At 53.7% G+C, this 135650-nt stretch overlaps 38 protein-coding genes across 38 annotated transcripts; 20 read left to right on the top strand and 18 right to left on the bottom strand.

Moving 5' to 3' along the window:
* Positions 1-21: 21 nt before the first annotated feature.
* Positions 22-2807, bottom strand: JN550_007271 (uncharacterized protein; the record flags this gene model as incomplete). Its single annotated transcript, XM_049319103.1, has 3 exons — positions 22-114; positions 203-2593; positions 2655-2807. 3 exons carry the CDS (start codon positions 2805-2807, stop codon positions 22-24), a joined length of 2637 nt encoding a protein of 878 aa, XP_049170845.1.
* A 1670-nt stretch (positions 2808-4477) lies between these two features.
* JN550_007270 (uncharacterized protein) lies at positions 4478-5366 on the bottom strand (the record flags this gene model as incomplete). Its single annotated transcript, XM_049319102.1, has 2 exons — positions 4478-5047; positions 5112-5366. 2 exons carry the CDS (start codon positions 5364-5366, stop codon positions 4478-4480), a joined length of 825 nt encoding a protein of 274 aa, XP_049170844.1.
* Positions 5367-6421: 1055 nt separating this feature from the next.
* On the top strand, positions 6422-7551 carry JN550_007269 (uncharacterized protein; the record flags this gene model as incomplete). The annotated part of the gene is made up of 2 exons (XM_049319101.1): positions 6422-6888; positions 6975-7551. The coding sequence occupies 2 exons, from the start codon at positions 6422-6424 to the stop codon at positions 7549-7551; spliced, it is 1044 nt and encodes a 347-aa protein (XP_049170843.1).
* Positions 7552-8558: 1007 nt separating this feature from the next.
* JN550_007268 (uncharacterized protein) lies at positions 8559-10815 on the top strand (the record flags this gene model as incomplete). The annotated part of the gene is made up of 3 exons (XM_049319100.1): positions 8559-9790; positions 9862-10682; positions 10748-10815. 3 exons carry the CDS (start codon positions 8559-8561, stop codon positions 10813-10815), a joined length of 2121 nt encoding a protein of 706 aa, XP_049170842.1.
* Positions 10816-13563: 2748 nt separating this feature from the next.
* Positions 13564-15550, top strand: JN550_007267 (uncharacterized protein; the record flags this gene model as incomplete). The annotated part of the gene is made up of 2 exons (XM_049319099.1): positions 13564-14110; positions 14166-15550. 2 exons carry the CDS (start codon positions 13564-13566, stop codon positions 15548-15550), a joined length of 1932 nt encoding a protein of 643 aa, XP_049170841.1.
* Positions 15551-16503: 953 nt separating this feature from the next.
* On the top strand, positions 16504-16866 carry JN550_007266 (uncharacterized protein; the record flags this gene model as incomplete). The annotated part of the gene is made up of 2 exons (XM_049319098.1): positions 16504-16631; positions 16701-16866. The coding sequence occupies 2 exons, from the start codon at positions 16504-16506 to the stop codon at positions 16864-16866; spliced, it is 294 nt and encodes a 97-aa protein (XP_049170840.1).
* A 282-nt stretch (positions 16867-17148) lies between these two features.
* On the bottom strand, positions 17149-20051 carry JN550_007265 (uncharacterized protein; the record flags this gene model as incomplete). The annotated part of the gene is made up of 5 exons (XM_049319097.1): positions 17149-17280; positions 17358-17578; positions 17628-19649; positions 19714-19792; positions 19923-20051. The coding sequence occupies 5 exons, from the start codon at positions 20049-20051 to the stop codon at positions 17149-17151; spliced, it is 2583 nt and encodes an 860-aa protein (XP_049170839.1).
* Positions 20052-21836: 1785 nt separating this feature from the next.
* Positions 21837-23335, top strand: JN550_007264 (uncharacterized protein; the record flags this gene model as incomplete). The annotated part of the gene is made up of 4 exons (XM_049319096.1): positions 21837-21978; positions 22165-22673; positions 22739-23163; positions 23212-23335. The coding sequence occupies 4 exons, from the start codon at positions 21837-21839 to the stop codon at positions 23333-23335; spliced, it is 1200 nt and encodes a 399-aa protein (XP_049170838.1).
* A 282-nt stretch (positions 23336-23617) lies between these two features.
* Positions 23618-25186, bottom strand: JN550_007263 (uncharacterized protein; the record flags this gene model as incomplete). Its single annotated transcript, XM_049319095.1, has 2 exons — positions 23618-24145; positions 24203-25186. The coding sequence occupies 2 exons, from the start codon at positions 25184-25186 to the stop codon at positions 23618-23620; spliced, it is 1512 nt and encodes a 503-aa protein (XP_049170837.1).
* Positions 25187-26343: 1157 nt separating this feature from the next.
* Positions 26344-31003, top strand: JN550_007262 (uncharacterized protein; the record flags this gene model as incomplete). Its single annotated transcript, XM_049319094.1, has 13 exons — positions 26344-26704; positions 26756-26985; positions 27040-27319; positions 27661-28382; positions 28436-28604; positions 28664-28996; positions 29052-29178; positions 29232-29419; positions 29488-29787; positions 29847-30186; positions 30238-30321; positions 30380-30754; positions 30817-31003. 13 exons carry the CDS (start codon positions 26344-26346, stop codon positions 31001-31003), a joined length of 3696 nt encoding a protein of 1231 aa, XP_049170836.1.
* A 103-nt stretch (positions 31004-31106) lies between these two features.
* On the bottom strand, positions 31107-32495 carry JN550_007261 (uncharacterized protein; the record flags this gene model as incomplete). Its single annotated transcript, XM_049319091.1, has 1 exon — positions 31107-32495. The coding sequence occupies one exon, from the start codon at positions 32493-32495 to the stop codon at positions 31107-31109; it is 1389 nt and encodes a 462-aa protein (XP_049170835.1).
* Positions 32496-33416: 921 nt separating this feature from the next.
* JN550_007260 (uncharacterized protein) lies at positions 33417-48959 on the top strand (the record flags this gene model as incomplete). The annotated part of the gene is made up of 2 exons (XM_049319090.1): positions 33417-45885; positions 45961-48959. 2 exons carry the CDS (start codon positions 33417-33419, stop codon positions 48957-48959), a joined length of 15468 nt encoding a protein of 5155 aa, XP_049170834.1.
* A 306-nt stretch (positions 48960-49265) lies between these two features.
* JN550_007259 (uncharacterized protein) lies at positions 49266-50432 on the bottom strand (the record flags this gene model as incomplete). The annotated part of the gene is made up of 2 exons (XM_049319089.1): positions 49266-50308; positions 50375-50432. 2 exons carry the CDS (start codon positions 50430-50432, stop codon positions 49266-49268), a joined length of 1101 nt encoding a protein of 366 aa, XP_049170833.1.
* Positions 50433-50965: 533 nt separating this feature from the next.
* On the top strand, positions 50966-53604 carry JN550_007258 (uncharacterized protein; the record flags this gene model as incomplete). Its single annotated transcript, XM_049319088.1, has 6 exons — positions 50966-51104; positions 51456-51522; positions 51732-51784; positions 51888-52085; positions 52155-52945; positions 52990-53604. The coding sequence occupies 6 exons, from the start codon at positions 50966-50968 to the stop codon at positions 53602-53604; spliced, it is 1863 nt and encodes a 620-aa protein (XP_049170832.1).
* A 1879-nt stretch (positions 53605-55483) lies between these two features.
* JN550_007257 (uncharacterized protein) lies at positions 55484-57446 on the top strand (the record flags this gene model as incomplete). The annotated part of the gene is made up of 2 exons (XM_049319087.1): positions 55484-55920; positions 55982-57446. 2 exons carry the CDS (start codon positions 55484-55486, stop codon positions 57444-57446), a joined length of 1902 nt encoding a protein of 633 aa, XP_049170831.1.
* An 820-nt stretch (positions 57447-58266) lies between these two features.
* Positions 58267-59175, bottom strand: JN550_007256 (uncharacterized protein; the record flags this gene model as incomplete). The annotated part of the gene is made up of 1 exon (XM_049319086.1): positions 58267-59175. One exon carries the CDS (start codon positions 59173-59175, stop codon positions 58267-58269), a length of 909 nt encoding a protein of 302 aa, XP_049170830.1.
* Positions 59176-60318: 1143 nt separating this feature from the next.
* JN550_007255 (uncharacterized protein) lies at positions 60319-67080 on the bottom strand (the record flags this gene model as incomplete). The annotated part of the gene is made up of 6 exons (XM_049319085.1): positions 60319-61562; positions 61617-61794; positions 61843-61977; positions 62025-62195; positions 62245-62423; positions 62478-67080. The coding sequence occupies 6 exons, from the start codon at positions 67078-67080 to the stop codon at positions 60319-60321; spliced, it is 6510 nt and encodes a 2169-aa protein (XP_049170829.1).
* A 1035-nt stretch (positions 67081-68115) lies between these two features.
* On the bottom strand, positions 68116-69969 carry JN550_007254 (uncharacterized protein; the record flags this gene model as incomplete). Its single annotated transcript, XM_049319084.1, has 1 exon — positions 68116-69969. One exon carries the CDS (start codon positions 69967-69969, stop codon positions 68116-68118), a length of 1854 nt encoding a protein of 617 aa, XP_049170828.1.
* A 1077-nt stretch (positions 69970-71046) lies between these two features.
* On the top strand, positions 71047-71841 carry JN550_007253 (uncharacterized protein; the record flags this gene model as incomplete). The annotated part of the gene is made up of 3 exons (XM_049319083.1): positions 71047-71278; positions 71496-71689; positions 71758-71841. 3 exons carry the CDS (start codon positions 71047-71049, stop codon positions 71839-71841), a joined length of 510 nt encoding a protein of 169 aa, XP_049170827.1.
* Positions 71842-72690: 849 nt separating this feature from the next.
* On the bottom strand, positions 72691-74550 carry JN550_007252 (uncharacterized protein; the record flags this gene model as incomplete). The annotated part of the gene is made up of 2 exons (XM_049319082.1): positions 72691-73825; positions 73886-74550. The coding sequence occupies 2 exons, from the start codon at positions 74548-74550 to the stop codon at positions 72691-72693; spliced, it is 1800 nt and encodes a 599-aa protein (XP_049170826.1).
* A 1407-nt stretch (positions 74551-75957) lies between these two features.
* On the top strand, positions 75958-78434 carry JN550_007251 (uncharacterized protein; the record flags this gene model as incomplete). Its single annotated transcript, XM_049319080.1, has 7 exons — positions 75958-76048; positions 76106-76230; positions 76295-76394; positions 76456-76568; positions 76628-77319; positions 77374-78340; positions 78408-78434. The coding sequence occupies 7 exons, from the start codon at positions 75958-75960 to the stop codon at positions 78432-78434; spliced, it is 2115 nt and encodes a 704-aa protein (XP_049170825.1).
* Positions 78435-78904: 470 nt separating this feature from the next.
* On the bottom strand, positions 78905-80433 carry JN550_007250 (uncharacterized protein; the record flags this gene model as incomplete). Its single annotated transcript, XM_049319079.1, has 2 exons — positions 78905-79882; positions 79951-80433. The coding sequence occupies 2 exons, from the start codon at positions 80431-80433 to the stop codon at positions 78905-78907; spliced, it is 1461 nt and encodes a 486-aa protein (XP_049170824.1).
* Positions 80434-81513: 1080 nt separating this feature from the next.
* JN550_007249 (uncharacterized protein) lies at positions 81514-83235 on the top strand (the record flags this gene model as incomplete). The annotated part of the gene is made up of 2 exons (XM_049319078.1): positions 81514-81667; positions 81854-83235. 2 exons carry the CDS (start codon positions 81514-81516, stop codon positions 83233-83235), a joined length of 1536 nt encoding a protein of 511 aa, XP_049170823.1.
* Positions 83236-83814: 579 nt separating this feature from the next.
* On the bottom strand, positions 83815-85281 carry JN550_007248 (uncharacterized protein; the record flags this gene model as incomplete). Its single annotated transcript, XM_049319077.1, has 2 exons — positions 83815-84366; positions 84466-85281. 2 exons carry the CDS (start codon positions 85279-85281, stop codon positions 83815-83817), a joined length of 1368 nt encoding a protein of 455 aa, XP_049170822.1.
* Positions 85282-85837: 556 nt separating this feature from the next.
* Positions 85838-87640, bottom strand: JN550_007247 (uncharacterized protein; the record flags this gene model as incomplete). The annotated part of the gene is made up of 3 exons (XM_049319076.1): positions 85838-87193; positions 87249-87398; positions 87593-87640. The coding sequence occupies 3 exons, from the start codon at positions 87638-87640 to the stop codon at positions 85838-85840; spliced, it is 1554 nt and encodes a 517-aa protein (XP_049170821.1).
* Positions 87641-89282: 1642 nt separating this feature from the next.
* On the top strand, positions 89283-91365 carry JN550_007246 (uncharacterized protein; the record flags this gene model as incomplete). Its single annotated transcript, XM_049319075.1, has 4 exons — positions 89283-89331; positions 89384-90006; positions 90058-90351; positions 90412-91365. The coding sequence occupies 4 exons, from the start codon at positions 89283-89285 to the stop codon at positions 91363-91365; spliced, it is 1920 nt and encodes a 639-aa protein (XP_049170820.1).
* A 2311-nt stretch (positions 91366-93676) lies between these two features.
* On the top strand, positions 93677-94009 carry JN550_007245 (uncharacterized protein; the record flags this gene model as incomplete). Its single annotated transcript, XM_049319074.1, has 1 exon — positions 93677-94009. One exon carries the CDS (start codon positions 93677-93679, stop codon positions 94007-94009), a length of 333 nt encoding a protein of 110 aa, XP_049170819.1.
* Positions 94010-94228: 219 nt separating this feature from the next.
* Positions 94229-94699, top strand: JN550_007244 (uncharacterized protein; the record flags this gene model as incomplete). The annotated part of the gene is made up of 1 exon (XM_049319073.1): positions 94229-94699. One exon carries the CDS (start codon positions 94229-94231, stop codon positions 94697-94699), a length of 471 nt encoding a protein of 156 aa, XP_049170818.1.
* Positions 94700-94865: 166 nt separating this feature from the next.
* On the bottom strand, positions 94866-95894 carry JN550_007243 (uncharacterized protein; the record flags this gene model as incomplete). Its single annotated transcript, XM_049319072.1, has 1 exon — positions 94866-95894. The coding sequence occupies one exon, from the start codon at positions 95892-95894 to the stop codon at positions 94866-94868; it is 1029 nt and encodes a 342-aa protein (XP_049170817.1).
* A 2475-nt stretch (positions 95895-98369) lies between these two features.
* On the top strand, positions 98370-101330 carry JN550_007242 (uncharacterized protein; the record flags this gene model as incomplete). Its single annotated transcript, XM_049319071.1, has 1 exon — positions 98370-101330. The coding sequence occupies one exon, from the start codon at positions 98370-98372 to the stop codon at positions 101328-101330; it is 2961 nt and encodes a 986-aa protein (XP_049170816.1).
* A 908-nt stretch (positions 101331-102238) lies between these two features.
* On the bottom strand, positions 102239-104691 carry JN550_007241 (uncharacterized protein; the record flags this gene model as incomplete). The annotated part of the gene is made up of 8 exons (XM_049319069.1): positions 102239-102755; positions 102815-102850; positions 102906-103024; positions 103085-103131; positions 103187-103986; positions 104050-104257; positions 104354-104434; positions 104529-104691. 8 exons carry the CDS (start codon positions 104689-104691, stop codon positions 102239-102241), a joined length of 1971 nt encoding a protein of 656 aa, XP_049170815.1.
* Positions 104692-105536: 845 nt separating this feature from the next.
* Positions 105537-106627, top strand: JN550_007240 (uncharacterized protein; the record flags this gene model as incomplete). Its single annotated transcript, XM_049319068.1, has 3 exons — positions 105537-105696; positions 105772-105981; positions 106038-106627. The coding sequence occupies 3 exons, from the start codon at positions 105537-105539 to the stop codon at positions 106625-106627; spliced, it is 960 nt and encodes a 319-aa protein (XP_049170814.1).
* A 6380-nt stretch (positions 106628-113007) lies between these two features.
* JN550_007239 (uncharacterized protein) lies at positions 113008-113712 on the top strand (the record flags this gene model as incomplete). The annotated part of the gene is made up of 2 exons (XM_049319067.1): positions 113008-113268; positions 113410-113712. The coding sequence occupies 2 exons, from the start codon at positions 113008-113010 to the stop codon at positions 113710-113712; spliced, it is 564 nt and encodes a 187-aa protein (XP_049170813.1).
* Positions 113713-117543: 3831 nt separating this feature from the next.
* JN550_007238 (uncharacterized protein) lies at positions 117544-120105 on the top strand (the record flags this gene model as incomplete). The annotated part of the gene is made up of 2 exons (XM_049319066.1): positions 117544-118033; positions 118190-120105. 2 exons carry the CDS (start codon positions 117544-117546, stop codon positions 120103-120105), a joined length of 2406 nt encoding a protein of 801 aa, XP_049170812.1.
* Positions 120106-121572: 1467 nt separating this feature from the next.
* JN550_007237 (uncharacterized protein) lies at positions 121573-123162 on the bottom strand (the record flags this gene model as incomplete). The annotated part of the gene is made up of 1 exon (XM_049319065.1): positions 121573-123162. One exon carries the CDS (start codon positions 123160-123162, stop codon positions 121573-121575), a length of 1590 nt encoding a protein of 529 aa, XP_049170811.1.
* A 2071-nt stretch (positions 123163-125233) lies between these two features.
* On the bottom strand, positions 125234-129205 carry JN550_007236 (uncharacterized protein; the record flags this gene model as incomplete). The annotated part of the gene is made up of 2 exons (XM_049319064.1): positions 125234-128856; positions 129022-129205. The coding sequence occupies 2 exons, from the start codon at positions 129203-129205 to the stop codon at positions 125234-125236; spliced, it is 3807 nt and encodes a 1268-aa protein (XP_049170810.1).
* Positions 129206-131095: 1890 nt separating this feature from the next.
* On the top strand, positions 131096-132138 carry JN550_007235 (uncharacterized protein; the record flags this gene model as incomplete). Its single annotated transcript, XM_049319063.1, has 4 exons — positions 131096-131177; positions 131359-131748; positions 131860-131940; positions 132005-132138. The coding sequence occupies 4 exons, from the start codon at positions 131096-131098 to the stop codon at positions 132136-132138; spliced, it is 687 nt and encodes a 228-aa protein (XP_049170809.1).
* Positions 132139-132723: 585 nt separating this feature from the next.
* Positions 132724-133848, bottom strand: JN550_007234 (uncharacterized protein; the record flags this gene model as incomplete). Its single annotated transcript, XM_049319062.1, has 4 exons — positions 132724-133316; positions 133379-133495; positions 133560-133660; positions 133724-133848. The coding sequence occupies 4 exons, from the start codon at positions 133846-133848 to the stop codon at positions 132724-132726; spliced, it is 936 nt and encodes a 311-aa protein (XP_049170808.1).
* Positions 133849-135650: the final 1802 nt, after the last annotated feature.

Raw genomic sequence — 135650 nt, 5'->3', positions numbered from 1 at the left:
GGCTCTTTATCAGCTGGCGCCTCACCGCGGGCTGAGAGGGCTCTTTCCAGGCCCCAGGTTCCTCTTGAGCTGTCGGAGCTCCTCCTCCAGTCTCTTCTTGCCCATTTGTTCGTTCTGTGGATAACAAGCGTCAGCATGTCTGGTAAAAGAAAAAGCCCAAAAGAGGGCCGGGGGAGACGGGAGACGAAATGCTATTACTTACTCTGAGCTGCTCCTCGTACTTCTTCCTCTCCTTCCGCAGCGCGTCGCGGTACGAGTCCGTCAGGATCGAGGCGTTGGGCCGTCCGCTCGGCGAAAGCGGCCCGCTGTTCGCCTTGAGCCTCTCGTGGTCGAGAGCGTCTTGCAGCTGCTCCTTCTCCTTGCGCGCTGCCTGGGTGACTCTGTCGAGATCGGTTTCGAGGTCGGCGATCTTGGACTCGGCGTCGAGGGCCTGCTTGGTAATGTCCTTGAGATCCTGGACGGTGCCCTTGAGCTCCTTCTCGAGCTCGTCAATCCTTGGCTGCAGCCTGGTGACCTTGGCCTGCAGTTTGGCCGTCTCGGAGGTGTTGGCCAGGGCGGCGACCTCGGCGGCTCGCTCACGCCGGGTGCCGTAGGCTCCGTCCAGCTCGGCCTTAGCGAGCGTAGCCTCCATCTTGAACTCGGCAACCATGCCGGTCATCTCGTCGAGCTCCTCCTGCGTGCTGTTGAGCTCCTTGGCTTTGGCCTCGAGCTTCTGTTCGGCCTCGCTCTTAGCCTCGTTGGCCTCCTGAAGCTGAGCTGTGATGGTCGCTATGCTGGCCTCGGCCGCAGCAAGGCGTGTCTGTACATCCCTGGAGCTGTTCTCCAAAGAGTCGATCTTGGCGTTGCGCTCCTTGAGCTGGACTTGTGCTTCACGCACAGCAGCCGACTGTTCTTGGCCGTTTTGCTGTGCTGCCCTTTGAGCAGTCTCAAGCTCAGCAAGGGCATTGGAGAGTTGCTGACGCATACCGTCCGCCTCTTGCTCCACGCGACCGAGAGCACCACGTGTCTGCTCAAGCTCTTCAGCTTTGGTCCTAATTGCCTCGTCTTTCTCGCCGTCTGACTTATTATTCAGCTCGCGTTGCTGCTTGATCTGTCGCTTGAGAACCGTCTTCTGCTCCTTCAACTTCGTAGCCTCGGCATACAGCCACTGGACCTTGGTAGAGAAGGCAGGTAGCGAGTATGGCTCGTCAGTATCGAACGCGTCTGAGTCGGATGCGTCGTCATCATCTTCCGGCTCGAGGCCCTTTTCAAGGCGAGTTTTCCTTCGATCCTGTTTCCGTGCGCGGATATCGGCGTAGCCTGACTGGATAATATCCCAGAGACCTGAAAGGACTGCATCGGCTTGCTCACCCTTCTGTCTGTCCGCAGAACCGGCCCTTGACAGCTCTGCAGCATTCTGTAGAACGAAGCTGAGTTTGTCTAGTGCACCATGCATATATTGGACTTGATCGTCAAGTCCTCCATCTGCGTGAGGGACATCTGGGTGGCGGTCATTGCTATGCTCGGAAATGAGTTCCTGAACCCGGCCATTGAGGTCTTGAACAGTCTCCGTCGCCTCGCGGCTATTGCCTTGGTTCTCGCCGACTGCGGCGACTGCTTTCTCGAGGTAATCAAGATGGCTGCCAATCATATCACCCGGCTCGAGTTGGCCAGAGGGTGGAGCTCTGTAGTTGCCGTTCTTCACCGGATCTGATTGCACAATCACCTGGCGTAGTTGATTGTTGAACATCTCCAGCTTGCGTTCCGTATCTGATATCAGTTTCCACTGATCCGCTGTCTGGTCTTTGAGTTCATCGAGCTCCAAGTTTAGAGACTGGGCTTGTGTTCTGAGTGCATCGGCCTCTCGCCTTAGCGCAGTGTTCTCGTCTCGTAGCTTTTCAGTCTCCTCGGTCAACTGTTTCTGCTGCTCTCGCACCGGCGACTTCAGAGGTATCTCGATGGGGTTCTTCTTCGGAAGGTTTCCGCCGAAGCCTCGCCCCTCGTCAAAGGACCGGGACCAATTTCCTTCGTCAAAGAGCAGTACGTCATCGGGTTCCATACTATCTCTGCCGTTGGAGACGGTATACATGCTCTCTGGGCTTGCCGGTACGCCATTGACAAGAGGTACCCTTGGCGTCTGCGTACCCAGCTTCCGCTTGGCTTGCGTCTTGTGCGTCAGCTGCAAGATGCCGGCCGTGTGCTCCAGTAATCTCCTTTGTGGCTCCATGATCCGTCTCTCCAGGACCCACAGCTCCGAAGCCAGCTCCTCGCATTTCTTCTGTATGGCATCGCGTTCGGCCTCGACCTCGCGCGCCGACTCGCCGCCGCTGGCTCGGTTCCCCAACAGGCTCTTCCGTTTGGCAGCGTTTGGTGAGTAGAGCTTGGACATGGAGATGGCCGCGTCGCGGTATTTCGACTGGATCGCGAGGTTCGAACGTGTCTGCTCGATCATCTGGCCGAGCATGCGGGTCTGCTTCTTCAGGTCGTCCACCTCCTCTTGCGACAAGACTTCATATTCTTTGCTGTCAAACAATGCGGTCTCGGTAAGGAGGTGCACTTGGATAGGGTCCTTCAGGTCAACGAGAACCGAGCTTTGCGTCCTATCGGAATTCATCTGCCGCCATAGTCAGTCGTAGCCCCGAGGACTCTACGCGCAAGACCCGAGGCCGTCTTACAGGGTTGAACCGCGGCTTCTCCCGCTGGAAGTTGTTGAAGGAGTCCTGCCTGTATCCCTCGACCAGCGCAGGACCCTTGGGCGCGCCCAAGGGCCGCAGCAGCTGCGGCCGCCCATCGAACCCGTTCATCCCCCTGGTCGATATGCCGTTCATATTGGGTTTATGCCACACGAGCAATCCAAGCAAGAGCACTCGCGCCGTTCAACAAGACATTATCCAATCCGTCCAATCCGTCCAATCCGTAACAACCGTGACCGAGCTATGCGTGGGGTGTGGTCGTTCTCCGTCGTGAAGGTCTCGTTCGCGTCACACGATGGGTACGTTGACTCGTAATTTCATATGGTACTGGATGTGGTACAGTCGCGGGAAAAGGGGGGGTTGGCTATCCGACGAGGATCCAGCAGAGTATATCTAGCGCATGTACGGAACACAAGAAGCCGAGTATCCAAAGAAAAAGACGATCAGGTATCAATGACAGGCAGGCGAGAGCAAAGGTGTGTGGCTGGCACCGCGTGTATGTAGGAAAAGGAGATTTGCGATTGCGAGTCCCGTTAGATTTGACGATGCATGCCCCAAGCCGGGCCCGCCCACCCCGTCCCCAAGCCCCCGTCTCATCCCAGACCCAGGAAACGATACCAGGCACAGAAGCAGGCCCCCTGCTCCCCCGAAAAATGACAGCGCCAGTGGGCTCAGCAGCGGGCACCCAACGCCGATCCCTGTCCTGAAGGGGCAGAACACTGTCGCTGGCTTTCCGCTTTTAGCATAGAAGGCTCACATGGAGCGATGCGCCCGCTAACCGCAGGAGGTAAAAGGTCTCACGCGGACATGTGCACTGCGTGGCTGGGCGAGCCGAGTTTTCTGCATCAAGCCGACGGGTTTTGATCTTATTTTATTAAAGTGTACATAGCACACTGTTCCTCTCTCTCAAGCGCCTGGCGCTGAGCTGCCACCGTTTAATTTTTCTCAACAACGCTGTCTCTCAAAGGGGGCGTTTTTGCCGCTGGACCATCGCTGCGCCTAAAAATATCCCGGCCGCGCCATTGGGCCATGGCGCTCCCAGAGCACACTAATCTGTCCAGACCGATTCAACCATAGGAATGCCAAAGGCTTTTGTTATTCGACCACCAACTGTTTACTATGATAGGTACACATCAGAGCGAAGAAACTCCATTCCGCGTGGAGTCATGTCTGCCAACTGTATATGTTTTGTGTCTCAGTCATGGCTCGGACTTCATGCAATGCAGCGCGCCGGAACTCTAATCATCCTGCGTCGCACGGCGGTCTTGGGGCGCCGTTTGGAATGACTGCTAATTTTGGGCATCTGTCTAAAACTTACAAAAACTGCGGTGAACATGGTGAATGCCCATCTCGCGCGATGTCGCGTGATCTGCCGAAAGGAGCTGAGACGCACAGCTCTCGCCTTGCCGGCGGGAGGCTGTGTCGTCAGCCGCGCCTCGCCGTTGGCGTAGACGTCGTAAGGCAATACCTTAGCTTTTGCTTATTGTCGTTTCTGTAGTATATAATTAGTCGACTCGTCAGGATCCCCGTGGTCCGACTTACCTTGGCGCCAGCGCACCAGAGGTTCCCGTACCCGCAATCCAAACGACAACAGCTGATATCCATGCCTTGTCTCCCTCGCTTCCTGCCGACATGTTACTTAAATCGATGACTGATAGCGATTCCTACGGATACACTCTCAGCCTCTTCAGGATGAGACGGGCGGTGGAGTGCAGGGGTGCGCACGCCAGATCATTGTTTAGCATTATAGAGTTCTTTGTCTTGTGAACGTGCACGTTGGCTCTACTATTCAATTTGCTGCTAATTCAGACTGCTCCTCGGAACTGGTCCACAATCTGCTGGCCCATATTCCGGCGTCGGCCTGAGTCTCCGCCCTCGACATTACTCTGCAAGCCTGTCGTCGTGGCTGTGGACGTTCCTTCGCCCTCCAACCGTCTTCGCAGGCCCTCAAACTCCTCGCTTCTCCGCTGAGTCCGGACGCCCACCATCCAACCGGGAATTCTCCATTTCGTCAGGGATCTGGGAAGTATCTCCATCCTCCACGAATAGCCCACGACCCAGCCAACAACGGCACCCAACAGGGAGCCTGGCCACTGGAAAAGCGCCAGCTGGACAGCAAGCAAGTACCGATATGACTTGTCAGAGAAAGTGAGGCCCTGAAATTGATCATTGGTCGGTGGGGAGGTCGACGTGGCCAGCCTATATTTATACATGTGCGGAACCATGGCATGATATTGCGCGAGAACCGCAAATATGATAGGTGTAGGCCCCGCAGGAAGGTAGTTGAGAAGTCCAAAGGTGAGCGGTCTCAGGATGAATGCTAGAATGCCTGGAACGAGAACGCTTGTGAAGAAGGCCGTGACGACGAGAAACGACTGGCAGGCGTCCGTTCAGCTACGACCGTAAGAGAAACCTGGGATGTATAAGATAAAAACCTACCGCATATTTTCTTGATCCCCACATGCGCTCGACGATTCTCAAGTTGTATAGGGCCATGGCGCCGAACAAGACCTCGGATGAGTTCGTGTAGCATAGCTGGTAGATGAGGGCGCGCCACGTCTGGTGGAAGCGCCAGAGATGGAGGTCGACTAGGATGTAGAAGTAGTGCTTCAGGTCCAGGAGACTGGCGGCGATGGATGCGCCAATGAGCCCGTAGACCAGACTCCGGGTCACGGGGGCATTGGTGAAAGACATGGTAGCCGGCGTTTTGGGTCTTTCTCGTTCATGCGCTCTCTCACGCGGTGATCACCGTATGTCAAATCTGGGTCGGAATAATTTGAATCTCATGCGATAGACATACTCGACATGCCCTGAACAAGGTTCACTGCTTGATTGCGAGCAGGGGAGCCAAGTGGTGTGGTGTCGCCGGCCGACCTTGATATCCCGAAAGGTTGGACGTGGCCTCAAGTTTGGGGATGGGGTCAGCCTTATCAATCAATGCAAGGCTGCTGCTGCTGCTGCTGAGGGTCACTTCCTCCCGAGGCCCCTAACTGAACTCAAACCCCCCACTGTCATTAACGGCCAAATTGAACTGTGTACCGATTGGTACTCGGACTGGGAAAGCCACATTGTCTCGTTTTTGAGTTTTGCCACTGGGAAACAAAACTTAGTTGTGTCAAAGAAGATAGTAGCCGAACCTCTGCATCGGCCAATATACCATGAGCGTGTACGGCATCTTAGATTCTGCTTTGGGATTCCAGGAACGAATTGGGTCACAAGCAACTCGTACCCCAGGTACCAGGCAGGCTCCAGGTTAGCTTATTCCCTGCACAACTGTGTGGGAGTTGAGGGGAGATGACCTCGAAGCACCCAGTGGCGTGGGACGTGTCCCGTCCGACGGCCGAGGCGGCCGGCGACGAACAGGGGTCCTGGGCGATCACAGCAGCGCAACCAAGCTTGCACAGCTGCACGGCTGCTGGCATTATTTCAGCGTCAGCGGCCACTTAGATCAACGTCCAAGCCTCCAAGACCACGACACGCCTGACGTACGATTATTTGCCTCGGCCTCGGCATCGACAGTCACATCTTTCCCCTCCATCATGTTTCGTTTGTAGAGCGCATCCGCATAGCCCGTCATTTTCATTTGTATCCGTCCCACTTGAGCCCGAGATACCCTCCTCCGCGATCCCAGTTTCATTGCGACTCGCCGACCCGCCACCCCGACGTCTTCGATATACTAAACTCAATTCAAAGAGAAGAGCTACAGAGCGACCAATCGAACCAACGACGAACCGCCATCCTCTGTCGCCATGGCGGACTTGAGCAGGTGGCTCCTCACTTCGCCGCCCGTAGAATGGGCGCTCAAGGGCGCGCGAGAGCTTCTGATCGGCACCTTGCGCCAGGGACCTATCCCGCAGCATGTGGCCTTTGAGATGGACGGCAACCGGCGTTTCGCCAAGAACCACCACATGGAAGCCATCGAAGGACACAACCTGGGGTTTGAGGCGTTGGCCCGTGTGCTCGAGATCTGCTACAAGTGCGGCGTCAAGGTGGTCACCGTCTACGCGTTCAGCATCGAGAACTTCAATAGGCCGAAGTCCGAGGTTGGCGGACTGATGAAGATGGCCAAGATCAAGCTGGAGCAGCTGTGCCAGCATGGCGCTCTGCTCGACCGCTACGGCGCATGCATACGAGTGCTGGGGGAGCGCGATCTGATCCCACCGGATGTCCTGCCCTACGTTGACAGGGCAGTCGAGATGACCAAGCACAACAAGAAGTAGGTTTGAGGTTCCCGTTCTCAGGGTGCAATAAATGTACCTACGTATGTATGTGTGTATGTGTGGGCTAACCATGTGGCAACAGCGCTGTTCTCAACATCTGCTTCCCCTACACCTCGAGAGCTGAGATGACGGCGGCGATCAAGGCCACCGTCGAGGAGTTCTCCGCACCACCAACACCTCCCGCCACACCCTTCTCGCAGGCCAGAATTACGCAAAAGATCAAGTCCAATCAGCTTAAGAGGACGGATTCGGTGCCGTCGCGCGATCCGTCGCCAGACCCCCACGCCAGATCCGACGTCGATGACTCGGTCTCGTCCACGACGACCCTCAACCCAGACTCGCCCCGGCACACGCCGAAAGACAAGGCGCAAGTCAATGAGTACAAGGACAAGGAAACAATCACTGCCGAGACGGTCACGGGCCATATGTACACGGCAGACTGCCCACCGCTGGATATCTTTGTCCGAACTAGCGGAGTGAGACGACTGAGTGATTTCATGCTGTGGCAATGCCATGAGGACGCGCACATCTTCTTTCTAAACTGCTTTTGGCCAGAGTTCGATCTGTGGCATTTTGTCCCCGTGCTCTTGGAGTGGCAGTGGCGGCAGAAGCAGATGGGGAGAGAGGCGCGCCCCGGAAGACGTGTCAAGGCCGAGTAGATGACGTCGTCGGCTACTGTCTCCTTTGTCCATGCTTCTCCCTTCTGAACAACACCAGTGTGGGTTGAGGCATCTAGATGGTTTTCTGGAGGTTCCATGGCAGGCGTTCTGGAATTGGCGACGGCAATATGCTCTGCCGAGGGTCCTGCATTTTGTTAATAGAAACCGCATGTATAGCCGGTGCCGACTCCTATATCTGCACTGCTCGTGAATGCAAAGGCACATGTCTCTTGTTCTCTCCTTTTTGACATTTCTTGCCAGGTCCGACCGTCGTCGCTCTTGATGGAGCTAATATGGTGAACATGACAGTAAGCCATCTCCAGCACTCTGCCCCGGTTGGGTGTATGCACATGGGTAAGGGGTATACGGCAAGGCTCTGGGGGTGGTGTCACAGTTCCTGAATGACATCAAGCTTACCTACTCTCATTAACCGCAGTAACCACATCGCCTACTGCTGCACTTTGTATTTAGGGAGAGTATGCATGTAACCAGTCGTCTCTCCTGCTGTTGTGCACAGACCCTCCTCCCTCTGTCTCCCTCTTTCTGCCTCTCTCATAGGCACAATTGCGCGACGGGGGAACGGCCGTTCTCCTCTTATCTTATCGATTTCAGATTACCGGGGGGTTTACTGGATTGGCGACTGGCGCGGTCCAATCCGTGACCGTCTTCCACTTTGACGCCTCTGCGCCTTTGCCCATCCTCTCTCGTGCCGGTGGTACCCTGTCACCTGCCGTGGCCGCTGCAGTGCGTCTTCCTCTTGTCTTTTCCCATTTTGCGCCCTCCCCTCTCGACACCTTCCCACCCGACCCCGTATGCTCCCAGCTTGGTCCCCTCGTTCCAGCATCCCAGAATGAGCTAGGTTGCGGCTGTTGAAGCTTCCACTTGGTTTGTTTTCGGCCCCTCAAGCTTTGATTTCGCTCTTTCGACACCCGCGCCTCACCCAGCCCTCACCACCCCTCGAGCGCCGCGAACCGACCCCCCTCCGAGCGTCCTCGCCCTCACCCACGATGAAGACGGCAAAGCCTCTCCCTGCCGAGGCTGTCGCTGGTGCTGGTGCCGGCGCCGGCGCCGCCTCTGCTCAGACCAGCCGCCGCCAGCCAGCCCGTCAAGCTCGCAGCAACCCCCCGCGATCCTCGTTGCCCGTCGGCGCTGGCCGCGACCCCCATGGCCTCGACCAACCCATCGACATCTTCCCCGGCATAACCCATTTTACCGATGCCATCACCTCGCTTCCCAAAGACCTTGTCCGCCACTTCACCCTGCTGAAGGAGGTGGACGCCAAGATCTTCGCCCCGGAGGACAAGCTCTTCCAGCTGGTCGAGGAAGCTCTCAGTTCCAACCCTCCCGAGCCACGTCTTGCTCTACCCTCCACCTCTGCCCAGGACACGGCCAGCAGCATCGCGCCCACATCGGCCCCCATGAGCGCCCAGAATAGCTCGGCCGGCTTCACCACCAATGGAAGCCTGCCCGGGGCGCCGTCGACCGACCAGAACTACAACGCGACCGTCTACGACCCGGCCAACATCCCCCGCCGCCAGCTGTTCCGCGAGACGGCCTTCAAGATCCAAGAGATGCTCGTGTCGCTTGAAGAGAAGAACCACGTCATGACGACAGCCAATGAAGCTCTGTCCAAACATCTTGCCCGCATCGACAACGTTTGGCCACATCTCGAGGGAGAGTTCAGCGACGAGGCCAAATGGGGCAGTAACACGCATTGGGCCTACCCGGAGAACAGGATCAGCAGGGCGAACGCCGCAGAGCGCTCGCGACGGGACGGCGCTTCGGCCATCACAGCTGCGGCGCAACAGCTCGCCGAAGAGGCCGCTGCTCGAACCGAGGCCCGGAAGCAAGCAGTCGCTGAGAAGCGAAGGATCAAGAATCAACAGCAGGACTCAGACGCCGACGCCGATCACGAGAAGAAGGCCGAGCCTTCGAGGAAGCAGGGAAATAGCACCAAGTCACGAAAGACAGCCGACACAAGCACGCCCGTGGGCCTCGGCATCACAGCAGACACACCCGCAGCTAGCGCTAACCCGCCGCAGAAGAAACGCAAGGTCGACAAGGAGAAGGCAACTGCCAATGGCGGCCAGCCCATGGAGCGGGCTATGAGCAGTGTCTTCGGAAACAACAATGCGTCCAAGGCCAAAACTTCGAGCCCTCGAACTACGCCGGCACCAGAAGCCGGCCAGAAGAAGCGCAAGGCATTACCCACGGTCAACGGCAGTCAGCCGAAGAAGAGGTTCGTTCTCCCTCTGGTCCATCTAGCGTCTCACACTGCGTGTGCGAACGGTAGCTAACGATTTACATCAGCAAAAATGCCATGTCTACGGCCCTCTCTCCATCTATCGTTTCTTCTCCTATCCTACCCAACTTCGACCCCAAGGCTCTGAGCCGTGCGTCTCCTGCGCCATCGGTTGCCCCTGCTCGCCCAGCAACTTCTCGGGCCCGCAACAACTCGACCGCCTCGGTGTTGGAGGGCGCCAGACCACGTCCATCCTCATCTGCATCAAATCGGCCAAATGGAGCTGCACCTCCCCCTATACCAGAGAGCGCTCCGCCCCAGAATGGCCCTCGAGCCAATACGGAGCCCAAGGCTGCAACAAAGGAGACTCCTGTGCCCGTCAAGGTCGAGAATCCACCCAAAGAAGTCACACCACAACCTAGCGCTCCCGCCAACCCTGCTCCAAGCGGAAGCAGAAAGAACTCGGTCGTCAAAGAAGATGCCGAACCCAAAGGCGAGCCGGTACAGAGCACGCCACAGACAGTGACCACCACAGTTGTGACTACCAAGAGTGGGCGGGCTAGCAAGCCTTCAACCCCTGCTCTAGGAGGATTCCCAGAAGCCGCCAGGTCTAGGTCCTCGCGGAATGCACAGGCGGGGGGTGCAAAGCGCAGCCACAAGAAGGGGGGTTCCGTGCAAGTTACCCTACCTGCCCCTCCAACCGTTGACGAAGACGCAACTGGCAGCACTCACGGCGACGAGGAAGGCGAGATCGACGCCAACGAGCCTCGATATTGCTACTGCAACGGCGTATCATATGGCGAAATGGTGGCCTGTGATGCGGATGACTGCGAGAAGGAGTGGTTCCACCTGGGCTGTGTTGGCCTAAGGTCAGCGCCCAGTTCTAGCAGTAAGTCAAGAGAGTGCCTTTCGCGTGACCCAATCGCTGTGGGACAAATGCTAATCGATCTGCAGCAAAATGGTACTGTGACAACTGCAAGATCCGTATGAAGAACGGGGGCAAGAAGGCGAACGGGAGGTAGCCGGTATCTACGTGACTCGGCAGGCAGTGTTGAACGGCCCTAGAGGAATCGAAAACCGTAGCACGGAGACCAGTGCACTATCCATCGACTGCAGTACGCAGACACCGGACCTTACCATATTCTCAGCGAGGCACCAGACATATATCGGCAAAAATAGCGCCATAGCGATCATCAATTATTGGGAAAGGCGTTCAGGTTGGGAAACAACCACCAGTACAGACCTGAGAAGCGAGAGTCACCGGCTTTATTTAGCACGGTGGCTCCCGTCTGGATAAAATATAACGAATCTTAACGTCGACGGATCCCTCTTCGAGAATTGTCGATGAACACGACGGAACGAAAGCATTATAATACTCACCAACCGGACGTTATCTGGCTAGATAGGAGACATTTTACATGGTCGGCGCTGCTTGAGAGTGTATATTAGCAACTGTGTATTCACATTGACCAGTGGGAGTTGATCATGTACCACTAGTCACTTTGGAACTGTAAACAGGGTATCAACGACCAGGGCTAGCCCTAGGAAGAAGTGCATTCTCCTGTAGAAGACAATATCCATATAATTCAAATGCTTCCCGTTGGCCAGTGCTTTGCCTGAAGCCATTTCCCCCTTGTAGTATCCGTGCTAGTGATGGATCGTGGGTACTGGCCGAACTATTTGGGGATTACAAGCAATAGTAGCTTAACTCGTACGAAGTGTATAGGTGATCCCTGCTAGCTCCGAGGAGATGTTGATCCCGTGTCACACTACGCGTGCACACGAGGATGCGTTGTGAGCCGCAAACTCATGCACAGGATGGAGGCGTAGCTTCGGATTGGCTGCGTCTCACTCTCCGCATTCTGACCTTTCGGCTGGGGACCCGTCGAGACTTGTCCGCTCACTGCGTTCTCCGTGGGCCTATACAGTACGTATTGTATTGATTAAATACAGCTACGACGACATACTGCAAGCAGATGGCGTATGCCGAGCACTTGCCGCATTCACCTCGCCAGACCGCCGGGATGCCCTCTGCTGCCTCTCTCTTGCCTCTCACCTCACTACATTAGCGAGCTGCAGGATCGTGTAGCAATGCATAATTTGCGTTGCCTCGGCAGCTGGCGACTTATCTAAGATTTACGAGCCCCAAACGACGGATTCGTCGGCAGCGCCTCGATGCGAACACGGAGCAGTCAGACAGTCCTTTTGCGGCCACATGACCTGGCTCCAAGCGTGGTGCCGGACCGCTGGGCGGCTTTCCCGTACCCGCCGCCAGTCGCTCTGTGCTCGGCTTGGATCGGCCAAGCTTTTTTTCCTTTCCCCTAGGAAGGGTCCAGGCAAGGAGCTTCCAGCCCCCCCAGCTCTGCTAGGGGACCGTTCCGTTTCCGAATTGTTGAATCGATGACCCCGTGACCCTCGATTGACTCAGCCAAACCCTCTCCTTTCATTTCGAGTTTGATGAGAGCTGTCGGCGGGGGCTGTACCTTGATGGGGACCCTGGCGACATCGCAGCACACGGTAACCACGTGTGATGGGGGTTCCAAGCTGAAGTAGCAGGGGGAAAAGTGGTTTCATGCTGCTGTTCCCGGGCTGTTTTCCTGCCCGGTGGAGTGGGAAATAGCGAAAGCCGGCCCGTCACAGCAAATTGGTGACCGGAGTACAGAGATTTTCGCTGGCATTTCGGACCCCGATGAAGTCAGACCCTCCAGGGGGCTGTTACCCAGCTAGGGCGAACATGGTTTCTACCCCGGATTTTCTGATCGCCTTACGCCTGGGCTGCCAGCCGCGCTGCCGCTTGTGCTGCACGCCATGTTACCTAGCAGAGATGAAAGAAAAGGAAAAAAAAGCCCAAGGAGGCAAGTAGATCCAGTACGACGTCAGACTTCTCCGGCCACTCGGATGCCCGACACAGGCCACGCAAGGTTCTCAACAGTAGGTAGCCAAGTAGCGGGCCACCTCAACCGCGATGACAAGTCTTCGCCATCGGCGAAGATTTGCGTGACCCGACATTCCTATTACTCACACTGATCCAACCAAAGCGCAAGTGTGGTCTTGGCTCTTGCCCCAGTGCCTCGCCGCCCGTAGGCGCCTGGCGTGGTGTTCAGGTGACAAAGAATAACTCAGCCGTCGTGCGGTCCCTTGTTTTCATTACCCAATCCGTGATCAATGGATTCCCTTCTGTGGCTCACTCTGCTCAGAGGCAAAGTGTGTCTGTAGCTTTCGCTATATTAATTTGACTGCATTTCGGCACCCAGCAACTCCTCCTCCTCACTATTGCCTTTGACCGACGGGGACTGACCTACCAGACTCCAAACACTTGCATGATTGCAGCTCTAGCTCGCTCCCCGGTGCTGCTCTTTTACGTATTCGCAACCTCAACCCTAGCCTCTCTGCACGACGTCCCTAAGGCCTACGACACGGACAGCATTCCAATTACCAACGACGGATCCTTTCTTCATTTCCCCTACGTGTCACGGCCTGTCTCTCACCTCACGCGGCACATCACCATTCCTTCCCCGCATTGCGCCAACACAAGCTCTTACCTAACAAGTCGACGTTCTGACTAACAGAAAGCCCATCTGGCAGTCTGTGCCTAGCTTTCGTGGCACCGGGACCTGGTAACACGTCCGGGGAAGAGACCCAGATAGTCAAGCCTTGGCCCTGAAGAACAAACGGGCGGGCACGCTATCGAAAGGGCCAATCTCGCCTTGCGCAGGGGCTAGTCCCGTCCGTCAGAGCATACTGTTGTGCCCTTGTCGCAAACCCCAACCATGGTCACGACACCAGTCTTCTCTGGTTTTGGAAAACCAGAGCCGACCTTCTCGAAGGAATTTAAGAGCAGCCCTACACCCACCACCGCTAGGATGCACCAAAGGCAGGGTAGCCTCCGGGAGATCTCACCAGACCAATCTGGCCGTTCCTCCTTCTCGTCGGTTCGTGAGAACGACTCAGACCTCGCCCAGACCTTTACTAGTACCAAGGTCTCTTCCTACTCAAGGCTCTCAGACGACGAAGCAGTGGACGACCTGCCCACACCGCCGCCCGAGATGGCTACCATGACTACTACCCAGTTCAGGCCGCCCATGACGCGGCCGCACAGCAGACTCCACGGTTCCTGGTTCCCTGCTGTTGCCGCTGACGGCTTCGAGGGTTGGAAGCAGATCGATGTCAGGGGCAAGACGGCCAGTCGTAGCTTTGGCGACTTGCAGGCCCTCAAGATTGTGTGGTCGACTCCGGCCTCTCCCTCTAAGCCCAAGGGTCCTCGACGGCCACCACCTGGCCAGGCCCCAATCGAAAGGTTGCCTCTTGAGCTTCTTGGTAAGTGCAGAATCGTCGTCGACGCGTAAGTACATGTAGACTCACAACGAGACAGGCCCTATCATTGAACTCCTCATGCTCGACATTCCGCCGAATGGCATCTCGGCCCGGAATGTTGATTTGATGTCGTTGCTTCTGACATCGAGGACACTACACACGGCAACACTCCATGCACTGTACCGGAACATCACCATCCCCCACTCAAGAATCTTCCGAAAGTTCCTGAACCACCTTACACTCAACCAAGAACTGGGCACTATCGTTCGTCGACTGGACTTCAGCCACTTCAACCCCACCACTCTGTTCTCGACGGCGTCGGAGCGAGCTACTACTCAGAACCTGACGCCTGAGACCCTTTCCCAATGTCTGCAGCTGACTCCATTCCTGAGAGAGTTCCTGGCGCAGGAGTATATCGATGATGAGATCGACGAAGGTGTGTTGCAGAAGTTGTTCTTTGGCATGGAGAGGCTGAAGGCTCTGGATTTCACCGGCTGCTCCTCACCTGAGTTCAAGAATGCCATGACTGCTATTGTCTCACGCGAATGGCCCGAGATGCTGTCGATCACACGCCTGTCACTGCACAAGTGCATCAATCTTCCAACAGAAGTGTTTACCACAATTCTTCCTAGACTGTGCAATTTGACGCACTTGGATGTTGCAGGCACGCGGATCACCGATGAGGCTCTTCAGTCCATTCCCCACACTGCGAGAATCACGCACTTGAACCTCGCCAAGTGCAAAGGACTTACCTCCGAGAACGTCATCGACTTTATCAAGAACCACCCAGCTGCAAAAAGTCTTGTCTGCCTGAGTCTTGCTTCCGATGCACGAAGCCATCAGCTGCTGGATGAAGACGACCTAGACCAGCTGCTTCCGGCTCTGCCATCGTCCCTACGCTCGCTAAGCCTTAAGGGAAGCAGGATGGATGCCTCGCACATCGATGCGCTCCGGCCTCTGACCAAGCACCTTGAGGAGTTGGCCTTGGGCCGAAGACTAAAGATCGGAGACATTGAGCGGCTGTTCAGGCCGGATGAGAATGATGACGACATGAGCATGGAGATCGACTGGGAGCCGCACACTCTCAAATACCTCGACATTTCCGATTATGCTGCTACCGAGCTGGACCTGGGCGCGCTGCTCAACAGCAGGTCCTCGATCATGGAGAAGTACAGTGCGCCCCTAGAAGTAATTGAAGTCATTGATGACTTGTACACACGTCTGTCCAAGTCGCCAACTGTTCAGAGGAGCGGCTGGACTGTTACGGAGTTTGGCAGCCGGGCTTGGCTCGTCCGTGTCCACTCCCCCGATGATGGACCGCGAGATTCGGGCTTGCGGTCGTGGAAGATGGGTGCCTCGTTCTGGGGCATGCGCAAGATACCCATGGCCACCCAGGAGGTCGGCGGCATGTACGGCTCGTACATGTTCAAGCGAAAGTTGTGAGTTCCGTAAGGGGCCGAATATTTGCATTGGGGCGGTTCTTTTTTGGTTGTTCATGCGATGGGAAGAAAGTCCCCATTCCTGGCTTTGGTATAGCATGTCTTGCATCAGTTCACGGTCACGGTTTCTTGTTTCACACACAGCGCGGCGCCTGCGGGGAAAGTCAAAAAGCATCAAAAAGCAAACATCATCCTACGGGGGTTCCTCGTCTAGTATTTTTAGCATAGCGAGCATTATGTGTCTAGATAGCACGAATCATGATGACACGAACATATTTATGTTAGGTTTTAGCATGACTGCCGCGGTACCCGTGTTTGCCGGTGACTTTAATTTGGAGATTTTCATACCAAATCAATGGCTGCGAGGGATTCCAAGAAAACCCACGATAGGTATACCTGAAGTACGCAGCCGCAGTATCTCCATGAACGGCCAACAGCCCATATGGCGAGTTCTTGCATTCCTGAGTTACATACAAAAGTGGCGGGTCGATGAAGCTACTAGTGTTGAAACTTGAGGGCGCTGTTCGCCGTGGCAGCTACTTGGGACCTAGCAACCTAACACGATGACAACGGGATCAGCTCGTATGGCTAGACAGATGCTTGGAGCGTTTACTTGGAGAAAGGCCTGGGGATATATAAGTGAACATTCCACTTGAAACGCGCATACCAATTGGCTATAGAGCGGCGAGGCGCACTCGAACAGGTTATTCTCCCAACAATCTCGGTGGTGACTACTGAGATATAAGAAGCAGCCCCGCGCCGTGGCTCCAGAAGACGCCCTTTCCGTGGCTAGAGATCATGGCCTCGCAAGGAACTCACGGCCCGACAATGATAGTCAGCCTTGTTCTTCCGTCGCACGGCCTTTGGAACTTTGCCCTTCGATCCCCAGATTACTGGCCCGTAACCCACTTAGAAGCCCCCCCAGCCAGCCAACCGACCGAACGACCAAGCAATGCAATGGCACTCGGCGCGTTCCTCCGGCCGCACGCCTTCGTGGCGCTCTATCTCATCGCAGCGATCTACATTGTACACGGCACCATCGAGCTGGTAGGTCGGTGGAAGAAGGCCGGAAATGATCACGCTCCGTTCCACGCCATGGTGGTTGTGTGCGGTTCACCCCGCCCCGGTAGCTTGCCGTGACTAACATCCAACAGGGTGGTTCTCATGGGACTGAACTGGGCCATTATCCGCACGGTCTACACCACGACTGAGAGCTGGATCGGAGTGTACTGCATCAGACGCGAGCAGGCAGCCAAGGATGCTCATGAGTTGTTCGTGCACATGGCCGCCATGCGCGGTGGTTCACCCGGGGCAGAGTGAGGGCGATGAGTGGCAGTAATTACCGCTGCAAGACAAACGAGGAGCGAAGCTACTACGAGTAGTGGGCGAAAGGCGGCGGAATTCGGTGTTGATAAAGACTAGAACTCAATCAAGTATTTGTCTATGCTATTGACTGCGGATTCTTGATCATACACGCCCCTATCTTGCTCTATAGACTACAAACCGACACATGAATCAAAGCTGCCCCAGACTCAAGAGGGATTGCTTAAACCCTGTGCCGATATCAAAAGGAAAAGAACGGAAAAGATGGGGAAACGATGTCTAGCCCCGGAACTCGGCTAGCCCTTCATCCTCTTCCAGCAAGGTGAAATAGGAGAAGGGTGTGAACATGTGGCCGGCGAACTCGGCATATTTGGACTGCGCCTCGACCCACTGGAGACGGAGGGAGTGCAACTGGAAGAGAAGTGTCAGCAGAGGTACATGAGCGTTGATGAAAGATCCAGGGGAATGGACCACGGGGGGTGACTCACCATAGCGGAACAGCCTTCCATGGCAATGAGAATGGCGCATGTCAGGAAGAACCACATGTAGAACATGATTACGATGCCGATAACGCCGACGACACCCGTCTTGCTCAAAGCGGGCCCAATCGTCATGCTCCAGAGGACCACACTGAGCTGCTGGTGGGCGAGTGACAGAGCCCACAGGCGGAGGTACGAAGCCGTGTGGGAGATACAGTTCAAGCAGAATTCTGCGCCTTGTTAGTAGAGTTGATAATGTGGGTATCATTCCGAACTTACCAATCGTGTGGATAACTTGGTGGATCATCTCCTCGCTGAACTCGAATTCATGGTGTTCTTCGTCATCATCCTGGCCTTGCGCGATCATAGCGACGCCCTCACCGTCGTCCGAGTCGACACTGGCTCTGCCATTGCCAATGTGACCATCACCATCCTCGTCGTCGTCGAGAGCAGAGACTCTCGAGTGCTCACCAATGCCGCGATAGCCCTTGGCGCGCGCTCGATTGTGCTCCCAGCGGAGATAGAAAGGCTTGAGAAACAAGAGGATGGGGACCTGGATAAAGGCAAGCGCGAGCAAGACCTTTTGTACACCTGATTGGCCGGGGTACAGCTGCTCATCCACAAAGCCGGGTCGCAGGAACATGTAGATCAACATGTTGAGCAGGCCGGGAGGATTCCTGCCTTCGCCAATCCAGTCGACAGACCACTTGTAGAGGATGCAGACGACGAGGTAGCCGAAGATGGACTGGAAGAAGATCATGCCGGGAACGAAGTTGCCCCAGATGTCGATGGGCTTCTTGAAGTGGCGGGCGTTGAACCAGGAGAGACAGAGCGAGTAGGTCATGTGGACCCAGCCCAGAATGACACTCATCTTCATCTTGTAACTGTTGCTGAAGAGGAGGTCGTTCTCAGCCCCATGCCATCTCCAGTCAAGACCAAAAGGATATCTATACGAGCCGGTAAGCTCTCCAGTCAATGTCTGGCCCTCTTCCCAGTTCTCAGGGACCTTCCATTCCCAGGCGCTCTTAAAGAAGGTGAAAGACAGGGAGAAGACATCGTTGTAGATCAGACCAGTGTACAGCGAGAAAACGGCCATGACGAGGGCGATGTAACGACCGTAGTAAATCATGGCAAACAGCTCGAACGTGACCTTCTTCAGCGGCTTCTCCCAGTAGATCATGGCCAAAGAAGCCAGGAACATGATGACGGCATGCCCGAAATCACCGAACATGACAGCGAACAAGAAAGGAAAGGTGACGATCGCAGGCAGGGCAGGGTTGACCTCCTGGTATGTGGCCGTTCCGTAGGCGTTGATGATGGTCTGGAAGGCCTCGGTAAACTTGTTCGTCTTGAGATAAGTTGGCGGGGTCTTGTTGGTTCGAATCTCGTTGATAATGGATGGCACCGAGAGGCCTGCCCTGTTTGTGACATCCTGCAGGGTGGAGCGGATGAGAGGCAGGTCGTTGGTGGGACACCAGCCCTCGGCAATGAGAGTGCGGCGCTGCCGGTCAAACGAGAAGAGGTTGAGCGTCTGGTAGGCAGCCTTCTCCTTGGTGACGAGAATCATCCAGGCAGACAGCGACTGGGCAATCTGGGTCAGCTCGGCCTCCAGGGTCTGCTGCGTGTTCCTGAGCACATTTTGGAGGTCATTGAGCCTAGTGTTGACCTCGTGGACCTGATCACGGCGCTCGTTGGCGTCCTCGTCGACCTTGTACATCTCGGCTCCCATGGACTCAGAGATCTTGCGAATCTTGGCCAGAATCTCCTTTCCGTGGGCGAAGATTACGAACACGTTCTTGTGGACCGTCTCGTTGGTCGTCGGGTCGACCAGCGGCTCCGGGATCTCGGACTGGTTCATGTACAGGTTTCCACGCAGCGTTCGCCAGAGAATACGCTCGAAGGGGCCGACACGGTCACGGGGAATGACACCGGCGACAAAACCGATGTTCATGCCCGAGAAGGAGCGGTCGACGTCGGGGGCCTGGTTGTGCTGCTCGACATCCTGCAAGAGAGGGGCGTCATCGTCCTCGGTTGAGGCCCGGATCTCCTCGACATTGCCGTGAGCGCGGTCGAAGAAGCCGCCTGCCTCCCGCAGGACCCAGCGCCACTCTGTCAGGTCAACCTCGCGCTTCTTGAGCGTCTCGTAGCTCTCGTTGAGGGATGCGACGCGTGTCTCGAGGCTTTGGCTGCGCTCGGCCAGCTCGTCGATCTCGTGCGTCGTGGGGGCTGCGAGGGTCTCGACATCGAGGTCGAGCTTGCGGAGCGGAATGCCAGCCTTCTCCATCTGGCTGTGGAAGTAGCCTGTAGCAAAAGAGTTCTGGTTAGCAGATGGCGTATGTGCGCGGACAACGTCGGCAGGACTTACGAAGCTGGCGCTCCACATTGTCGAGTCGTCGGATCTCCTGAGTGAAGGTTCTCTGGAAGGCGCTGACGCTGCTGTTGAGCTGCAAGGAGTTAGATGGTTAGCATGCGAGATGAAGCGTTGGCAAAAGGTATGATAAGCCCGTAATCGCGCGTGCTGTGGCCAGCGAGCGGGATGCGAGGCGAGATGGACGGGTGATGGGATGGACGTACGTCACGGAACTGGACAAGACCAAGCTCTCCCAGGGCGTTGACAACCTCCCTGCCGATTTCGTTTGAGATGTACAGCTGCACCATGCTCATGTCCGCAGAGCGGAACATGGACGTGTTGGATGGAGCCATGTCGGGCGGATATGGCTCCAGGGTGCTGCAGAGGGGGGTTGAAGGAATGCAAGTTGTCGTATCGTCGTAGTTCGCACTCGAAAGCTCGGATCCAGATGTCACTGCCTTGCCTTGGGCCGGCTTGAGCGCATGACGACGCTACCGCTGATTCGAGATGATGAGTGGCGCTTAGATGCATAGACGACAAGCTGTTCGCATCATATCGTATAAAGCGCAGAAGCGCCAGGAGGGGCCCACAGCCACGTGAGTTCAACAGTGCAGATGGCCATAATACTGTCACTTCATACTGTGTCTCAACCAAATCGCCCATTAAACACCATGTACCAAGGTTCAAACCCCCCAAAAATATGTATGAATGGCTGAGAAAAGGGCTCGCTCAACAATAAGGATTTCTATTTGCTAGTCACAATTTCATACAAGCTGAATAATTCTCATGGCATGACCGTATAAGTCCCGAGTCTAGGCGGTTCACCAGCCCGCCGCTGAAGGCATGTTCCACAACCACGCCCGTACTGCTCTCACTTAGATGGAGGACAACATCCAGCTTTGACAATATATCACCCCTCACTGCTGACTTCTGATCATTTCTGTCTTCACTCTTTGCGACAGTATATCGAGCTGCAATTTCTCCCACTTTCTCTCCCTACTATCGGGCTGGTTCGGTTTCCTGTTTTGCAACTAGCTGCACTACAGCCAATACGATAGTCAAAGGAGGAGTACTGATCTCACTCTGACGGAAACTCATGCTTTAGTGGGGTTCATGATTAAGAGTTGAACAGATTTCGAGAAAAACTTTTGTTGATCTGAGAAAACGCACAAGGCAATTGTTAATGGGGGAGGACGAGCGAGGGCCAACTCCTCGCCAGCTCAGAACGTCACCCTGGGCCGAGGATGAAGAGGGAAGAGCACGGCACCAGACCAAGCACTGGTTCTATTAGATCATGGATTTTCAAGCATCCCTCAGTTCACAATGGTGCCTGAAGTGTTACCCAAGCTTACGTGCGAGGCTGATGTCGCGATGAGTTTGGGATTGATTAGCGAGAAAGAAAGCACCAATAACCTACTATACAGGGCTCTATCGGATACTCTTATCAGTTACAACATCTTTTATGCCGTATCTAGACCCCCGTACGGCTCCCGGTTAGACTATAACAACTGCAAAGGAAGTTTGCAGGAATTATGTTAGACGACCTTGATCTGCTGTCTGGCTCAACCGTCTCCATTGGCCCACCGTTGTCTATTGTCCCAGCCATGTCACGTTTATCTTGGAAGAAAAGCCGAGTCTTTGGGAGGGAAGTCATTTACCTTCTTAAGTATGGATAAGCGGATGAATGCGCAGTTCAGTGTCTCGCCGCACACTCGCACCATTGCGAAAACTCGGAGCGGATTTGCAACATGACTAAGGGAATGACTATATTCATCTTGACATATTTGTCTGAACCTTATATTGTCTTCCGTGAAGACTGGAACTCAAGCGACGGGTGACTGTGCGTGAGAAATATAGTTGATGTTGCAGATGACCAGCCAGTGTCAGGTCATGACTGTACATATTGACCCTTGTCATTAGGCGTATAGTCAGGAGTATTGACACACTGGTCACGTGCTGTACAGATGAAAGGCGCAGCGGGGTGTGATGTTACCAGACGTTTTGCACCGAATTTATTCGTTGTTCACTGTGGTTTAGGTATTGCATGGCGCTCTTGTTGCTTAACACGACCATGTCATTTGAATACTTCGCAGCAAACAACACAGTACATTTTACAGCTTAGATAGCAGACACTCGACATGGGAGGCATCAATGGAGATCGCCTCTGGGACGACATTATGTTCACCTCTCAGTGGGGAGGCATGAGGGGCGAAGGTCGAGAAGGGGGAATGATGAGACTGGCACTGACGGATGAAGACCGCATGGTTCGGGACTGGTTCTGTAGGACCGCTCGGGCAATTGGCTGCGAAGTACAGGTGGATGAAATGGGAAACATATTTGCAACATTAGCTGGCGAATTCTCATCAATTCCTCCAATGGGGATCGGCAGCCATTTAGACACCCAGCCCGCAGGTGACGACGCTTTTTTGAACTCGCATCATATAGTGGAGAACTAATTGGCACTAGGTGGTCGGTTTGATGGTATACTGGGCGTACTTAGCGGGCTCGAGGTGCTGAGAAGCATCAAAGAGTCTGGAAAGAAGCTCTTCTGCGGCTTGACTGTAATTGACTGGACCAATGAGGAGGGTGCCCGATTCTCGCCTGGTTGTACTGGTGCCGCTGTGTGGTCTGGTCATACAGATATCGTTACAGCCCACTGCAGAAAGAGTAATTGGGGCAACTCGACAACTCTTGGGGAAGAACTCTCACGCATTGGCTACCGGGGCCGGCTGCCTGCGCATCACCAGGCTAACGCACTATCGAGTCATTTCGAGCTGCATATCGAGCAGGGCTCTCGTCTAGAGACCAGTGGACAGAAGATAGGTGTCGTCAACGCGATCCAGGGCATTCGTTGGTTTCATGTCAGCGTGCGTGGAGAGCGAGCACACTCAGGGGCGACTCCCATGACCAAGCGAGCTGATGCTTTAGCTTCGGCAAGCCGGATTGTGTTGTTCGTCGAGCAGCTTTGTACCAAGGTTTGTGGAAATTATAGTCCCATTTTGTTGGGACGACGATTTGACTAATGTACTCATGCTTGAAGAACCATGCCTTTGGTACTGTAGGGTCACTCACTGTCGCGGATGCCAGCCCCAATGTGATCAGTGGGGATGTGACATTCTCCATTGACCTGAGACACCCATCGGAGTCCATCCTCACTGATCTCGAAAATAACATCCGCCAAGAGATGACATCGATCTCCAAAGGCCGAGATGGAAGAGTTGTTTTTGACATGAGGCGAATATGGCATTCGCCAGCTCGAGAGTTTGACCCTGTCATGCTCAATTGCATTGAGAAAGCAGCCATTTACCGTTGCGGTTCTGAGAGCCAGGTACAGCGGTTACCTTCGTTCGCAGGACACGATAGTGCTCTTGTCGCACTTGCTGACTGTCCCACTGCTATGATTTTTGTTCCAAGTAAAAGCGGTATCAGCCATTCCCCAGAGGAGTGGACCGATAAAGAGGACTGGTAAGTTCCAAGGCATACAAGTCATGCAGAAACTGACAGGCTCGCTAGTGTTCTGGGAGCAGACACTCTGTACCAGGCAATACTCAATTACGATGATTACCTCCGTCGTAGTTATAGACAACGTTCGAATGCTAGGGAAAGTGAGCCAGAAGTATTCGTAAGCTCATTATAGAATTCTGGTCAACACACATATCTGGGAACGGAAGTCAATGTTGGGCAAAAGCATCCAGAAGCGAAGTGATTGTGAGTATAAATTACCGGTCGATGCAATGGTGGGTCATTCCAATCTGGTGACAGTAGCAGGATGAGAGTCTTGAGGCGAAGCTTCCGAATTGGCAAACGCGACTTGTTCTAGTATCTTGAATTAGTTTTTTTATCTCTAAGGTGCGTTGAAAAATGCGGGTATTTATCAAGGTTTCTATGTAAAGCAATGTTGCTTTCCAGATGCAACTTGTTACATAGTGTCTGTAGGAGTCTCCTCATCTTCGCGTGCGCACGTCTCTGGTATGGGATCCTGTAGCCGAACGAAGGACATGGCGAACACCCCAAAACCGAAAAGACCTGCAACCAGAAGAAAGGGTACCCCGGTCCATTCCCGGCCGTGATTCAGGCCCCATCTAAAAGAGCCAGCGAGCATAGGACCCGCCACGAGACCACCGAGAGATTGCATGAGACCAAGTGCTGAATATAAGGTGCCTGCTTCGTCGGGGTGGACCAAGGCAGTGGCAAGACTACGGGCCGCGGGTGCGAACCCTGATCCGAGAGCGAACACAGCCACACCCAACGCGACCAATGGCACTAAAGGGGCTACGGCGATGACAAGAGACCCGATTGTGAGGAGAAAGACAGATATACGACTGGTGAACAGGTCTCTCGCGGGATTGCCGAATCCATACCTAGTCAACAGCTTATTTAGACTTGGCAGGCCGAGTAGGAGAAGGACGAGATGAATTGAGCCACGGAGGGCTATCAAAAAACTGGCCTTGTAGAAGTTAGTTCACTAATACATATACACATCAGATCATGGGGAAGAGCCTACCTTCTCATAGGACCAGTTGAACCGTTGTCGGACGTACTGCAACAGAAAGCCGGTGGATTGGCGGCCCAGGGATGCGACAAAGAATGCCAGTAATACAGCAACAACATTGGAGCTTGCCAGAGACCGAATCTTAGAAATGAACTCCAGAGACTTTGATGCCAATGTCCTTTTCTTTGGAGACGATTTCCCCACCACTGTTGATTCGTCAGATGCGGGCGAGAATTGGGCCGTTTCGTCTGATCTGTGTTCCTTCGAAAGAGTTTCGGGTAGGAATAGGAGAGGGATAATGCCTCCCAGGAAGGATAGTACGCCCGCGATGAGGTAGGGTATCCAAGGATCCTTGGACATGAGAAGGGCGCTCAATGGGGTAGCAATGATATCGCCGACGAGGATGCAAGCAGAAAGGACGAAAAAGACATTAGCTCGCTGGCCAGCGGGAACGACATCGGCAACAGTAAGGTAAATCATGGACGATGCCACGATATCTCCGCCGCCGATGAGCCTTGCAGCTGACGAGAGCCAGATCAGCCGAGGCGGGAAGATATCATGACGCCAGCAGACAAGTTTGGCCAGTAGATCTTGTATGAAGATACCGATGAGGCTCAAGGCCAATACCGGGCGGCGGCCATATCGATCAGCCAAGACACCAAAGGGCAGCGCGACCAACAAGCCCGGGATAAGATTGAAGGTGTTCAGCAGCTGGTTCACGGTCGCTAGCTCAGCCTGAACAGGGCCAACGGTGCAGTCCGCTAGCGCCGATGGAGAACCGGAGGAGTAGTACTGGTCGCAGATGATCGTCTCGAGTATACTGGTTTGCGGCGCGTCGATGAGAAAGCCCGCAAAGTCGACAAGTACCATAAGAATAAAGCTTACGGCAATCACACGGCCTTTGCTCGTCTTGCCAGCCGCGGGCTCGTCACTTCTGGGCGCGGAAGCGGAGCTAGCGCCCAAGAGGGCCGTGGACTCTGATGGGACGTCCGACATGTTGAGGTTGCCGGATCGTACGCAAGACAAAGCGAGCACAACGAATGATGGGAGCGTGGTTAACACGCATAGGAGAACACGGCGTCTCACCGGCGCAGAAGACTGCGAACAGGGCGGCCTGCCAAGCCCGATCCTTGGCAGCTCCGTGCCGCAGTCAAGGCACGTGCGCAGCTGGTCCGTATATCAGGGGCAAGAGACAATCAACCGGAATTGAGAGATTATTTTCAGCTGGCCAACTGACCCAAATGCGTTTGTCTATGCATCGGGAGGCCAGAAGAATCAGGCGTCAGTATCCGTTCATGTTCACCCCAGGTGAGCAATGAGACGGGGTATCAGAACAGCCTGTGGGGAATCTCGCAGCCTGAAGGGGCAGGTGGTTGGCTTAGTGTTTCGCGGAAGAGTACCCGGGAGTAGGCAACAGTAACCCCCGGCTGATGGTAGGTTTGGCATTGGATTGGAGCGGCAACCCTAGCGCTTACCATAATAACTACCTACTTATTTCCGTATCCTGCTGTACCGATGACACATGTTAGTCATCGGTACATACTACACACTCAATCGCCGGCTAACCTCCTGCTCAGCAACGGGGATGCGCTGGTCAGTTTCGCTCGTGTTGGGACCTCGCCTTGTTTGCAGCGTGCCGTGCCATTGCCGACCGTTTTGTCTTCCCACTGCCTTGCCTTTCTACTTGTGACACCAGACGCGCACTCCAAGCAGGCCGGCATGGACAGTGGAACGTGCCTGGGTCTAGATGCCAGGTTCGGCCCCCGGATTGAGGCTTCATGTCGCTCATTTGACTTCACTTTGCTCTTTGAGGAGTTGATACTCTCAACACCGCTTTCGGCATTGTTTATCTTGACCACGTGTACCCGATTGACGCGTTTATATCGCAAACCCAGCATTACCAGCCCAAAGGGGCTTGTTACCATCAAATGTGTACGGGTGCCACCTGGATGAATCACCCAGACCCCTACTGACCGTAATGCTATTAGCTCGTTATTGGTATTCTCCTGGTGTTGGAAGTCGCACAAGTTGTGCTAGCAAGCCTGGACTCCGCCAAGAGTAGGACGCCAGCAACGCTTCCAGCTGTAGCTCTTCGACTCTTGGCAACATTGATGTTGTTTGTATTGTCGTTTGCTGAGCATGTAAGGTCGCCAATGACCTCCGACCTCATTGGCACCTACGTTCTTCTCCGTCTTGTTCTAGATATACCCATCATCAGGACGTACTGGCTGCTAGGAAACCCTGCCGTAGCTAGCCTCTTGACAGCTAAGGAATGTCTTGGTATTGTTTTACTCGTTGTAGAGTCTTGGTCCAAGATTGCCCCTGGCACTTCTACCACCCACTCACCGGATGAAGACGCGAATGTCTTCAGTAGGCGCCTACTTGCTTGGCTTATCTCGCTCTTCGTCAAAGGGTACTCTCAGCCGTTGACTATAGACGATTTATATTCCCTCAACAAAACTTTATCGGCCGGCGCATTTGGAAAACCTCTCGCTTCTGCCTGGTGGAAGAATGGTAAGCTTTATTCAATGTTACGCGCGTCATTCAAGTGATTAAGACTTACAGGAATGCCTCGATGGGGAAAGTATGGCCTCGCAAAGCTCCTTGCAGCGGTTCTACACCTGGCAATATTGGGGCCGGTATTGCCTCGCCTACTTCAAATTGTATTCACATTCTGTCAGCCTTTTTTGATTCGGGCTACAACCGTCTTTCTCGACAGCGAGGAGTCATCCATTACTGTTTATTATGGCTACGGACTCATTGGTGCTTATTTGCTCGTTTACACAGGCATTGCCGTAAGGTCTTTCACGACTCAAGAATCATGAAATAATAGCTAACATAAGCCAAAGATTACCAATAGCTGGTACTGGTACAGCCAGACAAAGTTTCAAACCCAGCTAAGAGCAGCTTTGATAACACTTTTGTATCAGAAGAGTCTACGAAAAGATATATTGAGCCTTTCGGAGGCGGAAGCCAACACCCTTATGAGCGCTGATGTCGACAAGGTTGTCATAGGGATGAGGAACTTCCACGAATTATGGGCGGCGCCGGTTGAGCTTGCCATTGGGCTCTGGCTTCTCTATCGGGAAGTCAAGCTCGCTATGTTGGCACTTTGCTTTCTGTCCATCGGTAAGTAGACGTCGGCGCTTTGGGACGTTGTTGTTAACGCGCTTCCAGCTTTCTCGCTAGGTGGGGTGCAGATTGCAAGATTTGCTGCTCCAAGGCAGACTGCCTGGATGGCTGCTTTACAGGTCCGCATAACCCGTACGACCAAGATGCTGAACTCCTTTCGCAGTATCAAACTTCTCGGGCTTGAGTTCAAGCTTTCGGAAAAAACGGCAGATCTCAGGAAGATGGAAGTGGATGCCTGTGTTCACTCTCGAGTGGCAACGACTGCTGCAGTAGTCTTGTGCAAGTTGACCCTGGCTTCCTTATGCCATCAAACGCTCTATTCTAATCGAAACCAATAGCGTTTTCCAACATGCTTCTCGCCCCCGTTTTGGTTTTCTCAACATTCCTGCCACTTTCGCAGACTTATAACATGCCTTATTCGACTGAGCGTATTTTCAGCACTCTGTCGCTTATTTCGCTTATGACGGAGCCGTTCATCAACGTTTTGCAATCACTTCCCCACTTCTCCATGGTATTTAGCTGTCTAGGCCGTATAGAGTTATACATGCTGGGCCCAGAATACAAGGACACTAGGAAGATTGGGAATTCCACGAGTCCGAAATCCTCGATCGAGTTGACCAGCCAGGTCGTAACGAACTCGGATGACCGGTCGCATCATTTGATGATCACAGATGGTGATTTCAGGTGGGGCCGCGATCTGCCTCCTGCTCTCACCAACATCAATATTCAGGTTCCTGCAAGTCAACTGACTGTAATCATGGGTCCAGTTGCGTGTGGCAAGACAACTCTGCTACACGCAATCCTGGGGGAAATAGCATGTGCGAGAGGAACAGTCAGAGTACCATCCAAAGTCATTTCATATTGCTCACAGAAGCCATGGATCACGAATACGACAATTAAGCGAACCATCATTGGCCATGGTACTTATGATGAAAGATGGTATGAAAAGGTTGTATTGGCATGCGCGTTGAAGAAAGACTTCGCTGCCTTGCCTCGTGGAGATGAGAGTGAAACTGGAAGCGGTGGCGCGACTTTGAGCGGCGGCCAGAAACAGCGAGTGGTAAGCATCCTGCTCTCTCTACAATGTACTGATAACTTATCAAACCTCCACAGTCTCTGGCACGGGCATTGTACCAGCGGTCGCCCCTCGTTATCCTGGACGATGTATTCAGCGGACTTGATCAAGCAACTCAGGACCACATAAGCAGAAGCTTATTCGACATCGGAGGTCTACTTCATAAATCCCAATCCGACGCAACAACAGTCCTAGCAACCCACTCCGGTGTGTCTTCATCCTAAAAAAGGATGTCTTTATTTGAGCTAATAAATCATGCCGGATAGTACGATTCCTCAAATACGCACACCATGTCATAAATCTGTCCAGCGACGGAACAATCTCATCTCAGGGGCCGCCTTCAACACTGAAACTGGACGATGTAGCCCATGAAGAACTTCAGCAACCGGGAGAAGAGACAGATAGTAAAACGGAAAAACGGAATACAGCTACCGAGACACAGCCGAATGGGATAAACGACGATACCGCGAGAACAGGTCATGAAGTCTCTGGCTCTGACAAAGCAGCGCTACGGACGTATATAGGTACCATGGGTGCAGCGAACAGCATCGCATTCATTTTGATGGGAGTTTTGTACGTTGGCCTGTACAAAATCCCAGGTATGTCAAAAGTCTCAATGTAGCATGGTGCTTCCAAAATTAACCGTCGACTTAGACTACTGGGCAAGACGGTGGGGAGAGCATACGGATGCTTATCCTCGCCAACCGCAAACCTCCTTTTATCTGGGGGTATATTCGCTCTTCTATGGTCTTGCCCTCATCGTGTGCGCTGTGTGGTTCTCGTAAGTCAACAACCCCTTCGCAGGACCTATCTCCAGCGGCTAAGTATACCTAGGCATCTTCTCCTGATAATCATACCCAAAACCGGCATTGAAGTCCACTCTCGATTGTTACGGACGCTCATGAACGCCAAATATTCGTTTCTGGCTCGAACAGACGTCGGCAGTATTGTAACGAGATTCGGGCAGGACTTGATGTTGGTCGACACTGAACTTCCGATGGCTCTGATGAACACCTATATCGGTCAGTCTTCGATAACGTACCAAATGGGAAAAGGCTTGCGGGGTGATAAACTGACTGGAAACTCACAGAGTCCCTCACTCTTGTTGCACAGCTAGTGTTGATTGCCTCTGCTTCAGTCTACCTGCTTGCCGCATTTCCATTTCTGGCAGCTGTGATCTACACGGTGCAGCGAATGTACTTGCGAACGTCAAAGAGATTACGGCATTTAGAACTAGAAACGAAAGGACCAATTTTCTCGCATTTTGATGATACGGTTCGCGGTTTGACATCAATACGTGCCTTTGCGTGGCAGGACTCCGTTACTCAAGTCAACAATCAACTGCTTGACACCTATCAACGACCATATTACTTGCTTGCTAGCGCCCAAGGTAAACAACTATAATGAAAACATTCGCGAGGTGTCTTCGAGACTGATCTTAAATCACAGTATGGTTAGAGCTTGTGCTAAACCTGCTTGTTGCAGGGCTGGCAACCATCACGATAGGGGTTGCAGTAGCTACGCGAAGTAGCGGCAGTGGTGCTCAAACTGCTGTGGCATTACTCAATCTCGTCACCATGGGTGAACATCTGAAGTCCCTGATCATGTTCTGGACGCTACTGGAAATATGCCTTGCGGCCATCACGCGCGTATCCGATTTTGTCAGCTCAACACCCCAAGAGAGATCCGAAGACGCGGATAACAGCAAGTCAGACAAGGAGAAATCTGGGAGACTCATACCACCTGGCCCGGCAAACATCAACATGACAGGGGTGTCAGCGCGTTATTCGTATGTTTCACGTGCCGGGGAATGTTCTTTGAGCTGACTTATCCTCTCCAGAGATGATGGCGATGATGTGCTAGCGGACGTCAGTCTTCGAATTGACCCAGGCATGAAGGTTGCGATATGCGGTCGAAGCGGCAGGTGAGCATGCCTAACGAGCATAGTCATTCACAGGGCTTCAGCTGATCATATCATACAGTGGGAAGTCGAGTCTGATGAACATCATGCTGAAGATGATGGATGTGTCCAAGGGCGAGCTCCGCGTTTTCAACACACCATCAACCCAGCTTGATCCCCAACGCCTCAGGAGGATGATAAATACAATTCCTCAAGAGCCCTATTTCTTCCACGGCAGCGTACGAGAAAATTTGGACCCGGAATCTAGAACATCCGACAAAGAAATGAGGGATGCTTTACAACATGTGGGCTTTGGATTAAAGCTGCTAACCGACGGCTACCTAGATGGACTGCTAGAAGTTGACTCTTACTCGGCCGGCGAGCTGCAGCTCCTCTCTCTTGTTCGAGCAATGCTTCGACCTAGAGATATTTTGATATTGGATGAAGCAACAAGCAAGTAAGTTTCCCATGTCATTATCAAGGATTAACGGTGTTCCTGACGTTACAACCCTTTACAAGTGTCGACGAGGAAACACATAGGAAAATGCACACCATAATTGCTGAACACTTTTCCTCGTCGACTGTCATCGAGGTCATGCACCGGCTGGACCAGCTTCACAAGTACGACGCAATGTTGGTCATGGACAAAGGTCGAGTGATTAGATGGTCCACTTCTCTGAATGAGGCAACCATAGAGATAGACTGATACACAAATGTATTTCGGGTATTAGCCTTTGGGGATATGCGGTGTGTACTATATGGTCTCATAGATGCTTTACATTGGTTGCTATGAAGCCATCGGCCATAGGCTATAACATGCAATATTTTCCTCTCCTGTTCTTAGACCGATCATTGGTATTCGCCATCTGAATGGTCTTGTCAATCTTTGCGTTTGTGGTGTGGGCGCGTGTTTCCGTGAGAAATGGAACAGCTTGGGTGCCTCCTGTCCCTTCTGCTACCCGAACTGGGTCGTCGGCCTCTGCACCTGCACCCTGTGATTTCTCATCTGGACCTTCGATGTTGATATATCTCAACACCATACGCAGGTGTCGATCGCGCAGTTCTGTTAGGCCTGCGATAGCACTATCATAAGCAGAGACGAGTTCGCTATTGTTGGGGTGCAGCTGTACGAAGTGTCGCAGATTCGGCACGTTCTCAACATGCTCCAAAAACTTTCTATGGTATATTGGCATATACTTCCTCATGTCGTGCAAGTAGTCTCCGGCATGCTGAGACACCTCGGTCTGGTGTTTAGGTCGGTGGCTTACCCCGAGCGACACATCAAAAAACTGTATCAGCGAGCACTGGGCATTGCTTGGACCATATGAGCTTGCCATATAGCTGGTACGGCTATTTCCCATGTCGAACCTTAACCCATCGACCTCGCCTGTGCTACCGCCTCTTATTTTGGTCCAACCTGACAGAAATGGTCGGATAGAGTCACAGAAATGCTCAGGGCTGCATCCTTCATACATTCTGTCGAACAGGCACGCAATATCCTTAAGACCTGTACGATACCGATGCAGAGTCTCGATGACTCTGCAGCAATCATTTTTCAATGCAGCTTGTAGAGCTTGCATTACATCGAAGATGATAGGAGCTCCCCTTGCCTCTATCGCTGCACTAATCATGTAGAACCACGACTCATCCGGCAGCCCCGTGAAAGTCAGGGATGCACGTAGTTTCGCAGGGTCGCTGAAGTCTAGATGGTCCGACTTGTCAATGAAAGTGAAGTTCCATAAAACAACGCTGGCGTAGATGGCCACTGTAGGAAGATCTAAAACCTGACAAATGCGGGTGAACGGTATTGACAACGGCGGTGGGACTACCTGGGTCGACATATCGAGTGTTAGTGAATATCCTAATGGCTTCTCAGTCGAGTGATAGTTCACACGAACCGTTGCGACATCTTCATCGCCCCATACATAAGCGTGAAGTAGAAATGACAAGACAGTGTGTGCACGCTCGTATTCCTGCCTGCTTTGCAAGCGGTTTGTTTCCAGCACTGGTAGTTTGCGAATAACCTTTCTTAGTCTTTGCTCTCGCACCAATAGCGGTAGATTGTTGGCAATGTCTTCCCAAGGAGCATAGTAAGGCGATGGTAGAGTTGTTAGTGGAGGGTTTGGGGGCAAAAACCCTGTCTTCGCACCTATCCCGTACTGCTCCGGATCTGGTATTGACACGCTTGCGGCAGCCATGTTCATCAATTTTTGGTTTTCATCCACAGTACCTATCCGCCGATGTTCCCAAGATGACTGCAATATTTCTCCCATGATCAAAACGCGCACCGTTAAGGTCTCTGTATGTATGCGCCTTGCGGTGAAGCCTCTCTCGGCGCACTCCGTGTCAACAGCCTCATATGTCAAGCGCCCCACGCCATGACTGTGCCGCCGCAAGGTTACAACAAGGGGTTGACTGTACATGAAAATGTAACACCAGCGCGATGACTGTACATATCCCTAGATACATACTATGATCATGCTCATCTCATGGTATCCACATATTGGGGCTATTGGAGCAGGAGCCATCGCGGAAGCTTCGCCGCAAGAAGTCCCATAGGATGCATGTATTGAAGCTTCCGCAGATTCAGAGCATTGCCTACTCCCGTTACTGATACGAAATATGTCCTGCGCGTAGAAAATTCCGACTAGAGAGAAGCTGATTATCTTGACTTCTAGAAAGGAAACATTACAGGTGAATGATTACTGGAATCTGTCAAATATGGGGAAAGTAGGCTAACGACTGGGATGGTGGATTATGCAGTCAACAGGGTGCTATACAACGCAAATTTGGCGTCGCTACTTTTCGTGTTTAACAATTTCTATTGAAATTAGACGTCACAAGTCGGCAAGCAGAGTTCACAAAACTTACCCCCAAGGTGCGTTTCAGAAGGTCCTCCGCACCATGGACACAGGACTGATTAGTAGCAATCTAGTTGTATCTCGTCTGCAATCACCGCCCATACAGCCGTACTGTAGCAGACTATGCGCTTGCAGAAATCCTCAACCAAGCTATAGGTCTGGTTTTAGTACACTGCTCAGGTCATCACCTTGAAAAATCTCTCCTGGGCACACGGTAGCACCACCTTGACACCTGGGTGATACCGAGAATACATCAAGATGCATGCTTTTGTATTTCCGGGTCAAGCAGCATCGCTGCGGCATGTGCCATCCACGATGCTGAAGCAGTACCCCGACATCAAACTTATGTTTGAAGAGGCACATCAGGTCTTCGGTATCGACTTCTCAACTGTCGATCTGCAAGATGAAAGGGGTATCCGCTTCGGTAACACTGCGTTGACACAACCTCTTGTCTTCTTATATTGCATGGCGGCGTATTATCAAATCGCCGACCCTACCCCGGATATGATGGCCGGCCATTCCCTTGGAGAAATCATTGCTCTTGCTGCGTCTGGAGCTCTCACGGTGAAGGCAGCATTGCACTTGATCAAAGTCCGTAGTTTAGCCATGCAGGATGCCTCTAACTCTCATCAGTCCGGGATGACTGCAGTTATGGGCCTCAGTGAAGAGGAAGTGCAAGCAGCCTGTAATTCATGGAACACAAGAAATCCACACAGTCATTTGGGCATATCCAACTATAACAGTCCCCGGCAGTTTGTTATGAGCGGCAGCAAAGAGGCTCTAAGCTACGCCAAAGGTCAACTAAAATCTGCTGAGCGAATCGTTGACCTGGCCACCCCTGGAGCATTTCATTCCCCTTACATGGCCCAAGCGAACGATGCATTCAAGCTGGAGGCGATGTCGGTTCATTTACAACGTCCAAGGTGCCCAATCTATCTTAACTACACGGGTAATTACACGACAGATCCAGCTGATATTCGAGATGGGTTGCTGCAGCATATGGTCTCTCCTGTGCTTTGGACTAAGACTGTTCAGGGAATGATCTCAGATGGTGCAACCGAATTTCGATATCTTGGATCAGGTGGTGGGATACCAAGAATGATCCAAGAGATTCACAATGGCGTCAAGATCTCCTACTCGTTACTCTATAGTGAAGGTGGTTCAAGGCCCTCGCAGAACGGCGAACAGAACGGCCACTTATCGCCTATTGAGGAGACACTCAAAAGTCTCTGGATCAAAAATGTCCCAATAACAGCAGGCTGTCTTCCGCATAGACACAGCAATTTTTTTGAGCTTGGTGCCGATTCGATTGACGCTATGAGACTTTCAGCTGCAGCTCGTAGCAAGGGCCTCAAACTCTCCGTCAAGGATATTCACACCTTCCCGGTCTTATCCGACATGGCATTTGTTGCAGCGAGAGAAAGTGGACAGGAGTTCTTAACAGCCGAAGTGGCGCCTTTCTCTTTGTTGTCTCAAGATGCAGATATCGATTCCGCCATATCGAATGCGGCACGCCTCTCTAACATGGTCAAGGATGACGTCGAGGATATACTTCCGTGCAGCCCCCTGCAGGAAGGATTGATAGCCCTCAGCATCAAGCGAGAAGGCATCTATGTCACTAAGAAATCCATTGTGTTCGACACCAACTACGATATCCAGAAGCTTCAATCTGCATGGTCGACGGTTATACAGCAATCCCCAATCCTTAGAACAAAGATTGTCGACCTTTCAAACCATGGCTTGGTTCAAGTTGTCTGCAAGAACTATCCAACGGGCAAGAGTGTAGACGGCAACCTGCCTATGGGGCTCGGCACATGGCTTCTTCACCTCAGCTTCGAACAGGGGCTAAACTCGCAGTCTTTCAGGCTTATCATCACTATGCATCATGCCATTTTTGACAGATGGTCCCTCGGCCTGATACTACAAGCTGTGGAACGTGCTTATCATGACAAGGAAGTACAACTTCGCCCAAAATTTTCCAGCTTCATCAGTCGCCTTAAAGATATTCCTCTTGAGAAGGCATCGCAGTACTGGACAAGATATTTGCAGGGTCTGGAAGCGCCTCAATTTCCACAACTGCCTACTTATGCCCACCAACCACACGCAGATGATTCTTTCTTCCATAGAGTAGAGAATCTGAATTGGAATCGGAGCCTAGGAACACCTTCCAACTTGATCAGAGCAGCATACGGCTTGCTTATCTCGCAGCTTACTGCATCGACAGACGTCGTCTTTGGTGCGACTGTAATTGGTCGACAGCTGGATCTCGATGGTGCAGAACAGATCAACGGGCCTATGATAGCTACTGTACCTGTTAGGGTGCGTGTGGATATGGATATTTCAACATCGGTCTTCCTCGAAACAATTCGGCAAGAAAGTGCACAGACAATCCCGTACGAACAAGTTGGTCTATCCAGAATCTCCAGGCTAAACCGCGATACACAAAGAGCATGTAGCTTCCAAAGTTTACTTGTCGTTCAAACTCAACACAGTGCTTGCAGTGATGGCGGCGACTACCAGTCTTTTACAGAGAGGATTCAGAATCTACCCGCAACACCCGACGCATTAGGGAACTTCAGTAACTATGCATGCGTGTCAGAGTGTAGTCTTCGGTCAGGAGGCTTCGACTTACGCATCGAGTTTGACAGCAAAGTGATGAACAAGACTATGGCTCAACGTGTCGCTCAGCAGCTAGAGCACATAGTTCGCCAGCTCAATGACCCGAAGCACAACGTGCTTCCGCTCAGGGAGTTGTGGTGGATTTGCGACGAAGACTTGAGCCAGATCACATCCTGGAACGGCAAATGGTTTCCCCCTGCCGATTCTTGCATTCACGAATGGTTTATGCAGATGGCAGTGGAGCAGCCTTTTGCTCCAGCGGTATGTGCTTGGGATGGTGAGTTGACTTACAGAGAGCTCGACAGCTTCTCGACCAAGCTTGCGCGCCACTTAATTCTGGCCGGGATCGGTTCCGAACACACGGGTCAATCAGCGCTCCTCCCCTTATATTTCGAGAAGAGCATGTGGACTGTTGTAGCCACTCTTGCCGTTATGAAAGCAGGAGGAGCCTCCTGTCTCATGGATGGTACACTACCTGAGGGTAGACTGAACATGATCTCTAGCCAACTGGCTCCAGCCGTGGTGCTTTCGTCGAAAAAACGGTTTGAAGAGGCGCGGAGGTCGTGGAAGGACAAGGTGCTTTTGATAGACCACGAGTCAATTGAAGCCTTGCCACTACGTGATCATTTGAAGCTCCCAACTGTTAAATCGACGGATGCCATCTGCAGCCTCTTCACTTCAGGATCTACAGGCACACCCAAAGGAGTCGTGCTCCAGCATAGCCAGCTTTGCAGTGCCATCATGTATCAGAAAGAGGCACTGAATTTTAACAAAGAAACCCGGTTTTTCGACTTCGCAGCCTATGCCTTCGACGTAGCTTGGCTTAGTCTTGCACACACTTTGGCTACAGGAGGGTGTATCTGCATCCCATCTGACAAAGATCGCCGCGACGACATTGCAGGATCCTTCTCGAGGTTGGCAGCCAACACGACATTCCTCACACCGTCCGTGGCTCGAACATTGGAGCCAGAAGCAATGGCCACTCTTCATACTCTGATGTTTGGTGGTGAAGCAATCACTAACGATGATATTGCACAGTGGCGTGGCTTGCCACATCTTATTGGTACATATGGACCTGCTGAGTGCACTTTCGTCAGTACCATTACGCCGCTGAAGCTGGGAAATTCACAGAATAGCATATTAGGCACAGGAGCTGGAACTTCAACCTGGCTTGTCAATCTTTCAGGGGAACAGTTGGCGCCGCTAGGCTCCATCGGAGAGATATGGATCGAAGGGCCCAACGTTGGGGCTGGATACCTGAATGCTGAGACTCTAACCGCGAAGTCCTTTTTCGAGAAGCCTGCATGGTTTTCGGAAACATTGCAGCAACAGCTTGGTCGCAAGACGTCAAGATTCTACCGGACAGGAGACCTCGCGACGTATAGCCCCAATGGTGAACTCATCTTTATGGGCCGCCAAGACTTTCAAGTTAAGATCAACGGACAGCGTGTTGAACTGGGCGAGATTGAGCTCCAGGCTCAACGTGCGATAAAACCGAATACCACCACCAAAATCCACGTTGAAGTAGTCACACCTTCTGGACACGACAAAAAAGTACTTGTCGCATTCATTGCGGGCTTTCCACAAGTGAACGATGACCAGACAGAGAGCTTGGCGGAGATTGCAGCACTCATCACGCAAGGTCTCCGCAGGAAATTTCCCGACTACATGATACCCAATAGTTTCATCCCTTTAAGCGATGTCCCAATGACAAATACTGGGAAAGTCAACCGTCGCCGTCTCCGAGAAATTGGGAGCGCATTCTCCGTGGGCCAGCTGATTGAGATGAATCCGCTCCGAGATAGGCGCATAGCGCCCGAGACAGAAGCCGAGCGAACCCTCATCAAATTGTGGGCTACTATCTTGCATCTCGAGCCGGAAATCATTGGGCGTGGTGATAGCTTTTACCGTCTCGGAGGGGATTCCATATCGGCCATGCGACTTGTCGCGCTGGCAAGAAGTTGTGGAATTCTCATGTCTGCCTTGAGCATCATGCAAAACCCGGTTCTATGTGATCAAGCGGTCATGGTAGAGTATGTCGAGTCCAAAGACGACGACATAACATGCGCTCCTTTTTCTCAGCTCTCTCTTGATTTTGATCAATTACAGGCGGCTGTTGCACAAGCAGCTGAAGGATGTGATCTTAGTACAGATCAGATACAAGATATATATCCTTGCACGCCGCTTCAAGAAGCGCTTCTCGCTGCCACCTCCAAGGATCGGAACAAATACATTGCGAGAAGAGTTTATGAGCTTCAAGAGACTGTGGATAGTATTGATGTTATCCAGGCTTGGCAGGAAACCTGTTCGAGCATCGATGTCCTGAGGACACGGGTCGCGAATGTCACTAATGTCGGGCTTGCGCAAGTCGTCTCAACCGAACTGTGTCCTGTTTCGGAATGGTTAAATCTGCAGGCATTTGAAGGCTCTGAGTCTTGTTCAATGGGACTTGGAACAGCCCTTGTAAAGGTAGACCTAGTGAATGTTTCTTCGGACTCGCGGCGTCGACTCTTCATCTTTTCGGCACATCACGCGGTGTATGATGGTTGGTCTTTACCATTGATCCTGAACCACTTCATTTCTATCTACGAAAAGACCCCAACACCTGCGCCCATTCCTTTCAAGAACTTCACCAAGTATTTGAAGAATTTGAAGACCGAATCAGCGCGAACGTTCTGGACGAGTACGCTAAGCAGCGTCGAAGCTACAATATTCCCGAATGTGCCAAAGACTCCACAAATCCACCCGACGACGAATACTTTCCAACACGACATTCGCAGAATTACCTGGCCACGAGGTGATTTTACCCCTTCGAATATCCTGACAGCCGCTTGGGCAGTCGTTGCCAGTCGCTATTCCGACTCCAAAGATGTTGTTTTCGGCACGGTTACATCTGGACGGCAGACTCCGATTCCAGGGATAGAACGCATCATCGGCCCAACTATTGCCACCGTGCCTGTACAGGTGAGGTTGCTAGGCGGAGAGAGCTTGGCAACTCTATTACATCGAGTTCAGGGAACGGCCTTGGAAATGATGCAATACGAGCACACTGGTCTCCAGAATATCAGGAAATACAGCCCTGAGATTGAACGGCTTTGCAACTTCCAGACACTCTTGGTAATCCAACCTCCTACGAGAGATATAGCTGAGTCCAACACTGGCTCTTTATTCGTGAAGGAAGAGCTACATACAAGTGCAGAATTCGGCCCGGGATTGGGCCATTCTGTCGACGATTTCGGTTCGCATGCTCTCTCGATCCAGATCAATCTGGACGACGGTAAAGCTTCCCTCAAGATCACACATGATACAAACGTATTGCATGAAGAATCAGCAAGTAGGATTGCCAGGCAATTTACTAGTGTTATCCGTCAATTTTGTCGTTCATCAGAATCGGCGGAGACTACCCTTGTTGAGAAGCTCTCTCTCGACACTGAGCAGGACACCCAGAAAATATGGCAATGGAATTCCAAAGCTCCTCCGCTGATACAAGGCTGTGTCCATGACTTAATCAGCGAGGCGGCCTCGAAGTACCCGGGCAACCCAGCTATATGTGCATGGGATGGCGAAATCACACATCGTCAGCTTGACGATATGTCGGCCAGGTTAGCGCGTCACCTGATAAGTCTCGGTCTCCGAGTTGGCAGTATTGTGCCGCTGTGCTTTGAGAAGTCCTTGTGGACTATAGTCGCTATCATGGGAGTTATGAAGGCGGGTGGAGCGTCAGTCACGATGGACGTCGGCCAGCCCGTGGAGCGCCTGCGGCAAATTGTCGACAAGGCAAATCCGCAATTCATCTTGTGCTCAGAAAACAGGCAAGGTCTAGCTTCGATGCTTCGGCCGCAGGTGCGTGTTCTGCCGGTATTCTCGGATCTAGTGGAAGGTCTAGATGCAGAACCAACCGTACAGTTGCCCATTGTTGATATGTCTAGCCTTCTGTACGTTGTGTTCACCTCTGGTAGCACGGGAACGCCAAAGGGCGCAACTATTTCGCACGCAAACTTTTGCAGTGCCATCAGGTACCAGCGTGAAGCCATGAGGTACTGCTCGGCGTCCAGAGTCTTCGACTTTGTTTCTTACGCTTTTGACGTCACCTGGCCAAACATACTCCAAACGCTCTCGGTCGGTGGCTGCGTTTGCGTGCCGTCAGAATTTGATAGGAAGAACGATATATCGACATCAATAAGAACACTGAGGGCAAATGCAGTCCACGTGCCGCCCTCCGTTGCAAGATTAATCGACCCTGCAGCTGTGCCCGAGATCAAAACGGTGGTCGTAGGCGGCGAGCCTGTGCTTTTGTCAGACGTAACGAGATGGGGGCCTGGCGTCGAGGTCATCCAGGTCTATGGTCCAGCAGAATGCACACCCCCAATCATGGCATCATATCGTGTCGATAGTGATGAAGCCATGGCAAATATTGGGCATGGATTCGGTGTTGTGCCTTGGATCGTTGATGCTGACGACCCTCAGAAACTGGCCTCGATTGGCGTGGTTGGTGAGCTCGTAGTTGAAGGGCCGCTTGTCGGGTTGGGATATCTCGACGATCTGGAGAAGACTGAAGCTGCATTCCTCGATAGTCCCCGTTGGCTTGTGAGTGGCTGTTCAACTCATGCTGGCCGGTCTGGTCGGGTATACAGAACAGGGGACTTGGCTAGGTACGAGCATGATGGTTCCATCCGATTCATTGGGCGAAAAGATGCTCAGGTCAAAGTCCGTGGCCAAAGGATCGAACTAGGGGAAGTTGAGGTTCACATTGAACGTTTGTTGCAGGATCAACACACCACGGACATCGCTGTTGATGTGTTTGTACCTGCGAAGAGCACAACGGCCGTTCTCGCAGCGTTCATAGCTGTTGGCGTTGACACATCCGACAAATCGCAAGCTGTAAAGCTTGTTCAGAGCATCGTTCAGTCTTTCCATAGCGGTTTGAAGGAGGCCTTGCCCGCATACATGGTACCATTTGTGTATATTCCTGTTGAGAAAATACCCACTACTGGGACTGGTAAGAAAGACCGCCGACGCCTACGCGAATTGGGTGCCAGTTTCACACTTGAAGAGTTAGCTTCTTTTAATCCCTGGCGACAGGAGAAACGCTTGCCTTCCACGGAGTGGGAAAAACGACTTCAGCTGCTGGTCTCCACTGTCCTTGGGATTGATGTCCAAAGCATTGGTGCAGACGACAGTTTCTTCCAGATTGGTGGTGATTCAATCGCAGCGATGAAACTTGTGGCACTGGCTCGGGAGAGATTTGGAATCAGGCTCGCGGTTGGTGACATCTTCAAAAACCCTCAACTCAGCGCATTGGCACAGCTGGCCGGGACACATATGTGCGTCGATGACCGGGTGGAGATATCACCATTCTCTCTTCTGAGTGACGAGGATCCTGGTACTATGAAGCTCCTTGCGTCTGGAGTTCTTGAAGTATCCCCTGGGACAATCGAGGACATGTACCCCTGTACTGCGCTTCAAGAAGGGCTCCTGGCGTCCACTTCGTTCGCCGAGAGCTCTTATGTGGCAGATAAGATCTTCAGACTGGAGCCCGACGTTGATTTACATCAATTTAGACAGGCGTGGCAACATGTCTTTGACGAGACACCTATTCTCCGGACACGAATCATCGAAATACCCGGGAAGGGACCCTTCCAAGTGGTTCTACGTCAGACGCTACCATGGTTCGAAGTCAACGGCTACGATGATTTCTTGGAGTCTGGAAAAACTCGAAAGGTTGGTTTTGGCAATCCATTGATTTGGCTTGGAATTGTGTTCACTGCCACTGGCGAGTCTTATTTCTCTTGGAAAATGCATCATGCTCTGTATGACGGCATATCGATCAGGATACTCCTCGGCAATCTGATGGCGGCCTACGAGAAGCGCTCTTTGAATTCAACAGCACCATTCAGTCATTTTATTGCCTTTACAAACGGAAGAGATCTTGCGTCCAGGTCTTCGGAGTTTTGGACAAATCAACTTGGGACTTCTGTAGCCAGACCATTCCCCAGCTTGCCAAGTCCATCCTACCGTCCAATTGCGGATACAAGTCACACCCACTGTCTGCGTGGCATTAATTGGCCCGCAGTGGACTTGACTCCGGCAAATATCCTACGATCAGTCTGGGCGTTATTGATTTCTCGATACACAGCGAGTGATCAGGCGATTTTCGGAGCTGTAGTCAGTGGCCGACAAGCGCCAGTGCCAGGTATTGAATCCATTATGGGGCCAACAATCGCGACAGTACCAGTTCTCGTGAGCATCGATGAAGAGGATTCTATTACAAACATGATGAAGAAGGTTCAATCTCAAGCCGTGGATATGGTTCCATTTGAGCAAGCCGGGCTCCATAACATCCGGCGCATCAGCCCTCATATAGAGAGACACAGCCAGTTCAACACTCTACTCCTGATACAATCCGAGTCGGACGATGAAGATACTGGCCAAGATTGCCCATTATGGACACAAAAGACACCTGTGGACATTTCTCCTGAATACGCGTCACAGTCTGCTTTGGGGACCTTCAATTCGTACGCCCTGCTTATGCAATGCATTATTCGCGATGATGGACTTGAACTCAAGTCTGAGTTTGATTCTGCTGTCATTTCTGAAGATAGTATTGCACGTTTGACAACCCAATTCGAAGATGGCTTGAGGCAGATTTGCTCAACGAATTTCTCAGCCACTCAAGTCAAGAATATCAGCTTCCTCAGCCAACAGGATCTTGAGGACATTTGGCAAACGAACGAATCAGTCCCTCAACCAGTCAACGAATGTATTCACGACATAATCCGGGAAGTATCTTTGAGAAAGCCTGAGTCACTTGCTGTCGATGCTCACGACGGCAGGCTGACTTATAGAGAGCTGGAGAATGCTAGTAGCTACTTGGCACTTGTCCTCGCATCCAAAGGCGTCAAACAAGGTACAATAGTCCCAGTCATCTTCGAAAAGAGTCTTTGGACAACTGTTGCGGCCCTGGCCGTGATGAAAGCTGGTGGTGCCGTGGTGCTACTCGATACATTTTTGCCTATGGCACGATTGGGTGCCATCGTGAAGCAAGTCAAACCAGTTGTCACAATATCCTCGACGAAGGCAGCTGAAATTACCGAAACCCTCTCAATTGAGGAGAACATAATACTTGCACCAGGGCGGATTCCGACCTCGGGTACCTACGATCCCACCACCCTGCCCGATGTGTCGCCTTCGGATTCCGCATATATTGTTTTCACCTCAGGCTCCACTGGCACTCCTAAAGGTGTCATCATCACGCATAGAAATTTCTCCAGTTCACTGAGATATCAGAGCGAAGCTCTCGGGTTCTCGAAAGCCTCGCGTGTCTATGATTTCGCGTCGTATTCCTTCGATGTTTGCTGGACCAATATGCTTCACACTCTCGCGGCAGGAGCCTGTTTGTGCGTTCCAACGGAGTCAGATCGTCGAAACAATCTGGGAGAGTCCATAATGCAATTTGCAGCCGATACTATTGAACTTACGCCATCGGTAGCGAGGACACTGGATCCAGTCTCTTTATCAGGACTGAAAACCCTTAATCTTGGTGGCGAAGCCGTCACCGGAGAGGACGTTGCAAGATGGAGCCATATTCCCACCGTCCTAAATACATATGGCCCGGCAGAAGCAACACCGACCACGACTGTTTGCCGGCTATCCACTCATGACTTACACGAGCCTCGAATGGGTAAGGGCGTGGGAACATGCTGCTGGGTAGTCCAAAGTGGCGGAAAGCTTGCACCAGTGGGGGCAATTGGCGAATTGTGGCTTGAGGGACCTCTAGTTGGGCAGGGATATCTGAATGATGCTGAGAAGACTGCTTCTGCTTTTGTTGACGACCCACCATGGCTGATTGTTGGCTATCCCGGAGGGTCAATCCCTGGTCGTTCTGGCAGAGTCTATAGGACTGGGGATTTGGTCAAGCTATTACCAGACGGCAACCTTTCATATGTGGGCAGAACCGACTCCCAAGTCAAGATCAATGGCCAAAGGACCGAACTGGAAGAGATAGAGAAACAGGTCCAGAAAAACCTGCCCAAAGCACATCCAGCTGCGGTAGTAGTGGACTTGATAATCCCATCAGACGGCAGCACGAAGGTTCTGGTGGCCTTTCTCGCTCTGCAAACCAGTCACTCGGGGGTCATCACCAAGGATAGAGATCTACTATTAAACATCGCTCTCGAGCTTGACAGTACCTTGGCTCTCGCCGTTCCAAGGTACATGATCCCATCTGTTTTCCTGGAGATCGATACCGTCCCGCTCGGGCCTACAGGAAAGGTAGATCGACGACATCTTCGACAACTTGTTGAAGTTATGACGGTCGGGGAACTAGCCAACGCCAATTTGCTTCGGGGCAAGAGAGATTCCGTAGCCGAAGCTGTATTTACTCCAGTCCAATCACTGCTGCAGAAGCTCTGGGGGGAGGTGTTGCACATCGCTCCAAAGACGATTTCTCATCACGACAGCTTCTTCCGCCTTGGTGGAGACTCAGTTTCGGCAATGAGATTGGTCGGGCTTGCTAGATCACACCATGTCAGGCTCACAGTTGGCCAAGTCTTCCAATATCCCCAGCTGCATGTCCTTGCTGGTCAAGTGAAAGAAAATGGTGCTGGGACAACGAACTGTACCGGACCCGTTCTACCGTTCACACTGCTCGGTGATGCCGATGTGGAAGACTGCTGCGCGGAAGCCGCATCTACACTTGGAATCAACAAAGATCAGATCCAAGATATGTATCCCTCGACACCACTGCAAGAAGGTCTCCTTGCTACGACAGAGCAGCAGGCTGGTAAATATGTTGCCCAATACATGTTCAAGCTACCAGATAGTGTCGATACGCAAAGATTCAAGGAATCTTGGCAAGTTGCCGCTACACACATGCCAATTTTGCGGACTCGATTCGCCTCGATAGGTCACGCGGGCCTTTTACAAGTGGTCACCAAGCAAGGCATCGACTTCACCGAATATACCTCATGGACCCAGCGCACCATTGACCAGCCAGATCTTGGCTTCATAAACCAAGCTTCTCGATACGAGATTGTTCACACATCAGCGCAACCGGCAGTGTTTATCTGGACCATCCACCATGCATTGTATGATGGGTGGTCATTCTCAATGATCCTCGACGCTGTGCAAAAAGCCTACGAGGGCAGCCAGCTGCTTGCCGTAACCCCATTCAATGCTTTCATTCGACACCTCTCACGTGCGGACTCGAAAACGGCAGCAGAGTTCTGGCTACAAGAACTGGAGTCGTCCCATGCAGTTCCGTACCCCAAACTTCCATACACAAATTACCAGCCGCGACCGGTATCACAGCTGACCCATACCATGTCTAACCTCCAATTGCGTCAGATGGACTTCACAGTGTCAACTGTTCTGCGAGGAGCATGGGCCATCCTTGCTTCCCGTCACTCCAATTCAGACGAAGTGATTTTCGGAGCAGTTGTTTCCGGCAGACAAGCAACCCTACCGGGCATTGAACAAGTCGCCGGCCCAACCATTGCAACAGTTCCTGTGCGCACGATAGTAGACGGGGCAGAGAAGACTACCAGCTTTCTTCAGCGGGTTCAAGATCATGCTGTTCGTATGGTGCCTTTTGAACAAACTGGCCTCCAGAATATCAAGAAGCTCGGGGTGGGCATGGACTCTCAGACTGCTTTCAACACGCTTCTACTTGTGCAAATGGAGGATGATGACTCTCATCAGGTTGATCGAAAATGGCTCTTTGATTCCGACTACACGCAAGATGAAGAGGGTTCGACTGGAAAAGCAATAGGATTCGAGGCTTTCAGTCTCTATGCTTTGCTAGTCCAGTTTTTTGTTCGGAAAGATGCCGTCGAGGTTCAATTTTGGTTCGATGAGAACGTAATCGAAGTCGCTCTCCTCGAGCGGTTATCTCTTCAGCTTGAAACTCTGATGCGACAGCTATGCTTGGAAGAGTCACATGACTTGAGTATCTCTCAGCTTTCGACGACGAGTGAGCGTGACCTTTGCGACATATGGGACTGGAATCCCGTGCCTCCGCCCTCAGTAGAGAGGTGCGTCCACGAGTTGATTATTGACAACATGAACCACAAGAAGCTGCAAAACTCTCTCGCCGTGCAAGCTCATGACGGTCAGTATACGTATGCAGAGCTTGACTCGCTGTCTACGAAACTTTCGATGGCCTTACGTGCAACAAATCTCATAGGCCCCAGTACCATTGTTCCTCTCTTTTTTGAGAAATCAAAGTGGACCATGATTGCTATCTTGGCTGTGTGGAAGGCCGGAGGAGCCGTTCTCACCCTTGATGGAAATATGCCTGACGACCGTATCCAGGCCATCGTTTGTCAGATAAACCCTCGACTAGCTCTGGTTTCTGCAATGAACAAGCAGCGGTCACTCAATGTGCTCAATCCCGAATGTGCAACAATGGTCATTGATTCGAATACCATCTCGAGCCTCCCTGGATCTGAAGCTTTCGTTAGCCCTGTCAAGGTACAGCCTTCAGATCTGGTCTACGTTGTATTCACATCAGGCAGCACCGGTGCACCGAAAGGTGTCTTACTCCAACATCGCCATTTGGCCAGCGCATCAACGTATCAAGCAGAAGCACTCGGATACAATGAGACATCACGGGTCTACGATTTTGCATCGTTTGCGTTCGACGTCTCATGGTCGAACATCATTCAAACTTTCACCACAGGCGGATGCTTATGCATTCCCACAGACGAGCAGCGACAGAATGATTTACCTGCTTCATTCCGCGGGCTGGAGGCGAACTTTGTTGACCTCACCCCATCAGTATCTCGCACCATTGATCCAGAGTCCATGGTCGGACTGCAGACCTTGCTATTCGGTGGAGAGGCCGTGTTAGGAGCTGACGTAGCAAGATGGAAGACCCTACCGAACATCAAACTCGTCAACACGTACGGGCCTGCTGAAACTACACCCAAGACGACGGCTTTCCCCCTGACCGATGAAGATAGCACAGCCGGAGCACGTTTTGGTGTCGGTTTGGGTCTCAACACGTGGCTTATTGAGCCAGATGGTGAGAGTGTAGCAGCCGTAGGCGCCGTGGGCGAGCTTTGGCTTGAGGGACCGCTCGTTGCTGCGGGATACATGAACAATCCTGCGAAGACGGCTGAATGCTTTGTGGCGAATCCTCCATGGCTGACTCGGGGCGCACCGGGACATCCTGGACGAGGAGGAACGCTCTACAGGACAGGAGATCTCTGCCGGTATAACATGGACGGAACTCTTTCGTATGTCTCCCGCGCAGACACGCAAATCAAGATTGGCGGGCAACGCGTAGAGTTGGCCGAGATCGAACACATTGTTCAACAGACTTCCAGCGAATCAAGACTCAATGTAACCATTGATCTGATTACTCCCAAAGGAAGCCAGACAAAACTTTTAGTTGCATTCGTGGCACCGGCAGCCGGAACCAAGACATCTGGGATTGAGACGGCGGGCTGGTCTTTCGACCTCAGGGACAAGCTCAGCCGACGGCTTCATCATGCCGTGGTTCCACGTGCTTTCATCCTTTTAGAAGCGATGCCTGTCACGACTTCAGGAAAGTCGGATCGGCGCCGACTGGTCAGCATGGGATGCAGTATGACCCTAGATGAATTGACCAAGCTCAGCGGCTCTAGAAACACGACCAAGCGTGCGCCGCAGTCGGAAGAAGAAGCGATCTTACGGCAGCTATGGGCACAGGCTCTTTCTATTGAAGAGACTAGCATTGGCATCGACGACAGCTTCATGCAATTCGGTGGCGACTCGATCAGCGCCATGAAGGTAGTCAGCTTGGCGCTTAGGCGAGACCTCAAGTTAAGAGCAGCCCAAGTCGTGAATACCCCAGTACTGAGGGAACAAGCCAAGCATCTACAAAAATCCCATCAGAGGGCCACGGATGGGACCAATATAGTGAGGAAACATGCTACCACTTTGTTCCAAACCCATTGCATTGACGCTGCTCGCCAAACACCACCAGCATGGTATGGATTCCTCGTCGTCAACCTTGCGCCGTCATTTTCAGGAACCGCCGCGTCGCTTCTGTGCACCTGGTTGTGGTCTAGCTTCGATATACTCCGTGCGATATTCACACAGGACGGCCACAAATACGTGCAAGAGTACGCTTCCAGCTCCGAAACCCCAGTGACTGTCCTATGCGACGTCGGCGACCTTGAGGCTGAAAGCCAAAACCTCATCGAGACTCAAGGGCACGAATCGCTTATTCTTGGTCAGCCATTTGTGAGATTCTGGATACTGGAAGGCTCAGACTCGTCTCGGCTGATGATACGTCTACCCCATGCACAGTATGATGGGATCAGCTTGAACCAGATGATGGCCCAGCTCGTCGCATTCGGACAAACTGGAATGCACGAAACTCCACTTCACTTCTATCGTTATTTAGAAATGGTCAACAAATCAAGGACGAGCGGAGGTTTGGAGTATTGGAACCGCCTTCTCCAAGGCGCATCTATGACACCGCCCCCCGGGCCTCCTGTCGATGATGAGGTGGTAATGAAGGCCGGCTGGACAGTTCCGTCTATCCGTATCGGCTTTCCTGCCCTACCTATTAGCAAGAGCACTACTGCTGCAACCATCTTCACAGCTATTTGCGCCCGTGCTATTGCTGGCGTATGTGCGACTCCGGATCTCGTCTTCGGTCGACTGACTTCAGGGAGAGCCATGGACCCTGCCCTGAGTAGTGTAGCCGGTCCTTGTATCAATTTCGTCCCCATTCGTATCGATAATACTGGGCGAACTGACATCATCTCTACTATCCAGCAACAGGTGGCAGAGAGTATGGATTATGAAGGGTTCGGAATAGACGAGATATGTGTTTCCTCGAACATTTCGACACCCCGATCAAGACACCCCTTCAAAGTACGACCTGGAGCCACTCCATTTTTCGGATTCACAGTTCAATACCAGAATGTTGAAGAAATGGAGACAACCAATGCTGTCTCTTTTGCTGAACGGGGGTTCGCGTTCCACTGGCGGCCTGGCAATGATACGGCAGAGGCGCTTTTCAAAGATTGCATCGCTATTCGGGCTGAGGAAGCTGTCAAACAAGACTCAACCTCGGAGGAGAGACAGTTGCAAGTAATCATCTCTGGCCCAGAGTGGAGAATGAATGTCATGCAGCAGCTTGCTGATGAGATCCTCCACTTCGATATGAATAGCCTAGATATGGAATAAGAGTGGAGTACGTGGTGAGAGGTGAAGGATGGATGATATCTAGGGATTTCTAAGTTGATCTTGCCATTTGATTTTCAATAAATATGTAATGATTCTGCTTTCCTGGCTTTTGTGGCTTTTAATATGCAGCTTTATAACCTGTAGTAAAGCTTCTGCACGTGGCATTATTCTATCTTCAGACCTTTAGCCTACTTGGCACCAAACCCAGACAGAGAGAGAAACTTCTAATCCTAAAATTAGTGACTGGAAATGTTGCATCAGTAGAGAAGGCCAATCATCTAAACCCCCTTTTTTGAATAGAACATTTTATGCCCCATTGATGTCCATGCCCAAATCCGCGAAGGCTCCCACGACTCCATCGTCTCCGTACTCGACCGCCCGTTGCATAGGTGTGTAGCCATCAACGTCCCTCGCTGCTGTATTGGCACCGTGTTCCACGAGCAGTCGCGCGATATCAATAGCACTCTGCACTCCTGTTGCACAGAGATGCAGTGGTGTCCTTCCAAGAGTATCGGTGCCGTCCACGTCCACGTCATGTTTTAGCAGGACACGAACACACGCAATGTTGCCGTGAATGACAGCAATGCTAAGTGGGGGGCTGGTAGGGTCTATAAGCGTATTTTGCTGTGTCTTGGGCGTCCCAGGAAGTTTGCCACTGCCAAATGGTGTCGCTATACTTGCTGACGAAGGTGAGGTAGTCTCAGGGGAATGTGAGCTGATATTAGCAGTTATGTTGCTGTGGAATGACGTCTTCCGACGCTTGGAAGCCTCTCTCGCTAGTGCCTGGCTGGACCCAGTGTGTGGCCGTGGTGAGCGAGGCAAGTCCTTCCGCCGCATATCCTGCTGGTCGGCGGGTGAGTTTATTGCCAAGTCGAGACCCGGACTATGCCAGAGCTGCGACCACTCATCGGCTGGAGGGCTCTGTGGGTTGCCAGAGCTACCGAGATGGTGGTTTGACAGGGGCTGTGGATTTGGCGGAATATAGTTGGTCGCTGAATGATGCATTCTCGGCCGCTGTACTTTTCGTGTATCACTGGGAGTCCCTATAGAGTCGGCGTAGGTCGGCTGTGTTGATCCTAGGGAGAACTGCCTTAACTGGCCATCAGGTTCTGCACGTGTCGGCTGTACATCTGACCAATGCAGCAATCCCAGCCAGTCGGCCGCGTCATGTACATAACCACGCGGAGGGAGAGATTCTGAGTCGGCAGAAGGAGGCAGGTCGGGATCTGATTTCTTCGACAAGTCCGGCGGCGGCGAAGGTGCCACAGCAGGTGGTCCAGTAGATGTCGAATCCCACAGAGCTTCCTTGAGGGCTTCGAGCTCGGCAAGCTTGTCTCGTATAGCTCGACCTGATGGTCAGTTTCATTGGCACGAAACAAACAGAAGAATATGTTTCATGTTCGGAATAGACCTACGATGACGACGTTGAGCTTCACGGTTCTTAGCCCGTTGCTTTTCTACAGACGCCTCCATGGCCGGAGAATTGGTGGTGGTACCACTCGCCATTCTAGTCTTCGTAAATGACTATGGATCACGAGAATTCCCACTGACGCTTTGCCTGCTGACTGATAATTCTACCAACCCCGCCAGTGGCGCCAGCAAGAAAAGGAGGACTCCAGCCGATATATTCCACCGGCCATATACTGCTGTTTATGGGCTGATCGTCCGCACTTGAATACATCATTTGTTCAGGGATCCTACCTTCTTCGTATTAGCTAGACGCTTACTCCATGCCAGCATGGCATTCGTATCCAGCTCTGCGCCGCACTTACACATGTCAATGCACTTTTGAAACTGCTGAAGATTCCGGCAGCTGTCACTGACTGTAACCGAAACTTTGGCCGTCGAAATCATTACATAAAATTGCCGCCGTAGATTTGAGGGGACTGTACCTTCAATAGTACCGGATTCCACCGGTGGTTCGGCAAAGTGCCGCTGCTCTCCGGCCAAGGACTCAGGCCAAGGACTCAGCTTAGGTCGTGCTGGGTTGACGCCCTCTCGTCAGCATGGATGCCGATGGCGCTAACGTTGCGTATAGTACCATGCAGCAGCAAATACCCGTACTCCCCACACATCCAAGACGTCCAGCGGGGCGCCAAGGTGGCATTCAGCTCTTCTTTACCGGTCTGCGGCCCTATATGGATCGTCAGCCCGCGCTAGGAACCCCTACCGGCGCTCCGTGCCGCAATGGCTACGTGCCTGCCGCCTCGGTTTCGCATCCCAGAGATGACTACACAGCTCAAGTCACGCAATGATGGTTCTGTCATCCCAGCATCTTGAGATAGGCTACTGGCAACGTTCTATTACACCGTAGAATGCCAAAGTGGGACTATTTGTAGGTGCCAGGGGCCACAGTGGGGAGGATGTTATGTAAGACTGGCAGCCAGAGGCTGTGATCAATGGCCGGCTCGACCAGCCAGGTCACCTTCCACGCTCACAGCACCTTGTTAGATCAGTGAAGCACTTCCTAACGTTACATTGCTCTCATTAACGCAGACGCTGCAGCCATCTCTTCTACTGGCGTTGCTGACATTGCTATCGTCGATGCTTCAACCATGATAACGTATGTGCAACGGTCCTCGAATCTTCCGCACCAATACCTTTGTTTGTTAAACAAGCCGGACGCGTAAGATTTGCAATGCGCGAACCTACACGGTCGAGTGTAATGACGAGGATGGATACAGTAGGTTTTTATAAAGACGAGGCTCAAAAGTGCTGCCAGCAAACCCCGTCTGCTGCTGACAGCTGAGGCTAAGCTTTCCCGCCTGCCAGACGTTCCAGCGGAGTGGCACCTTATGCACCTCCGGCCTTGGCCTCGTGGGACCGTACGTCTCTTCAGCCAACTCTTGGACCAACTACCTTAGTAACAACATCAGGCCGAGCCAACCGCTGATGCACTCGTTGACTGAATCGGGGCCTGGCTGGAAGGGCTGAGAAGTGCGTGCCTGGCTATGGAGAACTCGGCACAGGAACCGTTGATCCGAAACCAGGAGAATCAGAGTGAAGATGGAGACCGCGAGGCCAGCGTCGCTCCGGTCTCCCGGAGGCATGACCCTGACGAAGGCGTCGGCATCTTTTTGTGGCTGTTGGTGCTCTCAGCTGGTATCAGCGGGCTTCTGTTTGGATGTTAGTCGATCCCCAAAGATTTAATACTGATATATTCCTGTGCAATGCGGAAGCTGATGTCGCACCCAGATGATACTGGCGTAATCTCAGCGACCCTCGTTTCCATAGGTACCTCCCTCTCCGGCAGAGAGCTCACATCCTTCGATAAATCTATCATAACCTCGTCCACTTCGCTCTTTGCGCTCATCGCGTCTCCGTTATCGTCCATTCTCGCCGATGCCCTTGGCCGAAAGCCAGTGATCCTTCTCGCGGACGCTCTGTTCATCGTTGGTGCGGTTGTGCAAGGGGGAAGCTATACGGTGTCGTCGATGGTGCTGGGGAGGTCCATTGTAGGCGCCGGAGTTGGGGCTGCCAGCTTTGTCACACCCATGTACATCGCCGAGCTGGCACCTGCTGCGCATCGAGGTCGACTCGTCACTATGAACAACCTCGCCATTACTCTCGGTCAGGTGGTCGCGTATGTGATCGGCTGGATGTTTTCGGAGCTTGTCGATCCCGCAACCGGCTGGCGATGGATGGTAGGTCTAGGTGCGCTTCCTGCCGCTGTGCAGTGTGTCCTTATTGTCTTCATGCCCGAAACACCAAGGTGGCTGGTGAAAGCCGGTAAATCATCTGCGGCCAAACGAGTGATCCGGCAAACGCTCGCCTCCAGTTCTTCATCCAATGAAGCGGACCACATTGTGACCGACATCCAGAATGAAGTCCGAGCTGAGGAGGAGAGCAGACGTCTGAGCAGAGGCGGCGCCAAAGACAACCAGGGTTGGCTTTCGACGTGGCGCGAGCTGATCGCAGTCCCCAAGCATCGTCGCGCACTTGCAATTGCTTGCCTCCTCCAAGGTCTGCAACAGCTCTGCGGCTTTGTAAGTTCTTCCCTCAGCATCGGCGGCTCCTCTAACAAGGCCAGAACTCTCTGATGTACTTTTCTGCGACCATATTCGCCCTTTTGGGCTTTACGGTGCCAACCCTCACATCTCTGAGCGTTGCAACCACCAACTTTGCCTTCACTATAGCTGCGCTGTTACTGATTGATCGGGTTGGTCGACGACGGATACTCCTCTTCTCGATTCCTTTCATGATTATGGGTCTACTGCTGTCTGGCTTCGGCTTTAGAGCTATTGAGCTCCCTTCTACCTCTGACACCGCAGTTGCGACAGCCAAGTTTGGAGCGCCCGCGCACAACACTGCGGCAACAATCGTCTTGATCAGCATGATCCTGTATGTGGCTTCATATGCAATCGGCCTAGGCGTTGTTCCGTGGATGCAGTCAGAGTTGTTTCCGCTCAGTGTGCGGTCGTTGGGAAGCGGTATAGCAACCGCGTCAAACTGGTCGGCAAACTTTGTCGTTGGCCTGTCTTTTTTGCCTATGATGGACGCTCTGACGCCGACATGGACGTTCGTCCTATACGCCGTAGTATGTGCTATTGGCTGGATTGCAGTGTGGGCAATATACCCTGAAACAAGCAATTTGAGCCTAGAGGAAGCAACTGGCTTACTGGAGAACGGATGGGGCGTCAGGTGATTACGTTTAAGCCATGGCAATATTGAGCTGTGATGGACAGATATAATAGAATGGTACCATTGCTCATCTTCAGGCCCAAACCTGCGAGAAGCAGTCGCGAAGGCCACACATGTGATTTGGTGGCACTGCAATTGGCTACTTGGCTGTGTTTCGCTTGTACTCCTTGCATGCCACTCACTATAGTCCAGTTTCTCGATATAAGTGGGTACATCCTTTTCAATCACGCCTATTCAGGACTTGTGAAGTGTACTATTAACCACGGCCCCCATTCTTAGTCTATTGTGTCTAAGTGGGCATGGGGAACTGTATTCTCATCTCCGAACCTGACGCAGATCTAGATACCCGACCCGACGACGAAGAATCTTGATGGAGTTCCGTTGGGTAAAAATAATGTTGGGTACATAACCGACCCGCGCAAATAATTACCTTCACAGAGGAATCCTAGCATTACAACACTCAGCTGTAGGGTGCTTACTAAAGTTGCCCGGGGACATGGTAGCCCGCCCTACCGGGTCGTCTGCCGTGCCCCAGAACGGCCGCGTGCGCCCGGCCAATGGACGTCGGGTCTGGGAACTTGGCTTGACATCATGCGGCAGCTTATCGATCAAACTCTATGCTCGGCACGCGAGGCTCGTAAACCTCTTGTAAGGCGCCGACTCAGGACGTAGATATTTTCGTATCGCAACGCGTTCGTCCTCCACCCCCCCTGCGGACCCGAAGGGCGCAGTCGTTGGAGTCGCAGTGAGACTGGAGCAGATCGCAATGCTATTTCTTGTCCCTGGCCGCCCCTTTGTCGCATCTCAGGCCTCCAGATAAAAGGAGGGCGATGGAGAAATTTCTACCAATTTCCAGCTCCCCGCTGAGCTTTGATGTTAGCTGGCCAGAGCACACCTGGTAAAGCCGCAAACAGCCGCCCGGAGCGGTGGTGCGGTCGGTGTTCGCCCCCAGGCGAAAGGGCCGATGGTGGGTTCTGGTTCCTTTTAGGGAAGATAACTCCACCGGCGTTTAGAGTTTCTTTGCCCCGGCAGAAAATTTTCTGGATAGAAAACAACGTAGTCGCGGCAGCTAGACCTCTAGACGGGCCAAATGACTGGCCTAGGCAGTAAGTAATTGATCAGTCAGCCCTTCTGTGCGACCGGCAAGCCCGTTTCCAGAGGCGGCCGGGAAGCAGCCCGCCAGTTCGTTAGGAGGCGGCCATGCCGTCATTGGCAAAAAAAGATCTGATGCTCCCAGGGTTTGTATGTATGTCCCGTCCAGTAGCTTTCCCTCGGCACCTGGCGCGCCCAAGGCACGAACTCGCGCAGCCACATTCGACATCCATCAAGAGCACTGTTTTGCCAAATCGGGGTGCCAGCAGGGAAGAGTATGCGCGCCGATTAGTCAGAGGCTCACTCACGAAGTCCCGCATATCCACTATCCATCCTGACGGCGACGCGGGCTCGTGCGGCGTTGTTCATGACTCTGGTCTCCTGCTGCTCCCTGGGCTCAATTACCAATTGACCGTGGCACGGATCCCACTATCCTCGTTGCCGTGGCCTTCAAGCTCCACCGACCGGGGCCCAGAGTAATCGCCGGGCCCTTTTTATTTAAGCTAGCTGCCCCTAGCATCTGGGATCAGTGACATACGACCAGAAGGTTTCCCGTAGAAAGAAAAACATTCGCTCCCCGTCCACACCTTGCTTCATCTGCTTAGAGTTCACCTGCGCGTGCTTCCCCGTGAACCATCTACTCTTTCCCCGGTCCGAACTGGCACTCTGAGGCCTCGGGTTGCAGAGCTGCTCTAGGCGACGGGCGCGTGACGTAACTTACACGATAGACTGCCCCAGGAATCGTCCGAACTCAAAATCACCCGCGCTCGGAGCGCATTCAGAACACCAACATGGTAAACATGGATGAGGTCGACCGGGAGCTCATGCGAGCCGAGGAGGATGCTCGCTGGCAAAACCACCCCGAGGACTCGTCTAAGCCGCATCGGCGGCCCAGCAATGAAGTCGAGCGAGTTGTCACTGCGTCGTCCGTCTCGACGTCGTCGAGCGAGGGCGGGGCCACGAGGCGGACCATTGGCATGAGCCGAGTGTCAACACAACGCGACCTCGAGAGACACCCCACGGAGCTGAGCAGGATACACACGGCCCGGAGCCAGCACAGCGAGACTATTGGTCGAGGCCTCCGGAGTCGCCAGTCCGCGAAGCCCTTGCCAGCTTTCGGCGCCGGCAAGCCGTTTCCCCCGCCTCTGCCGGAACAGGAGGAGTATGTCGTCGAGTTCGACGGTCCCGACGACCCTTATCATGCCCAGAACTGGCCTACTAAGAAAAAGTGAGCATTACCGCGTCTTGTGTCTCGTGTTCCTCGCTACAGTTGCTAACTTGCCGATCAGGCTCCTTACCGCTGCGATGCTTGGTTATACGACAATGACATCCGCCTTCACCTCGAGTATTTTCTCGTCCGCCACAGCATCTGTCGCCGCCGAATTCAACGTTAGCACCGAAGTAGGCATTCTGGGTGTATCACTCTATGTCTTGGGTTTCGCGTTTGGACCGACGCTATGGGCACCGCTTTCCGAGCTCAAGGGACGACGGTTGCCCATTGTGATCTCGATGTTTGGTTTCTCCGTTTTCACAATCGCATGTGCGGTGGCCAAGGACCTGCAGACCCTCTTGATCTGCCGTTTCTTTGCCGGCTTCTTCGGCGCTTGCCCCCTGGCTGTTGTCGCCGCCGTCTTCTCCGACATGTTTAACAACGCTACCCGAGGAGTTGCCATCACCATTTTCTCCATGGCCGTGTTTACTGGCCCACTCCTTGCACCGTTTGTTGGCGGTTTTATCACACAATCATATCTCGGATGGCGATGGACCATGTACATTACCTCGATCATGGGCTGGGTCGCTTTTGGCCTCGACCTGATCTTCCTGGAAGAGACCTATCCACCAGTCATTCTTATCGAAAAAGCCTCCGAGCTGCGACGCCGTACCAAGAACTGGGGTATCCACGCGAAGCAGGAGGAAATCGAGGTCGACTTCAAAGAGCTTCTCCAGAAGAACTTCACCCGACCCATGCGACTGCTGTTCTTCGAGCCCATCGTCACGCTGCTCTCTGTCTACATGGCTTTTATCTATGGCTTGCTATACCTCTTCTTGACAGCCTATCCTTTTGTTTTCCAGGGCGTTCACCACTTCAACTCGGGCCAATCGGGTCTCGCATTCTTTGGCATGATCCTTGGTCAGCTCCTGGCTGGTACGGTCGTTCTGCTGGATCAGCCAAGATACCAGCGCAAGCTCGCCGCAAACAACGGTGTCCCCATTCCCGAGTGGCGTCTTCCCGTCATTATTGCTGGTGGAGTTTCTTTCACCGCCGGCATCTTCTGGTTCGGCTGGAGCGGATACCGGGCCGATATTCACTGGATTGTGCCCGCTGCCTCCGGTATTCTGTCTGGCTTCGGTCTCATGGCCATCTTCCTGCAGGCACTCAACTATCTCGTTGACGCCTACCTAATGTTTGCCGCTTCCGCAATTGCTGGAAACACATTCCTTCGATCCCTTTGCGGTGCCGGATTCCCCCTTTTCTCAACTTACATGTTTAACGGGCTGGGCATTCAGTGGGCTTCGACGCTGCTGGGCTGTGTGGCCGCGCTCCTGGTCCCCATCCCAGTCATCTTCTATCTATACGGCGAGAAGATCAGAGCCAAGAGCAGCTTCGCACCCACCAGCAACACCCCCCGCGCAGCTCCTGCTGCGGATGATTCTACCGATGGGGATGCCAATGGCGTGGACATGACACAGAACCACGCGGCCCTATCCAACATTCCACGGACAGACCGTGAGAAGGACACAAGCCAAGCGTAGCGTGAGCTGCTGTCCATATGTAAATTTTCTTAAAGCTCCAAAATTGAAAAGAACATGGGGTACCGTGGTACCAGTGTATGACATCCAGATTTGTGTTACAGGATGGGAAATATATATGCTAGTATAACGCGCCCAAGTAATCTTAAAGCTAATACCCCCAAAACAAAAATTTCAACACCACCTACAACTGAGGCCATATGTGAGACTAGTCTTGAGCTTATACAATAGTCGATACAGTACCTGAGACATGGGTGGGGATGAGGTTAACTTTGGCAGTATAAGATCAACGTTGTACAGTGCCAAGCATGGCGTGCCAAGCCCAAGATGGAAGAAGTATAGTAGACACAACACCCATCGCAGAAGAGTTCAATATTGTTACAACGTTCTGGGAAGCGATCACCAGTATCTGAGAAATCACTATGTTGTAGGAAGTCGTTCGGATCCTCGTGGAGTTCCTTCTTATTTGAAAGTATATCACTAGAAATGGACTTACCACATCCGTACCAGTGCGACCCTGGGTTTCACTTCAAAGCGCTATCCATGAGGTTGCGTGCACAGGAAGGAGACTGGCATAAAGATGGTAGATATCTCGATAAATCTTGTCTGCGTTGAAGGCCATTTGGAAAATCTTCCGAAAGTTATATACCCTTGAGATACTTCTCATACAAAGAGACAGAAGGAAAAGTTAACATATATAGCTCGATCAATGGACCCATTCAACTCGTAACATTCGTCAAGAGACTGGAACTCTGTCCCGCAAGAAATCCCACACTATCCCATAGTACAAGACAGGAACGCCCCCCATCTACTCACGTCTTTCCTAGTATCGATACCCCCCATCGTCGCTCCTCCGACCCCTGTGTCTATCCCGGTCCCGGTCCCGGTCCCGATCGCGGTCGTCATACACCCAGTCCTCCACGTCCTTCCAGCTGCGCGCATCGGGGTCGACCTCGCGCTCGAGGCCCCGGCCGCGCGACCGGCGCGGGGAGTCCGGTTCGACGTCCCAGCCGCCAGAATCGCGGTCCCGCCGGCTGCTCCGCGGGCGCATGACGACCTCGCGCTTCTCGACGTAGTCGGCGGCCGGGTTGCCGCCGGGGCCTTTGCCCCACTTCTCCTCCCACTTCTGCTGCTTGACCTTGTCGCGCTCGCGGTTCATCTCCAGCCGCTTCTCGACGGCGTTGGCGCCGAGCCCGCCCACGGCCGCGCCCACCACCGTGCTCAGCAGCTGGTTGCGCCGCTGCGTCTCGCTGTGGTGGTGGCTGCTGTGGTGGCTGCCGCTGCCGTGCCGTGACGTCGCCTCGGCCGCCTCATGGGCGGCGAGCCCGCCGACCAGTGCGCCCAGGATCCCGACCCCTAGACCCGTGTTACTATCGGAGAAGGTGTTCCCGAGGGCGTCCCGGGCCCGGGCGATGGGCGAGCGGTCGCGTGAGATGTCGTCCCGGCTCTTGTCTCCTCTCGAGCGGCCCCCACGCCACTCCGCCGGAGGCGGCAACGAGCGTGGCCTCGCGCGGGAGTCTGGGACTTGGAGGCTATTGTGATTTGGGGGTGGAGGGTAGAGCGGCGTCTGTGGCTCATATTCCAGCCGAGCATGTGAGCTCGGTGTTGGGTAGTAGGTCGTGTGTCCGGGGCTGGGGACCCGGTAGGCGCCTGCGCTGCCCCCAGCGTAGGTATAGTCTGGCGAGTAGTCCCGCTCGTGGCGAGAGCGGCCACGTTCTTCGTAGCGCGACATGGCGTCCGGTGGAGTCGTCGAAGGGTATAGGACCTCCTGGGTGGGGTGGATGATCGCGAGGACTCGCGACAAAGTGACGAGAGTGTAGCCTAGGCGGTGCTATATAGCAATTTCCCCAGCCAAAGGACGGGCGGCTCGTCGGGCTGTGTATATGAGGTTCCAGTAAGCTTGCAAGCCGGCAAAAGTGTGGACGAATCCCGATGTAAAGCGATGCAGCTCAGCCTCTGCGTGGGCGCCAGCCGTAACCCAGAATGGGCAAGTTGGAGATGTAAGACGGCTTGCGAAAGCAAGATGCTGAGGCTCTCGCCGTCCACTGTGCTTCAAAAGGTCTCAAGGCTGACACCGAGGCTCTTCACTCAGTATTAGTCAGAGCAAACAGCCCAAGGCAAGCCTCTCAAGCGGTGAAGTTGCGACTCCAGGCTTCCGTCTCAAACTTGGGCCTTTTGTTGGATCTCTGTTGGAGCTTGGAGGTCGTGGGGACACAAGGCCCGTGGAGGCGCAGCAGGTTTTATTTAAACGGCTCCTGACTCCTGCACCATGCACATATGCCTGCCTCAGGTATTCCAGCAGTTGGCTTCTGCTTGCAACTTGGCTCCTCTGTGTCGCATGCCATAGAGATTCTGTCTCGCAGTTTGCGAGCCACATGCGACCATTTGGCCGAGTCATACGCGACCATTGGTGGGGTAACAATATGACATCATATTTATACCTGGAATGGGTCTGCTGCAGCACGATGGGGTCTTTTCAAGTATTCAGCAGTCGAAAGAGGGAAACAGATGCTTGGACACAGTCAAGCATGATGATCAATACACGTTCTAAGAAGTCGAGCATGGATGGTTGCTGATGGGACGTAGGACTACTCTCCACGAAACTCTCTGGCGAGCCAGTTGCTGTTGATTGATGGGCTAAAACCATGCTGCAGGGATTATGCCTGTGCTGCTATGCGAGATACTCAACGACCGTCAAGTAACCGAAAAGCCGGCCGGTATCACAGGGTCACGTCTTTGGTCAGATGGAGAAGCATCTTTGCGCATTTTATAGGTTTGACGAAGAAGTATTTTGGATGATTCCAAAACCTCCTGTTTGATTCTGATGATCATAACGCGCTATAAGCTGCTTTCCCTCATTCCATGCGCCGGGGCTTTAGAAAAGCCAAGTCTCATCCATAGCCGCCTGTCGCCTGTTCCACACCATGGCAGGAGATGTATCGAACGAACGATTCCACTCTTGAATCTGTTCGTTCAGCTGCGCGACCAGCTGTACCCAATTCCAGGGGGGGATTGCAGTGCCCTGCCCCGACTGTGTTGATACGCCGGGCGTATGCGCAGGGCCTCTCACCGAAATCCTACCCCCGGTGCTGACCCAGTTCTTTTGTATGTCTTCAACCATATGCTGGGCAAAACTATTGGCGTTTTCATTTCTGTTTGTCGAAGGGTCGGCATAGTAAAACTGTATGCCCTCGAGAAGACGCCCCAGGTCTATCTGGGTTGCTCCCTCACCGCCTTCCGAGGATGAAAGCACTTCAGATAGGTACTCGCCCGCCTCACGCGTGAAATCTGTGAACGCATCGAGTTCCTTGTTAATGGCCATCCCTATGTGAGATTTTGAATTTCGAGCTGTGCATAGGTATGCAACAAGTGATGGTCCGAACTGATTCAAAAGTTTGATCAAAAGTGTCAAGCTTTGAAGATGCTCCGGCCGGATATTGGCTTCGGAGCGTTGATAGTGTTGCACAGCGGCGCCCACGAATTTGAGGAGAGCGAGTAGGTCTTCCATACTCTCATGACCGATACTCCTGTGGATAACGCCCCTCAGGGGCTTGCCAGGAGGCCCATCTAATTCCCCATCGAGCAGTCGCTCTACCGCTTCGACGTAGACATCAAGGATGAGCCATGCCTCTGGTGCCTTCATCACCGCTCTTATGATTGCTGGAAGCATCCGACTGAGCACAAATGAGAAAATGTGCTTGTTTTCCATGCCTTCTCGGAGGATATCTCGCTCATCTGACAATTTGCCGTTCGCCAGAGCTAGCTTGAAGTTGGGATAGAGAAAGTAGAATAATCGTGGCACGGCTCCTCTATCCTCATCTTCAAGCTTCAGCCCGTACGAAAGTATTGCAGCCGTCTGTAGACGCGGGTCTTGTGCTGATGGCGAATACTCTTTGCTGATTTGGCAAAAGAACGGGTCAATAGGGCATAGATCATGCTTCTTGATCAAGGGTACTATCATTCGGACAAATTGAATGAAGGCTTTATGCGCAGCTGGCTCGCTAACCAGAAGCTTCAGGTCCTGTTTCATTTGGTCCATGACGGCGCGCAAGGCTTGTGAAACCTCCCGTTGCAGACTTTGTTCATGTCGTATGGCTCTTCTCATCGAAGACAACGTACCTATACGGGTTTAGCGAACACATGATTGCAAGGTTTTTGTTTTCACGAACTCACGGTCGAAGAGGTCCCTGTTCAATTCATAATCAGGGTTGTCCCGGTGGACTGCGATCTCCTTGAGGTAAGGATTGCCTTGCAGCTTCAATGCCCTTACGAGTCGATATTCATACGCAAGACTCTGCGATGGTTTGGTGATGCTGCACAGATAGAATTCGAGAGGTGTAGAATTGATATCCTACGTCAATCAGTAAGATGTCATCTTTGTCCACATTTGGTGACTTACTGTAAAATCTGCAACACCTCTCTCGACAAGTACCGAAGCGAACAGGCTCATGTACTTCCTTGAGTGCAAAGAGAGCTTTGCCTGAGGACCCGAGAACAAACCATACTTTCCGGGAGAGAAGAATGATGATAAGCGCTGCTAAAATCAGCTATAGTTCATTCGAAAAATATCTTGGTACTTACTGTGACTTTGTGGCGCAGGAACAAAGCCGCAAGCCGACCTGAGGCATGCATCGTTTTCTCCAGGCCCGTTTCCTTTCCGTCAGTTATGCTCGCAGAAGAACTCTCGCTGGCTTCACCGAGTAGATTCCGCGCCATGGAGCAAAAGGGCACTGAAACGTGGCGATCAAGGACCTAGGGCGTATTAGTTATTGGCCTCCCGGTGGAATATAAATCCGCGTACCATTATTGCATCTTCACCGTGCCATGAATTTGGTAAATCCGAGTTCGTCTCATACTCATAGAAGAATTTCTCGATTCTGTCAAGATAGTGGCCGAGGATCTCAACAGCCACACGCTGCGTACTCCAGTCAAAACTGGGTGGTGAAAATGAGAATCGAGAGAAGACCTCGTGGAGTTGGTCTGTTTAAAATCAGTACATTCAAATTACAAATCCTAAATAAGTCGACCACATACAAGTGTTGAGAACGAAAGAAGCTGCCCCGAGAGATGAAGCATGTCTCATGACATCCAGATTAGCCTTGAGGGAGAAATGCAAGACGTCAGTAGCGGCTTGTTTGTTCATGTTGACGACGCGTTTCATCAGCTCCGGACTGACGCCATTGGAGGACTCCTTGGACATTCTCAAAAATTGCTGTTGAATATCGGATTCGACTGAAGCATATTGATCGAGGACTTGCTTGAAGACGTTGTTCTGCCAATCAGCGAATGGCTTCCATGCAGCTCGGTCTTCTCCCAAGAAAACAACGAAACGGCCAAGCTGGTTCCATGCCCGCAGATTGATCAGACATGCCTCTTTATGAGAACTCCCCGGAATCACCAATTTCTCCAGAAGCTGCACGGAAGGTCGCAAAGGTTGCGGAGAGCACCAAAAGAGTGTGCAGAGTAGGTCATGATGGTTCCTCAATGAGGCAAGCTCATGCTCATGGACGTCGCTCTCCTTTAGATACTGACGGTCATGGTTTGGAAGGACACGGGCTATTAGGTTCTTGAGATCTTTGATCAGTCCATATTTTCTGAGCCGCTGAATAGACAATGCCAGAAGCTTGAGAAATATATGAAAGCATCGATCTTCAGATTGAACGACCAACGAGGGTGTGCCGGCAAGATCTTCAAGAAATTGTGGTGATTTGTACACTTCCTCATTACGAAGATGAGAAAGATTCTGGGAGGCGAAGAAGTCAAATATGGTGCCAATGATCCCACTGCACTTCCGCCATCCCCATTGCTCCACGAGGTAATGGCATCGGCTGACAAGCGCCCGGCAGTAGTCGTTGAAGCTTGGCGACTGTCGCTGGTTGGCCTTGTATGTGTCAAAAACGCGACCCAGTAGTTTCTGTGGCAGATTCCAGCCTTCCAGCGGGATACTGTGACGAAGTCCGGAAGTTACGACGCCAGCGTTATCGAACTCGGCAAGTGGGAGCAAAGCAAACATGGTGTGCCAGAGTCGTTCCATTACCTGTGCATCCACCACAGATCCAGGCACAGCCTCCAGTAGGATAGGAGAGACAACATCCCAAAAGCCAGCACGTGGTATGCGAGATTCTTGAAGGACTCTCATCATGACCACCCATCCAGCGATGAGATATTGCTCGTCCCCAATGCCGCGATCTCGTACGTAAGAACTCTGGAGCTGGCTGAAGAAGTCCAGTATGTTCAGCAGATCAGCCCGGAGCAAAATCCGAGCTGTTTGCGCAGCAGTCCTTTTCAAGAGTTCTTCAAGTTGCAAAGACTCGGTGAAACCAAGCTTTTCACACACCCGCAACGTTTGCAACACCGTTAGCATACACCGCGTCGATACTTCGGCAGCCTGCCGTACATCCGTGTTTTGCTGTGTGACCAGAGCTCCCAGGCGGTCCAGGAAGCCTGTCATAGTTTCTAGGATCCTACTGACGAAGTGTCTCGCGGTTTCATGGTTAGGAAAAGAAACGACCTCTTGCAAGTATCTCAAGCTGAAATCTGCTGCCTGGGTCGCGGTTGAGGCGGCGGCAGAACCAGAGTCAATCTGAACAATGCTGAGTTCAGGCTGCAGTGTATCGGCGACCCAGTCATACAAGACTCCAAACTCCGAGGAAGTTTGAGCATCCCATTGACTCCAACATAAAGCTCTGTCGTCGAGCTGAAATGTACAGCTGCCGCGGGATTGCGAAAACCCCCCAAGGCAGTCTTCGTCCAATGATTTAGCCAGTCTACCACTTCCTAGGAGAGTGTCCTTGCGGAAGAATACCCCAGAATCTAGTGGGAAGACTTCGAAATGTTGGGTATAATGAGAGCCATACGGCCCCAGACCCTGGAGCTTGCTTGCGCTGGCTTCTGTAATCGCTACTGCCTCTGATATGGGGACATGTTCCACCGGCAAAGGATCATTTGCATGTGCGTATTGCGGTGCAGCAATATCGATATGCCTAGGTCGCAGAAGCTTTCGAAATCTACGCCGCGTCTCCGGAGGTGGTGACAGACACGTCTCTTGTGAATTTGTAGATGGTTCCTCCGCTGCGAGTGGCAAACCAGGCTCCAGCAATTGGCCACGAAACACCTGTGCTAAGCGGGTGTCTGGCGCTGAAGGGGCCGCCTTGCGTGATTTGCGATAGAGAGCATCTAGAACCCTCTTCCGAGAGTGGAAAGCTTGTCGATGAACCTGCTCATCGCCGGCCGTCTCGAGCTGTGCTGGTCTCGAGGTGGTGCCGTGAGTTTTTGACCGACCTAGAATGCGCCTAATGGGCTGAGGCATCGCAATACCAACTTCATCAGGGAGGCTTGCAGTGACGGATGCAGGATAAATGGGTCGAGTATCTACAAACTTGTCGATACTCATCTGCTTCACCAACTTTCGCGATTTTGAGAATCGCTTGACCGGGGCAGATCCACAGCTCCCAACTCCTTTGTCCAAGTTTGAAGACCGCACCGCCTTGTTGTCAGCGATTGGTTGCAATGGCCGTGAATTGGTAGATCGTGGCCATTCCGAGGACGTTGTCAGCGATCGAGATTGTATTTTGCCTCCCCTCCAATTTCGCAGCACACTGAGGGCATCGATGTTATCCTGGCGAGTCCCGAGGCTAATATGCTTCCCGGATGGACTTGATCTTCCTTTATTTCGTCTTCGGCTAGCCGTGCGGGCTGCTATCCTGACAAACGAAGGAGCATTTGGTTCCAAAACGTCCAATATGCTCAACCTCGGCGGTGAAGCCCGTTGGGAGGCTGCACCTCGTTGAGGAATAGACGACGTGTGCCGGGCCAGTTTGCTGCTTGAACTACCCGTATGAGTCGTACTCTTAGAATGATTCACCATCCCGGTCAGTTTTTGCTGCCGTTTTCGTTCGACCGGATGACCTTTAAAAGTGGTCTGTGTTTTTCTCCTCTTCGTTGGACGTGGCAAGCCATCGACAGAAGGTTCTGCTCTCTTTTTCCCAGGAAGCATCTGATCAATATGATCCTCTTCAATCACAGATCCTGCATCGTCTTCAAAAATCGGAAACTCCGTGGTTTCTAAAGCATCCTCAATGTCATCATTTCGTAAAGTCGTAAAATCGTCATCTGAATCATCGTCGAAGAAGAAGGGTTTGGAGTTATTGGATCGAGGGGATATCTGGCGCCGCTGAGCAACCCCTTTCCGGTGGACCTTTTCCGGGGACAGTTCTGGACTCCGTCGTGTGAGAGGCTTGGGGACTTTGTCGCGCGAGACTTGTTGGTCAAGGCGAATCCAGGAAGCAGGAAGCACGCCTTTGATCCTCCGTCGGAAGACCAGGTCTGGCTCAGGACTACTAGTAGCAGACCGTTCTGGGTGATTTGGTTCAGGGTCGCTCATGTCTCCTGTCAAGTCATTCTCTGGACCAGATGAGTCTTGGTCGAGTATGTCTGTTAGGTCCACGGTAGCAATAGCTTGTTTTGCAGGTACCGGCGTTTGATTCCTAGAGGTACTTATGCTACTAGGTTTGGGCGTCAGGGACACGACCCCAGGTCGAGTGAAGGCAACATTTGTCGCTGGAGTGTGAGAAATAAACGCGGGGCTTGTCTGCGGCGGAGATGGGGGGATATCGAAAATGTTGGCTGCAGTGAATGGTGGAGAACTTGGTTCATCGACGATGATAGGTCGATATTGTCTAATTCTCTTGCCACTAGAAGACTGTTTGGGAGACCCTCTCCGCTTGGCATAAGTCCTTGGTCTCCCTTTCGCCCGTTGTCTGAAGATATCATTTAAGGATGGAAGATCGTCATCATTCTGTGAGCTTCCTAGAAGTTCATGGGATGTCGTCGGCCGTGGAGGAGATGGAGACGGCCTTGAGGGAGATGACAGGGCCAATTCGTCGCGCCCGTTGTCTAAAGAGCGTCTCCGTCGACTTTCTTGACTTCCAACGAGCTCCTCTTCTTGTCCATATCCGTTGGTCAGCTGACTGTCTTCCTCGTAGTCCTGCTCCTGCGAGTCTTCCTCTAAGGCTCGTCGCCTCTCTTCGTAAGCAGGAAGTCTCACAGGCCGAACGCCGTGTGACTTGAACATATGACTGTACTGGGCATTCTCCAGCAGGTAAGGATGCTCCTGAATGGGTTTCCGCGGCCGCAAGGAGCGGTTCAACCGCAAAGACTCTTCTCGTGCCACATCTTGATCCTCTTCCACGATGTTGATTTGCTTGGCACTTGGCTCGGCAGTGAGAGCCGGCCTACTCTGTAGAACCTCGGGCGTCGTATTGCGTGAGATATGCACTTCTCCCTGATCCACCCCATTCGATTCATTGTGTTGGCTTGGACAAGGAGTGGTCGCACCTTCTTCGATTGGATCCGCGATCGAAGACAATGGCGAAGATTCGGGTTCCTGCGATATAGGTCTCGCCCGAATGTGGATTTCGATGTTTGTTCTCGCAACCGGCAGCGCAGGTTCTTCATGATCTTGGGACGAGATGGGTATATCCCAGATTGTGGGATCTTGAGTCGACGGTTCTTCAACCAGGGCGCTCGCATCGTTTTGAGGAAGCGGTGGTGGAAGCTGTGGCTGCGATTCGTCGCTATCGAGCAGGCTTTCGTCGTCCGAGTCTGGAACCTCGCCAAGTTCCCTCCATTTCGCCATTGAGCCGGAGATACATGTCTCGCCTTGACTTATCGGGGGAAATGGCGGATCATTATTCGTAGTGGGTGTTTTTCGTTCGAGTGACGTTGACGAGACGCGTTTGCAGCTTATGGGAGACGCGTTGTGGTTGACTGCTTAAAGTGGTTCCCACGCCTTTCGGCAGTGGGGCGGGCACCCTGCTTCGCTAGCGGGAAAAGTGCAGCATGTACCCGACAAGCGGACTACTTACTCCTACTGACGTGCATAAGATGCCACTACAGCCAACAACTCGCTCGATTCGCTATACTACAAACGTGTGCTTCGAACCCAGAGCTCGCTTCCTCATGAGGCAGTAGGAACTTTCTGAGATATTCTCAGCCGGGTTGAGTTGTCAAGATGAGTTTCATGCGTACCGCCGTGCCCCTTGTGTTGGCCGTTGGCTTCGGCATCTTCAACGCCCAGTACGTCTTCAAACCAGCATTAGAGGACGAGCAGAGGAGAAGGGACGAGTAAGTTATGGATCAATTTGTAGACCTTAGTGATTAACGCTCACCACCCTGCAAGACAAGCACTCGCAAGGGGTACTGCTCAGGCTGCCGCCAAGAAGGAGCCGGAACCACAGGCACCAGCGTCCAAGCCCTGATGGCCTGTATGTGGCACACCAGTCTCACACGTTGACTGTTGGACTGGACTGGGTCTACCTAGAGATGTATAAATAGCCCAATGCCGCTATGAAAGCTGTCAACCACTGGCTGTGTGGACCCGCGGCCGCTGAGAAGCAGCGCTTGCACGTCAGAAGATGAGCTTAGACTGAGCAAACCGAGAAGCCATTTGTTGTCTACTCACTGCACCGGTATCATTAGAACAGGGGTCAGGTATATGAAGAAGGAATTGTATAGAGCGGAAAATAAGAGCTGATCGCGTATGGTTCTTGACATGTCTACCAAGCCTGCTCGGGCTGGCAGAGCATATACTACTGGAGAAGCACCTCTCAGACTGTCTATTCTTCATCTCTAGTGTGCCTCAAGTCCTCTTTTATAACCAGAGCCTCTGTTCCTACTCAGTGCTCTCCTTGACCAAAGTCCAACACTTCCTCATACCCGTGCCCATAGACTCCGCATCCACATCGCCACTCCACCGACTTTTTCGGCCCATTGCTCCATTGCTCGGCGCGCCCGAATTCCCTCGATCATCCAGCTCAAAAAGGTGAACATGCGTTGTGAGGCGCAGGTGAGAGAAGAGCCATGGCACACTGCCCAGCTCTCCAACGTGCTTCAGACCCTTTTCGCTCTCTAGCAAGCCCTTCACGAATTTTGCAGCTTCTCCCTTGCGGGCCTTGGCCGTCGAGTCGTTTGTATCTGGCAAGATGTAGGAAGGAAACTCCCATAGACCTGCCAAGAGCCCCTTTTCAGGACGCCTCTGGATCAAAAACTGACTGTCCCCCTTTCGGCGGATTGCACAGACGATGGTCTCTTCTTCACGCACTGCCTTCTTAATGACCTTGACCGGAAACTTGCGAGCGTGGTTCACGATGACCTCAAGAACTGTGGCGTCGGGTTCGGATGACGAAGTCGCTTTCTTGTTAGGCTTCTTCGACTGAGACTGCGCGAAGAAGAATGACTGCAGAGAGGCTTGCTTCTTGTTGCCGCCCGCAGATGATTTCTTGGATGATAGTTTGGCAACTATCTTCTCGTCCTCCTCGTCTTGAACTGCGTGCTCTTCGTAAGATTTGCAAAGAGAGCACGAATCTTCGATATCGACGATGCTGCTGTCTTCCGTAGGCATTCCCTTCTTACTGGAAAACTCCAAACCTTCCGCATAAGCCCGGCAAGTCGCCGTGATCGGGCAGGTGCCGCAGTTCGGCTTTGGGGTGCAGACCGTACTGCCCAGCTCCATTAGAGCCTGGCCCCAACGACCTGGGCGATTGCTCTCCTGGAAATCTCCTCCCTCGTCAGACTCGCCGACATCTTTTGCCACAGCTTTGACTAGGGCATCAGCAGCAGCCCATAAAGCATCAATGACTTTCTTATCCGCCTTCACGTCTCCAAGCACACCTAGTTGCCGACTCAAAACCCTCAAGACATTGCCGTCGACCATGGGTGCAGCCCGGCCGAATACGATCGCCGAGATGGCGCCTGCTGTGTATCTGCCGACCCCGGGAACCTTACGCTCGAGCTCAACGACGTCTTGCGGAAGGAGACCTTGGAGGCTCGGATCGCCACAGACCAGCTTGGCAGCCTCGTGTATCCGCGTTGCTCGACTATAATACCCAAGGCCACGCCACATGGCCAGTACATCTTCCGGGTCGGCTGCAGCCAGCTCGTGTATCGTGGGCCACTTTGCCATCCAGCGGTTCCAGTAGTCAATAACAACAGCAACCCTTGTCTGTTGAAGCATAATCTCGCTGATCCAGACCTCGTAAGCGCGTCGCTCCAGCATTGAGCGCAGCTCTGCAGGAGAAGAGACTGAGGCCGGGTCGATCCATGGCTTGCGCCAGGGCATGCCCCGCGTCTCTGTGACGGAGTCGAACCATGTCAAGAGCGAAGCTCTACCTGTTGCTTGATCTAGGAGCAAAGGCCGATGGTACGTTAATGAATGTTGACGCCGTGGAAGGGTACACGGCAGAGGGCTATTGGGTGACACCAATCCATCGGCAAAGAGGTGACTCAAGGCCGCTGCATTTCCATTGCTGCGTTTGGCAGGATGCGATGTTTTTCTCTTTTTCGTCGTAGGCTTGATCTCCTGGTCTGTACTGCTCTCATACGCGTCACTGTTGGACGCCGAGGTGATTCCCTTTTTCCGTATTTTCGGTATCGACTGTGTAGGCTCCTCAGGGCTTTCCGATTTCACGGGAGAACGAGATGAGAATGTTTCACTCGACTGCCTTACCAGACGTGTTGAGCGCCTCATGATGCTTTGTGCAGAACGACTGACAAGCGAGGCACGAACCCCGACGCGACTAGGAGAAGATAGCAGATACGCGCCATCACGTGATAACCCTGCTTTTCACCTTACAGCTCTCCCGCGCAACCGAGAAGTCACATGTTATATAGCAATCCCAAAGAACCGACCAAATATATGATGAAAGACTGTTGCCAGCTGTAATATTCTGCGCTCAATTGGACTGATGGTGCTGAATAGCGTCTTCAATTCGTGTAGTGAACTAAGCTTAACCATGGAAACCATAAGCCAGGCGGGACTCGACGAACTTCTGTTCTTCTTGTGCTGTAAACCAGACTATAGGATGGCATGGACACTGCTCATTACCCGAACAGACCTTTACTAATCTATAAACAAGATACAGCTGTGAAGCCCGCATGCCAGATGCAATGATGCTTCCTACAGAGAGCTTGGCCAACAAATTGCAGTTACCTTGATTTGGAAGGGTTTGGCCCTTGACAGATGATGTGAGTGTAGAATCAGAACTACAGATCTCCCCATTGTACTTTCAGCAGCTCGATCGAGACGGATCTCAAGCTGGCCAATAACTTGGAGAGCTTTCTTCAACACGCAATGTGCTTATCTGGAGGCATGGAACGTGAACGCGGATGTGACAGGGTTGCCGCAACCTGGTTAGCGGTCACCCTGACCCGGACAGACGGCTTAGTTCAGTGTGGGGCGACCGGGCTCTCCCCCTAGAGTTTTTCGCCGACGTCAATTGACTGAGCTCAATTGGCGGACGCCCAGGCCCCCAGGGACGCCTTAGGGCAAATGGCTGCCTGAGGCACCCGGCTGTCCGGGAAGACCCAGAAACGGAGTACGAGCTCGATCCATTCCGAGCTCAGCCAAATGGCCTGACACATCGAACGAACCAAAAAAACGCAACCGACTCCCGAGCCTCCAATTCGATCCTCCATCACAACACCCACCGTCGCCCGTCGCCGTCGCCCTCGAAACACCACCGCCCGCGACTGTCCCGCCCCCCATCGGACCCATCTCCACTCTCACTTTGTCTTCGCCCGCCGTGTCGCGACCCCCCCGCCCAAGATGATGCGAACCTCGCTCCTGCGCGCCTCCCGCGCCGCCGCCCCCTCCGCCCGTCTCGCCGTCGTCCAGAGGGCCGCCGCCTCCACCCACGCCATCTCGAACCCGACCCTGGCCAACATCGAGAAGCGATGGGAGGGCATGCCCAGCACCGAGCAGGCCGAGCTCTGGATGGCTCTGCGGGACCGCATGAAGGAGAACTGGGCCGACCTGACCCTTCAGGAGAAGAAGGCCGGTACGTGACGAGAAACCCACCAATTCCGCATCAATTGAGGGGGAACGGAGCTGCAACCGGCCTCGCATCTGCTTGCCACGCGGCCGACGCCAGCCTGAGAAGCTCTCATCGTGTTCAATTGCGTGGCATAGCATGGTCCGGACACTGCACTCGCTTGGAATAGACCTCGGATATCGATCCACACATTAGAGCTGACACTGACACGATATCATCACAGCATACTGGATCGCCTTCGGTGCTCACGGTCCCCGTGCTGCCAGCCCCCCTGATGAGGGCCGCAAGGTCGCTCTCTACACTTTCATTGGTGTCGCCACCTCGTTCGTCATCTTCGCTACCATGCGCATGTTCGCCAAGCCTCCTCCCTCTACCATGACCAAGGAGTACCAGGAGGCCTCGAACGAGTTCGTCAAGGTACGTGACTGCCGGCTCTCGAGGAGCCTCCGGCCCTGCACCGCCGATGTACTGACCTCCCTCTGCAGGCCCAAAACGCAGAGCCCTTCACCGGTATCTCGTCCCCCGGCTACGAGGGCAAGGGTATGGTCCAGTCGCCGCCCAAGCACTAAGCATGCCACTGCTGCTTCTGTGTCCATAGCTGCTGCTACTCTACTAATGATGCCATCAATAAAAACCATAAATACTCCGTCATTCCCTTTGTCATTAGAAAGAAGAAAGGCTCGAGAGCGAAAAGGCAGGGCAAGACGCGGCCTCTCCATGTACCAAAAAAACGCACCGGACCGAGAAAGAACCTTAGATTGGTTGGCTATCTGGGAACAGCAAGAAGTATCCATTTGACAGCGGCCGTGGACATCGTCGTCTTAGCGAGTTTAGGGAGGGGTTGTACAGATCCGCAAGATCCGAGGGGGCGAAGGGGTGTGTGCTGGTGATCAGTTGTAAATATGTACCAGTGGGAAAATCGCATATCGTTCTGAAAACTTTCTGTGCCTACCCGAGTGTTCTGCATTACTGTCTCGTCTTCCATTGCAACACGACCCCCAATGTTCTTCGTGAGACGGGTCATCCAAGATGCCCAGGAACGTTGACGAAGCCCGTAGTTCACCTGAGAGCTGCTGCCTATCAGTGTACATGTACCAGAGCTCTAGGATCGGCACGACCTGGAAACCAATGTCCACCTACAGACCCGCCGCAGTTTTGATATTATCACTATGAGGCCTCAGTGTGAATTGATATAATATGTATCAGTAGCACCTAGCTCCGATTATGTACAGACCTGCCTAGATCCAACCCGTCATAATTCGTCCACGGAAAGAGTACTCCCAAACGCCTCACAAGATGGGCCGGTCTCCCTTTGCATGCTAAATCAGTCCACAACGCCGCCCATGAGAAAGAAACAACTGGAAAGGCCACCACCACCATCATCACATAATGGCTAGGCGGCACATCTCCTTCCAAGCTTAAGCACCACTTTCACCCGCCTGCCTGTACTCCTCGAAGCTGGAACTGTGGACGACCTCCCTCGCGTGGGCGTCCTCGCCGGGCAGGGCGCCGTCCTCGTCGCGGATGCGGCGCTCGACCTCGAGGCGGCCGTCCTTGCCCCAGTAGCCGACCTTCTCGAGCCCGCGGACGGCCTTCTCCGTGACGAGCACGTACGGCATGGGGGCGTCGAACATGGCCTCGGCCAGCACGCGCTCCATCTCCATCTTGAGGCCGCGGGCGCCCGTCTGCGCCTTCTCGGCGCGCTCGGCCACGGCGCGCAGCGCCTTCTGCGTGAAGGCCAGGGACGACGGGTACGTCTCGAACAGGGCCGTGTACTGCGCCACGAGACTGTTCCGCGGCTCCGTCAGGATCCGGAGCAGGTCGTTCTGGCTCAGGGGCGCCAGGGCCACGATGTTGTGGATGCGGCCGATGAGCTCGGGGATGAACCCAAAGCCCTGGAGATCCTCGGGGGTGGTGAGGTCGAGGGCGGTAAGAGCAGAAGCGTCTGCGGCATTGGGCGGGCGGTGAGGCAGGTGTTTGAAAAGGTCAAGTGGGAGATCAGGGCGGTTCTTGGAGTCATTGGTACGGCTGCGAAGCTCAGAACCGAAGCCCATGGAGGGTTTGGATACGCGGTTCAGGACTACCTTATCCAAACCGACAAATGCACCGCAGAAGACGAACAGAATGTTGCTCGTGTCTATGGTATACTGATCTACCTTGCCGGAGGGCGGAGGCTGGGCTTGCGGGCCTGAGCTCGAGGACGTAGAGCCCGGGCCGGAGTAGTTGGTCGTTATAGGGCTGGCGGAGCGCGAAGATGCGGCAGACCGGTTGTCTTTCACGTTCACCGTCACCTTGGTCCCTTCAACCAACTTGAGCAGAGCTTGCTGTACACCTTCGCCACCGACGTCCCTGCCATTCATAGTTTCACGCTTGGCAATCTTGTCGAATTCATCCAACACGACTATACCGTGCTCCGTCGCTCTAATATCGTAATTCGCTTCGATTAATAGGCGCTCGATACAGGTTTCAACGTCTTGGCCGATATAGCCCGCTTGTGTAAAGGAGTTGCAGTCGCATATAGTAAAAGGAGCATTGATCTTTTTGCTCAGCGTTCTGTAACACGTGTAAGCCTCTTTGGTCTATACCAAGACCCTCATGAACGTGCGAACCTACTCTAATATATAAGTCTTCCCTACACCCGTAGGGCCAATGAGCAACAAGTTGCTCTTATCGATCTTGACGGGTTGGGGCCGGCTCGTGTCCTCTGGAATATAAAAGTCGTCCTCCTGCTCCCTATGCTGCCATATGGAGTGTGTGTGTTTGACGGACTCGTTGTGGCCGGGAAATTCGTCTTCGGGGTACTCGTCAGCGGCGAATCTCTGCCGTATGGGATCGTGGAACAGCGAACCTTCGACAGGGTGTACCGGATCTTTCTCGCGCGCATTCCTCTCGCGGGCCTCGTTCCGCCGCAGTATCTTCTCCTCGCGCTTATGGTCCTGCTCCTCCTGGTGGTGTCTCCTCCGTATGTTCTGGTAGTGGTTGAAGATGACGGCCGATATCGTCTTCTTGGCTCGGTCTTGGCCAACGACGTACTCATCGACCCGCTTCTTGAGATCCCTGGGATAGAACTTGGGCACGCCGAACGAGCTTTTGTTGAACATGGGCCCTCTGCCTTCCTCGTCCGGGTCGTAGGTGTTCGAGAAGCTCGAGGAAAGGTCTCGTGTGCGACGGGGCGCTGTTCGGGCTACGGTCGATGCGGAGAAGGCACGGCGGCGAGGGCTACACAACGGGGCGACCACCAAAGAATGGGCACGAGGCCGCCTTACTGCCGGAAACATGCTGTCGGCTCCCGAGACGTCTTGTCCCAGTCACAGGCAGATATATCGTGAGTAGGGGCACGCTGCACAGTGGCTCTGGTGGCCTGCTTGGACAGGTGTGAGGGGACACAACAACTCGGGACGCTCGGCGGCACTACGAATGTCTTGCCTGCTGGTCTTCAAGAATGTCGAGGTGTACGGATATGTAGAGCAGTCTCCGAGGGACCGTCTATGTTACGATGGGTGGTTTCGCAGTAGCCGGCTTCTCCCTGATCGGATGGTCTTCGTGAGGGTCTAAGGAGGGATGCGTCAGAGGTTACTTGGGGTAGCCAGCCAGACTCGGCCGCCTGTAGCCAGCTTAGACAGCCTGAAGGCGGGGCAGGACAACGGCACCCAGCCCGCTCAATACGCCCAAACCTGGACACCAGAGGGTATCCTAGAGCAATTACACACACGAAGCACTTGTGCAGAGTCTCTTGTGTTCAATATAGTTGCGTCCACCGAGACACCGTTTTCTGTGCAAGGCCCAGCTAGTCTTTTGGATCCCTTTGGATGCGGTTGGTTTGCTGCAGTCGGAGGTTGGAGTCGAGCGAGGCCGGCGAGCGCTGCTTGCGGGGAAGTATGTGGGATTGAGCCGCTAAGAGCCGCTAATTGGCTGTCCTTTGGAGGTGGTTGATCAGTGCTCAAGCTCTGGGTGGGCAGGTGGGCTGGCCCGCCGAGCCCCCCATGGAGAGCTGTTTGGCGCCGCGGGCGGGCGGGCGTGCCATTGTGGACTTTGTTATCGATGCTCGGGGAACGCGACCATGCGACCTCTGGGATGAGCGAATATTGACACAAAACCCTCCTGTATCCACACAGCGGCACCGCCGCTGATGAGTTCCACGACAAGAGGCCCAAGAGGCCCTAGCTAGTTGGGCATCCCCCGTCCTGTGGCAAGAGCTCGACTTTGTGCAGAATCGGCGTTTGTGGTGTGATTGGAACGAGATTTCTCGGGCGGGCACTGCAGTTGCAGGGATAATTCTCGTTGAATTGGTCGGTCGCTCAGAGTTGCTGCAGCTGCGGTTGCCCCTCGACGTCATAAGCTAATGGGAGCTCTGGACCAAATGTATGTCTGAAGGTAACCAGATGCTGTAAAAGCGACGCGCATGCACAGCTCCTGCCCAACAGTTTCCCCAAAAGACGTCCGGGGAGAGAAAGCATCTTGTCTGTAACTCAGCCGTATAAGTAAAACCCATTCGGCCCCTCAGCATCGTCGTAGACCTGTGTTTTGTTGCGACAATTGTTGACATCTGACCCCTGTTCGTGGCCCATCCCTAGGTACCTCCTTTCGAGCCTGCTAGCGGGGAGCTTGTCGCTTCCAGACCTACTCCTCTCAAGACTCTTTCTGTCGCATCACTGGACCTTGTTAAGAAGGAAAAAAGAGTTGCAATGGCCGCAGCAGTAGCAGAAGCTTCAGCAAACTCGCTGGCCCCTAACGGCACAGCTGGCGCAGCTCCAGGTGTTCCCGCCGATGGCACTGGTATGAGCACTCCGTCGACGTCGATTAGCTTCGCGTGAGAACTAACGAAACTCCCAGGTGTCGTCCAGCTGGACCCGTGGTTGTCACCCTTCCAGGACTCCCTCAAGCGCAGATATACCAAGGCTCAAGATTGGATCAAGAAGCTCAACGAGACCGAGGGCGGAGTGGAGAAGTTCTCTCGGGTTAGTCTTGGTTTGATCCTCTTCTGGCCGCCTCTGCATATGCTGACCGTGGTTCTTCATCCAGGGAACCGAGATATTCGGACTCAATGTCGACAAGGACAACAACATCGTGTATAGAGAATGGGCACCCAACGCCACCGAGGCATATCTTATCGGAGACTTCAGTAAGCTGAACATACGCTAGACTGGGCGGGTTGAGACAACCGTGCTGACACAGAATAAAAGACGACTGGAACAGGGGCTCGCACCCGATGAAGAAGAATGACTTTGGGGTCTGGGAGATCATTCTGCCGGCTGTCAATGGACAGCCTGCTATCCAGCACAAGTCGAAGCTAAAGGTCAGCGGGATTCTGACGAATCTATATCCTCTTTGCTCGACTAACACAGCACAATGCAGATATCCATGACTACACCGACGGGCGAGCACATTGACAGGCTGCCGGCTTGGATCAAATATGTCACACAGGATCTCTCCGTATCCCCGGCGTACGATGCCCGCTTCTGGAACCCCCCGGCGTCCGAGAAATACACCTTCAAGCACCCGCGACCGAAGAAGCCGCTCAGTGCTCGGGTGTATGAGGCGCACGTTGGCATTTCCTCACCGGAGACGCGGGTCACAACTTTCAAGGAGTTCACCAAGAACATGCTTCCCAGGATTAAGCATTTGGGCTACAATGTGATTCAGCTCATGGCCATCATGGAACATGCATACTACGCGAGTTTCGGATACCAGATCAACAACTTCTTCGCTGCCAGCAGCCGATACGGCACTCCTGAGGATCTCAAAGAACTCATTGATACCGCTCACAGCCTTGGTTTGGTTGTGCTCTTGGATGTAGTTCACAGTCACGCCTCCAAGAACGTGCTAGATGGCCTCAACGAATTTGATGGTAGCGACCACCTCTACTTCCATGAAGGCGCCAAGGGCCGACATGAACTGTGGGACAGCAGGCTATTCAACTACGGCAGCCATGAAGTGCTGAGATTTCTGCTCAGCAATTTGCGGTTCTGGATGGACGAGTATCAGTTTGACGGTTTCCGATTCGACGGTGTGACAAGCATGCTGTACACCCATCATGGTATTGGAACGTAAGTGGAATCGACGATAGTTACGACCAACTTGATCAAGCTAACTTTTTCAAGTGGATTCTCTGGTGGGTATCATGAGTACTTTGGAGCGGGCGTCGACGAAGAAGCTGTGGTATATCTCATGATTGCCAACGAGATGATCCACACGCTGTACCCGGAATCGATTACCGTTGCGGAAGATGTCTCGGGCATGCCAGCATTGTGCTTGCCGCTATCCCTTGGCGGCGTTGGTTTCGATTATCGACTAGCCATGGCAGTCCCTGATATGTGGATCAAAATCATCAAGGAGCTCAAGGACGAGGAGTGGGATATGGCCAACATCTGCTGGACCTTGACAAACCGGCGCCACGGCGAAAAGACTATCGCCTACGCTGAGTCCCATGACCAAGCTCTTGTGGGCGACAAGACTCTGATGATGCACCTTTGCGATGCCGAGATGTACACTAACATGTCGGTTCTCTCCCCTTTGACTCCCGTCGTCGATCGCGGCATAGCACTGCACAAGATGATCCGACTTCTTACGCACGCCTTGGGCGGCGAGGGTTACCTGAACTTCGAGGGAAACGAGTTCGGTCACCCTGAGTGGCTTGACTTTCCACGGGAGGGAAACCAGAACTCCTTCTGGTATGCCCGGCGCCAGCTGAACTTGACCGAGGACGAGTTGTTGCGCTACAAGGACCTAAACGAGTTTGACCGCCAGATGAACTTGACTGAGAGCAAGTACGGATGGTTACATGCTGAGCAGGCATACATCAGCCTCAAGAACGAGAGTGACAAGGTGATCGTCTTCGAGCGAGCAGGAGTCGTCTTCGTCTTCAACTTCCACCCCACCAACTCTTACTCGGATTACCGCATTGGCATCGAAACTCCTGGCACCTACCGCGTGGTGTTGCAAACAGACAAGCATGAGTTCGGCGGCCACAACCGGATTGACGAAACCACAAGGTTCTTCACCACGCCCATGGAGTGGAATGGCCGCAAGAACTGGACCCATATCTACCTGCCTTCTCGGTCGGCTTTGGTAAGTTTTTCTCTTGCTTCCTGCTTTTCTTACTTTCAAAGTTCTGCGCTGACATTCTATGAACTAGGTCTTCGCTCTTGAAGATACCCTCTAAACAGGGCATCAAGCATGAGTTGTATGCTCGTCGAGTTTTGAGCATACATCAATCACCTCTGTTGTACACACACACGGATTAGCATTGAGGGCGCGCTATGGTATAATGCGTATTTAGATTTCTATTGTTTTGGGCCGAACTGGGATAATGGTTTCATGAGGGCATGTTGCAAGAGCCCGAAGTACGAGACTGACAGAAAAAGGGATTTGTGTGACTTGGAACAGCCAGCGATAGCAATTTGTCTCGCCAAATCGAACTTTGATCACGACTTGAAGAATGTCCCAGTCAGCGATTGCAATGCATGTCACCGAGCATTAACTGGCACGGGATATCTAACTAGAGCATAAGTCAGGTTGATATCCCACGGCCAGAGCCAACGAACTGTAGCATAACGTAGTCATAAATGCTGCAGATAAGGGGTATCAATGCTATTCTCTCTACAGCTTTCGGTTTGTCTTCAAGCCATTCTATCATTCAATCAGCCACTCTTCCACCTCGATCCCCAGGCTCCGTCCAACACCCCTGACCACCTCCCACCCGACACCGACCCTCCACCGGCCACCACGGTCCATGTCCCCGGCGCCGGCGCCCGCCCCGACACGGACGAGCAGCCGCAGGCTCGTGAGCGTCGCGATGGCCATGCCGACGTCGGCGTCCACGCCCGGCCCGGCCCCGCCGTTACCCCCGCTGACCTGCTCCCGCCGCAGCGCCACGTAGATGGCCACCATGCGCTCCAGGACGAAGACGCTGGGGCCGAGCAGCTTGCGCGCGATCTTGCGGTGCTTGGCCCTGGGGCCCCGGGTCCCGACGCCCACGCCGCCGCCGCCGCGCCGCCGCCGCGTGTGGTGCCAGGTGCTGAACAGGGTCATGTCGTGGCGCGGCGCGTTGTGCGACGCCAGGTAGGCGGCGACGAGCAGGAGCCGCGCCGTGGGCGGCAGGAGAACCGCTAGGTCGGTGGTAGTGCTAGCCGCTGCGGTGGCTTTGGACGGCGTGGTGGTGCCGGGCTTCTTGGGCGTGCCATTGGCCAAGGAGCTGGCCGCTGCTGGCTGAGGGTTGCTCAGCACGATCCCGGGGGCAAGGACTGACTCGTCCTGGAGCCAGACTCGGGCTGCGACCAGCAGCTTGCTGAACTCGCGTGCCTTGTGTGTCCCTGCTGCTATCGGGGCTGTGAAACGAGGCCACAGGGTGCTGGTAGCTTGTCTGAGAGACGGCAGGGTTCTCGAGGCTGCGCGTGTGAGGGAGTCATGGACGGCGGCGACGAACCGGGCGTACAGGTCTGTGGTCTCCTGCTGCGTCGTGTTCGGCAGGGGTGGAGGCGGCGAGGCTGACAGGATCGAGGTATACTGCGACTTGGTATATGGCGGGAAATGTAAGTGTGGTGTCGCTGGCGTGCGGAGGAGGGCGGGAAGAGGCGCTGTGAGGATGAAGATGGTTGTTAGGTTCGGGATCTGGAACATGGGAGTCAGTCAAAACACCAGACCTGCACAACACTGAGTTGAATCGAGCAAGCCCTTACAATTTCAGATAGCCTCGCCAGTGCCGGAAGGAGAGTATGTGGTGCCTCTCTCTGCCGGTCAATGGCATCGAATACCAGGACGAAACGCCAGCCCTGGTCTCGGTCGACATACTTCAGCATTTTGCTCAGCTCGACCGTCAAGGCCGCCAGCGTCTCACAGCGGCCGACAGGTCCCTCCCAGTTGAGGGCATTTGCGACAGACCCCGTGGTACGCTCGAAGAGGTGCCGGGCCGTCACACATTCTGGCGACCTTACGATGGAGTAGCTGAGGTTTGTGTCTGGGTCACCTTGGAGCTGATCGAGAAGGGCGGCTGTGATGGCACTCTTCCCTGTCGCCTCGGTGCCATGGACGATGAGGTTGCGACAGGGCGCTGCATTGGGGTAGACGAGGGTCGCAAGAGACCGGATTTGGGGCTCGCGGCTCGGGAAAGTCGTGAACAATGTTGCGAGGAGCTCGTCAGGGAGCTGGAATATGGAGCCCATGACGCTGCCGCGTGTCTCGAAGGAGGCGTTTCCGGATTTTCCTTGCAGCGAAGCCGTCTATCGTCCCATGATTCGGTCGAGGTTTTGCAGTGGGTGGGGTGGAATCCGAGGTCTACGTTGCAAGGCCTTATATGCGTGTGTACCGGATATTACTAGATTTGGACATCTCGAGACTTGGACCTTGAAGTTTCGGGCGAACCGCGTTCGCCCATTGAAAGCGTGTATTAGGCTTAGCGGGTCGCTACCGAGGCGGGAGATATCCAATGGATGGCGGGAGGTACCTAGGCTTCCCAGGCTTGCCAGGCCGCCCAGCTCCAAGGAACCGTCCAATGGCTCAGCCATGTCGAATTGCATCCAACGTCGTTTCAACCATCAAGCAGTATAGTATACGTATGCGTCTCAAGTATCTATTGATTGCCACTTGATACTGGTTCAGACACATGATTTACCAACTACACATTGTCAGCAATGCACCGAGTCATATTTGGTTGGGTAAGACGGCAGAAGATCAAGTCCTGTTGCTGATACTGTCGTCCTGTAAGCTAGTGCCTCTCGCTCGCCAATGGTTAACTGAGTACGGTAGTTACTTGGGTACCAAGGACGCTAAGGCAGCTTACTGGCAAGCACTCCAGCCGGAGATAAACTTACTCGTTGAGCGACCAATCTGAAGCAACGCCGCTGGGCTGGCTGGACTGGCTGGGTGGGGGGATGCGACGATAGCCCTGCTGGAGGCAAGCTCACCAATTGGATGTCCCCTGAGATGCTGCCTGCCCTGCGCTGCACCGCCCCTAGAATTCGTGTGCGTGCAGTCAAGTGTTGACGTCGCCTGGCAGCGCAAGTTCGAATCCTTCGGGATCTCATAAAGGAGGGTCAGCCAGCACGCCTTTGGCCAGAGATCCTTCGGTGGGTGCAGATCCACGTGCACTAAAGACGCCAACGTACGGAGTCACTGCCGGGAGCTCAGGGAGCCCTTTAACCGAGACTTTGTCCATCTCGTAGTCGAAAGCGAGTGCGAGGCTGACTCATCATCCATCATCAACTCGCAGATGAAGTTATGTGTCCAGCACGACCGAGCCCAGCATGGACATGAACGTAGACCTCGATCTGGACTTAGATCTCGATCCTTTGGGACCCGGTGATACTGATTTCTCCTATTTCGAGCCTCTTGCTGACGACGAGGCATCGGCGGGCCAGTCCAGTCATCATGGGCCGCTCGCAAGCCGCCCCTATCACAGTAAGCGCCCACACAAGAAGTCGAGACGGGGTTGCAAGCAGTGCAAGTCGAGGAAAGTAAAGTGCGACGAGGGTCGACCAGCCTGCCGTGCATGTACTCTGCGCAAGGAGACATGCGTTTATCCAACAGCGGCGCCGGCGTCAGAGTCGGCATCGGCATCGGCGTCGGCGTCGGCGTCGTCGCCAGGCAAGGCGGGCTCAACGTCCTTCAGATCTCCCGGATCAACCAGGGGGAGGACACCACCAGCGTCCACCGTTAACGACAGCACTGCCCTTGTCGTTGCGGAGCCCATGTTTCGCCCAGTGGGGATGAGCGACGCAAATGACATGAAGATGCTCTGGTTCTACACTGCGGAGACATATCACTCGTTCAATGTCGAGGGCGGCCGCACTGGCTCCGTCGACCATGTCTTGCGGGTCAGGATCCCTGAGCTGGCCTTCCGTTCACCGTTCCTCATGCAGACGCTGATGGGTCTGTCGGCCCTCAATCTGAAAACCCTCAATCAGGAGGTAGACGATCAAAAGGCGGTGGCCTACAGGGCCAAGGCTTTTGAAGGATACAGGAACGCAATTGAGGCCGGCCGGGAGGAGGATTACCCGGCGCTGCTTGCCGGCTCACTCTTGATATGTGCCCTGAGCAGCGAGATGTTCCGTGAGGCCGACACAAAGCCTTTATACATCATCGACTGGATGGTCGTTTGGAGAGGAATCGGACTCATCGTCGAAATGGTGTCCCCGGCTACCATAGCCAACTACGGCTTGGCCGTGCTGTTCTACCGACCACCAATAGACTTGGAGAAGTCAACGCGGCATATCCCCAACAATCTACTATTCATGGTGCAGTCGATAGGCCCAGACGACGCGGACTATGAGCACCAACAGACCTACTACACCATGTTGAGATATCTCGGCTCTCTTTACCAAGAACTCGAGAATGGGTTCAGTCCCATCATGGACCTTAGAGTCATTACGTTCTTCACCTTCATTCCAAGAGAATTCATCCCCTTGGCCAAGGAACACCGTCCTCGAGCTCTCGTAATTCTGGCGCATTATTGTGCCTTTACGAAACAGAACCGGGGCCCTTGGTGGATGTGGCGCATTGGGAGTCGACAGATCCAGGAAATCAGTGATGCCGTCGGCGATGCATGGGAACATCTTATGCGGGTTCCACGAAAGGTCATGTACCTCGAAGACCGAACCGAGATCGCAAAAACTATCCTACAGAATGCGACTTGGACACCGCCGGATCAAGATCTATACGCCCCTGAAACAAGGGATCCGAGGTGCAAGACTTTGCAGATGGTAACCGACGAGGGGGCAGTCGCAAGGATTGTTGACGGCGAGTGGGAGCTCGATCCGCCACCTCTCTTCGTGAACAGAATGAGGCTCGGTGATCCCGACGCGGATCTCGAGCCAGATAAGCTGCTAGGTGAGCAGGGACAACCGATCGATCTGGACTCACCCATCTCGAATTCGAGGTCATCTTCGACACTATCTCCGGCTCCCTCTTCTGTAATGACATCTGGGTCCAGCAACAGAGCTTCGAGTCCCGATGCGATCTCCTCTTGAACAGTGGATTGCCCAAATCAAGCACGAAGGGCTCAGGTATTGGTATAAGCCAGTTTTTACATGGTACTCTCTATCAGGCGAGTCCCGTTGGATGCACTAGAGGAATTCGAGGTAGCGTTTGTACACTCGCAGCTCTTGTAGATCACAAGACACATATAGTACGGCTGCAGGGCTTTCAGGCTTTATGCGGCGTTATGGAGCCGGACGGTTTGGCTACGTTATATCTTACGATGACGAACTTAGATATCCTTTTACTGACTGTAACATGCGTTGATATCCACTCATCTCACATCATCTCACATATCAGTTTGGAATTCAATTGGCGATATTCCAGGATCAGGCATGCCGCTTTGTACGGAGACCCTCGTACATGTGCAAGGCCTGCTCCTCCGAGAAGCCGAGAAATTCGGTGTTGCATTACGGCGTCGACCACTATACTGTCGACTGCTATTGCCTTGCCAATTCCATAATCTTATCATGTCACAGATCCTTCCTTGCTGTGAAGGAATGCCCTTTTGCGAGCTGTATCGCCCAAAATGCCAGTCAACAGCATAACCCCATGGTTCCCTCTCAGCCTCCCTAGGCGGCACCCTCTCTCTCCGAAAGCGCCTTCTCCCGCTCCAGCACGACCTTGAAGAACTGGCTCACCTCAGCCAGGCTGATCTGCAAGCTCTCGGCGCTGCCGATGAGCTGCAGCAGCGCCTGGCTGTCGACGATGTGCTTGGCGACGACGCTGTCGGGCTGGCACAGGGTGCGGACGCGCATGGTGCGGGCGTCGTTGCGCAGCGTGGCCAGCAGGCCGGCGACGGCGGGCTCGCTGATCATGCGCGCGCCGTAGAAGCGGAACTGGGCCGTGTGCAGCGCCACCAGATCGAGCTGCGTCTCGAGGTCGTACCGGAAGCCGACCACGCGCGGCCGCCCCCGTGACGCCCACCCGTCGGCCACCTTCTTCAGCTTGTCCGGGTCCAGCCGCCCGCCGTTGAGCTGCGACTTGATGTACGCGTCTAGCGCGTTGCTCAGGATGAACTCGAGCTCGCAGTACAGTAGCGACTGCTCGCGCGGGTCCAGCGAGATGGTCACGCGACTGGGGCCCTGCAGCCGGCGGGCCGTCTTGAAGTCCGCCTTCTCGGCCTGTGAGCTGCGTCAGTTTAATGCCCTTGGCCATCTCATCGTTCTCTTCAGGTCTCAAAAGAGAGTGCAGGGTCAAAGGGGTTTGGTCATTGTACGTACAAATTCTCGGGCCTTCTTCTTGATGCCATCGAAGAAGCTGCTGGGCTTGTGGACTCGAGCTTCTGCAGATGCTGTTTTCTCCTTGGTGTCGTGGAGCCAGCCATGGGTTCCAAATAGGGTCTTGGATGCCTTTCTCTTGCCCTCTCCTCCCATGATCCACGGAGTCAGAGGCGTGAACTGGTCCGTATGAGCAGTCACCGGCTCTCTTCGCATATCGGTGACTGTGGCAGACTTGATAAGACCGCGCTTGCCCTCCGAAGTAGGCGGCGTAGGCGGTGGCTGTTGGTAGGTGGTAGCAGGCAGTATCATCAGATCGTCCTGCTGTCCGATCTGGGACACGCTCTTGGATCGGGCGGAACGGATATCCGGGGGAGACATGAGCTGAGGTGTGTTGGTCACCTTCCAGTCATTGTAAGACTTGAGCACGTTGATGCGTTTGGTGACGCGCAGGGGGCTCACAGTTGGAGCCCCGTCGAAGGGCGGCGTGTCGGCCGAGTATACCGACGAGGAACCGTCTTGGTTAACCTGACGGAGCAGGGCTTCAGCTGGGGTGATGGGGAAGTGGATGGCCTGCACTCCGCGACGCTGGCGAACGATCTCGCCGTACTTGCGGGCGTCGCTCAGGTCCAGTGGTGTTGGACGTCTTCGAGCCCTGCGCTCAGCCGAGGAAGCGACGGAAGGCTGCTTGCAGTGTGTTTTCTTTGGGGACTCAGATCGAGCCCTGCCGCGGTGGTGCTCAATCAGAGCTGTGAAGCTGGTCACATTGCTATCGCGAGCCCCGTCGTCGTGACCACCACGTGTGGGTGAGTTTCCCATGCTTTCAATTTTCACTCGTGTTGACGACAGAAACGGGCGGGGAGAGACGGCAGGCTTCAATGCGATAATCAGGCCACAGAGGCACGTCAGAGTTGAGTGAGTGAAGTATATGAGAAAATGGGAAATTTATTGTCAATACAAACGAGGGGTGGCGTTGCTTGGGGATACTGAAGAGGCGGCTTGACGTTGATTGTCAGTCTTGGAGGCACTGGAATTTGATATGAACCGATTATCCACCCAAATAATCAACCAGTCTGAATGCGAAACAGTCTTCACCCCAGATGTCGACGTTGCTTTCGAAAACGAGTCGCACGTTGATATCAAGATAGTTTGATGAATGGGGAACCCGAACTCGTTGCCCTTTGGATGCTGTAATCTTCTAACAAAACTTACAGTCTCATGCTCTTGTTCATTTCACAGACTATCATTGCATGATCCGCCAAAGGGTCGCTTAGTCTCTCTCGACGTCCAGTGAAGCCCTGAAGTTCTTGACGTTGCTCTCCGTGACCGCCCCAATGTTGCCACATTCGACAAGATAACTCTATGGTTTGGTATATCAATTCGGATATGCGAGGCCATCCGCAATTGAAGGCAGCCCCCGTAGAGCCGGCAACGTAGGTGGCGTCACCTGCATGATTGTCGTTTTTCGATTCTGTTCCTTTTTATTTCTCCCTCTGCCTTTCTCATCCGCCGGCACGATGAACTCTACGTTCTCGAACAGCAAAGTATTTCGCCAACGGCGTCTTGCTGATGTTTGCACCTTAGACGAAAAGACAGAAGGGTCAGCAGCGCTACTTCTCGATGGAGAGGAAAGTAACCGTGAACTTTTGGGCAGACTTGCTGTTCTTTCTGGGGTGACTGGCGCGGCTGCTTCAACAGATGCACGGCTGTGATGACTCGAAAGCCATTCAAATGCACTATCGAGCCCGAAATGGAAGCTTCTTCTCTTTGCTCGCGCATGTGAATCCGTTTCTGGGGCATGTGTTTCTGTTCCTGCTCCTCCTTCATCGGCCACAGATTGCCTGCGAGTTCGACCCGTCTTTGCACGCTCAAGTTTTGACTCAGATGACCGGGATTGTGACAGTTCACAGAGTGTCCAGCGATAATCTAATCCACCATCGTAGCCTAGTTGAGGCGTAAATGGGCCCCTGAAATGACTGCCTGAGTTTGCAGCTTCCACCACCGTGTCGGTGGCCTTGGACTCCGCGGTGGTCATCTGTCTCAAAAAGACATCGGTGGGTAAAGATTGCCCTTCGTCAACAAGGCGATGTTTCCTCGCAAAGATCGCATTCGGAATCTCACATCCATCCGGAAGGGGGACAGTCGTGTTCTCGGACAAACTGCTCTCATCTACAGCTACTGTGCTCGACTCGAACCGGGCAGTGCATAGCGAACTTCTTCGCCATTGCTCCAACTCTTCTTCATTTCTCCCCTTCGACAGCCTGTCTACGATCTTGTTGAGTAGACTGGATCGTGGTAAAGACTCCCGAAAGTCCTGGTCCACACTTGCAGTACTCCTTGTAGTAGCACTTCCTGGAGGAGTGAATCGACTGCGCTGATGGAGTGGTGGAACCTCAATCATCTTTTCGTCAAAAGACTTGCCTATGCTCCCAGCTTGACCATCCTGAGCACTCCAGTGCATCTCATGAAACTCTTGTGGGTTGGGAACACGCATTGGGAACGTGCCAATATTCCGCGACGATACGTAGAATGTGTTGTCGATCAACCATGATTTTCGATTTCGAATACAGCTACCCTCAAGGGACAGCCGCTCTTCAACAGGTGACGAGTCCGAGAGAACAAAGGAGTATCTTTCAGAATGCTCTAATCGCCAACGGGCCAATTTTGCTGTGGGAATGATGGACGATGTTATGGTTGTCATGTGTGGTACATGGGGAAGCTCGAGGTCGTGCTAGTCGGCATCAGTGAGATCAGCGCCTCATTGGACAACCAGGGAGCATCCTCACGTAACGGCCCATGTGATCATGTCGCCAACGTTGAAAGGCAGCACCAGGATCGTGAGTGTGCTCGCAATCAATCTCGATCAACTCATACAGAACCCCGCCAGCCAGGTCCAGGTTCTCATCGCCAAGATGTTCGCGCAAAATCAGAAAGACCTGTCTTCTTTGAGTGGCATGTTCTAGCACAAGGCACCATCAATCACCAACCTGTTGGACCCCATCTTTATACTGATAATTCCTGGGGATGTGGGCGCAATATCTGACCAAGACATTGCGACACTCTGGAAAAGACAGCTCTCAGCACATGCTTCGTGTTGGGGTGCACAACTCACTGACTATCTTCATCATACCCTGCCCTTGAGGACATGGCTTCGAGTAAACAAGGCAGGAGAAGTCATGGATGTTCTAAGACCCCGACTGCAATGCGTAGAGACAGCAATGCAAACCGCAGGACACGAATTCTGTTGGCCATCTTGTCAGAGCTAAATGCACGTGTTTCCAGGCCAGCGCCTTCCTCCTCGAGCCCTTCCCCTCCGTTGATTGCGATTACTCGCGCCTTCTCTGCTGCAGAGATACAGACCACGAGGCTACAAGGGTTACATTTTGCCTTTCGGCTTCAAATGGCAAGATGAAGTCGCTCGCATCTTCCAAGTCCGGCCAAACTGGTTTTGATCTGGCAAACACGCCCTGACAAGCCAACGCATTTTCAACCCCATGGGTCACATAGCCTATACGATTCTGTGTAAGATAGCCGACCAGGGAGTAACTACAGTAGTGTCTACGAAAGATAAGAAAGATAGGGGGGCTGAAAGCAAGAACTGTTGTTAGGTAGCATCGGGGGTTGTTCATAGCCGAATTAGGACCTACTCAGCATATGTACGGCAGCCAGAGATTGTAGCCGCCAGGCGTGGTTCGCTAACTGTAATGCATGGAACTACAACCATTAGCGGCAGATTCCGATTATGGGGCGATTTGCAGCACCGCTTAACCCTTTTTCAGCGTCCGCAGAAGACTCGAGCCCGGCGTTCAACGCCGTTGTGTTCACTTTGTCTTTCAGACTCTGCTGAGGCCGTCTGGTTCTGGCGTCAAACACATGGCTTGTGCGCTCGGCATCGGCCTCGGGACTCTGCACAGTGGACGAGTTACTGTTAATGAGCTTCCATGGAGCTGCGCGTTCTCAGCGGCCCGACATGTCGAGAAATAACGTTTTCCAGCAGATGCAGTCTCAACACAAGCTCACTGCTCCCAACCCCAAGGGTGATCAATCAGCGTGCGTTCCGGTCTTGCCAACGGCCGGGACATCCGATTATGCCCACGTGCCCTGGGGACGTTTGGGGAAGGCTTGGCACAGCTGGCGCGCCGCTGTTAAGGCTTGGCCGCGCTGGCCACCAAGCCCATAACAGACTGGAGCACCTCTCACTTCCCGATATTCTGAGCCGTGAGCACCCCGCCGGGGCCCCGCTCCCCATTCCCGTGTCGATGTCCCGGGCATCATCTGGGGCAATGAACCATGGCCGCTAAGCGCGAATGGGCACCGCTTCGCGACAAAATGCTGGCGATTATTTGCGTGCGCGCGCTCTGCAGTGGAGCTCGCCCTCGGTCTTGGGTCCGCTGCCCCATAGATACCCCAGCTTTGTATTGCTCTGCGCCGCCCGCTTGGATGGGGTTGCTGCTTTACGAATCCCGAAATCTAAGCCGGTGCAGACCCAGAACACTGGTCGATTACTTCGTCACTTTTCGGATCCCAGCTCGGTTTGTCCTTCGGGTCGCTCTACTGCTCATAAATAAGGGCCTGGTTCCAGACCTCTGCTGCAACCGATGTTGATATACTTGTCCTATCAGGGGTTTTGAGTCCTGATTCACACATTGGAGGAGATACCCAATAGATTTCTTTCGCTTAAAGTCGCTTCAACGGCTCCACGGCCGACTCTTTGCCGCTGTTCTATCCATTCATCCATTGAGACAACGTCATTGAATTCATCTATATTCTCAGACTTGATCCCCCCAGAACGTTGTCACCTCACATTCAAACCCGCCACCATGGAGACTCAACCGGCTAAGAAGCTGGACTCACCCTACTATGACATTGGTAAGAATGCATCGGTATATCGACGCCTGGCAGAGGCACTAACATCTCTCAGTCATTGTGGGAGCTGGTCCGGTAGGACTCATGCTGTCCACCTGCTTGGCCAGATGGGGTTACAGAATCAAGCACATCGATAACAGATCTGAGCCTACGCCAACTGGGCGGGCGGACGGTATTCAGCCGAGATCTCTAGATCTGCTCCGCAACATGGGGCTCAAGTCTGCCATCATGGCCCACAAGCCGGCGAGAGTGTACGAAGTGGCTTTCTGGGATCCACCGAAGAATGGCAACGGCATCATCAGGACTGGCACTTGGGCCAGTTGCCCCAGCTTCATTGACGCCAGGTATCCGTTCACCACCCTTTTGCACCAAGGTCTGATTGAGCGGGTGTTCATCTCCGATCTTGAGAAGAACAACACCAAGATCCAGAGACCATGGACTATCACTGGCTTCAAGACGGATGAGAAGGAGAACCCGGAATACCCCGTGGAGGTGAACCTCAAGCACGTGGACGGCACTGCAGAGGAGACCGTCCGTGCAAAGTACCTATTCGGTGGTGAGGGAGCTCGATCATTCGTGAGAGAGCAGTTGAAAATCGGCATTACACACAAGGACCCGATCGCTCACGTGTGGGGTGTTATGGACGGTGTGGTGAAGACCGACTTCCCCGACATCAAGGTATGAGCTCGCGCTGCCCCTTTGAAACTGTCGCATCTAACATGTGGAAAGATGAAATGCACCATCCATTCGGAGCATGGTTCGATCATGGTTATTCCCCGAGAAGACAACATGGTCCGCCTTTACATTCAAATCGCTTCCTCCACAGACCCGGATTTCAACCCTCGGAAAACCGCAACGACAGAAGAGGTGCAAGAGTCCGCCAAGCGCATCCTGCAGCCGTACAGCATCGAATGGGAGCGAGTTGAATGGTATTCTGTCTACCCCATTGGCCAGGGTATCTCGGATAAGTACACCTTGGACCACCGGGTATTCCTAGGTGGTGATGCTTGCCACACGCACAGTGTAAGACTCCAAATCCCCGAACTACCGCTTCTTAGAAAAGCTACTGACAAAACCGAACAGCCCAAGGCAGGTCAGGGAATGAACACTGCGTTCTTGGACGCATTGAACCTTGCTTGGAAAATCCACGCTGTAGAAGGAGGTCTTGCAGACAGAGCTCTGCTAACGACTTACGAACCTGAACGGAAGTCCGTGGCAGAGAGTCTTCTCGACTTCGACAACAGATATGCCAAGCTCTTCTCGACAAAGCCTTCAGCTGATACTGTCGAGGCAGCATCCGGGCAGTCAAAAGACCAGGCTGATGATAATGACTTCATCCGAACGTTCAAGGAGTCTTGTGAGTTCACGAGTGGGTACGGAGTAGCCTATGGCCCCAACTCTCTCAACTGGTCACCCGAACACTCTGCAAAATCGCCTTTGATCCACCCCAAGGGTACAAAGCTGAGAACTGGTCGTATCATGATCAACGCCAACGTCACCCGAGTTGTCGACGCGAACGTTGTTCATCTCGAGCAGGAGATCCCTCTCAATGGCTCGTTCAGAATCTACGTCTTTGCCGGCAAGCCCTCTGTTACCGGACAGGCTTTGAAGGACTTCGCGAAGAATTTGAGTGACAAGCGCTCGTTCTACGGCGCCTACCAGCGCTCTGATCTTAGCGCTGTCTCGCATCACGACCACCTGAACCCCCACAGCTTGTTCTTCACTATCGCCACAATCTTCTCTGCCAAGCGTTCCAGTGTCGAGATCTCGCGAGATTTACCCGAGTTGCTCGCCCGCTACAGGGACCTCGTTTATGCAGACGATAAGTGGGATCGCCAAGTACCGAACGCGACGGCCGCAGCCCACGCAAAGATGGGTCTGGACGAGGAGAAGGGTGGTGTCGTCGTTGTCCGCCCCGACGGCTACGTTGGCGTGGTCGCAAGCTTGGTCGAGGGAAGCGGTACCGTTGATGCCCTCAACGAGTACTTCTCGTCCTTCACTACGAAGAAGCTGGGCGAGGCACGCTCTCAGCTATGAAAAACGGGCTCATGAAAGTGATAATTGGGCGGTTCTCTGTGAGGTGTAAGCCTCGATTGCATCTCATTAGTAGCGGGCAGGGTCAATTGAGCGAGCATCTGTCGCAGTTTATGATGTTATAGATATTTAAATATGCTATTATGACAAATGTTTCCGTTTAATTCAGAATCAATCACGAGCGAACAGAACTTCCGTCTGAGATTGGGAAGTTCATGACTTGAGAGGTACTAATTGGCAAAAGCTAAATTCGAATTCAGTCTGCATTGCCCTATCGCGTCTCCCTCACTGTTCGATTCAACCACCTAGCGCTGCGTTCAACCGTGAACTCCTTTGTTTGTAGAATTGCCCTTGGGGGCAATGCAATAACGCCATTGGCAGAATTTGGACTCCACATATGCGCACTGCCTCTATGGCTTATTTCCTGCACCGGTTCACTCAACGCCACCAAGGACGTCTCCTTCCATGGCCGGCCGTCCGACCAATCGGACGGGAGCGAATCTCGAGGCACGGCTGTGATTTGCTGCGACACCCTCATTGCTACCCTAGCATCTCGGAGCAATACTCGGAGACAGGGGATTGAGGCAGCTATAATCGACACAGCAGGCTCTACTTGTCCGAGAAGCACAATGACCGTAAGATTATCTGGGAATGTGTTTAGACTAGGTTCCACTGGGCTTGAAGGCTTGCTTACACCAAATGTTTGCGTCAAGTGGCATTTTGGTGATTCTCACCAACCGTGATATAGCTATTGCGCCAGCACTGATTCGTTCAAACCCTAGGTTAGGCACCGTTTGTAGTAAGATAGTCGAAAGACTTACACGACACCAAGGCTCATGGCAAGAGACAGCTAAGGCAATATCAGCCAACTTCAAACGTATATAGTGGATCCAACGAAGATTTCTTAAGAAGTAATGAACCAATATATAATTGAAAGACAGTTTAGCATTGAGCAACAACAGACTTACGGTATATTTTTCTCGACTAGGCAACCGAAGCTTCTGAACAATGAACCAGGGCAAAACTGCCAACATAAAATCCATTAAAGACGAGTAGCCTATGACAGTTTAGTTCTGTGCAATCGTTCCCAATTAGACTTAGCAAAGATTATTTCCATACCAGCTGCTACGGCAACAATTGCTGTTCCCGCAGAATACGGCCAGCAGGGTCCTGGCAGCTGAGGAGAGACGCCAATGTCAGAAGCACCGCAGGCCTTAGCGAATGTCGAAACCGCCAAAGCCACAGACATTGCATTAGTAGATACGATAGCAAACCACACCAAATGCCGTCTGGGGCCTTCTGTCAGCCGAAGCAAAGTCACAGCCCAAGATGTCTTGGACCAATCCAGCGCCAGGCAGCCGGCTAACGCTTGTAACGAGTATAACAACCCCGTCTGCGGTAGCACCATCGGCCCGCTGCCCCATCCGAGAGCGAGCATGTAGGTCGCGAGAATGTTACCGACTACCACGGCGGCCTTTGGTAAGGGTATTTGTCAGAGGCGCTAGCTTTTGAGACGGTTCATGGACATAAGATGCTCACCCAGCTAGCAACAAGAAAGGCATCGTCCCACCATAAGCCATTAGACTTAGCAATCTTTGTCCATATTCTGACGGAGAGGAAGATGGTTGCGACGGCACAAGTGCTCCAGATAAGTCCGTTAGTCACGGGTTCCGGGTCTTGTCTTATCTGATGGTATTCGGTGTTTGACGACATGTGGTCTATGCTGAGGATAGAGGCACAATCCCCCGTCCTATAGTTATAGCCAAGCGCCCTGGAAGTAGAAATCTGCGCTGATGATTCAAAGTAGGTAACGCTTATTGTGAGACTAAAGCACGGAGCAAGGCTGTACCCAGAGGTGCATGACTTGCTCCTTTTGTACACAACATTGTGTACATTTCAGGATTGGTGAAACGGCATGATTGAATCTAACAGACATACACAATATTCGCCAACTGCATCGCACTGGAATCGAAAATGTCTAATTCTGGGTTTCAGCATTCTCCGGGAGGAAGCGGCCAATCAGCGGCCACTGTGCCGGACCAACAGCGGACGGGTATGCAAGGGATGAGCCAGGGTCTACTGGGACGGCCATGGCAATGATTTCGAACAGTGACAAAGCCTATCATTCGTTCGGGCCGCTGAAGTCTGTTGTAAATCTTAGTTTTCAAGATCACCGTCTCTGCCGTAGTTCCATTCTCCTCCCCGATTTTTCAGCCCGTGCGGCCCGTTCAGCACGAGGAGCTCAATTCCAAGCTACACGCGACTTCTATCGCACTTAAAGTGAGCTTTGTCTTTTCATCTTTTTTGGACTAATATGTATTTCGGTGCGATATGGACACAAATCTTCCCGCCTCGCAACGGCGCGCCACTCACGGAACGTAACCTGCCCAGTCAGGCGGGCAGAGTGTTCATTGTGACAGGTCGCTCATCCGGCCTAGGCTATGAACTCTCGCGCATTTTCTACGGGTTAGGCGGCAAAGTATACATCCTGACTCGTTCAAAGGGTCGCGCCGAAGAAGCCATGGCCAAGATAAGAGCACACAACTCTAACACCGAATACTCGACTGGAAGTCTGATGTTCCTGCATCTGGATTTGTTGGATTTTTCCACGGTCAAGGCAGCTGCTCAGCAGTTCTTGGAACTATAAGGCCCAGATGGGAGACTAGACGTCTTGTTTAACAACGCAGGGACCGGTGCCCTGAAGAATGCCCCCGCTAGCCGCTGGGAACACGAATATCACTTTGTCGTCAATTCCCCTGGCGCGTATCTGTTGACACGACTTCTCACGCCTATTCTAACCAAAACGGCTTAATTGAATCCAAAAAATAGCTTGCGTGTAATTTGGCCAGCCTCGATATTAGTTGAAATGATGTCGCCGAAGCATGGTATGCAGGAGAAATTGCGGGATTCCACGAGTATCAAAGATGAAAATGAGCTTTATTCCTCGTCTAAGGCAGCCAACTGGTTGCTGGCATCTCAACTCGCACAGAGCCAAACCGGAGGGAAAGGTATCGTCCATTTGGCCGGAAACCCAGGCAACTATAATACCAACATTTGGCAGCATACGCCCAGCCTCCTTTACTATGTTCTCTGGCCTATACTCAGAGATCCTGTTAACGGGGCGAATACATATCTGTGGATGGCTTTCTCCGAGTCCATTGCTATAGAGGACAGCATGGCAGGTCGCTATGCCATTTGCGACGGGAGATGGCACTCTGGGCAGCGACAAGATCTTATCCTGGCGTTGAGGTCTGTCGAGGAGGGCGGTTCGGGGAGAGCGAGAGAATATCTCCACTGGTGCGAGAACAATATCAAGGACTTTTTGAGCGAGGACTAAATGCAGCACTTGGCGGGATGCGTCATTATGGTTTGTTGCTCACTCTAGAGAAGATGGTTAGTCAGGCGAATTAGTCTGCTATTCTACTTGTGGTTTTATCGATATTTTTAGGTAATGCCAGTATTTTTTCGATTCGGTCCATTAATAAAACGGTTCCATCTGACTTCTATTTGGCCTTGCTACTAACCTCTGCAAAGACAGCACTCTGAAATTTCTCATGCAGAGCCACCACTGCAGGGTGCATGGGAGGGAGGATTTGGCACATGGCTGTCCCACATATACCAGCCTCATGGTCAATGAACCAAACAGCACATGGAACTCCAGCCCAAAGAGTTGTTCCTGGCCGGAATCTGCCTTCTTGACCCTGCTTTGCCACCATACCTGCAAAACACCATGTCTTTCTGACCGTGGTCGGGATCCCAAGGCCCAGGAACATGGTGTGCGCGGGAGAGAGTGCTACATAATCGTTGAACGCCTGCTCACATTTTTCGTCGAGCTGCGGCCGGAAGAGCTCTGTATACGACTCTGGTTTCAAAATCTTGGGATCACGACGGAGAACCGCGGAAAGGAAGGACTGATATCCCTTCTGGGACGCGAAGAGACCGGCTCCGCCAAGACAATCAGTACCTCCAAAGAGGATATCGAATGTGGGAGCATCAACAGCTGGCGGCTCGCCTTTTTCGTTCAATGAACTAAGATGAGCCATCCTTGCCTTCATGCCTTCTTTAGTCTCAGGGTGAAAACTGATCTCGTCCTCGATTCCAAGTGGGATCCATATTCGCTCATGCATAAACTTCTCTAGAGTGGTGTTCGCAGCGACCTCGAGAAGCTTGCCAGCCCAGTCGTGCCCGGCTCCGTAAGCAAAAGAGGTCCCGGGCTCAAAGACGAGAGGCAGGACAGACTTGTGCTCGACGGTCGGGCCGGTCCATGGCTCCTCGTTGCGCGACGCCCGCCACTTGCCTAGAGGTGGATTGAGCCAGTCGTATTCGTGGCCTGACGTGTGCGAGAGCAACATGCGAAGAGAAATGGGTTGAGAGTTAGCCGTGAACTGCGCAGAGTTACTATCATCGTCGAAGCCGCTGATGATGCCATACTCCCCTATCCGGGGCAGCAATGGCTTCACGTCTGCGTCTAAGTCCAGAATCCCGTCTTCGACGGCTTGCAGCACGGCCACGGAGGTAACGAGCTTGCTCATCGAGGCAATCGCGCAAACCGAGGAAGCCGTAAAAGGACGCTCGTCGTTGTCTTTGAGAGAGACTCTGCCCGAAGATCTCGAGTAGATCACATTTCCTACCGGGTACCCAGCATTAGTTTAGTGTTCTCAAATCCGATCGCAGAATCTGGCCGGATTTTGGACGGTCGCCATTTCAGACATGATAGAATTGAAGTCACAAAACCAGAGGAAATGCAGGTAATTTTGTGGTCAATCGAATAATCGAGGATGCTTGCCTTCTCTGTCTTCTGCTGCTAGCGAAAAGCCAGGTAACAGGCCTGATGCAACAGCATCATCGTAGATCTTGTCGATATTTTCCATGCTGCTCTTCCCAAACTTGGATTTCGATTCTACATCAACGGGCGCATCGATCACAAAAAATGTCTCGCCAAATCTTGGTAGCACGATGGAAAAGTCTCGATCAAAGCAGTCTAACTCGGGGCATCCTCTGTCCAACTTTATAGTCAGTCCTCGATTTTGCTATCTTCGAAGACTGCGCCGTAGACTGAGGGGTCAAGGGAGGCAGTGCTTAGCCCTTGCTGCACGTCCCGGCTACGGGGAGACTTTACCGCATCAATACTATATTTTCGACACTACAATGCAGGCGTATACGGATACTGAGAACTCTCCGAGAGAAGTCTACAGGGTACTTACGAGCTTTTCGATGGTCGGCAACCCCAGCCAGTAGAAGACTAATGTATCCATTCGCTTGGCAAAACGGCTATCCAAAACCCAGGTCTCAAGTTTGCTTGCTTATTTGCGGTCTCAAGTCAGAACCAAGACAAAATCAGCATAGGTTATGGGAATCTTGAAAACGCGGCTAAGGACATGAACATTTGCATCAACTACCCGTGTTACATGCGTCTGTTTTAGATGCGGCCTGGTGGTCTTGCGATAGAGCTGCATAAGTCTCAGAGTGATTCGCAAGTGAAGTCTATCCCAAAGCTCCCGATTGTGAGTGGACAGGGCATCCTTGGTGGATGCTGTATCCACAACTGTTCCTCCTCTCCTCCAGGTGCAGCTATTCAGGAACAGGCATCATTCAGCAGCTCCGCCGGACAAGCCGTGCAGTCGGCGGGCAGCTGGGGAGCCGAGGAGGCGTTGGAATGTGGGGAAACATCAGTCGGTGACGGTGACGGCTTGCAGCGCCAAGCTTTCTGCTTGCGGAGGCTGGGCTCGCAGTTGTGGCCCGTGCTTGCCGAATTCGAGGCTAAAACCTTCCAAACGTCCAACATTTGATCGCGGCATCATCAGCCGTGGTTACTCAACTTCACTCACCCCTGCGGACCCGCTGGCCAACCACCGGAGGCCTAACTACCTGTACGGGCTCTCGTCGTCACGGCAGAGACGTTCCTTGATAACGCGACAAGTCGATAGTACACGCATAGAGTTTCTAGATCCGTGAGTCTCCTTTTGGAATTACGATTGCGTCTTCCCTTTGTTCCTATCCTGTGATTCCTATCCCTCTCCCATCGCGATGCTGGTCAAGATGTGAATGTGTTTCGGCGAAAGCGCAAGGTTACAGGAGATGAGTGGCACTGGACTCTGGCCAGAGGCATGGAACATGGGATGCAAAGATGGCCGGTGGTCGTGTGTGGTTATTGCAAGATTGCTGGGAGAGTCACCTGCCGCGGGCTAGTGATTGAGAGTACGGCCGATGGCATAGATGCAGCGCATGCACCTCAAGCGCGCATCGCTGGATGGTGCGCGGCAGCCATCAAAACGGACTGGTCTCGCCGGCAACAAAGTGTCTGCGCGGGTCAGCCCACCGGCGCTGTCGATGAGGCCGGGCTCTGGCCTCGAGCGATGTTGCTGGCGCGAAGGCCGTGAAGTTGGCTTTGTGCACGAGCGGCGACAATGGTTTGCCAGGACCCGAGGCTGCAGCAGCCAGCCTGGATACTCAGCTGGTGGTCGGGCACTGTCCCGCATCTCTGGTGCGAACAAACTCAAGCTGCTGTTTGTGGATGGTGGACATGGAATGGCTCGACAGTCAAGTCAGTCCTGGTTGGGTGGACAACGTCACGGATTATGGCCCGCGAGGAATTCGATGGCAGGGCTCGTCTGGACTGGATGGCGGCTGTGCATGGCCACAGTTCAGTGTCGACCGCAGTGGCGGTTATTCTGCTGACACTCATGGGGCATAAACGAACCCGGGTCGTACTTTCCTGTCCTGCCAGCGGTCGGTCGTCAGTGGCGTCACAGTGATTATTCCACTGGCAAGGAGCGTCGTTCCATTGGGGACAACCACTTTCTGGCCTTGACGCGTCGTGCTGCTCTCTTCTTCCCTTCCTTTTCTTCCTCAGTGCAACATCGCAAGAGTCGCGTTTGCAGTCGGTGCCGATTCACACAAACACTCGCATCACACCACATCGCAATTTCCACAAATCTTCATCAAGAACACATCGTTTCTGACCCTTACCTGCTTTGACACAAATTCCTGAGAACCCTTCTGACATCATGGACAGCCCTGACAGCCCTACCAGCCAGGGAGATCGCGAAGACCCAGGTGTCTTCCACGCGCGTAGAGGCGCCCACGTCAAGGCTCGCCGCTTGGCACTTGAGGTTGGAGCTCCAGCCCTGCCCTTCGGCTTCGCACCCCAGGAGCTACGAACCTACCGGGGAAGGAACAGATTCCGAGCCCCTAACCCTAACTCTGTCCGCATCCAACTGCCCGCCAGGCGTAAAGTTGTCTGGCCCGACTCAACGCCGTCACCGCAGCCCGCTCCCGAGTCGCTCCCGATTCGAAAGCGACGCTTCTCGCAACAGCAACGCGATGAATGTGCTGCCGACTCGGATGGCCACACTTCATCTATCCCCTTGTACCGGGAGAACCCCGACTTCGACATCGACCTGATTACCCAGAACAGCCCCGGGGCCTTTCCTTCTGACGTCCAAGAGACCACTCGCACAGGAACCCCTTTATTCGCATCTTCATCCGTGCTCAATCGCTGCACTCAGTCCCAGCTTGAGACACCAACACCAATCCGTCACACTCACCTCCCTGACGTGACACCTCTGTCTTCCCGCCTTGGGGGCTTTCAGTCTACAACTATCAGCCCTTACGCTCACCAGCAGTATCAATCTGCTGACCTGAACCCCTTTACTCGACGGCCAACCGAACCCTCAACACTCACCCCTTTTGGGTACCAACATCCGCCCTCATCAACGCCTCTTCATCCACCGAGTCTTCACCCTATGGGTCCTCAAACTCTGCAACCTGCTCCACAGCCCCCCAAAGCGACAACGAGCACATTGGGCATGCAGCTATCCGCCATCTGCTTCAATACCGCAGCATCCATCAAAACCGGCATTCAATTCGGGATCACCAACCTATTTTCCCGCCTGCCGGGAGTATCGTCGCGCACCGCGGTCCCGCTTACCAGTGCTGGCACCGACATCGCTTCACAGGAGGACGAAGGTCAAGCTGCTAAGCGTCGACGTCTTGGGGATTCTGAACCCGAGCAACAAGCACTGCAGGATGACATCAAGCTAGACGAAACCAGGCAAGACGATTGGACGCTTAGTTATCGGCCATCGAACGGTGTTATCAGCCCTCCGGCTAACATCACAGCCACCGCTGGACCTCCGCAACTCGACTTTGACCCCATGGACATTGATGATCCCGAGGACTATCAAGCTGCAGATCTGCCTCAAGCCGGGGTAGACTCGGACAGAGTCATCATGACCGAGGACACAGAACCTGATTTAGGTGGGGTCATGGCTGCTGTCGAGGCAGATGTCGAATCACAATTTGCAGACTCTGAGTCTGAAGACCAGATCACAGACGAAGATCTGGAAGCTGAAGCCGGTCAGATCATATCACCTTCCAACCATGTCGAACTTCAGAAGCGCAAGGAGATACCTGATGCGCTGTCAGATACTCCGTCGCAGTCCTCTGCAAAGAGTCTTTCTGACGCTTCCGAGGAATTCCAGACGCAGCTGGCCATCGATGAGCAGTTGGTTTCCGAAGAATTCCAAGCGGAAACATCTGGTGGTGAGTCATTTCTGGAGGATTCCCAGTCGCTGGCCAAGGATCATGACGGTTCAGAGGAATCGGCCTCACGACGACAATCCTTGGAGCATTCAGACTCAGGCTCGCACCTTTCAGAAGTGTCGCAGGATTCACGAACTTCCAGAGTCTCCAGAGTCTCATCACGTTCAGGACTCTCGAGACCAAGCTCCTCTGATTTACGTGAAAAGACTCTCGAGAAAGGGACGGCAGCCATGCATGAATTGGGGCTGCATGACCTTCAGCCGAGCCCCGGGTGCAGACCGCGTCAGAATCTGCCTCCCCCCTTACCTATATCTCCGAAAAGGACCTATACTGAGCTTTTCAACAAATACTTCGAGTATGACCGCGAGCGACGACCTCCGACCATGGCGGAGTTACGAGGGTGGGCCAGAGTTAAGGACAAGGACCCTCGCTTGAAGAGTCGCATGGACTGGTTTGACTTGGAGGACGAATTCTCGCTGCCTGGGCTTGAGTACCTGAAGCTTGATCCCAACCCTGACAAGGTCGACGAGCTTGAAAAGGAATACTTGGCTCGCAGTCGTGCTAAGGACGAGGCACTGCAAGCACAGATTCTAGCCGAGTATACTAGGGCAGAAAGCGCCCGCCTTGCCGCCGAGCAAGCTCAGCTTGCAGCGCTCGGCTTGCGCAAGTCCAGGACGCCCTGGATCACTTCACTGAGCCGCGATTGGGAGCGAAAAGTTGACGCGTTAGCGGATCCTGGCACACGGCCTGTGAAGTCGGGCGGTCCTGAGGTCATCGACGTCAGCCGTGGTGATTTTAAGATACTCATGAAACACGGAGAATGGCTCAATGACAACTCTATCACCGCAGCTATGCAACATGGGGCTGCTTATATCAACAAGGCGGCAGGCATCACCCTCAAGAAGGGGGCTCCCAAATGTGTGGCATTTAATACATTCTTCTTCACCGACCTTGCCGAAAAGAAAAAACAAACCAACAAGGTCCAGGCATACCCGCGAACGACCAAGCGTGTCTGGGGCCTGAGTCCAGAGAACTTCCTCGAGGTTGAGTCGATACTGATCCCTGTCAATGCGCATCACCATTGGACATTTGCCATGATTAGACCTCAGCGTCGGGAGATTGCATATGTGGACTCGTTTCACAATCCTCATGACGACCGGCTCGAGCTGCTACACGAATGGATGGCAGACTTTCTCGGTAAAAATTACCATCGTGAAGAGTGGAAGCGTGTCTCTTTCACGGTCACCACACAAACAAATGGCTATGACTGCGGAGTGTGGACCATCACCAACTCAATACTCCTGGCCATGGGCATCGACCCAAGCGATTGCACAGAAAGTCAAATGCGCATGCAGCGACGACGCATCGCCGGGGCCATCCTGAATGGTGGATTCCACGGCTCATTTGATCTTTCCGATTTGTGATTCGTTCCACCAGTTGACGAAATAGACGGCGTGTAGGAATAGGTTTGGAACAGTTTGGAGTTTGGAGTTCAGGGAAGTCCATCGCATACAAGCGCCTCTTTCTTTCTTTGGCAGTTGGTACGGACAGGGGGCCATAGGAGGCAATCTGGAGCAAGAGAGTTGAATACCCCATCAGATGACATCCTGGTTTTGAGTGTCGAGATAGGTGCAAGTGGCGCCAGGTCAGAGTCGCCCCGACCTGGCCAAGGGGGCATCATGGTATAATTAGGTAGAGACAAAGGCCCCAACAGAAGATTGGCGTCAATAACGACACAATGATTTCAAGCTTCCTTTCCCGCTGCTCTCGTCGATGCTGTGCTGTGGATTTTTGTTTGTCACCAAATCATGCGTGCTCTGCCATTTTTGAGAGCTCTTGACCGACCCTATTCACATGTACTTACTTGCCACTTTTTTCCAGCGAAGGAATGTTGTCCAGAGACCACGACCGGCATGTCACCCAGCAGCAGGCACAGCTACGGCAGGATTCGCGATTCCTGATTTAAAAGGGTATCATCTTTCTTGATTTATCTTTCGTGCTCCATCTGTCTACCAGTCGAGAGGCGGCCACTCCGCTGACACATCTAAAATCTCAGGCGAAAAATCCGAGTGAGCTTCTGTTTGTTTTTTGCCTGTCCATACGCCGATCCAATGCAGTCAAAAAATGCGGCGAGTATAACGTCCATCTGGTGACAAATACCAGGCTCGCCCTCCTTTTCCCTCGCCTGGCATACTCTTGTCGGCCCAAGGCCTCTTCTTCTCCTTTTCTCACATCCAAAAGTCCTCTTGGCTTCGTCTCTCACTCTCTTTTCCTCTCTCCATCCTTCGTCTCCAAGAACAGTCGGTGGCTATGAGGCTCTGTTTCGCCTCTTTCAATGCAGGTTCATGATGGTCTTAGCCTTCTCGTACACGATCCACGTGATACTAAGCGCGGGCGCGACCTTGAGGAGGTTCGGCATCAGGCCTTTATAGAATCCGCGGGGACCCTCGTTCTTCAGCGTCTTCTGCGCGACGTCCCAGATGCCAGTGTAGCGTGCAGGATGCATGCTGGTGCCCTGAGTCTGCAGTCGAGTCCTCAACACGTTGAGTGGGTAGACTACGGACGCACCAAAGGCGCCTGAAGATGCTCCCATGATGCCCGTGATGGTGCTGGAAGGTTGTATATCTTCTTCGTGAATGCCAAGACGTTTTGCCTGGTAGGTCACGTAGTATGATTTGAGGAACTCGAATGTGCCCATGTCAATGGCTGAATAGGGGAACATTCCAATCAGGCCCATGGTGACACCACGGTAGTACGCCCTAAATCCACCGTCGGCACCCATCTTCTTGGCTGTGTGCACAAGCAAAGGGAAGCCACGCTCGCCTCCGGCAACGTAGTTTGATTGTAGTCTAGATATTTCGTGAGCTTGGTGGCCGTGGAATAGAGGACAAGTGTGAGGAGAGCATACCGAAATTTTAGTGTGTCCAACGGGTACACGAAGAACCTGCAAACACCATTAGTGGGATATCCCGGCGCAACATACATCTGATCCAACGTACTGTGCGGTCATGCCGGCAAGGCCACCAGCAACGAATTTACTAATGGGGTTGATGTGATGAGTATCGCTGTGACCCTCTAGCCCAGCCAGCGTTTTCTTTGCGGCTTCGTAAGCCCCAAACTAGAGAGAGATTAGCTCACTGGACCTTGCAGAGACAGCACATAAATCGCATCGTCTTACCCTTATGGCGGTTTCCGGCATGATCTTGATGACATTGAGCCCATTGCCTAACACGGTTTAGTGCTGCGCGATACATCAGTTGTTCGCAGAACGGAGGCTTACCAGCAAACAGCCCTCTCACGCCTCCGGTGCAGTAGAGTTCTTTGCAAGCTACGAAGAAGGACCGAGAACCGTTCTTGAGGGCCTCCAAAGGGCGGCCCTTCTTGGCGGCGTCGATTGCGGCATGGTTCGTGGTCTTCGTGTTGACCAGAAGGTAAACCTTCAATCGGTCGAGAGGAGCAGTAGCGGTACGTGAAATACCTCCCGCGACAGCACCGGCGACAAAGTAGCCTACATCGGGGAGGTACTTGATCAGCGGATTTTCCTTGCCATTGACCTCCTCACTCAGTTCAGTTTCAATCTCAGAGCCTTGCGGAGTGGGTTTGCTTGACGCCGTCGTCGTGGTGGCGTGAGGATGGTGGATTGCGCCCCGCAAGGCGGCATTGGTTGTCCTAGCCGCTTGGGCGTACTGCTGCCTGCTAAACTCTTCAAGATGGTCACCGCCGTAGCCCGTGCCGTCAAGTTGTGATACCGCTTGTCGATGAGTGGTTGATGTTGCTTGCCTCGTTGTGGCGTCGGAATCTGCCGCAGCATGCGAAGACCGGTCCGACGTGGAGAGTGGTTGTGCCCGCGGATCCGCCCCGGTCCGACCTTCCTGGTGATCCAACGGGGAGGCAAGTCTGATGATTGAACCAAAGAGAGCTGAGATAAGAGAGTTTATGGTCGTACCTAAACCTTGAAGAGTATCATCATTAAAAATGGAGTCACCCTCTGAATTGACGGTCACAATGTCCGAGTAGAACGTAAAGACTGTGCGCAACGTAGCAGAAGCATCTTGACTGGGCATAAAAAGCAGAAAATTTCTAAAAAGAGAGAGGACACTGTCAGTCGTTGAGTCGGTGGTGATGGAATTCTTGGGTGCTTACCTCCACTCATCAAAGCTGATGTAGCCGTCGTTGTTCATGTCGATGTCCTCAAAGAAGGTGCCCAGCCGGCGCATTGGCACGGCCAGACCAGCACGCTGGAAGGCCGACTGAAGCTCGTGCTTGTCGAGCCTTCCGTCGTTGTCACGGTCTATCGACTTGAAGAGGAGGAACAACTGGCGCTCGGCCGCCTCGACAAAGACTCTGAACTCTGTGTCACGACAGTGTCAGCAAGCCAGACCGGCGGGCGACGGCGAATCACGGAAATGCGCAAGGCTATAAACAGCGGGGCAAGGACGTGGCCAACCTTCATATTGAATCTTGCCGTCTCCGTTGGTGTCGACAACCTGGATGATGTTCTTGAGCAGGTCGTCGGCGTTCTTGAGAGCTGTGGCGAGATGTCAGTTATATATCGCGCAATGGGAGCAGCCAGATATAGTAGAGAGCTCAGCTGGGCCGGGGTGGATGAGGGCTCGACTTACGATGGTCGATCTTCTTGAGGCCGCGCTGCAGGGCCTTCCAATCCAATTCGCCCTTGCGCTGGTAGTCGAGGCGCTTCCACAGGGCCTCGACGCGGGCGTCCCTCTGGTTTTGTGTCTCGTCCATCTGCATCTCGAGCTCTGAGACCACGTCCGTGATCTTCATGGTCGAAGATCATGCGGCAGGCGATCACAGGAGTCTGGGCGCGTGGTTACGAAAGCGGCATAGCTGATGACCTGACGGCGGGAGCAGCGGGCAAATGGAGTCGGAGTCGTGCGTCGCGCTGGCGCTGGACGGCGCTCATCGAGCTGCGTTGGGGCTGGCTGTTGCAAGGCGCCCGGGCGAGCGAGTGTGAAAGTCGGAGGAACACAGGTTGACGTCGGCGTGCAGGGCTTCGGGTCGGACGCGGACACGCAGCAGATGTGACGGGTGACGGTTGGACGGGATGAGAACCAGAACCAGGACCAGAACCAGAGCTCGCTCGTCCCATGCAAGGATGTTCCTCCTGCGTGTCTTGTCTCGCTCAGCTGTCTGCAGCAGGAAAATCCAATTGGCAGCGGCCCCCCCTTCGTCATATCTGGGGCCGCTAAGCCCGAAGCGGGAGCTTCTCCCACGATAAGGGGGCCTGCCGATAAGCCATGAAAGCGATACACCCGCCGCGGCACGTCGTTGGTCGGCCAGAGGTCTGCCGGCTCTGTGACAAGACTGTAAGTGCAATCAGCCGCCCTCCCAGTGGTCAGCCTTCCCGCCCTGGGTGCCACCCACCACCCACCCATCCGCCCGTCCACCGTCCTACAGCTCAGCCTTGTGCTCTTCCGGTCAGCTCAGGTCAGGTCAGGTCAGGTCAGGTTCGCAGGAGCACAAGTCAGCAGGGACGGCATCCAGCACACCTTTGCGCCAATGCTCTGCTCACTACGTGTGGTACCAATGCGACTCAAGGATTTGGTCTAGCCTCTGTTCTTCCGCCGCGGTGCCATTGCACACAGGCGCCTCCCCATTCTACCTACACTATGGCCGCCAGCTTCTGGCAGTCGACGCAGCGCCGCTTCTGGATATTCTCCAAAGATGAGCTCGAGCAGATTCGCGGCAAGCTCCGGGAGGAAGACCAAGGCCTCGTGCAGATGTTCCCCTTGCCCGAATGGAGGCACCTGAGCATCTACTTCAACCAGCGTAAGTTGCCATCCTCCCCCGGCCGCTGGGCCTGCGTGGCTGAGCTGTGCTGTGCTGACTGGTACATCCCAACAGAGGTCAATCGGCTGGGCAAGAGGCTGGTCATCCGCCAGCAGGCCATGGCGACGGCACAGATGTACATCAAGCGGTTCTACACAAAGGTCGAGATCAGGCGAACGAATCCGTACCTCGTCATAGCGACGGCGCTCTATCTGGCATGCAAGATGGAAGAGACCCCTCAACACATTAGGCTTGTGGTTCAGGAGGCCCGCTCCCTCTGGCCAGGTAACTTGCCCACAACAGATATTCCGAGGCCCAGAGGACTAACCGCCCTGTGACAGACTTTCTGACGCTAGACATCTCGAGGTTGGGCGAGTGCGAGTTCTTTCTCATCTCCGAGATGAGCTCTCAGCTGATTCTACATCAACCGTACAAAACCCTCACCACCCTGCAATCCGACTTCTACCTCTCACAAGACGAGATTAGCCTCTCCTGGTCCATCATAAACGACCATTACATGACCGACCTCCCCCTCCTGTACGCGCCTCATATCATCGCTCTTACGGCTATCCTGCTTGCTCTTGTTCTCCGGCCCAATCCTGTGCCAGGAAGCCAAGCTGCCGGCATGGCTGCGGCACAGGCAGCTCTTGCACAAGCACAAGGGGCGAGAGGCCTTGGATCCGGCTTGGGCAGCGGGCAGACTACCCCTGGTGGGGCGGCGGAGAAGGAGAGTAAAACGAATGAGGCGAGGGTGGGCAAGCTCCAGCGCTACGCGGCTTTCCTTGCCGAGAGTAACGTTGATATCGAAGGCATGGTCGACTGCACACAGGAGCTCATATCCTTCTACGAGGCGCACGAACAGTACAACGACAAAGCAACCAGGGACCAGATAAACCGCTTCGTCAAGGCTCGGGGACTCGACAAGGCCTAGAGCGGCTTCTAGTCACCGCCGAGTGGTCTTGGAGAAGCAATCCACTGGCCAGGTGAAGGGAGGTCAACGAGATCATATGGGCAGGGGGTTTTCAGATCGCTCGCCGCCCGCAGGCTGGCGCCTCAACTGCTCAATCCACTGAACCCAAGTTATCAGGGAGCTTATCCCGGACAAGAACAACTACAACTGCAGCAAATTGATTGTCAAAGCCCTCATCTACAGCGACCAGACATGCAAGTTGCCGGTCGGGCTGCTGGCCCGCAAGCCGGCCAGCATCACGTTTCATTGAATCCAGCCTGCGCCACAGACCCGCGTACAAATTATCAACACGGATGGTTTGAGATGATATGTGATGAAGAGAAACGGACTGACAGCATCCAGTGGTTACCATAATGAGGCTCACGGTTTGGAGGACACACGTCCCTAAGATGGAAACAGCCCGCAATGGGCTCCGTCCCGGGGAGATCATCATGCCCTAGGAGACATGCCGCGGTGTGAAATTACTCATGGGCTTCACAAGAGTATCACAGCATCATCATAGCGATTAAGGCGTTGGGTTTGGTTTATTAGCGGCTGCATTTTTGTTCACGTAGCATGATACATTGACGACGACAATGATATAACGACCGTACCGTCTCGAAGTGGAATTTTTCAACGCTGCGAAAGTATGTGGATGATGGCTCCAGACTTATTTATGCCTATGCTACAAGAGCAGGTTCACATGCGATATCGAGACCGACTTACGATTATACTATCCCAGTGACTATAAACATTGGCAGACCCCTGCGCAGTAGAGTATTTATGTCTGTCTATCCAAGTGAAAGTGCAAACGCCCCTCCAAGTAGATTTAGTATACTATATAAAAGTCCAACTTGAATTCCTGGTTATGAAGAGTCCCATGGACCGACCAATCCCAACACTGAGACTCTTAATCATTCCCATCTAAAGACGACACTAAGAGCGAGGCACATCAATTGCAAGCAGCCTTCATCTAGCTTCAAGGGCAAAGTAAGCAGTTCCATACATTTGCAGCTTATCCTCTGGCTGTTGCTCTATAGTCATTGTGAGGCCATAAACCTTACTATCTGACTCGGTACGGTTCTGGGCCGTGGCAGCGTGGTATCTGACATCTGCCGACTTTCCTTGTGGCGCTTTACTCGGCCACGGACATGCCATGACCCTGATGGGATGCTCGTCGAAACCCTCATTGCCAGCTAAAACGCTCGGTAGAGTGGTGGTCCGGCGACGACCGCTGGGTCAGTGATCGTGCCATCTCACACCACCGTCCAAACTTCGCGATCATGCCTTCATCTATGCCATCACACGCAGAAGTGCGACCCTGCATCCGGCGAGAGCGAGCCTCCGCCGAAGGCTATGACGAAGCCGGCGGGCCCAGCCGTTAGATGGACGGGCGTCCTCGGGATCGAGGCTGTCGCCCAGAATTCTTCCGAGATCTTCCCGCTTGGGTCCCGTTCTGACATACATTCAATACCTCGTCGTGCACGGACCAGTCTCTCAAGGTTCACCCCAACCCGCTTTTACCGCTCGCGCAGCCGCAGTTGACGATCGTCTATCAAATGGCAGCATGCTCAACGGGGCAAACGGGCACCGGCAGCACCCATTGACCACCAGCTGGGCCTCGCATGACCTACCCGCCCGACTGGCTGCCTTATTGTCTTTCTCAGCTACTCGGGCTAGTCCCTTGCATCTGGTTCGGCCCTGCGGTGCATTCTGTGTCAGTAAGGGGCGCCGGCTAGCCGGGCACAGGTCTGCTGACCCGTCAGGTGACACTACGACGACGCCGACACCAGTCTCCTCCAATGCAGCAGGTACTTTCTGACTGTGCCCTCGCGCCGAGCCAGAGAGAGACTGGAGAATCCCAGCCCAACACATAGTACAACGGGGACAGGGTCTCGATGGGCAGGACCGCTCCCTCAACCCCCTCCCAAGCCTGCCACTAAGGTGCCCTGTGTGAGTGGGACCGCAAGGCACAATTCGCTGCATAACTGCCCGCTGCGCTGGAAACTGTGGGGATGGGCACACCTGAACCGCGCCCAGCTTTCAACTAAAACACAGTGCTGGGAATACTTCTCTGCATAAACAGCGGTGTGGCGGTGTCTATCGACGACTACCTGCGAAGCTTTCCCTGGAAGGACGGAGCTGGACCCTTTTCTGGACCTTTGGGGGCCCTCGCGATCGCCTGGCTGGTCCATGCTCGATGCTTGATCCGAAAGGCAAGCCCGGGGCCGTAGCCGGGGCAGCCAGCCTTCCATTTGCGAGCGTTCTGACAAGAGAACTCTATTCACTACACTATTCGTTTTGAAGTCGGCACTCGTCTGATGGCCCAGGGCATGCAATAGTTCCAAGGGGGGTCAACACTTCGGCATTGGGTGGTATGCGAAGCCTAGGATAACAGCGTTTTCTAGAAGGTCTCGCTGCAGGTGGAAAGGAGCGAGGGAGCGGAGCACCTGGTACTCTATTCATCCACCCAAAGGAATCCCCGGGTCACAGGGTCCTCTGCTCCTGGATCCGGCTTCTACGATGAGCCGGAATGGGAAATAGTGCAGTATAGGCACGGGTCCCTTAGATCTCAACCAACAGGCAAGCCTGGCAAGCTAACGAAGTGTCGACTAAAATAGTATACTATCGAGGCATCGATACTACCCCGCGCCAATGACGACCAAGTTTCTCCAACCTCTTTTCTTCTGAGTTTGTCCAAGCAAGCAGAGAGGTTGGCCTGCCTTCGGCTCATCTGAGAAGGGATTAGTTGATCCATGCATGCAACCCCGGCGGATATCGACGAGAACGCCAAATTGGATTGGCACTTTGATCTGACCCCTGGGCTACTGCATACCATCCAGCCTGCCAGCCTGATGGCAAAGAGGCAGAGCATATCTAGCAGCGCTCTGAGAGACAGCAGAGCCAAACATTGAGCTTTGTCGGCTGTCACTGATTGCAACAGCTCACAGACTTGAGCTAAATGATGACATCCGCATGGCTGCTTAAGAAACCGGGCGCCGATTTGCCCCTTTCGTCATTCCCGTCTCCGCGTACGAGAGGCAAACAGGGGACGGTGTCAGACACTTGTCATCCTTCGAGGGTCGAGAACTGTCTCGAACGCACTTGTAGGTGTCGATCACTTGCTTGGGGAGCGCCCTATTGCATACAGCGTAGCTGATAGCAAGCTGCTTCCCAGCCGCCTGCCGCTCACAAGCCGCCCACCTGACTATGTAGGTAACTGTAGGAATTAGTTGCAGTCGAAGGCAGGCGACTGATACTGTGCACTGGTTGATGGTAGGCCTTGGTAGGGGTCCAGCTGGTCTGAAGGGTCAGGCCGAACTGCACAGGCCAGGACGACAGGGCGGCTCCTGGCGCTTCTGGCATTGACGAATGGCGACGCTGTTCAGCATCGGGACAGGTCTATCATTACATCGGACCCTGCAAATCTACGCAATGGGGCAAATGCAAACTAGAGGCGAAATGAACACCTGACCTTGCTGGCGATGGCAATGCGTACTGATCATCAGCAAGCCTCCAACGTGGCCTCTCTCATTTCAAGATTCTTTAGCAGAGATTACGTTGGGGCATTTTCAGTGGAGGTGAGCGGTAATTATTGCATATGGAGGGCGCTTGAAACACTGCAAGTTCAGACGAGACCGCCAAGCAAGTTGACTACGCGGATAGCTCAGCCCTTCTCTCGCATTGAAAAGAGGTCCGGCTTGAAACAGGCGGTCACTTCGACCAATTTGAAACAGGATGATGACCGCAGGCCAGCCCGCCTCGCAGTACTGCACAAGCTCGCGCAGCGCCTGGTGCGGGAAAACAAACAAGCATACTGAATTTAGACGCAAGCGCCAGCCCAAGACGTTCGCTTCGGCCCTGGGCGCCAGGCTGTTCGTCCAAAGAAGCGCATTGTCATTGTCGTGTCTGAATCATAGGGTCTCGTGCCGCATACGACTCTGGGCCTGTCTGGGTCATTTCCACAACAATGAACTTGCGGTGGCCCTGGTCCGGCTTGGGGCAACGCTTGCTGGGTTGTCCGGGGCCACCAGCTGGATGGTGTTGCAGTGCAGGGCAAGAGAAGCTAGGATCACCGCGCACCAAGCCCAACCAGCCCAGTCACAACGCTCAGACCTGCAGCCGACGAATGTCACAGTACGGCTACAGTGTTGCCAACGCCCCACAGTGCACCGGCTTGCACAGCAGACGGCCCTCGCCAGTGACGATTGAGGCTGTCAGGAATGCCGGCAGCCCGCCATCCCCCCCCGATCTGTGCTGCTGCTGTGGACAGCGACCACTGCCTCAACGCTTAAATTCATGCGCACTGCAGGGACTTGCGGCCTGTGAGAGGGGCAAGGTTTCAAGGAAATTGATTGAACGGGCGGTACGTGGCCCTCGACTGCGGAAACGCAAGCGAAACATATTGCGAACCCGGTAGGAGGCTGTACAGACTTGCAGTTCCGGATCGTCGAAGCGACGCTGTGATGGTCCTGGCGAGCGATGACGATGAGGGTTTGGCCCAAGTGGGCACTCTGCTCCTGTTGACACACGCCGGAGGATGACAAACCCTGGCGCAGAGGTAGAGAAGGCTTCCGGATCTTCAGTTCTCCAGTGGGCAAGGGGTGCGCTAATCCCAAGAGACCCGGCCACGCCTGCCACGAGATGAACGACGGACCGCTCAATCGCGAAGAGGTGCTTCATTCGCTGCCAGACCCGGATTTCGTATACTGTATGCAGTACTTGCGTGAGCGACCACCGGCGGTGCGAAGACTGCGTGTTTCAAAGTACTGTCAAGACTGTGTCTAGCAACCTTCCCGAAAGAATACCCAGTCGAACGGAGGGTTGTTTGGAGGCAGTCCCCTTCGGGGCTTGAGATGCACATCATCCAACCTGTCCATTCAGTGCCATAATCGACCCACCATCTCACGGTTGATGCAGTTAACATGGCGCACGATATCACGGCTCACGGTCACGGAATCTCAGGTGGTTCTGGGTGCAGTGCAGGGCTTCAATCATGCTTGCAATCATCCAAACATGATGCTGCTGTGGTGTAGAGCTGTTGTGTCATAGGTACAGTAGCTACGGGCGCAGGCAGCGGTAACGCCGTGGGGAGAGATCAGCAAGACACTGTCGCAATGCTTCCGGTTCCAGCTTATCGATGGGAGACAGGGGCATAAAGCAGGGCAAACTCTGTACTTGTTTGTGCCTCTTTGTCCAACCTGTCCGCCGTTGAGTTGAGTCCCCTCGTGACAGACGGTGAACAATGGCTATGTGTATGTGAACGACTTGTGAAGCAGTGAAGCCGTGGAATGGCAGCACTAGCGGGGACCCGGGCGCAGGGAGGCGCAGCAGCAGGCGAGTGGCCTGGTAAACTGCCCGACGGCCAAACTGCTGGTGTGTGTGAGTGAGACTGTCACCTGTCGCGCGGTTCGCTCACATCGCCGCACAAACCCGCCACCGACGACAAGGCAGTAAGTGACACTGTGCACGGCCTGCACGCCTGCACGCTACAGCGCCATCCCCCCTCCAAGATTGCGGCTCTAGGCCTGTCCGGGCATGGCGCCGCGAACGGTGGGCCAATGGAGGAATTCTGATGAGGGTGGCGACTCGTCGGTGATTGGCCGGGTGGCCCGCCTCCATAATTCGACGCCGCCGGGCTGCTCCCCTTTCGATGGGCTGGCTGGCTGGCGGGCTGGGAACTCTGGGAGCCAGCACCTCCCACTGACGGGGGGGCCACAAGGCCAGTGAGCAGCGCCCGCCGCCCTCCATGTTTTCCCATGCCTGGGCTTGGCCCGCCTGCCCACCCGCCGTCGTGCTGCTGTGGCCCTGTCCTCCGTCCTGTGTCCTGTGCCTTTCTTCGCCTGTGGTCCCCAGGTCCCCCCCCCCCTTCTAGTCTCTCTGGGCCCTGTCCAACAAAATCCTTCGCCTTCTCCGGTTCGCACAGCTAATCCGTCTCACCCTCTCCTCTGAATATCCCCCCCCATTATCGCTGTTCATCCATCCATCTCTCGCCCAACCCACACCCACGCACCATTCATCACCCATCCCCTTCACCTCTCATCCATCAATACCCTTTCTCATCGCACAATAGTCCACCACATAAAGGACACTTTGACCTCGTCTTGATCGTCTGCGACTCCTACCCACACCCTCGGCGACTCCATTGTTATTGTTGTTGTTCCACGGCAAAAGCAAAGCTTTAATACCGCAAAACTCAGCGCGGCCGGCCTCTCCACACCCGACCCCCAAAAGCCAAGTGCAGCAAGCAAAGCAAGGCAACACACCGCCACCCCAACGGACCATCGCATCGCATCGCATCGCATCGAGTCGACAACGCCCAGCTACACGACGCCCACCCAGCTCACCAACGTGCCAGCACCATGTCTTCATACTACCAGTACAACCAACCAACGGCCGCTGCGCCCTCCGTCTCCCACAACCACCACGGCGGCCGCAACCGGAGGGCTCCGCGCCTGTCCGTCTCCCAGAACTCCCACAGGCAGTTCCGCGGCGTGAGGAGCATGAAGGAGCTCACCGAGTCGGTCGCCGTCTCCAGTTTCCGCACACAGTTCGAGACCAGCCGCTCGTTCGACCTCGAGGACGACATGGAGTTCTGCCCCAAGCTGTTGACTGAGAGCGATGTAAGTTGAAACCACCAAGAGCCCCCGTCCAGCACGGCCGTGCATCCATCACTACTTGTGATCCGGTGCCCTCCACCGTGTCGTACGAGGCCATGAACGCCGTGAGAACCACGTTGCTGATGCATCCTACCCCGCATACAGTTGGTTTCGATCAGCAGCGCCTCGTCAGACCGGTCGTCTCTGTCCAGCAACTCGCCCAACCAGTCACCAACGCAACATCCCCAGCAGGTTGCTTCAGCCTTCTCGCTCAACTCGGCGTCGCCGGCCTTCATTCCTCCTCCGTACGGCGCCCAGCAGTCCACCCTCAAGCTGCACCAGCCTGCCGCCACTCGCACTCGCAACCCCATCCCCATCATCAACCCTGCCAACGGCCTGAACATGTCCAGCCCGCCTCCCTCCGTGTCTCCGAGCCGGATGCAGCAGCCACTCGGCCGACGATGGTAGACGTCGTCGCCTCGCTACCGTATGGATAGTGGGGTGACAGCTCGTCTATCATCATCTCCGTTGGCGTGAATCTTTCATGTTTCCGTTTGCTCATTCGTCACTTGAAGTAGCTGTCCATCTTGGCGGACACCGACACTGGCATCAGGTATCAGGCATCGACATTCATCTTCAGGGGCACTTTTTGGGGCTTCGACTGTTGACTTTGCTCATCACGACACCCCACCTCAAAACCTGTACAAAACATCCTTATTCGACATACACCACCTTGCGGTCATCGGCAAACTTTGTCTTTTCAGAGCTTTTACGATGGGCGCGCGACATGAGAATGAAGATCACTCGATACCTAGTTGTTTCCTGTCCGGTTTATACAGGCAAAAATACCACGCAAAACATTTTTTGGTGTTCCGACCTCGGAAGATGGGGTTGCTTTGGTCACGGATGGTCAGGCGTTTCAGCAAATATTGACGGTTCCTGCATTTTACAACAACTAATCGCATCGGTTCATACCACGGAGTCCTTGGGTTTTTCATGCGGCAGCGGCAACGATAAAGTCATCATGGTTCATGACGTCGAGAAGAAAAGAATACCTACATATAGAACGAAATGTGTTTTCTTGCGGGGCAATGGGGTTGGTTGTGTTTATTGTCTAGTGCGCACAAAGCCGGCGGGGTTTTGTGTCATCTCGGAGAGGTGTTTCTGTTTGGGAAACGGGTCTATTACATGGGGAGATATCCGGGTCAGAGAATCTCCAACACAAAGCAAAGGGTACGGGTTTTTACTGGGTTTCGGCGACTGTGCTTTACTGCGCTCATGGAAAGAGAGGAGTTGGTTCGCCATTGGTCAATTGCAGTTGGGAACATCAGGCTGATGTCCTGGTCGTTCCACCACGATTTTCTTGTTTTGTACGATGTTTGGCGGTTATTCACCAAAAAATAAGCCTGCCTTTTCATTTCACTGTTGGATATCTTTGATATTGTGCGTGCTTACAATGGGTCAAGCGTTGCATCTCGGGGAGCTCGGAGCGGGTACATGATGACTGCGCCTTCGGGGCTGCAGGGAGGTATGAAGGACGGATATACGATCTGGATGGTGTTCTACAGCCATGTGTTTCGATGTTTTGGCTGGCGTACAGTTGTTCGAGACCCCTCTTGTAACTCCTCGTATATTTCAATTGCGTTCAATGCGAACTGGCAGAGAGCCCTCTCACTTCAACTGCTAAATCCACTTGCTCGTGCTCCGTGCCTACATGTTGTTCCATGTGGAATAGAAACTAAAGACGACCTTGGCCTGCTTACATGGCACCCCCACAATCTGGCACCCGTCCTGAATGCATGCAAGACATCCTCGTGGCTCGCTACGCGGTACAACCCTCTCAGCAGCCACGCATCTCCCCCCGTGCTACGCCCCCAAGACCACACCTTGTCACGCGGTTGGCCACAGACGCGGGACGTGGAGGCTACACGCGAGCTGTCTTTCAACGTCTCTGGCTCCAGACTGCGGGAGCTCGCATGCTCATCGACCCTGCATCGGGAGCCCTGCAGGCTTGGCCGTGTAACACGATTGGCCACCTCCAGGTCCGTTGCCCATACTTGGAGGCATTGCGGGGCACTCCTTCGAGAGGCAGGGAGAAGTCTTGGTACAGTGGAAAATAAGCATCATGATAAATGGTAGGGACGATAGTATGTTGAGTGGGGGTTTCTATAACTCTGGCGTTGGATTGGGCTGGGATATATACATGTGAGTGGGTTCGTTGGTATGTGAAAATCTGGCGCGCGTACAAAGGAATTCATGATGTTTACTGGCTTTCCCATCAAACTCGTAAGATAATCAATCTAGGGCCAATCCAGAGATTCTTTGCTGTCGTTCTGTAGCTTTAGTCTCGGGATTGGTGAATGTAGTCCACATGCTCCCAAAGAGATCGACAGTCTATTATAGTCGGCATTGTCCAGAAATCTGAACATGCAACCCACTATCTATGGGCATCTCCATGTGAAGAATATATTACTGGTCATTAAATGTTTGGTAGAGGGGAATCTGATTGTTCATCAATGGGTAACCAGCTGTTGGTTAAAGGTGCATTGTCTGCGGAAAATAAGCATGGAGGATCTGAACATCGGAAGGCCAGTTCACGGCGAATAGTCAACCCTGGGGTTTTTGCTCAGCGCACATGTAATCTTTGGAATTTTTTCCATGAAGAACATTTGGCACCAGTTCACATCTTTGAAGACATTTCCCCACTTGTGTCACGCGCGAACACAAAAAGCGGCGAGTTGGGGGACGTGATATTGTCGATTATAAATTCTAATACAATGATGGCTTTTCACTCCATAGCAGTTACACATATGCAGCAAGCACTGCTTATGCAAGAGCTGTGAGCATTAAAACCTCTCGTGCCTGAAACAACAGCTCGCCATTCATAGCGACTCATTTTCGAATATCTCGGTATCCGCTGTCTGCTCTAGCCCCTCATGAAAGGATGGAGCATCATGCCAGCCGATGTATTCTCATTTGAAGTCCTTTTGTCCATTAAAGGACTGATACAGGCAGCTAGCGGCATGAGACACGACACAGGGATGAAGTGTAGCATACCACCGTTATATTCCAATCGAGGATTATGAACTGCTGCGCAGTGACTTTTGGGCTGCATGAGTTGACTTGTCTTAAGTAGAGATCTATACGAGAATGTGTCTGCCTACCACACTACTGATTGTATATAGCCATGATCAAAATTGTAAGCAGACTTATTACCCAAGATCACACGTGCGGAACTTCAAGATCCAAAGGAGTGCCTATGCTTAAGATCGATGGCCACAGCGATGGGTGAACGTGAGCAATATCAAGCAGTGTTGTTCCTACTTTTTAGTAAATGGCACCCTTAAAGGTCTTTTACACTCATGAAGCTGTGAATCCCAAGCATGCAGCTCATGCATTTCTTTCGCGGCACACCACTCATCTTTGCTTATGTTCTTGCCCAGTTTGCAGAGATTTTTGTGTGACGGCATACGCACCACGTAATACAAGAGAACAGCAATGTTCCGACTTCTGAGTGAACTATATCGCTAAATCTTAAGAGTCAATCATCGACGCGTGATGTCAAAATCATTAACGCTTTGGCCACTGGTAATGTAAGATACCGTGATACGTTAATCATATAATCAATTGCCTCCAGAGGCACTGTGACGGAGCTTAAATAGTGAATGCTATGATTTCGTTCATCCAGAGGGCGAAATTATCTACGGAGGCCATCCCAGCTTCCTTGACTCTACAGTTCGCTCTAGTGCCCTATTAATGACCGTCACCTAGTGTCTTGTGAAAATGGACCATGGTGGAATAGTGTGGGTGTAGAGAGTAACGGCTGAGCGAGGTTGTACGCGCTTGTTACTGACTGGACTTCTGTTCTGCCTCCGATGTAAAATACTTGTGTGCTCTTCAGGGAAGGCACATCAATGTGATCAGAGTTTTGTGGGGATTGTGGCCCTGGCCATTGATTTGTGCATAGTCGTCGCGCGTAACGAATACTCGTCGCGTGTAACGTATACTCGCCGATTGGTTTTGTATAGTCGTCGCGGGCAACCACAACCGATGATCGTCATCGAGACTTATAGTCGACGATGCGATCAACCCAAATTCTTCACCTTAATTTTTGCCTAACACATGGCCCTCGCTCAAGTGAACCAAACACACTCCTAGTGCACACCACTTTCAGTTCTTCAGCCAGACCCGCGCAGCATACCTTTTCCTTTCCCAACCTTGTCCTCCTGTGCACTCCGACTCCGTCACACCCAACGCATTTCACGGCCTGCCCTTTACACACCCATCACAGCCAGTCAGATGACGGGCCGAGGCGATAACAACCGGTCAAGGCGTGGCCGACCTGGCCGACCTGGCCGGGGTTTGACGCGGCCCTATGCTGGCCAGTCACGCCATCAAGCTTTGCCGGGACATTTCGGCGACGTTGGCGATGACAGTTTCGGCGAACGGCGCTCTACAGGGCCACCTTCGTTACAGGCTGGTTCCAGCGCTGAACATGGGCTGGGAGTTGTCGATAACTACACTTCGAGCTCCTGGGGCCCTTCCAGGTCATCCTTGCAGCCCGGTGCTGGTGCCGGCGCCGGCGCCGGCGCCGAATATTGGCCGAGAAATGTGGACCAGTTTGCCCCGAGCTCCCGGCCTGTAGCTCCGGGACTGGGTCAACGAGGAGAGAATACCAGTCACGGCGCGGGCTTTTCACCGGGCGTGTCGTCTCGAGGACTGACGCCTGAGCCTTACACACCACCGATTGTTCCACCCGATCCAGAATCGCCTATCGATTGTCTCGATTGTCGATTCAATCGCCGTCACCCAGCCTCCCGGGCACACCGTGTCGATTGTCGATTGCGTCGTCCAGCCCTTTACCCACACAGAGTGTGTGGCCGAGGCCCAAGTCATAGAACCCAAACACACCACTTGTCAAATACATCGTTTGACAACTCACCAGGCTTCACACAATCTTCATCACTCGGAGGCACAAATTCCTTCACACCCCTCCACTTCATAAACTACACAGCTGCAGATTTTGAAGACATGGCTCCTCGCAAGAAAGCTGACGACGGTGAGTCGGACTACAAGCCGGCAAGGTCGGCTCCGCGCAAGAGGGCCACTCCGTCCAAGGCCAGCATGGCCTCAAAGGTGCAAACGCCCGCCGCGCCCAACGCGCCCGAGGCCTCGGCATCCGACGCTGCTGATGGCAACAGCGCTGCCAAGAAGAAGACCACTGCCAAACGCAACACCAAAGTTGCCACTAAAGCACAGAAGCTAGCAGCATCGAGCCAGCCCTCAGGTGATGTCGAGCCCCAAGATACCCCCACGAAGGCTACCAAGACTGCCCGAGCCAAGAAGAATGCCCCCGCTGCCACGAGCGCTTCATCTCAACAGCCTACACCTGAGTCGCAAGGTGGCCAGTCCAACCCGGCAAGCACTTCATCTAACCCTTTTTTCCAATTCGGCCAAGTTGCGAACGACGATTCACAGACAGCTACACCCTTAACATTCGACCAGCCCTCGACTGTTGCGAAGGCACAGACGGGACGAGGCCGAGGTCGGGGTGCCGCTCGCGCTCGTCGAGCAACTGGGGGGCTACGGATGCCTAGAATCTTACATGCTCGAGCTGCTACATCCCGGCTCCAGAGAGTCACAGGTGTTGCGTCAGAGGACGACGAAGAGGACTCTGATGACGACGACGACGACGACGACGACGACGATTCCAGCGTAGCCGCCCCTGATGTCACCTCACACAGAGCTGGTTCTCAAGTTCATACCCCCGCTGACCCTATGCCTCGCACCCAGAAACGTACCCGTACTCCTGCTCAAATCATTGGAGGCGGTAGCGCTATGCAGCCGCCTCCTACTCCCCAGCCCAGCGGCCGTACCCAGACATCTCGAGGCCAAGCCACCTTCGGTCCAGCAATCAACCAAGCCGGTAGCGGACAGCAGCAAGCGAACTTCTCCGCCGCCAACAATGAAAACTCCGGCAGCACTCGAGCCGATGGCATGCCGGATGACTGGCCACGGAACGTCTGGTCAGGACTCGGAAGGGTCATCGAGGAGGGCAACTGGGACGAATCTGACCGCCTCTACATGAACGGAATCCAGGCAGGAATAGGATATGGCATCACGGCCTACAAGGAGTGTCTCGTAATGGAGTTTATCAACACCGGTCGACTTTGGGGAAACAATGTCATTTTCACTGATGGCACCCAGGACAGGAACCTCCGCGCCGAGATCATCAGAGGCACCACGGCGTTTGAGATATTCGGAGCGTTGCGAGGTGGTGAGGATTTCCTCAACATCCGCGCGCAGATCCAAGGCCATGCCGAGGAGCTTGCCGCCATCCACAGCCAGGATACACAGCCGCAGCCTGGCGTTGCTGGTCGTTGGGACTTCATCCCCGCCTCGCAGCAACCCACGGGATTCTTCCCTGCTGCTGGTCAACCTTCCACTCAATTCACAGGCAACGCAGCCCAGCCCACCTACCCCGGCTCTCATGCTTTCAACTTCCAGTCGGATCCCAGAACACTATCCACCAGCCAAGACTTGTCACAGGTTCCTGGTCTGAGCGCTGCCTTGAGCCAGCCTGCCAGACAGCAGTATCTCCCTCCGAGTGGCGGGGTTACCAACATGGAAGGATTCTTTCAGACACCCAACACTGATGCTAACGTCTTGCAAGCCCCGACCGCGTTTACGACATCCTTCGGTCCCGCCGTCGACAACAACGACGATGCCGCCACTGCCGAACAGGGTGCCGCCGTCGACAACAACGGTGATGCGGCGGTTGAGAACGGCCCGATGCTCGCCGAGACGGAGAACGGCCGCGCCGTGATCCAGATGCCCAACAACGACCACGAACAGTTGTAGGAGCCCACACCCTGCCGCTGATCTAGAAAGACTCGACAAGAGTAGTGATCATTGCATCTGATCTCATGATTCAGTGAGAAGCGCCAGAACGAAGACATACTGGCATCTAGGCACAAGGCTCCCCTCGATTTTTCTCTCTCTCCTTTGTATCCGTTGATTTCCCTCTTTGCGTCTTGACTTGCACATATGCTTGCACAGAAAAAGCCATCTCAAAAAAACTAACAAATCGAACAAAACCCACAAAAACATAAGAGACAAGGAGTTTTCGGCATTGTCGTTTTTTTTCCCCTTTTTCTTCTTCTCTGCTTGTTTCCCAGCTTCTCCTTTCAGTGCTGGCTGACGAGACCATGAGCCAAGACCTTCACGAACGAGTGAACGACGCTGACGGCTGACGACGCTCAACAACGCTTGACGAGGCTCCACGACCCTTTTCACAACACGCCTTTTTCGATTTTCGCGGCTCACCAAGGTAGATATGGTTTGAATTGATCGCCATTTGGAGGGTTTTGGCGGTGGCCATCTTGACCTTCGACGACAGGATACCCGCGATGGCTTCTGGCCTAGGTCTTTCTTGCGATCTCTGGATGCTGCAACTTGCAGGCAGGATCCTGCTTTCGATACCGGCTCGGCCTGACATTTGTTCTTGCACAGCATTGCTGTCGGCGAGGGCACTCGATATTCTTCCTCCTCTGTGGCAAAAAGCGCCACCATAATAATCAGAAGCTCTGCTATGGAGCATTCGCCGATGCTCTTACGGCATACTCACCCTTTTGCAGATATACCCTCTTGCTCCCAACGATTGCGCTGCGGCCACACAAGACCTTGCAACGATACACAGAAGAAAAAAACTCTAAAAAGAGGAACTCGATTTGACGGTGAGCAGACCTAAACCCTGGTCAAGGAACTCACAAACGGACATCGATGCTACGGCTTGCCGGGGGAACTGTCAGGGGAGGGTTGTTCTACCACGTCAGGAATGCTTTAGGAATGCTTTGAGGTAAAAGGGGATGGAGTCGAATCACCACAGGTAGATAGACAAAATCCCTAGCCTAGAAAACTCATGATTTGCAACACGAACCGCCGCTTCTGTAGTTTCGTTCCTAAGCCCGCTGAAAATTGATGGTGCGTAGAGAGTGCTGCCAAATTACTAAGTGATACGAGTGAAAATAAGATACTGCAAGAGAAGGAATAGAACGCCATCCTATGCTGGGTATAAGTTCTGACCGATACTGAAGAGCCAAATTCACCAAAGGAGCAGCCCGCCCGCCCTTTCAATGCACCCGACCCGCCCTGAACAACCGAACCGCTATTCCTAAGATTTGTTTCGTGACGATATCTAAACCACCGATCCCAGTTGTCACGTCCCGATTCGAGTCGTACCCCCCATACAAGTCGTAGAATCCAAAAAGAAGCCGTTATACAGTCGCATACATACCCCTAGGTGGTCTAGGGTATACTATCCAGAAATCACGCCGCGGCGCCGGTATTGCTGGCATTGCTGGCGCTGCGCTCATGGCCTAGCCCGAGAACTCGCTGGAGACTTTTCCGGATGCCCTTGCCGCCAGAGCCGCCATCGTCATGGCTCGTTGCCGCGGCTTGGGCATCCCCAGCAGCGCTTTCGCGCCGACCCAGGAACCCAAAGCTCATCCGCCGCCCCGTACTGGGGGTACGGGCGTGACTGGCGTTGCTCTCCCGCTTCTTCTTGCGGACAGCGACGACAGGTGTCGGCATGTCTGCCGGTCGAGGGGGCCATTCGCCATCGCGCTTCCAACCGGCAACGCAGGACCGTAGGACGTCAGATAGGTTGATGGGACAGGAAGGGGTCATCGAATGCACAACGATCCTATCGTAGATGGAAGGGTAAGTGGCCGGGGTAATAGAGGCGCGCATTGGATTCGCTGGCGGCAGCAGAGGTGGCGCGAGCGGCAGCAAGGTCTCCACTGGGTAGAGTGCAGAGTCGGGCTTGGTCGGCACATCCTTGGACTCTCCGTCTGACGATGCGACGACAGTGGTATCGCCTGACACGTGAGTGGCAGTCGGCGAGAGCGGGACGCTGGGGGAGATTGGCGGCGACGTTGGGGACGCAAAGCGGAAGAAGGACATGCGCCGTGACGGTGACGGAGAGACTGGGCTCGGCGGAGGCTTTGGTTTTAAGCGAGCTGTCTTTGCGGCTGTCCACGCATCCCGCCGAGCATTGAAACATGCCAGCCCCGGATTCCACGTCTCCTCCTCACGTACTGCCCGTCTCCTCTTGGCTCGTTTGGACAAGGCAGTCGCTAGTACCGACTGTCCTACCGTCTCAGGTGTGTCGAAGCGGTAAGCCGAAAGAGGGACTGGAACCTCATCGTCGGACAGCTCTGACACCCACTCCAGCCGAGGCTTGAAATGTGCCGGGTCTTCTGAGACTGTGCTATAGACCGAGGCAGCATCATCATCGTCGTCGTCGTCGGCATCGTTTTCACTGACTTCCTCCTCCTCACCCTCCTCCAGATCGTCATGCTTGGGCGACTGGGTTTCCTGTGATGGGGCCAACGTCTCTACGTTGGTACCTTCCTGGGAAGGCGAATTGGTGGCCTCTTGCGTGGTGCTTTGAGCAGTACCATTGCTCTGTGACGGTGTTGCCAATGGCCATTTGAACTCCCAGTCGTTGCGTATCTTGTTGGCCAGATACTTCCTGACGGCCTCCTTCTGCTTTGCCTTGTCCTTGCTCACCAGATCGGCATCAAAGTCAGCCGCCACGGGGATGGGCTGGGACTGAGGCCGCAGCCTGGACAGCGGCGACTTGGTGGACTTGTAGAAATCCGAGAACAACATCTTGGGTGCTGAAGAGGAAGACGACGCCCCTCCGGTCACGGTCACGGTCACACCGCCAGCAGGACTAGACAGGAGGGCGGCGCGTGAGGTCGCGGCAGCAGCAGGAGGCGAACTTATAGCTTGGCCGCCTACCCCGGTTAAGGCAGAGTGCGGGGCAGCACCGATGACATGAGTGGTGCTGCTCGAGGTAGCTTGAGTGGTGGTGGTGGTGCATGTGTCGGGTGTGGGAAGCCCTGGAAGCATGGCTGGGGGAGCCGGTCAGTAGTTAAACGGGACAAGGGTTCGCGGGAAGGCGCTTGCGCATTGACTTGGGACTGATCGAAATCACCGACGCGGACTGGGGGCAAGCCAGCCAGGCTGCTCAAAGTGAAATGGACAAGGGCCAACTAGTTAGTCTGGTATGGCACCCTTGGCCGGCCAAACCAATCCAATGGCATGATATGATCTTCCTCACTCGAGTTGCCGTAACTACTATGGCGCAGGTAGCTACTGTGGTATGCCGTCTGGGCTTGATGAATCGAGCCGGGGTCGGCTGGGGATAGATGCTAGAGAACATGCCGAGGGGCAGGGCCTCATCCTACTGTAGGAGATAGCTTCACTCACAGCTCTGCGCATCTGCAATGGCGGCACCGCCTGCTGCAGGAGCACATGGTTCGACGGCAGTTCCATCTTTTTGACTCTGGGGATGGATCGGCAGATCACCCACTAGGGCTGAAGCTTGATGGGATGACTCGACCGCCATCGCACTCAGGAGTAGGTAATCAGCCCACGGGACAAGGTCTTTTTTCTTCTCAAACGGGTGCCGCCTTTTTGTTCCCCCGCTATCCTCAGCGCCGTGAGCCGGGTTGCTTTGGATCGGTAGCTATCACGCGCCGTGCGCCACTCTGGTTGCTAGAGCCGATAACGTCAGGCGAGGTGGGCTGGGAAACCAAGGACAATGGCTTTGACGCAAAAGCAGGTTGAAAAAAAGGGGACGTTGAAAGCGGAGGCGCTTCGGCTCGTCCTGGCAGCGGTCGGGTTTGTCGTGTGACACAAAATCTGCAGACTTCAACTTTCGGCGGTCTGGATTCGATGGGCTTATTCAGGCGCCCTTGGTACCAGGAGGGCGCCGTTCTCCAGTCTCCAGTCGTCTGCAGAGCGGCGGCCCGCAGTTTTGCCTCACAAAATCACCGGGGCGCAGGCTGCGTTTTCCCAAGACTTCCAAGGATACAAGGTAAATGTAGCGTGGATAGCAGCTAGTTAGTACAGCAGGGCCCCGATTTGATCTGATTTGATCTGGGGAGCGCTGCCCACCTCACGCCTAACTTTGGAATGTGAAGGTGCTTTGCCCATTCGACATAGGGCAAGCTGGATAGGGCTTGGACTGAGCCCCAGGCTGTACAACACTTGCACAGTAACCTAGTAACTCTTGCAGGAGACCCGACTTGCCAGCCCCCTCTGAATTTTACGCCCAAGCCATGTGGGACTGCCGCCCTCAGCAGCAGTCGATAGCTGTCCCGCTACGGTATAACATCACGAATAGATCCTGGGGATCAAGTGGGCACCTGAGACTACTCGAGCTTTCCGACGTTGATGTGACAGTCGCCATGGGCCCACCACACCGTAGCCAACGGGCAGCGGCGCGCCGCAGAGCGGTGACCCAATGAGGCTTCGAGTCCTGAAGATCTCATTTCAGCTCACGCCGCGCGCCCTCAATCTTGCAGAACCCAGAGCCCCATTTTCCCTCGGTTTTGCGTGAGCCCAGACCATGCTCTCAGAGGCGCCGATTCTCCACACGCCGGGTATACCTGTCGGCTTATGCCGGGTTCCTCAGTGCACGACTGTGCCTGGTAGTCAATGCATGTGCCTGTCGGTGCGTCCACCTTCCAGCCTGTGCCCTATGCAAGTCCTTAGTCAGCTGTGTGCAGCGTGATGACCAGTCATATGATTATGGTGTGAGAGAATGCTGCAGTCTGGCCGCTTACCATAGCACCACATCCGGACAGCTGATGCGGGGTGAGAATTCTCCCCGAAATTGAAGAGTATACCATAGCAGCCCGGATTTCTGGTTGGTTTCATTCACACTAGTGCTGCAAATCATTCAGAAGAACTGGCTCCTTCGGCCTCACATTTCGCATCGTCTATCTAAGTCCAGCTTGGGTACCAAAAAACATAAGCCATGGCAAGAAGTGCATCGCGACCATCTGAAACCACAAAAAAGGCTTACTCACCCATTGCGAACTCCTGCACCTGCTCGTCGATGCTTCATAAGAGAGTGCCTGCCACCGTAAAGCGTATCTTGCAAGAAACCTTCGGTGACTCTTTACGCAAGACGCTAGGGTCGCCGCTTCTGCAAGTTCAGGTCCTCAAAGACCCTGTCCCAGCTATCCACGTTGATGTGCTTATACGCACGTTTCTCATCCTTCAAATCTTGGTACCAATGCACCGTCGTCATGTATTTGTAGTCAAGGGTGGTGCAGTTGGGGTCCTTCTCACGCGCTCTCACCACAGCTTCGTAGAGATCGTTGATGCAGGCAGACCCATAGTCCACTTCACCACGAGCAGGGTGGAAAATCAGTCTTTCAGGCTCGTTCATATCCGAGTCTGTTCTGTAGAGCCTGTCTCTGGGGGCCGCAGGACCTTCCCCCAGAAGTTTCCAACCCCGTTTGATCAGAGGTTGCTCCCAAGGGGGTACATATTTTGCTCTGTCGTGCACAATGGCCTCCAAAGTTCTGCATGTGACATCAACGGGACATGAAGGGTCAGCGTCGACATCTGTCCAGCTGCTGACAAAGACGCGTTTCAAGGCGTAGTTTTCAAATCGAGCTGGTGCAGCCTCACGAACATAATCCACGAGTCGACGTTGCATGGGCAGCAGATGCTCAGGGCTGGGACTGGCAGGCCATCGATTTCTTCCGGCAAAGTCCCAGATGAGTAACTCCATGTCTGCGTAGCTGGTCTTATTAAGATGCGGGTTCACAGGCCGAAAGACAGCGATCCAGGGGTGACGAGCTGCCGGAATTGTCTGATCAGTCTCGGTCCAGTCCGTCTCGACAGTGTAGAACAGCCCGACCAGGCTGTTCAGCGATGGGGTGAATTTGGGAGCGCTATGGAACCAGGTCTTAAAGGTCCCAAAATCGGCTCGGAAATCTCCAAGGTGATCGGCCATTTCCCTGTTCAGGAAGCAAACAGCCAAGAAATACATCCAGAACGAAGAATGCCCCTTCAGATCATTGAAAGAATTGAACCAAGGGGCAAAATCCGCTGCGCTGTCCCCACGGAACATATGACTCCGGAAGGAATGTTGTCCGCGCTCGTTGTCCAGAGCGACTTGTCTAGAATGCACATCTGGGTCATTGACTGTTCCGTCAACGTAATTCGGCACACGAACCATCTTGCGAGCCTTTTCGATACCCTGTAGACTCGACCCGACAACGTAGAACTTCCGGTAACAATCAAGGCGTGACAGGGACCACGCAGCAAACCAGTTGACAAGACTCTGCTCGTCGTCCGGCGCAATTAGATCGTCTACCAACACGACCTTGCCGATATCCTCAGGCGGGTCCTCGTGGGACTTGAAGCCATGTCGGGTAGGATCCATGATATTCTTCATAAGCTCCCAAGCTCGTAGCCTGTCTTGGAATTCGTCCTGTGACAATCCCTCCAGCTCAGCGACCTGGTCCGATACAGTGTGTCCAAGTTTGTCTGTTAGAAGGTCCCTTCTGCGTGCCTTTTCCAGTGCAATTTCAAGCAGATAATCCGTGGAAGTTGAACAAACCACCAAAACACATGGTGCAACCGCCGATCTGAGTTGTATAAACTCCAGGAGTTCGCAAAGCTTGGCAGGCTGGGATATCATGAAGCTTGGCGTCAGAAGAAACGCGCGTCCATGAGGAAACAAACGGGTCAGCTTCAGCTGAGGTGGCATATCTGGCATGGAATGATCATTGTCGGTTATCAGTGTCGACTCATGATCGGGCGAGGACAGACTCCAGAAAATGTGGCCGCCGTGCTTGAGCGTATCCCACAACCTAGGAATCTTTCTTATACTTCTCTCGACGGATTCATGGAGTATGACGACGCCATCCAAGGTAGCCTCCTGGTAGCGGTTCCATCCGCCTTGTTCCACGCTCCGAAAGATTTGGCAATCAGGCTGACAAGCTCTGAGCCAGATCACCAAGATCTGGAACAAGAAGGTTTCAGGCCCGTGATACATCAGGAAGAAGACATGCTTCTTTCCATTGGAAAGTAGAGTGTCATAGTCCAGCTCTGCCATCTGCTTCATTACCGTCCGACGCAATGAGGCCGAATCAGCACCCCTTGCGACTACCGCATTCGACAAAGCAGGATAGTGTGCAATATCAAGTGGTTTGTTTGGTCTAAATATCAGATGGTCCAGGGTGCCCGCCATGCCCGCCGGGTCGACTAGATTGGACCACGCAGGAGACCGTGTAGGGAAAACAAGGATAGAATGAGTTGACCTTGGCAGGTACAACGCCGCTGATGTCCGCAAAAGATTTACGGCTACCGCGTCCAGAGCGGCTTGTCCACCTTCTGTTGGAGAGCTCAGACTTCCACTCGCGAGCTTGAATTGGGGTTCATATATTGTGTCTCCCGAGAAAAAGTCTGCCGCGGAACAGAGCATACAAAACTGTATATGCTCTTCCGAAAGGAATTGGACTAACCAATCGCTGTGACCCCGGGGGATCCCGTTGAATTCAACGTCAACTTCTTGAGACCCTTCTGGACCGAAAGATGTGAACCTGGCTACGGTTTGCGATGCCGTCCTCTGGTAAGACGATAGAGAACCCCGCTTACTAGCAACATTGCTTTGTAAACCAGGACTAGCAGGCCCATTCGACGCAGTGGATTCATGGACGGTGCCTTCCGTAAAGCGCACCGACTTGCCACCTCGAGACTTCTTCGGGCCCGTTAGCGGTGCTATCGCCGACGGCACCTCCATCGCATGAGGGCTATTGACACCGGCTTCTGACTGCATGTCCGGTTCGGCAAGTGCGTCAGGAATTGATTGGTTCTTCCGCGGCGCATCGCCCGTGATTATATAGTGTGATGGTATCGCTGCTGGATTTGCTGGAGCCGCGTCGTTTAGCTCCCTTGCTTTCTTAGCCAACAGATTCACCCGGCGCATATTGGACATCAGTTTCGGAGCCTTGGTCTGGTCCATCATGGCCTCTTTGAGGCCAGTACGACGCCTCCGAATATGTAGCGCCGATGCTGGGCCGGTAGCAACAGTCCTCTGTATCAGGGGTTGTGGGTTTGCCGTGCGGGTGGCCTTGAGTTTCTTCCCTCTGAATTTGTTGGCCAGACTCGAAGAAGAGGAAGTAGAGACAGACTTGGCTTGGCCGTTGCTCGGCATGCCAGTACTCCTGTTCAAACCGCTGGGGTTGCTAGCTGAGCTCTTCCGTTCGGATACAGGAGGCCTCTCCGAACATTTGTCAGATGTTTTCACTCCTGTCTTCGCAGGGTTGCCATGTGCTTCTGGCCGTGTAGAAGGGGCAGAAGAGCCCTGTTGCAACACGGTTTTCGTTGGCGGGACGCCCGTGAACATGGTTTGCTTGATTTTTCTTTCTGTGGGCATCGGCATGGCCCCGCCTTGCTCGATCTCATCGACCTCCATCGCCTCATCACTTGAATCGTGGGTTTCTTCAGACTCACCATCATCATCTGGATATAGATAATGATCCGGGGTTGCTGGGAATGGATCAGTCGTTTGTAGGCCAAGTTGCAGCCGTTTACGATTGCGGCGGTTGTGCCTCGACGCTTTGCCTGCGGCCCAGTGCTGCCTGACGTCTTCCCACTCCTGAACGTCAAACGGGGTGCGCCCGCCTTCTTCCTTCTGCTCAAGCCATTGTTGGAGAAGCTCATCCGAGAGATTTGTAACAGGCTCCCAGGAGGCCCGAAATAGAGGGTAGCCCTCCCATTGGATAAGGTATTGAGCTAGTATAACTCGCATTAGCAATTATTCTCGAAGGAAACCGCCAGAGGACATTTGCAAGTCTGGTTTTCCGGGACGAGCACCAGTATCTGATAATGCCAAAGCCCGGCGCCGCTTGAACGCAAGGCCAGGCGATTGGCACGGGGAATAGAATGAGGGAAACTTACTATGATCTGGCTCTTCTGGGTTCTGTCGTTCAGCCAAGATGTCATCCACCACAAACTCTTCATCCTTGGGGTGGTAAGACCGAACTGTAGACGTCAGGGAAATAGCATCGTCATCAGGTTCCACGTCACAGCTGTCATCGACGAACAATGAAGACGGGCTTCTGGTACGCCGTGCCTGTTCCATCCTCTCGCTCAGCAGATTTGCAGTAAGAAATATGAACAGTGTATCAATTTTGATCGCCTGTCACTGCTCGTAGAATGGATCTAGATCCAACACAAGGCACTTGTGCCCCCGAGCAACGGACGCGTGCGGTCGGACGGGGTTGGTTGAACGGTTGACAAATGCACAATCGGAAGGCGCTCGCCTGCGCTGACGTCGAGGATCGTAGGTACAAGTGTGCAGTTGCCGCCATGCGCCCAGCGAGGGCATATCATGCACAAGCTGGAACAAACACGGGGAGACCTCGAGGACTGCAGACGTGCTTAAGCACTAGATCTGAGTGATTCCCGACCGGCCGAACCCCCCACCCTCTAGAATATTTGCTGCTGTGAAAAAGAAAGACGTCTATGCTTCAAGCTGGGCCCCCCTACACCCTGCCATCTGATCAGCAAAACCTTTTAGGGTTGATGAGTGAAGTCAGGCATGCTGATTGTCTTTGTTCTTCTGGGACTTTGAATTCGCATTGCAGGGTGGTGATGCGTGGCGGTTACACAGCAGGTTATCGTCGCATCGACGCGACTATAATTCATGTAGCGCAGTGCTCCCAAGACAAAGTGGGACCTGAAGTTGGGGAGTCACGTACGGATACTACCCGGAACTAGTACTTGATGCATGCCTTAGGGACGGACGGACGACGGCGAAGGCTGGTGTAGCACAAGCCGGGGGCCGTATTCGGGGCTATAGCCGTACTATGTACACACGGGACACTCACCTCAACGTCGTTGTTTGGCAGCCAAGGAGCACTCCTATACTCTAATATGCATGCCCAGGTCAATCGTCCGCGTCGTGATCAGGTGGAATTAAGACCCTCCTGCATCACGCCCTTCAAATATCGCTGGAGTTTTCCGATGAATTATGCACACAACGGGTGGCGCAGGTCTAAACGAGGAAGAGCTGCAACACGTGATATGTCGAGTGGAAAGAGAGGTGCCTGAAATCCCTGACTTATTAGTTGCGTACGAAGCTGCCAGCTGAGAGCCGTCCGGCAGTGTCGCGGTGTTGGGTCAAAGGCACAGGTGGTGTCGTCGTGGGTTCCAGGTTGTGGGTCGTGGGCCGTGGGCCGGACAATAAAAAGTCGCCATTGAAAGGGGGTTCAATGCTCTGGGGCTCTGGGGGCAAGGGGGAAGGGGGGGCGGCGCTCACAGACAAAAGGACCCCACTATTTGGCCGTGCTATGCGTTCGTCACTGGCAGCAGTGGCCGAGCCCTGAACGCACCCTGAACCCAAGCAAGCCAAGTCCCTGAAGGCAACCCCACGGTCCCCTGGTAGCACTGCCCAAAGCAGACCAGGCCTGCCCAGCCAGCCGGCCAGTTGCACCCAGCAGACCCAGCAGGCCCAGCAGACCCAGCAGGCCCAGCAGACCCAGCAGACCAGGACCTTGCATCCATACCTAGGAGGAGGCAGGCAATCTAAAGTTGCTGTGCGGTACCCGTGTCTTGTCCTGACCGACATCTGATCTCGACCACGACAGCGTTTCCGTCACCGTCGAAACACACATCGCCGGCAAGCAGCAACACCCGCCCACGCCCGTGACAAAGGCACAGACACGCCGCTTTCTCGCTGCTCACTCCCCAAGCCGTCGTTGACTCGCAAGCCTCCCCAGAGCCATCCTCCCGCACGACCTCTCTGCCTAGTGGCTTGTTGGCTGCCTTGAATCCAACTCTACTCGCCGTCTCCATCCGTTCGGCTGCGCTGCTCTTTATCGACCTCCTCGATAACAGTTGGGGGACCCAAGCCGCGACCCGCATTCCCCGTCGACATTTGACACTCTCCTGAACCATCCCACATCCCGCCTGCTCATCAACCACCCTCGCCTCCCATATCTTTGACCGCACAACGCACAAGTTGCCCAACATGGCTAACGACGAGTACGATGTAAGCTTTTGGCGACCTCCCTCTGCCCCTCCTCCCTCTGCGCTGGCCGCTACCCCCCGCCGTTACTTCGTGCCCGCCGTGCCATCATCGATCGCTAACCCATGCATGACTTGGACAGTTTCTCTTCAAAGGTGCCGCTCCCTGCCCATGCCCCCCCTTACTACGCTGCCGCGCGCGCGCCCGCCTCCCTGTGGTGACGCCCGGCCGTCGCAGTGCCACGTACTGACCTGGTTGATGCACAGTGGTCCTGATTGGAGACTCTGGCGTCGGAAAGTCCAACCTGCTCAGTCGATTCACCCGCAACGAGTTCAACCTAGACTCCAAGTCGACGATCGGCGTCGAGTTCGCTACGCGATCGATCCAGGTCGACTCCAAGACCATCAAGGCACAGATCTGGGACACGGCCGGCCAGGAGAGATATCGCGCCATCACCTCGGCCTACTACCGTGGCGCCGTCGGAGCCCTCCTCGTCTACGACATCAGCAAGCACCAGACCTACGAGAACGTCACACGATGGCTGAAGGAGCTCCGGGACCATGCTGATGCCAACATTGTCATCATGCTGGTAGGAAACAAGAGCGATTTGCGACACCTGCGCGCCGTGCCCACAGACGAGGCCAAGGCATTTGCCAGTACGCACCCGTCCCCGTCCCCGTCCCCGTCCCCGTCTCTGTTCTCCTATCCTGCCTGCCAGGCACCCATCTACGCAGTCTGCCTTTGTGCTGACCACCCCGTGTCTATAGGCGAAAACCACCTGTCCTTTATCGAGACTTCGGCCCTCGACGCCAGCAACGTCGAACTTGCCTTCCAAAACATCCTCACTGGTACGTTCGCCCAGACTCGGCTGGCCCCCACTGGGCGCGCATCTTGCTGACCTACCCACCCCAGAAATCTACCGAATTGTATCCAGCAAGGCGTTGGACAGCGACGGTGCCCAGGCCACGATCGGCTCCGGCACCCGCATCGAGCTCGAGAAGTCGGTGGACGGCTCTGCTGCACCAAAGGGCGGCAACTGCTGTTAAAAAGGCTGTGCGGTACTGTATGGGGGCTATATCTCATAATGTTCCTCTGAGAATGGTCACAGGGCTGGAATGATGACTTACGGCGTCGTGCAATGTGGACTTTTTGTGTGGCAGGTTGCAGCATTCGGAGGCTTTAGGAATCCAGAGACTTGCTTGTCGCCTATCATACCTTGATAATGATCCAGATGAATTACTTCATTCGTTCTTGCCATTAATAGAGAGACTCCACGAGAGGCTCGGGCGTAATGTCTACCAATTATCTTAGTTACATCCGGCCACGGATTCTTGCTGTCTGATTATCGCCTGTAGTGATTTCCAGGAGGGTTTCACCACGTTGCAGCACGCCGAAGTTCAAAGCCGTCACAGAAGTATACGTACACCTGCAGTCATTAAGCGGATCACTTGACTATATGCCCCAAATCCGACTCCTGAGGTATCTCTATTTCTACCTATTTGCAATGCATGCCATGAAAAACTTGGCCTTCTTTTCTCCCCGCAGAGCAGCCGGAAGGAACAACAAAGTAAACACCCAAACGCCTGGAAAAAAAACAGCATGTGAAGCGTAACTCCCGGGGGTTTGGGCGCCTATGCAAACAGCTCTCTCGCGTCGAGCGCGTCGGCCGCCGCCTTCTTGCCGCCGCTCGTGCGCAGGCCCAGGTCGCCGTGGCGGGCCAGCCTCTCGACCTGCTGCTCGGCGCGGGCGTTGTGCCGGCTGGCCGACTTCCGCCGCAGGTCGGCGCGCACCTGGTTGGGGCTGACGAACTCCTTGTTCTCGTACAGGATGGGCCCGCCGAAGCTGCCCTCCTGGATGATGATGGGCGTCAGGACGAAGCGCGGCCCGATCTCGATCAGGCTGATGTCCGTCTCCTTGCCGCCGCGGCCCTTGCTGGCTGCCGCCGCCGCCGCCGCCTCCTCGTCCGCGGCCCCCTTGCCCGCCTCGACCTCGTTGATCTGGTAGTTGCGCACCCAGATCTTCCCGTCCGCAAAGGTGAAGCCCATGACGTGGTCGACGAAGGGTTTCGACTTCCTGGCGCCCTGCGGCACGCCGAATGTGTGGAGGAAAAGTTCCTTGATGACGCGGAGGTGGGGCTGCTGCTCGAATGCGCTGTCGAAGGAGAGGACCGGCCGGCTGCCCTTGAGGCAGTTGCCGGTGAAGTTGAGCTCGTCCATGGTGTGTACTGTATCAAGACTCGTCAGCCCGATGCCCGCGAACAGGGACTTCGCTCCCGAGGATACCTACAGTTCTGGAGGTGCATCTTCACCGTCGGTCCGTTGGGAACCTTGCTCAGCCAGATATAGAGATCCTGTCCCTTGCGTGCCTCAAAAAACATGACGTTGTTGCAGTTGTAGAGCTCAGCTGTGGCACAAAATCGAGGGTTAGCTGGGGCCGGGAGGGAAGGAGGCGGCTCGCTGTCACTCACCCAACTCGTTGAGCTGGTATAGCTTGCTTTTCGAGTCGAACTTGGCATCCTTGCGGCCATGGGGGAGCATCGCCGCCAAGTCGTTGAGCAGATGTCGGTGTCTGAACGTGAGTGAGCAATGCATGATCGCGCAGCCGCGTACTGTCGAGGATGTGTGAACCTACCGGAACGTCACGCCTCGAGACGAGAGAATGAGGACTCTCTGCTTGTTCTTGCGCACGCCATTGGCCGGGGCCTCGGCCTTCTGGCTGCTGCTGCTCTTGGAGAGCGACTTGTATACCGCGGCCATCGTTGTGTCTGTTGTCTTGTTGCTTGCGGTGGATGTTTGCCTGCAAGTTCGAGGTGACGGGGGAGACTTGGTGCTGCCCGCAACTTTTTTTGCGACTGGGAGGGTCCGATAAGAAGAATTGAAGCGGGCTGTCTGCTTATCGGGCGCTGTCTGGTAACTTTAGCCCAGCCCGCAACTAAGCTAACTACTGCAAGTTATCCAGGTACCTAACCTTGCGCGGCACCGGGACTAAGAAATCGATACAACTGACTGAGTAAATGGTGATTTCAGAGACAGCCGGCGTATCGCATCAAAAGTCTTCAGATTCCCATGTCATGGTTTTCTATTGTAACGACAATTGTCAGGTGTGGAACGCCTCCGGACGCAATACATCTTCATGCTCTGATCATCGCTTGTCTCCACGGCGTCTGCAACTAGCCAAGGTCCAGAAACAATTCCTATTTGTCAACCAATTCAAGCACTCCCATGGTCACAGAGATAGACTTATCTAAGAGTTTAGATGTCAAAGTACTAACTAGAGTAGTCTGCAGTCTGGATGTCCATTTTTACCACGATGCCCCAAGTACCTCTCCCTCAGCATCTACCTCTATAGTTTGCTCCCATAGGTGATAGGACCTACAGACTTTCGTCTCGCTTCAATAGTTCACACGTCCGCCGCCTGCACCTGCTTTCGGTTGAACTTGTACATTCACGGAACTGTCCTGTTCTTCAAGTTTTGCATTGGGTCTATTGCATGGCAAAACCTTCCGTGCCGCTTTTCTTGAGTGATGTAGCCTATTCGTACGTGCTCAACACCTCTGCTTCTGCCTTGGCTGCCTCGGCGAAGATTCTCATTCGGCGCTCTGGAGACCTAAATCGCAAGGCAACTCCAAAGGGCCGACACTCAGCAATAAACCCCTGGCTGTATCCCGTGGATGGTTCAATATCGATCGGAATTGGGCTGCCATCCGCATCCACCTGTGGTGTCACAGTATACGCCCAGAGCATCTTTGCCACAAAGAGAAAAAGTATCCGTTCAGCCAGATGTACTCCTGGGCACGAGCGTCTGCCTGCTCCGTAAGCGAAGTGGTCCCTTTCCTGATAATTTTCTTCAGATTTTCCATCTCGTGGCACTGGAAGGGGATGGTCTTGGAATCGAGAAGGCATGAACTCCCCGGGATGAGGATAAAGAGTCGCATTGTGATGGATCGCCCATATGTTAAGGATGATGGTTGATCCTTTAGGGATAAACACACCATCGATTGTGTCATCTAGACATAAATTTAGAAAAACAATACTTCTGGCAGCGGTAAACCGATCATACTCGCCTTTTGTTGAAGCATGTGGGAAGCCAGCGGGGGCGGGCGGTCGCCACCTGAGGACTTCTTTTATGATAGCCGTGACACAAGGCAACTGATCGAGGTCAGTCCAACAAGGCAGTCTCTTGCTGCCTACCACCGAGTCAATCTGTCTTTGGGCATTTTCCTGGATATCGGGGTGCGTTGCCATGGATTGAAAGAACGTTAGTAGGACCGTAGAAATCGTGTCGGTACCCCCCTCAATCAAATTGCCGCACATGACATCGAGCTCATTCCTAGTAAACTTCAGCTGATCTTGCTGATCGAGCACACCGTCAAGGAATGTTGTGCTCGACATCTCAAGACGTGGTCGGCGTCGGCGTCGTTCCATGACTCTTTCGACGAGTGGATGGTATAGGTCCATCATAGTCTTCCGCAGTTGACCTGCTCGAGTCTTCCAATGACCCCAAAGAAACTCAGGCAGATACTTAAACGCCGGTATCAGGTCAACCGGCGGGGTTGCTC

This window comes from Neoarthrinium moseri (assembly GCF_022829205.1).
Source record: "Neoarthrinium moseri strain CBS 164.80 chromosome Unknown scaffold27_Wmoseri_CBS_16480, whole genome shotgun sequence".
NCBI lineage: Eukaryota > Fungi > Ascomycota > Sordariomycetes > Amphisphaeriales > Apiosporaceae > Neoarthrinium > Neoarthrinium moseri.
The sequence above is the reverse complement of the archived record's forward strand: the minus strand, read 5'-3'. Positions and strand labels throughout refer to the sequence as shown.